This window comes from Acipenser ruthenus, chromosome 16 (genome assembly GCF_902713425.1).
Source record: "Acipenser ruthenus chromosome 16, fAciRut3.2 maternal haplotype, whole genome shotgun sequence".
Taxonomy (NCBI): Eukaryota; Metazoa; Chordata; class Actinopteri; order Acipenseriformes; family Acipenseridae; genus Acipenser; species Acipenser ruthenus.
The window spans coordinates 12643141-12765036 of NC_081204.1; the positions used below are offsets into that span (position 1 = coordinate 12643141).

A 121896-nucleotide genomic window follows, 5' to 3' on the forward strand; every position below is an offset into this window, starting at 1 on the left:
ATAATGGTATCATGATGGCATTCAAATGTATGAATAATGGTGCTTTGCTGCACATGGGCAGGTGTAAACAGTTTGTTTCACAGAGACAGTGTGAGATGTGTGCTGCTCCGGGGTGCTTGTCCTGACCTCAGCCTGATGCATGATGTTTTTCTCTCCCTGTCCCCTCGCTCCCGGTAGGAGGTATTCATAGCTGATTTCCCTGGTTGTTTACTGACATGCTGTATCAACACTGAAGACAGCGGCAGGGAAGCAGGTTGCACTAACGACTGCCTGTCTGCATTTACCGTGCCCTCCCTCCCTTCCAGACTTAGAAAACTGTGATGTCGTTACTGTGATGAGCAAGAGAAAGGCTTACTTATGAGTCACTAAGAATGTATTTTAATGTCTTCTTTGAGAATTAAATAAATTCATACGCATAACTATAAAAGAAACAACAACAGTCTAGAACAGGTCTGTGAATATCAAAATGTATGAAATGGCATTTTATTAAAAGTAATTACTTTGACCTGTTAAACCACTCAAAATGCACTGAAACTCCCCAGGCAGAAAGTTTAATTGTTTTTTGGGGGGTGACAGCTCGATTGTGCCCTTGATCAAAAAGTGACTCTGGATCTGTTTACTACAGTATTTGTTCTTTTTTTCTTTTCTCATAGAGCACTGTGGCCGGGCAAAAGCCCTAAATGTAAAAAGTGTGTGGGTGTTGGGAATATAGGTTTGGCAGGGATGGGGTTAATTTTGGATCTGTCAGCAGTCACAGGTGTGGCCATTTTCCAATTAATGCTAAATGGTGCTAATTGGGGACTGGCCACCTATGAAAAAAACAACCAGAAATCCTTTGTGGGGAGATGGAGTAGGTGAGTGTTTATTTTGATCTGTGTGTTGCTGTTTAGTTTACAAAGTTCAGTGAAGGTTCTGCCCAGCCTGGACGGTTTTTGTTGTGTTTTGTTTGAACTTTTTGTTTTGGACCTTGTGGCTGTTATTTTGTTATTTGTATTTGTTATTGAAAGTGTGCAACAGCGCTGAACTGCAGCTCCAAGCCTCTGAGTCTCATTACTGACGCTACCCTGTTACAAGGACAATAACAAGTGTCAGCTCCTGGAGCCTCCAACAGGGAGTAGCGTTTGATCAGAATTGAGTTTGTGGTGTTTTCAAGTTGATTCCCTTCTGCAGTTCACCTCCTCCAACCTCCGTGGTGGAAGTGGGGGCGCTAGTCCTTGGGGAATGGCCACGGCTCCGTCCAGGACCATTTCAACACAGACCTGCTGAGCTGTCATGTGGAATGTATTCATTTAAAAAAAAGAAATAGCTGCAAATGGTGTTCATTTTGAGCACAGCACAAAGTCATGATAAAGAATGCAGTGGCATATTTAATGACTATTGAAATACAATTCAAGCCTGCTGCAGTATGTCCACTGTTTTGTCATTTCAAACCTTTTCACAAAACAAACATTAAACTTTAAAGCTGCAGTGTCCAGTGCAAACCTACATCATGAACCACATTTGTAGGTGAAAAACTCTAAAATAAAAGTCTACGTTTAAAAAATATGTAAACACATGACATTTTTGGTCCACTAAAATAAAGGGCTTTACATGATTTCCATTACATGAGAGTAGATGTTAAAACTTAATGCTGATTTGAACTCTGCTCTCGTCAAGATAAGCACCAACTGAGATGCAGCTTTACAGTAAACTAATGTGATCCATCTGTGTCTCCATCCATTTGCGTTTCTTTCCTTTTGATGATGTAGATATCCTTCTGCCTGGTGTTGATGGCTGAAGTGTAATGCTGGCTCCAAGGATCAGCTAATTTTGCCTCCCGAGCGCATCAGCACACACAACGGCTGTGATGCTGGCTCCGGGGATCAACCACAGTGCGGTCTTCCCAGTGCATCAGCATGACAACTGTCTGGATTGAGCTAAGCAGGGTACATCTCTGGGGTCTTCAAGTGGGCACCTTCCATCCTCGGTGTTTCGTCGACTAGCCCATGACACCTCAAGAGGGCTCGACAGTGATTCTGGCGTCCCAGCATCATCCCCCCTCCGTCCCCCACTCAACTCAGCCCAGCTTACTTACCTGTACATCAGCGTTTCTTTCTTTCTTTTGTGCTTGAGATCCCCAGCCAGAATCTTTCCGTCTCAACCACAGCCAGTTGCTGCTACTCTCTGCTGCTTCAGATAATTTCTTCACTGTGCGACGCAACTCTTGACCACTGAACCTGACATCTCTGAGAAACCGGGTTGTAGGGTGTGCCACAAATCCTTGACAACCCACCTCCACTGGGTAAACCCGGACTCTCCATCCTCGCTGTTCCGCTTCAGCAGCTAGTTGAGCATACCAGTTTCTTCCTCTCATACGCCTCATCTACAGCATCCTCCCATGGCACTGTTAACTCTACCAGGTGAACAAGGCCTGCTGATCCAGACCACAAGACAATATCTGGTCGAAGGTTCGTGGTGGCAATCTCAGGTGGAAAAATAAGCCGTTGACCAACATCTGCCAGCATTTTCCAGTCTCTAGCAGCTTCCAGTTGTCCTGGGCGAGGATTGGTTTTAACACCTTTTCTTGGTGGTTGCTCTCCTGGTCGGAGGAATGTTGTCTTTTGTGTGTAATGTTTTGATGGAACTGGTGGCAACTTATTGGTCATATTACGCTTGTCTTCCAATGCTAAGGCCAAACATCGCAGCACCTGGTCATGGCGCCAAGTAAACCCACCTTAAATCCTGTCAAAACGTGCCTTAATGTTGCAGGTGGTGAACACAATCTCTGCAATTAAGAAAAAGCAACACAAAATAATAAATTACCATCCAAAGCAGCACTAGAACATTAAAATGTTCAATAGAAAAAAACAACGCAAGTATGGATTATGGCGTAACAGGAAAGCATAATCAATCAAACTGCAGAGTCTGTATCATGTGATCTGAAACCGCCGAACTCCACATTTTCGTTATCTGAACCGAAGATAACCCTAACACTGAATCATTCAATGCACAGAGCAACCACTTCTAGGCAATTTTTTTTTTATACACGTGAGCCGCGATATTTCCCATCGGGCATTATTTGTGCACGGTTATTAAAAAATGGAAATTAATAGTGAAAATGTGACTTTCAGTTAAGAGTTGGGGTGGGGTGATCGTTCAGACCAGCAAAATCTGGTATATTATTTGTACTAGTATGTCATTGCTCCTCTGCACAGCCCTAGTTGACAGACACCTCAATCACAACAGCATATACTCTAAAACCAGAGATGTTTTAATGAGTGAATGGCTATTTTATTGGATGAATATAGTTTTTCCTGCAGTTACATGTGCAAGGCCGCTACACACCAGACGTAATGCAATTCTTCATCGGGCGACAAGATACTTTCGCAGCGACATGACCATACACACCAGAAGCGATAGACGTGATGTGACAGATCTGAAAACTGCCAGATCTATAAAAAAAATTGCTACTGACAAAACTATGATTAAGACTGATACATATTCGTCAACATGATGTGGAAATTATGAGTGATTTCTCTGATGGTATTTCATCAACATGTATGTCAATAAATTATACATACCATGCTTATCCAGTTCTTTCAAAATGGACATCCATATATTATCTTTCATGATTCTTGAAATGTATTTTTGTTTACGACTGTAAGTCGCCCTGGATAAGGGCGTCTGCTAAGAAATAAATAATAATAATAATAATAATAATAATAATTGGATACTGCTTCACGCTGGTGGACACCGTGCGCGGAAGCTGTTCTCTGATTGCTCAACCTCCTAGTTGTCTCACGACAAAATCGCAAAAAATAGGATTCAATTTGTTATACTTGGAAAATTGTCAAAAAAGACAAATGACTCATTCTCTAATTTAATTAATGACTTTAATAGGCTACACATGCAATTCATTTAAAATAGTAAGAGAAAAGGAACACGTAGCCGCAAATGGTCAAATGCATGAGACTTTCTAGAAGTGGTTTAAGATGTTAATTCAAGCACAAAGGTCTAACCTTTTCACACATGAGTGCCTATTGTTCTATATCACTGATTTCTGACTGGAAATTGAAATTCTCACACCCAGTGTTTTCATGCAGGTAGGTGTTTAAAGGAGATACATTACAAATCTAATACATTTGCACACTAGTGTATGCTATCTAGTATGTGTTTCTGCAATGGTACCTATCAAGACAGATATCACAGTATCTTATTCCCCAGTACACAAACACATCACTCAGGGTAAAATGAAGCACTATTCCACACTGTCCTTTTGCAATACACCTCCAGTGTTTGAAAAAGTACGCAATGATATTGATGCCCTTCCACTTTCGAATGGAAAACAGCCTTGGTGAAGCCTGACACATTCATTTTGCACCTCAGCCACTGAATCCCTTCGCTGGTGGTGAAATACAATTGTCCCTTTCAGCTCTTATCAGTCAGTATCACACTAACCAGCCCTGGCCTACAACCTGCTCACACTGATGTCTCCATACAGGAGATAATAGGGACATGGATTATTAATAGCCACAGTGTCTTTGAAGGTGCAGTCCCTAAGTATACAGAATGACTGGGCAGTGCTTCATTTTATCCCTTCCATGTATGGGTCTTACTGAAACCTATTCTTGGGGTAAAGTCCAATGGTGATCAATTAATTACGACTCATTATAATTCATGACATGCTATGAATCATCATGCAGAGGTTATTTACTGTATAGAGACGCTTAACCAAAGGAACTCAATGTTATAATAAATACATTGTCTTACATGTGTGGGTGTTCCAAAGTACATTCATCAAGTATGCATGTCTGTTGTTTTATTTTTGTGTTACCCTCTTAGAACAGTCATGTGTCATCTATGTGATTTACTGCTAGTATCAATACATGTTCCACCTTATCTGCTTGAAGTTTTCCTAGTCCATGACTGAATGCCATCAGGACCTTCACATGCATAATGATATGTATTGTGACCTGCAATTTGTGATTTGGGGGGTAACGTTTCATTGTGTATCAATGTACTTTCTTCAAATGATACTAGAGAAGTGTATCTTGAGTCCATAAAATATAACATAACTACTTGAACAAATACTAATTTGTAATTAATAATTAGTTTATCTTATTACAATTCATACAGAATAGTCCTTCAGGATTATGATATGTATTGCAGTAAATATAGTATCCAAACATGCATTTTGTAATATGTTTCGTATCCAGATCTTCCTGGTCCCCCCCTAGTTATGTTTTGTATTAAGACTGGTTTCAGCTTATGATGCTTCAGTTCTACTGCCCTTGTAACAGGGGTGGATTGTAACAAGGACACAGTCCTGTTGCCATTGTAAAATATACACCACCCTCTATCGTGCACAGAGCACTTCAAGACACTGGAAAACAGAGAGCTTCAACAAGCAAACATTTTACAGACTGTATCTACCAGCACAATGCATTCAAATGTAGGAATAGTTTGTTTTTTTTTTAATTAAAGTGTCGCATTGTGAGAAGAGTGCCATTTACTTTACAAAACATAACAATCCTCACGGTCCATTTCCTCCCATTGCAGATCCCTCATGACATGCAAATTAACTGTAATTGCAAAGAGGGGAAGCTACATGCTTTTTCAGAAAGGGATGTGTCACATTCTTGGAGTACAGGCTTGCATGGCTGCTTCTGTTTGAAACCAAGTCCCCTATCATTGTGCTTTGATTTGTAGGATATTAGAAAGGCTTTCGCACAATTATTTTTGTCCCCAATCACACTCCCTCACTGCAGCCAATTCTTGCACAGCTCGGGACAACTAAACATCAGTGGGTGGCCTCTGATCCCACGACCAAGCCAGTTGCCTCTTTGCACATAGAAACTCTAACAGATGTCAGCGAGCTAGCGGCCTCTGGAGGACAAAGGCCAGCCCTGCAGGTGTCCATCTGAGCTCACCAGGCACCTGGCCAGTAGTGTCCACTGTCGCGCAATGAGGAGAAACTATCTCTGCTAGGTTTGCCTACCTAACCCACGGGACCGTCGGAGCCAATGCAATGCTGCCTCTGGAATCCCCATTCAAAGACCGTTGACTTTGCACAGCCTGATTGCGAACCTGCACTCCCCTGACTGTGTGACTCCCCCTGCACACCACATGGCTGTAATATCTGGTCAAATGATGGTATTGTTTTTGAAACTTCAAAAATGAAAGATCTTTAGATGTCAGTGGCCCGTTCTTTTTTTTTTTACCCTCTTTCGATTTCCCTTCGGTGTGCATCCTCATTCGCAGGTTTTTAGAAGCTGCTGTACAAGCATCTGTATTCCAGGGACTGCTCTGATTATGCAAAATGGTTTGTTGTTTTTGATTGATTTGATGGTGGCTTCTGACAGAAAACTGCAGTGTATAAATGGTTTGCTGTCATTGTAAATTAGATACTCCAGTAGCAAATTGATATGCTTTCAATATAAACATAAACATGCTTCCTTAAAAAAGCAATGTTATTTTCTATATATTCCAATGTTTTGCTTCCTTCCAGTTGATACATGTTATATACATTAGGTAATTGTAATATTAGATAGGCTACTCTATGAAAGCCCTTTTAATCCCAACATTTCAGTCCATATGTAATCTTTCCTAGGATTAGTTGAGTGATTAGATTAAAAATTAAGTTTATAACTATGAGAGTGCGGTCTGCTTTTAGACTTATTACATCATCCAATTCAGGCCTACCAGAGAAACTTAAATAGTCAGGTAACTTACCTCTCCTTGCGTGTGATTCATTCACATCCCTCCACCTCCTCCATCTGCTCTTGTAGCTACCCCTTGCTGCTCTGTTGAGGTCATGGAGGGTCTACTGCCTCGTCCAGCAGGACACGTGGTGGACCCTCAAACCAAGCAGGTTCTAGGCAAATGCTCATTTTGTACAGCTCATAAAAATGTAATTATTCAAACATCCTATGTTGTGGGGGTTTGTCCAGTGTTACGAAACTTGTTACAATCTTTACAGAGTTTTGTGCCTTAACTTGGCATTGGGCTGTACTTGCAGTAAATGCATTGTTAAAGTTAGCAGTAATCAATATTTTAATATCTTGCCTAAGCAATTTCATTGAGGGTAGTAAACAGGAATAGTAAATGGTGCTAGGGGATCAGTTTGAGGGCTGTTTTTATGCTGTGCAATTGAAGAAACGCATTATGATTTGAAACCAGCTCTCCTGGTGGTGCACTAAATTCAAAAGCACCCAAAAGCACACAACCATCACAAATACAACGACCTGTTTCCCTGCCTGCATATTATTCTCTTTCTAATTTGCTTTGACTCTAATGAGAATCTGCATTGATTGAGAAGCTAAGCTGATCTCCGATGGCAAGAGGCTTAGCATCAGAAGCTGGAGATAAGCACTGGCCTTTATAATAAGTCTGTTTATTCCCATAGTGTTCTGCAGTGTATAGGGGATTAGCCGGGTTTTGCATACAGAATTCCAATCAGGTTACAGTGCTACTGGTGTACATTTTATCGTGACTCTTGCCGATTACAAATGTCTGTCTGTCTCTGTCTGTCTGTCTCTCTCTGGTCTGTAGCTTCTCTAGCAAACTCTCTCTCTCTCTCTCTCTCTCTCTCTCTCTCTCTCTCTCTCTCTCTCTCTCTCTCTCTGAACTACATATGCAGGTATTGCTGGAATGTGGAGATTCTAAGCTTTCCAACAATACTGTCCCTTTCCATCGGAGCAATCGACTCTATGCATGTGAGCTCTGTCGCATGATGAGTGGCTTACCTTCAGCGATCATAGCCCCGGCTAGGAAGACCGCATACAACTCTGAATAAGTCATTGGAAAGCGCTGAGTAATATGCATTTCAAGTTCAGCGCACCGAAACGAATGGAGCTGAGTTTAAAGTTTGTATTTTATTTATTTATTATTTGTTTATTTAGCAGACGCCTTTATCCAAGGCAGCTTACAGAGACAAGGGTGTGTGAACTATGCATCAGCTGCAGAGTCACTTACAACTACGTCTCACCCGAAAGACAGAGCACAAGGAGGTTAAGTGACTTGCTCAGGGTCATATATGAGCTGGTAAATCTACACATGAACCTTAACATATCTATCTATCTCTCATGTTGCCATTATCCTTTCTTTATCAAAGTAAAATACTGAACCTTCTAGTGTACAGTTGTGCATGTCAGCGATACAGAAAAAGAAACTTGATTCTTAGTAACTGTTCACTGGATGCTGTGGCTCTACCTTCTATAAGAACACTTTGGCTGATCTAGCCTTTGTATCTGTTCAATAGATGGTGCTTCTATAATGATGCTGATCTAGCCTTTGTATCTGTTCAATAGCTGGTGCTTACTTGTATTGAAGCTGATCTAGCCAGGGTTACATAGGTTTATGGACAGGCAACTGGAACTGCTGCTGAACTGAGGTCAGAACACCTTAACATAGACTATTTAAATACATGATTAATTGCAAAAAGAACCACTCAGAATGATTGCAAACATCATAAAAATGCAAAGGTACTTAGAAGCTACTTACTTAATACAATTACATTGCTTCCCTCTCTTATTGGCATGCATGTCTTTCCATGGGAAGGTTAAGCGTGGCTGAATCAAATTATATTTCATTGACCATACCGAATTGTCACCAGGCCGTAAAAGAAAATTGAAAAAGGATTCCTTTTGTGTGGGATGGGGCGGATGCAGTAAACAAAGCTGCATTGATTTGAAATGGCCTGTCTCTCGATCCTTAGCCTGCTTCCTGGGGTTGGGTAACAGACAGATAGGTCGATTGAAATATTCTTACCACAATGGGGAAAATGAAATTGATTTCTAGGACCACTCCCTTCCTAGTTTCTTAGGAAAATCAATGTTAACCACTGAAGGAAAAGATGACTTGATAAAACACAGACAGAGCCAGAGCAATTTCTTTTATTGTGGGATTAATGTTATCAGGTGGTGCAGGTCTGCTGCTTACAAACAGTTCTGTGGTATTGCATTTCCATAATAACTGCGTTGAGGAATTTCTGAATCTGGTATTATTGTATTGCAGCAATACTGGCTCTGAGGGCTTTCTGTGCACAAACAGACTGTTTATAAGTGTGTTCTGTCAATTCTCGTTAAGACTTATTTCAAGGGACCAGAAAAAAAAAAAATGTCTTAACAGGAATTCTCATCAGAAGTCTATGTCAAAGTCCTGCCTACTACTCCAAGTTGGGGAAAAATTGATTGTACATTGATATTACTGTGTGTGTATCCTCCACTCAACTGACGTGTATGTTATACATAAACAGAATGAAATCAAATCAACCATTGTGTTACATTCACAATACCAGCATTTTATGAATGAATACTGTTGCAAGGTACTAGTCCAGAAGGGAGTTGAGAGTTGAGTATTTTAGTAGTCGAATGCTTCAGCCAACACATTACCTCGTTCCACAGCTCCAGAGCTCCATCCTATAACATACATAACCAATTACAAATGTATCATTCAAACTAAGAAGTCTGCTAAAAACTGGGGTTGCGTTGTTCTACCTGACTCCAAGTTTCAGTGGTAAACTGTTGCAAACATTCAAGAAACTGAAATTACCTTATTATAAATCCTATTATGCCTCTCTAATAGAAATATTGCTGCTAGATAATGAATTTCACATGATAGAATCCAAAGAAAGTATCATTTTGGTAAGAAATGCAACATGGAAATATTCTAAGAATCTGTCTACTATCCATTTGATAAACAGAACCAAATTAACTGTTTTTGAGTACAACTACTTTCCTCCTCATCTGGGTTTAAATCAGGGAGATAATGCCAGGAATAGCACACTAATTTTAATAATCAAGACTTGGCTGTCATAATTAATAAATGGGTGACTTTGCCGCCAGTTCGTTTGAATTACAAAGTATGTATGACTGGTAAATCAATACCAGGAAGGTTTTTTTTCAAAGAAATGGCTGAATAATCCAAATTTAACTTTGGTAACATTGACATATCTTGTTTAGCTGTGTGCTGAACAACAATGAATTGCTTGTGGCTTCGATTTGGTATCTTCGTCTGTAAACAAAAGACCAGGAAAAGAAGCAGGGTGCAGGTTTAATTAGATTCTGATAAGGAGCACTTCAGGTAACCATATGTGTACATTATTACATTTCACATGTTAATTCTAATGCCCTTCTCTACTGCAATGAATCTGCAATGAGTTACTGTGCTGAAATGGTAATGTTGACAGAAGACCAGATTACAATGCTCAAGAAGAAATGAGAAACAGCTTTTAAATAGATGAGAAGTCTAGACTATTCCGGAGGTTCTGATATTGTCGAGGCAGGAGCATCATTTCATCAAAATCTTTTTTTACGTGAAACATTTTTCTGTGCCAATGTTTTCCTATCAGAAAAAAAAATTGCCTTCTCAAGGAAAGGACTCCTCTCATCCCTGTTTCCAAGCCAACAACATTCTTTAATTAATAATTTTAATGTTATTGAATGCAATTATTCTTATTTTTATATATGAACAGCCTTGAAATAAGGGGGTTCATATAGTCAAGCCCTAATTAAATTTAGTATTAAAACAAAAACAGTTCCAATTGGGAATATTTCTTAACATTTAACAGTTACTTGTCTTTGAGGGAAAATACACATGGGCAATGTCATATTAAATTTTTTTTTTAATTTATAGTACTTTTTACATTCTGCAGACTGATACCTACTTTAGCTTGTGTTAAAGTTGTATTAGTATTGAATAAGCATTTCTCTAGCTACATGTAAAACTCTACTGTGTTCCATACACTCTGGTGCCTCCACAACCCTGTGGGAGATAATACAGTACGTGCCTCAGGCCAGGGAAACTCTGGCTTCCATTTAGAAACCTTCCTTTCTCTTATTAATAATGCATGTATTGTGAGATTTGGATACAAATGAGAATGAAAGTGGATAGAAACCATTTTGCCTATAAAACTCTGCAGAGCAGAATTAAGTGAGAGAATGCAGACAGTGGACTTAAAGGAATGAGCTATGAGGAGAGGCTAAACGAACTAAATCTATTTAGCCTGGAACAAAGAAGAATTAGAAGTCTTTAAAATCTTAAAAGGATGTAACATGGTTAACCCGAGCCAATACTTTAAGTGCAGTACAGAAACCAGGACCAGAGGACAGGATAGAGGATAGGAGACCCTTCTTCACACAGAGGGGTAGATGTAAGGATATGAGCAAAGTGATTTGTGGGTGCAAAGCCCCTATAATGTGGCGTATGTAAAGAATGGTGTTCACCTGACGTTCTGCACCTGCTATCAAATTAGCATTTTGCCATCATTAATCCAAAAAAGATTATATTGAAATGCATTCAAATGAAGAAAAGAATGTGGAATTGGATGGGATCTGCATACTAACCAGGCGCAAACATTATAATGTGATGTAAGGATTTTGCCTTGCATTTAAGCAATTGCTGACCCTCCAAAAACTTTACACCTCTTCTTACGAGGTGCAAACCATTGTAGAAGTGAGTAATTAAGAGCAGCATAAAAGCACACACCTGCAGAGACCTGCCGTTGGCTTCAGGATGGCTGCTGTGGTACACTTCCTGATGCAATGACACTTGGCTCATGTTGAGGAGAGGGGGAGATGGGCAAGACGAAGAATCCCAGGGTCACTTTGATCGGGATGCCGGAGGAGGCAGTGCTAAAGCATCCAGCAAGGTTCTAGCAAGACGCGGTCATGTGACCTATAAGGTTTAACTTCTGATTCCCATGTCCTGCCTTAGCCATATTCCTTTTTTTTTAATGTAACTAATAAAAGTAACTACCGTTACCTTATTTTTAACATCAAAATTTAACATGTTACCACGTTTAGTCACCTGTGTGAAAAGGAACTGCAAAATTTAATCAGACTACAGTAATGCATTACATGTAACATGTTACTCCCCAACACTAATTAGCATATATGATATATTTGTTCGGAGTCCTCCTTTTCTTGTGCTTATTAAAGGCTCTGTAGTGTCCAGTGAGTATCTTTGCTTTGTAATTCTGTAAAAACTGTAATCCTGTTAATAAACTAAAGAATGATTTGCATTTAGATTCCCTAATGGGCCCAGATCATATGCTTTGGTATTGTTTTATGGAGGTTCTTTCCAGCATTAGTTAATGAAGGATAATCGGTAGCTTCCTAGCCATACATGCGGCTAAAGCTAAAGATGCTAATTATAGTCTGAAATTTTAATGAATAATTATCTTTGAAAAGCATTTCCGATCCCTTCATGACAGCGTGCTTGGGTATTTAGCGTTCATTGGTGATTATGGTGGCTGCCAAGCTCATTTATTAAAAGGGAGCGAGGTTTTGACAACATGAACCGAATGCTTATATTGTCTGTAATCCTCAAGGATTTACTGATGATATTTATTTGGACACCTTTCATTTTTACCAAGCTTGTCTAGTGAGGGACTGTCCTATATTTTGAGCCAAACCTTCTTAGTCTTTTTAAATAATCCTGAACTAGGTTTTCTTTTTAAAAATAGAGGTATTTGGTACATTTCACACTCCAGATAACAAATCAAATAGCAGAATAAAACATGTGTGATTCCCAGTGGAGTTTAAAGGTATTTTGACATTACTGGCATGCCAAAGCCATTCAAAATATTGTGACTTGGCCTTTTCAAAGACGACAAAATGACAATGCAGCTCGTGAAACCAAGTAATGAAACCCTAGGAAATATCCATGTGAAGCGGATGTTAGAACTCAGATACAGAGGCAGACAGTAGTTTGTAAAGGAAGAGTGAACTGTGAAAATGTTGTTGCCCCCCTAATTAGTCAAGGATGACATACCTCAGACCTTGGAGGGTAAAATTAGATTAAGGCAGAACCCAACTGGGTGAAAGAGGTATTAAAAACTCAGATGGGCCAACCTAGGCAGGCAATTTATTAAATAAAGCAAGGGCTTCTGCAGTTTCGGTTCTGAGGGGGCGGTTACACATGTAATGGAATGAGACAGTGGCATTGACCTTAGAGAAATGCACCATGTAAATTATCTTTTATAAAAAAATACAAAAATTCACAGAACGCCCACGGATTTCAATATTAACTAATAACATAGCCCAGAGAGAAAGAGGCCTTCATATCAGCTGAACACGAAAGGTATTTATTTATATTTCGAAGACCTGTTTTTAAAGACTGTTATAAGACCTGTTATACTGTGAACATATGATGTTACTTTTTTTTTCAATGCCATGTGATTAAACTACTCAATCTGCTATGCCAGCATACATGTGTTCTGTTACAGCTCTAGGTTCTTGCAAACATACAAAATGCATTTAAATATCAAACTAGGCTTTGGGGTCCTTCCATTCCCCAGGAATGCTGAATCTCAGTCTGTGTGTACCTAAACGCTTCATTATTTAGCAGAACATAATTTTATTGAACAGATTGTTAAATACAATGTAACACATAGAAACAACAATGTTGTATTGATACAATGTTTGGCCTCTTGACCACTGGGCTCGCCTAATAGGTATTTTTAGCTGTGCTTAACAAGAACCATTTGCTGATCTGGTCCACCCCACAATGCTGAGTGTCCGCCCTGCTGGACAGGGGAACCCCAGTTGATCCAAAAATGTGTAAATCTTCAGGCCACCTTTCTACTCTGTTGTGTAAAAATATTTGACAGTACTTGTTTATTAATGCAACAGGGACAAACTTAAAGAAAATACGATTCTAGGACCATCCCGTTGAAGGAAACGGTTTACTGATGATTATACGATGAACAGTTTGCCATCAGAACTGCTTGGTTTGAGGGTCCACCACCTGGCCATCTGGACGAGACAGGAGACCCCCAAAAGATCCAAGCGGGTCCCAATGCTGCAGAATAGATTTTAATTACTGATCAGAGCAAATGAAGGTAGGTTAAAAAAAGTGATGTCACTATAACAGAAAATGAAGGAAAAGGAATGTTGAATGGAAGGTTCTGAAACCATTCCAAGCTGACCGGTATGTTTGAAGGGTCCTAGGTGAGATGCTAAGGAGGGCTGTTACCTGTACTTGAATAATAAGAGGATAGAGATTTACAGGAATGTCAGGTCTGAAAAGGGAGGAATCAGCAATGGACGTTGATCCGCTTCTGGAACGAAGAGTCAGAATTTCTGAGATTGAAAACGAGAAAGAGCGTCAGCAATTTGGTTCATGTAGCCTGGAATATGATCTGCTCTTATATGAATTGATGGCAAATATGAATTGATGGCAAACTGATAGCCAGGTGCCAGGTGAAAATGTTCATGATAGGTAAAGAGGAGGAATGACCTTTGTTAATGATTTTGACTGTTGCTAAATTATCTGAATGAATAGAATTTATTTTTTTGGCTCAGGAAGAACCCCAAAGAAACATGGCTACAGCAACTGGATACATTTTGTACAATGCAGAGGACGGATCGGAATAGGGTATGGATTCAAATTCTTTAGGCCCCCTGAAGTAACCTCCAAAACCACGAGAGGGAGAAGCATTAGTGAAAAGATGTCAATCCAAAAGTAGAAGGCGGCAGTCAACCATGGAGAGACAGAAAGTCACGTTTAGTGCATGCGTCTCTCTTATTGAGGTAGAGTGAAATTACCAGTCACGAGGGAACATTTGAATCGGGAGGTTTACGTTTTGGGGCTGAAGGTCTCTGGGGGGCATACTACTTGAGCGTGAGCTTCTCCACAATGGCTGCAGATGTGTAGGAAATTGCAGGATGAGAATGAACATGCTCCATTGTTAACGTTATTGCATACTTAATGACCGCCTGCGAAAATTATGGGTCAACCACAACCATCTTGGGAACGGGAAGGAGCAAAGGAAACTGCCAGAGAGGCAGTGCTTCTGGCTGGCGAAACGACTGAAGGGGAAGAAAGAGAGGAAGCGCTCTGAGAGCATGCTATGATGGAGTGAGATGAAGACCCACATATGGAACATGAAAGGACTTGTAAACCGGTTAAAAAATGGCAAAACAACTAGCAATCCAAAGTGCCCCAATACAGGCGCTGGTTCCAACCTGACAGCTGCTTTTGCTGAAAAAACTTTGTGATAATCATAGAATGTAGAGCCTCCAAAGCTTAACAGAAAGGTCAAGTATAATTGATATGTAATCATCTAGCTCATGGTGCCGTCTGGATATATCCTGCAAATTATGTCTCTATAATGACTAAAAGCGAGTGAATTCAGAAATAGTGAGCATTTTGAATGTGCGAGGGTCTGAAACACTTGCGTATAACAGAGTTCTCCGCAATCAACTATTCTGCTGCTAACGTTATCTGGGGAGTTAATGAGCAAGGAGACTAAATTTAATATCCGCACCTGAGAGTATTTTATGGCGTAGAGGAAGAGAGGCAGGCCTTGGGTTAAAGATAAGAGCGTTATCAGGAGGAGGCAGAGAAACAGCAGAGCTGAGAGTGAAAACAGTGGAAAGGAGAACATCATGACTGGAAAGGGAATGGTGACCTGCAGGGGCCAACTGGATGCCCACAGTGAACACAAGAGAAGGAGGGAAGGTTGGAAAGGGATCCGAAAGAATAGGAGCAGTATAGGCTGCGGGGGCCTGCTGGACGCTCGCAGGTAGATAATGGTTTGATTGAGCTTGAGTTTGGGCTCTTGATACCCATGAGACGGGACTCCTGAGTACCAGGGGATCCTCAGCAGGGCTATACTGGGAACTGCAGGGTGGAAAATTGCACTGCACTGGACTCCTGCAGTTGATGGATGGGTTTGATGGATGAAACATAATTGATCAATATACTGCACAGTAAGGGAGGAAAAGCTGTCAGTTGATTGTCGCTGAAAAAGTTAAATCCATTATAAAATGTATTTCTGGTTTGTGTTGCTTGCTTCTAGCCAAATGTCTCCTGTTAATATTTATTCTCATCTCAGAAATGTCATGACATGCAGTACCGGTGCTGGCTGTGCTCCTTTCTTACTGTAATCTGATGACTGGGTTATTGAATCTGCTACAAAGCACTGCGCTTCTCTGAGCTGTGGACTTGAGATGATTATCATACTGGTTTGTGCTTATCAATCTACAGAGCAGCGTGTGTTGGCCTCCTGTTCTTTCTGTTTTATTCAAAGTTCCTAGACATGCACATATTGATTTATCCAGTTTCTGTTTCACACGGTTCTGAGGCTGACTGTATCCTGTTGAGGAGATGAGAAAAAATAGCAGTTAAAAAAGGAAAACATTTGGAAATGTAATTGTCAGGAAAAGCATGCGATAGATTATTTATTAAAGTTTAGACTAGACAACACTACTACATTATACATATTTTGACACTACATTCTTTGGCCTTTGGCCTCGCCTTTCGAGGTACCCCAGCCCATAAATTAGCTCACAGATACTGTAAGTGGCTGACCATAGAACATTGGACATTATGTATTGACAAATGAGATACTAGGTATTTGAATAACAATTTGTCCTAGTATTGAAAGCGCCTAAAATGTGCGTCATGTTTTACATGATTTGATCAAAGGTTAAAAGTGAGTTCCCTGCCTACCCCAACTGAATAGACCTCATAGGGAGATCCTATGGGGACGGAACCTGGTTAGGACAAGTTATTGAGAGGATAATAATTTGGATATACTGGAGGGACCTATTTGTCTGTTCACCAGCATGTCACACTTTTTAACATATGGTGCTCACCACAGTGCCAAAGGGACATTGTGGACTAATCGGACTAATCCCAAGACTTAAAGGACGGCGCTATGAAGATATGAAGATGCACACACGGTGTATGTAGACCATGATTATCGACTCCTACTGACAGCTTTCATTTTGTTTTAGAAATCACCAAGCATCCTGTGCGTTTCTGTTTCTAAAAAGGTTTGTCTCAGCCTTTAATGCTGACTTAATGAAACTTGACAAAATAAAGTGAACTGTATTAGCCCCTTGAGATGTGAATCATGTGTGATAAACACCAGCCTCAACCAGAGGAAACTGTTTTGCTCGTTGTTTTTACGTATTGTTTTTTTATCTTCTGTCCTTGCCTATAAGCTCAGCTGATTGTGAGAAGAATTCCATGTGCACTTGCCTGTGTTGTCTGGCTTAGGGAAATGGAGTGTGCTGACTTGTATTAGTGCTGGCTGCTTGTTCAGTTTCAGTCCTTGCAAGTCAAGGGATTTAACCTGTCTGCAGGAATTAGGCTTGTTTCTTCTCCCTGAAAAAGCTTGTTTAAATCCTCTTAAAGAAATGACAGTGCGGGTCTGTAAGGGACTATCTCTAAAAGCTTTTTGCTCCAACTCAAAATTCTTGAAGAAGAAAGAAGCTTATAATAAGAATTAAAGAAGCACTCAGGAGGTTTGAGTGCTTTCTTTCTGTATAATTTTATAGTGAATATCACCAAGCCGCTGAACCCTGGAGGTGTAAGGGCCCAGTCTAGAAAATATCCACTTGTAGAACTTGCTGGACTGGTCATCTGAAGCGCAATGAGGTGGACTATTCCAGACGATCTCTCCACCCAAACCCACAGGAGCGCAAAGGCTAGCACAGCACTGGGCCCTCAGCAAAGAGTGACAACTCGGCATGACCAATATTCAAACCAGCAAGCTCACTCGGAGTAGTGCCTTTACCACATGAGCCATAGGCATAGGGGACCCCCAGATGTGTGGTTTATTTTATTTTTATTTTTTTTTAATATCTCTGACTACAGTAGTCAGTTTGGCCCTGATTTATCAAAACTCCCAATGCTACAAAAAAGAGAGAGCTTCACTTACAAATAACTACACTTATGTTGATTCTTATCACTGTAGTAGTAGTGCTGTTTCAGTAAACGGTTTTGGTCAATTATTATTTTTTTAATTTTAAGGTAAAGGATGGCTGAATGAAAACTAATACATAAACGTATTAATGGCTCACTTTTCCCCTCTTTGCAGGTCTGCTCTCTGATGCTAGAGGTTTCTGTTTCTGAGTCAATGAGCTGGAGTCTTGCAGGGGATTTTAGCTATGATATCTGGCTCTATACCCATTGACTTTTCATATATGAATTTTTTTTTTTTTTTTTTTTTAAAGTGTAAAGCATATACCGAGTTAGCTATTTTGTACCGTTTTGTTTCACAATCTCAATTTGTACTTCATTTTAGAAAACCGTTCAAAAGATTAATCTCGGAAGCCATTACACAGTAGACTACTATAAAATATATCTGGCAACTTCAATGTAAAAATTATTGAGCTAATTAAAATAAATAAATTAATTAAAAAAACCATTTGCCATGTGACCCACATCGATAAGCCACACAATATCGGACTCTCTTTGAAAACAAGCACTTATTTGCATAAATTGATTGCCTACTAGTAGTATTTCTTCTTTATATCACTTAAATATTGTATGCAACTGTATCACAAATTTGACTTTTGGCTTCTTTTAGGTATGTATGTCCTTTTATGTGTAGTTATATTTTTATGAAATTAATAACTCAAACACAAACAGCAGACAAAACCATTTATTTGCAAGCATAGAAAATGTATTGCACAAAACACCCAAGTTGACCCTAACTAAAATGGCTTCTGGATACAATTTCAACTATATATAGAAGTGGCTTCCTATAGGTTGGAATAGGCTGAGTTTAATTCCTTGTACAGCAGTCATGCTGATTGTGTGATTGGTCCCAGCAGTCTTATTGTACAGAAGAACAGTTTTTTTTATACATGGCAAAATACAATAAATGTTAACAAATAGTTTGCGTACTGAGTGGAATGATGTATGGCTTAGAGACTTGTACACGACGCGGTGCAACAGAGGGTAAAAAGCTCTTGCAGCAGTTCTGGTTTGAAATGCATTTTACTTTGTTGTATGAATTGAACCTGACACTTTGTATCTTGTTTGTGAGGCAGCTATCCTGAGTTACACAAGGATGCTCCTAATAATATGCTGCATTCTCAGAGCCAGGCTCGGAGACCATGATCTGAGCAGCGCTCTGGATCAGAGTGGAGTTTCAGGTAAACAGTCCAGAGCTGGGATCAGAGTCATTCATGGATCTCAGGAGTACTAACAACACAGCAGTGTGTGAATATGTTCTCTACAGCTTGTAATTAATCTCCTCCTTGCAGCTGATAATACTGACATCGACATAAGACCCATAATGACCTCTTGACTACAGAGCTTGCTCTTTAGTTGAATGGCAAGGCGTTTGTCTTTGAACCATATGATTTGCAGTTCGTATCCAGCCCAAGCCTTTCCATTTTATTCAATGGGCTGAGATTCATTACAAGCTTCATGGAGCATTCGCTTCCCTCTGATTCCTTAGACGAGGGAAAAAAACAGAAGCACCCTGAGATACAGATAAGAACATTTATGAACGAGAGGAGGCCATTTGGCCCATCTAAGCCTGTCTGGTTCCTAGTAGCTGATTGATCTCGGAGCTTTATCAAGTTAGGTCTTGAAGGATCCAATTGATTCTGACTCAACAACATCACGACGTAGCCGATTCCATACCCTCACCACTCTCTGTGTGAAATATCGTCTCCTTTTCTCTGTCCTGTCTATCTCCACTTAATTTCCAGCTGTGTCTTCTGGTCCTGATTTCTGTACTGTACTTAAAAGTATTGGATTGGGTTAACTTTGTAAACTCATTTTAAGATTTTAAAGACTTCAATCCTGTCCCCATGGCTAGGCTCAGTAGATTCCATTCTTTAGCCTATCTTCATAGCTCTATCCTTTAAGTCCTGGGATTAGTATGATTGCTCTACTTTGGACTCTCTCCAGGGTGCTCCCTTTGGTGCTGTGGTGACCAGAGTTGGACAGTACTCGTTGGACACAAGTGCGGTCTCACCAGTGTATTGTACAACCTCATCATAACCTCCTTGGATTTGTACTCTACACATTTGGCTATGTACTCAAGCCTTCTCCAACAATCATGTTCCTTGCAAGTACTTGCTTCAACCTAACTAACTAACAGCAAGCTTGGCCAGTCCATCTATACAGCACAGCTGCAACTCAAATCAACTGCATAAAATGTTGCTATCATGGTGATTTATTATAAATCACTTAACTCACTCACCTCATCTAGCATGGGAAAGGAGGCTCTTCAGAAATACTTACCGGTGCTACCAAGTATGAATAGTTTAAACTGTACAATATTGACAAAGAAACCCCATTTAATGAAAGATTCTGTTACAGAAGCATTCTGGTGGCACACTCCATCCAGAAATGTTTTATTAACAGCGCATAATTAGTCATTCGAGTACACAAATTTGTTTTACAAGTAGCGTAAAGTGGCCTCATGAATTATTTACTGTGTGAAAACAATTTGCACTGTGTGATTAAGCACTTCTGGTCTCTGGAAATGTGAGAGCCTATTTATCATAAGAAACAGATACTCTGCTGAGTTATTATCAATAAAAGTATTTTCATTGATAGGGATGGAAATGACTGGTAATCCTGACCATGCAGGCAGTGTTCAGTCTCTGAGGGGTACACGTGGTTTAAAGTGGGTCAGTACAGCACTGTCGAGTCTCCTAACAGTTAACATGCAAGTCCTGGCAAATTATAGTTTAAAGCAATGCAAAGTTTCATTGACAGGAGAATCCTTGCAATCATCACTAAAAAGTCAAGCAGTGTGGCTCTCGCCAGGGGAGCTGGCATTCAGACTGACTTAGAGCTTCTGATACGAGATGTCATTCTAAAGGTTGATTTACCAAAACCTAGCAAGTCAAAATGCAGCAATACGTGCTCATGTCAGCTGCTTTTATTCTCCAATAAATATAACAAACTAGAAGTATGTTGCTCACAAATCACATAGCCAGACCCATATCGAACATATTCAGTAGGCTTGGTAAAGCTATTTAGGAATTCTCATTTTGTTCAGTGCAAAAAAAAAAAATCATGATATCATAGGCTTATTATGAAATGCAGATTTAATTTGCAACGTGTGTGCCCTCCGGACAATTCTGTCAATAACACACAGGCTGTAAATTCTAAATTAGAACCATCACCAGACTACAGAATAGTATAGAGTAAGAATTTCCTATGAAAACTCCAGATTTTAATGCAAGAATATAAGTGTGACATACAGATGTCTGTACAGACAGACACCCCTGTGCTGTAGATCTGTAAAATATGCTACTCTCAATAGTTTATGCTAAATAGTGTTAATATCAGGTTTCATGATAATTGGATAAATGGTTGTGCAGATATGTGCAAACAAGTAACTGTGAAATACTTAGTCTACTATACACCCTTCACAGGGGATTTGATCCCTGGCAGCGTATAATAATGATACAACATTAAAATAACGCTTCATGATTCACCTCATCTCAAGCACCTACTGCAGATACGTCTGTCTCAATAGCGATTTCATGCCACATAGTATAGGTATAGATCACCCTTAAAAAAGAGGAATTCTGTGAATCACCTGCAAATGTACTAGGCATGACAAATACACTAATACATCCATGTGCACACACCTGATAAGGGACTGTAGGCTGCTCCACCAGGCTTAACTAGCTTAACTGCGTGGTGAGGGGTTAGATAGACATCGGTAATATAAATCAAGAGATTTGGTACCGAGATAAATATGTATATCATATGCAGTGACAAGGCTTTTTTTATGTTCAACTGTTCAAATATTAATCATATTACATATTTCATATTTATGGTTATCTGTTATGAAGCTCATTTGAGTATTACTTCAAGTAATATGGTGCTGGATTGGACTTAGACTCAAGTCCTCCATCGTTATTTACAAAGCAGGGATAGCACAGCATTGCTCCCAAAGAACCAACCTCATTGGTGGAGAGCAGTTTAGTCTCCATGCCCATCCAACTGTTGGTCTGGCTGACTGATACTGCTTTAAGTGTGCCTACAGTATTTGTTCCAGTTAAACTCTGTGTAATGTAGACAGCATGAGGGCTTTCCACCACCAAACTCATTTCACTTGTTGTGCCTTTAAACCCAGGGTCTCCGAGGTGACCGTCTGGAGTATTAACCCAAGCCTTTGTCTCTGTTCTGTTTAATAATAATTGTGTGCTGTGTCTTTTTAGGGATTTGGAACAAGCCCACACGCACACCCTGCATGAGAGAGAAGCGAGCAGACTTTGTGTCCGGGTATCTGGGAGGGAGAGTCATCGCTGTAGGAGGCCTCGGTGAGTGTCTCTGAGCAACCATGGCTACACGCTGCCCTATTAAAATAAAACAGTGCATTTTATATTAACTCATAGTAACTACTTATATTTTAGGTCTTGCGTTTGCCTGTATAAAAGATGTACATATCAAGGCGTATTTTTTTTTTTTCAATGGTATTATTTTTTCAAATCAAAATTTACAATCCCTCCTTAGATATTTCATCACTACACTTCCAGGTTTTCCACATACAGTACAGTGCCCCCCCCCCCCCCCTTTTCTGCTGTTTGATCCGATGGAGCTGTTCAATTTAAAACAACGCACAGATGTCATGGAAAAAGCAGCGGTTTGTTATGGTACTGAGGAGGAGAGCTTGAGAGTGAGATTTCAGTTCTTTCCCACAAGTTCTCGGCAACCAATCAGTGCTTTTCCAATGACTTGCATGTTTTAAAAGTCCATGTAATCTTCAATTGACCTCTTGAAGTGGAATGCAGGAATGCGTTGGAAGGGCAGCAGTGCAGATTGGTCTTTTATAAAAGAAAATATGAGATCTTTGAAATGGCAATATACAGTATGTTAAGACTTACAGTGCAGTTGTTCCATGTACTGTAAGTCAGTCATTTTAATATTTTACCATTATACTGACACCTCATTTGCTTACCTAACGACATCTAGGTCTTAAATACCACTTATCCAATTAAAACAAAATATTGCCATTGCTATTTCTTACTCTTAACTGTGTTATACATGTTGTTGATATACACCATGGTCATCAGCTTCCCTTTACTGATCACTCTAATCTGTGGCGGGGGATGTACGTTACTGACATACTTGTTCAAAACGCAGTGCAACAAAATTGTTCATGTTAACATCCACAACCCTACAGATAAGCTATGCCAGCATCAATCTATGTAGGAGTAAAAGCTTTGTGTACCATAACTGTGCACCAGTCAATCCATTATCTGTTCTTCACATTTGCACAATTCAGTTCAAACCCCTGTGTGCTGTAGAGACTTTAATTTTACCAGTGAATGAAATATCTCTTATTATTCATAGTCTGGGCACTGCTGGGTAAAGACCTCCTTTTCACAGTGATTGAGTTTGTTGTTGTCTATCAAGGCACCCTCTTCTGAGCAGCAACTTCATTTCCCAGGCAATATGCTGTGGGGAGTAAAGCTCAAATGAAATATGATGGTGATAAAAACAATAAAAACAAAACATTACACAAACCTGTTTTGAAGTCCATGCAGACTGCTCACCGGGTCAGCTGTGAAAAATAAAATGATGTGTGAGATGTAATTCATTACACTTTCCTAAATCTTAATCAAATGCTTTAGCTGTGTTCCGAATGACTGAACCAGATCTCAGCTCCTCAGTGCTTTATCAGTCGAGCTCCGTTGAGAAGTACGCAGGGAGCTCTCCGCTGGTTACTCTTTTTCTAATTTCTTGGTTCATTGTTCTTCTGTTTATTTTTTATCTGCTTATTGGAAGATATTTATACACAAATGTATATATTTGTATTAAACCTAAATTATTTGTATTTAAAATAGGCCTACTCCCCTTGCTGGAGTGGGGAATTGAACATAGTAAAGTAGCAGCTGACAACATCTCTGACATGCATCTCTTTTCATGTAGGTCTTAAATGTACAGTTTTGAATGTACAGTACGTTCATTTTACAACATGATATTTGGTACTACACTAGGTAAAAAAACGATTTCTGTTTGTAAGCCATGCTTTTAGACTGTCTACACTTCCTGGGAGGTGAAATTGTCCCCACCCCACTTCTTTCCTGTCATTAAACAACCAGACAGGCTTTCATGCTTTTAGACATAACATATTTTGTCCGAGAAGATACTGCTGGGATGAAATGACCAAAAAAGTAAAGCAGTAACAGACTTCCTGGATGGCATGGCAAGAAAACTGAGAACTTCGTGTAGTACCAGAGATCTGTAACATGTGTTTCTTTTAAAGACTGCACATCTGAGGCCTAATTATCGAAGTGCAAAATGGGTAAAATTAATGGAATGATTTTGTTATTATTTACTTTAGGAACTTGGTGTATCTGAATTAAACAGAGCCCTAGTTAAGCCTGGTGGAGCAGTCTACAGTCCCTTATCAAGTGTGTGCACATGGATGTATTAGTGTATTTCTCATGCCTAGTACAGATGTAACAGGGCAGAGGTTGGCATACACACTGTAAGTGAGCATCTTAACCACTATGCAAAAGAGCTGGGCCCGTCTGCGTTCATGGTTATAGAGCTTTTAACCTCATCTCGTCTCACCCATAGAAGCCAAAATCCGTCATGTCAGTGCATCCTACAACACTGCCCCTTACCCATGACCATTTCTCTCATTTGATATTCAACTAACAACATTTCCAAAATTTGAAATAAAAGGACATTAAAATGCAGATCTATTAAATGGCACAGAGATTGAAATTACAGAGTAATAATTGTAATGGGCACAGCAATTAACACCACTCCTTATAAATGTTTACCATAGTAAATTTGCACAGTAATTTTGCAGTTTTCCCATGTTAATAATATGCATTTACCATAGTTTTACATATTTTAAGATGCTTTACCATACTGCTGTGTGGGCTTTACAATGTTTATCTGTGCTTGACAGCTTTATTACACTTTGCCATGGTTTTACCTTGGGCAACTTTAATAGGGGCTGTGCTGTACTCATCCTACATTTACCCTGCCCTATTCCCAGCTGCTGTCCGAATCCCTGTTTTAAACTCATTCCCATATTAGTGCTTATCCTAATATGGCACTAAAAAACAAAAATAACAATGTTCAAAGCATTGCTTTTTTTCTGTCAGCTACAGAGAACTAACTCAGCCAGTAATTGTATTTTTCTCTGTGAAGAGTGCTAGACTGATCCCAGGGATATGAGTACAGGCTGAAGGAATTAAACCTATTTAGCCAAGAACAAAGGAAGATTCAGGGAGGCTTGATTGAAGTCTTTAAACACTCAAATAAGTAAACAGTGTTAATCTTAGTCACCGTATCAAGCACGTCACTGACACCAGGACCAGAGGATACAGTTAGAAATGGAGTAAAGACAGACTTGAAATGGGAGACAACTTTCTTCTGTTATGTATGCTGTTAACTGCAGTCCTAGTTGAGTCTCCATGGAAACCAGGACAAGTTAGTAAAAGTAGTGGGTGATTTGGATTGACAAATCTGAGCACCAGAGGTATGTTTACGCTCAGCACACATTACTTGCTGTCTTGACCTTCTTCAGGACAGTCTACCCTGTGGCAGTCTACCCAGTGTGTTTCTTATGTCTCCTAGTTTTATCTGCTTTTATAGCACAGGCCAGACATCGTTTGTGGCCTGTAGTAGAGTCAAAAACAAGGTTCAAGATGCCACGTTTTAATTAGCTGTGTGCTTTATTGAGCCGTGTTCTTCGGAGGAAGTTACATTTTAGTCGTGACTGGCAGGACATAGGCTGCCAGTGCTAAATCTTTTAAATGATTTCAGAAAAGTTATTAGAGGTGGCAAGAGATGGGCTACCATTGCTATGAGATTGAATGAGGCTTTCTGCAGGGCAGCGGATGGGGAGAAGGAAGGATGATCGACCAAAGGAATGGTTCACGCCTTAAGATTTGTGGAATCATTTTACTAGCTTAGAGTACTTTTATTGTACGTATTTACTTTCTGCATGATTTATGTGAGCTGCATAACATTCTGTGTGAAAGATAAAACTGCTGTGCTGGTGTGTTTGACAAAAGAGTGTGTTTTCATTGTGCATTCCCTGTCATTACTCCCATTAATCTATCAGAGCCTGGTGTTTAAAAAGGGACAGTTCTAGATACCATCTGCTGCTGGGTTTTCTGAGGTCTGCTGGCTGGGAAACCTGTGTTGGTGTGAGGCTGAGATAGAACATCTGCATCTGAGATAGACAGTATAATGCATCACAGAAAGAAGCCATTCATCTTATAGCTAGGTGGGCTATTAAATAAATGAGGTATGCTACTACTCTATGTGTATTCCACATGATTTTGAGAAGCAGCCAAATGTAATAGTTACAGTAGAGAAACCTGTAACAGGCTGGGAGTTTGTGATGAGACTGGGTTGAGTTGTGAGAATTTAAGCCTTGCTGAATTCCAGTACCTAGCTCCCATCCTTCTCTCTTTTCCCGTTTATGAGTTTAGTGGATTTTACAGTGTTAGAAAATAGGTCTGAGGTTTGGCAGAAAGAAAGGCACCACCATTGTATTTCGTCAGGTGTTGAAACAAAGGGAAGAAAGGCATGCAAACAAATCTTGTGGTATATTCAGAGGGTTGATTTAATTAAATGAGGAACAGCTACGGTTTGAAAATCCATTTTGTTTTAGAAACACATTTACATATTCTGAATGAATGTAAAAATTGAAGGACCCAACTATTCTATGCACCATAAAAGGGGTAACATAATATCAATAAGGATAATAAGCTCATGGGTAAATATGGAAATCTTATTTTTGAAATCTCATTGGCTAACAAGTGTTCCAACCTGTGCAAACATGTCACCATACCAGCACAGCTTGGAACTCTGGCTGATTCCCTTAACAAGCAATTCACTTTGGGAGCTGAATTTCTGAAGTTAGGTAGAAAAATTACCACTCGGTATCATGTGCAGTTGTAATTTCTGTCCCCGATAAAGTAGTGATTTTCTTAAGAAGTTTTCCATTTATTAACTCACCATTCTCATACCCTTATAAAAGTGTACCACAGTGATTTTTCAATTCATCCCATGGTTATACTATGCTATGTCCAGGTTAGCCATGGTTTCCCATGCTTCTTAATATGCCTTACCGTACCTGTCATTGCTCGTACCTATGCTTTACCATTTCACTATGCTTTCAGTCAGGACAATCTTGCGTTAAATAACCACCTTTTATTATAACACAAAATCTTACAGATTTCCAAAAACACTGAACACAAACAATGGATGTATAAAAATAAAAAATAGTTGGAGCACAGCCTCATCCTTCAGAGCATCCCGGTGCTGCCTGCTAAAAAACAAACAATAAAATAATAAATCGGTGCAACGTGTTCATCACGGTGAACAAAAATGATGAGGCAGAGGAGCATCGTATACTCCCCCCCTCAGGACGAGGCTGGGAGTGAGGTGGGAGTGAGCAAGACTGAGTCTGCGAAATAGGTGTGTGTGTGTGTATACGAAATAGGTGTGTGTGTGTGTGTGTGTGTGTGTGTATATATATATAGATGTACATATATATATATATATATATATATATATATATATATATATATATATATATATATATATATATATATATATATATACCTTATAGGTTAATTAGAACTTGCTGGCAATAGGCTTGTAGATTAACCAATGAATGTAGCAGGCACTTGTACTGTAGATTTCCTGCCTGAAACCTTGCAAGCTTTCTATTATTACAATATGCTTTTACTATGGTAGACTTTTATAAGGGCAGTTCAGAGGAGGCAGAAATGACTGCTGCCGAACTGTATCTGTAACGTGCATGTTTACATGTATCTAGAAATCTGCAATTAAGACAGAACCTGAAAAGGACATTTTGTAGCTTAGTTATTATTATTATTATTATTTATTTCTTAGCAGACGCCCTTATCCAGGGCGACTTACAATTTGCTACAAGATATCACATTATTTTTACATACAATTACCCATTTATACAGTTGGGTTTTTACTGGAGCAATCTAGGTAAAGTACCTTGCTCAAGGGTACAGCAGCAGTGTCCTTCACCTGGGATTGAACCAACAACCCTCTGGTTAAGAGTCCAGAGCCCTAACCACTACTCCATACTGCAGTTATTGAGAGAATTAGCATCTGGGGATCTGTCCATCTGTCTGTATGTCAACCTTACATTTTCACATGATCCAGTGGATGCAGGTAATGGTAATTTACTGTTAGATGTTTCTTCCAGCTCATTCTGAAATGCCGTGGCAGGGGGGGGTTATCAATGGCATACTTGTTTATGTGGAGAAAATGAGCATGACACCAATCAACTACATGAATGTTTCCAGGCAGATAATAAAACCAGGGAGGGCTTTTGTCAGGCACAGAAAAAATAAGCTTTGATGATTAAAGGATCATTGTGTAGGCTGAGGGCGAGAAATTAATACTCATGAATCCCAATGAAATCTTTTCCTCAATAATTATGTTGCTCCATAAAAAAAATGTGCTGCTGATATCTCCAGCTCACTCCACACATGGCTGCCATGGTAATGACGGTTTGTCATTTTATTTCAATCTAATGTGAATTAAGCTGGTGGTTGGATTCCCAAATTGGCGTCCTTCAGTGCAAATTTAATTACTAGCTCCTTGTTTTGTTTGTCGGCATATTCTGAAGGAATGGTGGGGGGGGAGGGGTGGAATGACTCCAGATAATAGTTCATATCCCATGACCAGAAAATACATTAGATGAACCAAGATCAAAGTGATTAATCAATTTTTGATTTTTAATTTGAGCATTCATTTAACATTTAACCTTTTGTTGTAATTGAATTAAAGTCGTGTGAGAAGCACAGGTTCTTTAGCAAATCGATTTCAGGTTTAATCTGAATGATGTGGTTTATCACCTCTGTAATAAAAATTCTAATTATGTACTGCTAATGAGGTGTTTCAGTAGTCAATAAAATCCCTTACAGGAGCACTAACCAGAGTTTTAAAATAAGAGGTCTTACCTCATATTTGCACTAACAATATTTCCACTGGTGCCCCTTTTCTGTTGAAGATAGACCACTGTTATACCACTGCGCTTGTGTAAAAATAGTCACAAAATATAAAACATTGACATAGACAGTAAGCTTCACCGAACTGAATCAAACAAAGTGAGTAGTCTAAGGAGGAAAACGGATCAGGATTGCTGTACATAACTTAAATTATATATTTACAGTAGATGTAGGCAATAGGCTTAATAGCTCACTGACTACAACACATTGATTTATAAGTTTACATTTCCAAGCAAGAAATTTGTTTTTCAACAGTCAGTCAATGCACATTTTCATGGAAGCACACAGACACATTTGGCCTGCAGACAGGGTGGGGTAAATGCATGCTTTACCCTGCAAGTTTACTTATAGTTTGTTTCTATGTCTCTGTGCAGGGAACCAGCCCTCACCCCTGGCGTCAGTGGAGAGTTATAACCCAGTGAAGAGGAGGTGGGAGTACGTGGCCCCCATGCCCAGCCCTCGCAGCTCCTGCGCTGGCCTGCAGACTGAGCGACTGCTCTTCCTCATCGGGGGGGTGGCGCAGGGCCCCAGCGATGCTGTGGAGGCGCTGTGTGTGCAAGAGAGCGTCTGAGATGGGAGGCGTGAAGCAGCAGAGTATTACCAAAAAACTGACAGCGTTCTGCATGGAACTCGGTGTACAGCAGAGCATGGGACTGGATTTCACCAGCACCGCTGAGGGACTGAGACCAACACAGGACTGGCTTTCACCAGCACCGCTGAGGGACTGACACCAACACAGGACTGGCTTTCACCAGCACCGCTGAGGGACTGACACCAACACAGGACTGGCTTTCACCAGCACCGCTGAGGGACTGACACCAACACAGGACTGGCTTTCACCAGCACCGCTGAGGGACTGACACCAACACAGGACTGGCTTTCACCAGCACCGCTGAGGGACTGACACCAAGCTGAGATGGGTCTGGGGTTTAGGTACAGAAATGAAAAGTGCAAAAAGATGAAAACATTTTTTTTTTGCATAAATTACAGGGTTTAGCATAAGGGACTCCATTAGTTACACATGGGTGTCAAAAAGACAGAAGACATGAACAACCAAACCTGGTCTATTTGATGGACTTGATGGTAGAAATAAGGAGTTGCCAGAACAAAGGGTTGTGAATTTAAATGCTTATTTATTAAGTGACCTATATTTAAAGAACATACAGTACAAAAAAAATTACGAACGAGAGGAGGCCATTCAGCCCACTAGTGCTCATCCATTTCCCAGTAGCTGACTGATCCCACAGCTGTGTCAGGTTGGGTCTTAAACATGACTAGGTAACCCATTTCATACCCTGTGGTTCCCCTGAAGAGTGGTTCTTTCACAACCTAGAATTTGTCATAAGGAAAACACAGCATTAATTATTCAATAAGACCTTTAATTAGAGCAAAATCCTCCAGTCTTTCAAAACTGCCAAGTGTAAAGAGATGAAAATGTAAGAGAGATCAATATAACATTTTATTACAAATTCAAAATCCCCCTAAAGCATACAGCATACTGTACAAGAACAAAAGAAACACATGGATAAATAGGTATACGCGGTGATGTAAAGTGGTTCCAAAAGAAAAGAACACAGCAGCTCTTTATGAAGCCTTTTCAGACGGTTAGACACATAGCTGCTGAATGCAACACAAGGCTTGTTTATTACAGATAGAATGGGATTATGAGATATAGCATTAAATGACATCATTAACAGCCGTTCAGATTCAAATAAACACAGAGGTACCTTGCCATCAAGTATCTATTCAGCTTTTCACAGTTGCCTATTATATCTTGCACTCAATGAGATGCTGGTGTTAAGAGTAGAGAGTAGAGTAGTAAGAATAGTTTGATATTATTACTCTTAAATGTGGGCATTAATTCATGAACAAACCTGGGGAGAGGTTTGCATTTTCAGATGACAGTGTAAAGTTTAAAACAGTTCTAAAAACAACGGTAAACAGTTTTGTGGACAGCGAAGCATGTCAGTCAATAGGGGAAGTGGCTGGTTGGTAACTAACCGGAAAAGAATCACTGAAGGGGTGGGGACAATTTCACCCTCCGGGTGAGAAAGCAAGTGCAACACTAACTAAAAGCATCGCTTGCAAACAGCAATTTCTTGAACCAAGTTCAGTACCAGATAGCATGTTTTAAAATAAAAATCCATGTTTACTATAATATATTCCTTTCAAAACTGGAATAAAAAGGATCACAGTCCACTTCTGTTTCTTGTGTAGCAGGCAAAGGAAGCAGGGTCTCTTCAAAGTCGTTCTCTGTTAAATTTCTCAAAGCAAACTGACGGCTCTGAATCAAAGCATAATTGATGCGGTATTAAAGCAGCACTTGTGCAGTCAATTGAACATTTCTCGTTTGAACGCACTAACCTAATACAGCAGTGACACCAGATCCACAAAAGCTCTCTGGTGCACTCTACTGGAAATGGTATGTACAGTAATCCGTCGCATATCCGACTGCGGTGGGACCAGAGTAAGGGCGGATATGTAGTCAGATGAATGAATCCTGTTTTAAATACCATTATACAGAGCTGTAACAATTACTATAGTCACACAATTATTGTTTTGAGTCAGCTTTTAAATCCCTTGTTTAGAAAGATACAGGGTATTAATGCTTATGCTAATGCTTATGAGTAGCCGTCTGGCATGTGGGTGCGTGCATTCGCTGCCGAGTGACAGGCAGGAGATCGAGACTTGAAGTTGATATGCCCCGCAGGCGAACAGGATTTATTTACATAGCAACACACTGAACAGCTCAAGTGACACTACCAGCAATGGCAGCGCACGGAGCACATGCAACACAGTGTACGAAAACTTTGTTAGGATCGACAATATCTGAACTAATCTTCTCTGTTCTATAATAAACTAACGTTGCTGAAGAGGTTGATCATGGCGGATAAACGGTTAGGGCAGGTATGTAACGGGCAGATACACGATGGATTACTGTATCAAGTTTTAAATAAAAGCCTCACTGCTCCAATACCGCGTCAGAGTTGAACTTGAGTTGCCACTTGTTTTGTCTCGGTACCGAAGAACCACATTATAAACTACATTTTCTTTCTTCGTATAAAAATACATCTGTACAATTTTCCCAAACTGATCCCAGATGGCACAGTACTGTTTTAGTGTTCTTAGTGTATGGTGATGCTGAGGGTAAAATGTTTTTAAATTTGAGTGATTTGTGAAGATGTTTAACTTGTCTGATGGTCATCACACACACACTGCGTGCAGTCCTATAGCTGAACTTCCAAACCAGTGCTGCTGGTTATGAGTTGACTTATGGCTTTTGTCTGAGTTAAAAACGAGAAACGCATACAAACTTAACGGACATATCACTAAAAAAATATTGGACATTCAAAATCAGTGGTACAAAAATTGTGCACACTAAATAAAAAATTAAAATAAATAGTGGGGTCTATTCAATTGATCTAAGTCCTTTCAATTATGCAATTGTCCCTCCCTGACATTTGACCTATTTTTAGAGGTATTCAGGTTTCCAAGACAAAAAAGCAAAAGAAAGTAAAAAGAACACTTGTATAACAGCAATGCTTTGTTTTTAAGTGCAGTGAACTAAGAGTCAGACCTTCCAAATTCTGAAATAAACGACTCAGCAGGCCTTGTCATTTATTAGAATTCAGGTTTACTTCCGCATACACTACACAATTATCATGCTGTATGTGTGTTCATTTACAGTTTATTAAAATATATCCTTTTTAAAATGTTATGAATCAAGAGTAAAGTTCCACAGGTTCATTGCGGCCCCAAAGGCAGTCTATGAAGCTTGCAGTCAGTGAGAGCTCTGAAAAACTCAGACAATTTAGTAATACAGTGCCACCACTACAGAGAAATGTGTGTACAGTATGTGTTAAATGTGTGCCTACTAGAATAGAAACATTCTCTGGTAAGTGCACCTTTTTAATACAGTATGTATTATGCTGTCAAAATCCAAAACAGGGTAACTATCACTTGTTTCAGTTATGGAGATGAGTTTACCATATTCCATCCTACAAATTATAATAAATCATTTAGATGTTTATTGTGGGTTTGTCTAGACAGACAATCTGTTGACATTTGGTTATAGAAATTAGAAAATACTAATGTGGCATTGTCATGCTCTGTTGATATAGTTCTGTATAAATAACAAGGTTTACATTTGAATTAAAGTCTTGTTTATTGAGGTTGATTTGTATAGGATAGTGAATGTATAGATTCAGATTCTTCTATTTTTATTACATAGTATTTTATTTTATTTGTAACTTGTTTTAAAACACGTGTAGAATAAGTCATGGCAAGTATATATACTGTATAAAAAGAGTGACTGTAGCGATATTGTGGTTGTTTAGGTTCTAAGACACCCCTAACCTTGGTTCCTAAGTGGATTATGAAAAACAACCAACACTTTCAGCTCTTTGGAGCAGTGCACTGTATTTATCTACAGCTTTACACTTGTCTAAAAGGGTCTGGTTGCTGATTCAAGTGATTTTGTTACATGGTTATATTACTATTGTTTGTGATTTCAAGTATGACATGGTAAATTATATATTTATTTATTGTTCCTTCACAAATACAGGCACATATGCCTAATTAGTGGAGGATATTCACAGCCTCTTTTAAAAGCCTTATTTTATTAACAGATATTCATGATTTTATGAGATTTTATGAGATTCTTTCTGTATTTCTGTCTGAACCCTGTTCTCTCTACTGCTCACATTGCAAGTATTTCATTCAACCCATATTCAGTGGAGAAGGGCTAGATCCTCAAAGATTTTGATCAAAATTGTCATTGCCACGTATTTTCCGGATAGGAAAACTAAAAGTCACAAAATCATCTGAAAAACTGTAACATTTTTTTTTTTTTCAAATTTCATAATTGTAATTGTAGCTTTCAGAATCTAGCCTGCAATGTTTCGATGCTCATGTAACCATATCCGTTCTTAAAGTTTACCATAGTAAAAGCATAGCAAAGTGAAATAAACCAGTGTGTACATTTGGTAAAGCATACTGTATGCAAGAATTGTAAAGCCCAGAGAGGTACGGTAAAGCATATTAAAAAACACGTCAAACTATGATAAAATAAGGTAAATGCATAGAATAACCATGGGGAAACTGCTAAATTACTGAGCAAAAATACAGTGTTAAACTTTTATAATGTTTGTTGAAAAAAAAAAAAAAAATGTGTTACTCTGTGTACTTTCAATTTGACAACCAGGTTGTGTGGGTCTCTGTAGATTTACAAACCCACAATCTTTCCACACATGCAGATTTATATTGAAATATACAACTAAACAATTAATGAGATCAAAGGTGATCAAAATGTTGTAATGCATAGAAGGATAAATGCATTATGAACACCATACAATGTCTCCCACCACTCATAGTACAACATTTTGTACTTTGCATAAAATATCAGTAGTTTAGCATTTACCAATGGTATTCATACAAACGGCATCCTATGGCCAACAGGGATTAATACCATGTATAACGTCTTTCGGTGATCAATATAATGTTATGGTATTGGTGTATGTGAACTTTTACAGCGTTTCTGATTACTGCAATAGTAGTAGCAGTAGCCTTCTGTAAAGCACAGTTCTGCAACATTGAGATGTGAATTAATTGTATTAGAAGGTGTGTGTGTTACGCAGGGTGAAGCAGGGTGGTAGTTCAGTGCCTATATTGTGAGGTAGTGCCTCTATGATATTTGAAATCATAATAAAATATCTTTATTTGCTGTCTGGTGAATGTCACAGTGTTTTTCTTGTTTAAAGTACTGTACATACATACAGTGCCTTGCGAAAGTATTCGGCCCCCTTGAACTTTGCGACCTTTTGCCACATTTCAGGCTTCAAACATAAAGATATGAAACTGTAATTTTTTGTGAAGAATCAACAACAAGTGGGACACAATCATGAAGTGGAACGAAATTTATTGGATATTTCAAACTTTTTTAACAAATAAAAAACTGAAAAATTGGGCGTGCAAAATTATTCAGCCCCCTTAAGTTAATACTTTGTAGCGCCACCTTTTGCTGCGATTACAGCTGTAAGTCGCTTGGGGTATGTCTCTATCAGTTTTGCACATCGAGAGACTGAAATTTTTGCCCATTCCTCCTTGCAAAACAGCTCGAGCTCAGTGAGGTTGGATGGAGAGCATTTGTGAACAGCAGTTTTCAGTTCTTTCCAGATTCTCGATTGGATTCAGGTCTGGACTTTGACTTGGCCATTCTAACACCTGGATATGTTTATTTGTGAACCATTCCATTGTAGATTTTGCTTTATGTTTTGGATCATTGTCTTGTTGGAAGACAAATCTCCGTCCCAGTCTCAGGTCTTTTGCAGACTCCATCAGGTTTTCTTCCAGAATGGTCCTGTATTTGGCTCCATCCATCTTCCCATCAATTTTAACCATCTTCCCTGTCCCTGCTGAAGAAAAGCAGGCCCAAACCATGATGCTGCCACCACCATGTTTGACAGTGGGGATGGTGTGTTCAGGGTGATGAGCTGTGATGCTTTTACGCCAAACATAACGTTTTGCATTGTTGCCAAAAAGTTCGATTTTGGTTTCATCTGACCAGAGCACCTTCTTCCACATGTTTGGTGTGTCTTCCAGGTGGCTTGTGGCAAACTGTAAACGACACTTTTTATGGATATCTTTAAGAAATGGCTTTCTTCTTGCCACTCTTCAATAAAGGCCAGATTTGTGCAGTATACGACTGATTGTTGTCCTATGTCTCCCACCTCAGCTGTAGATCTCTGCAGTTCATCCAGAGTGATCATGGGCCTCTTGGCTGCATCTCTGATCAGTCTTCTCCTTGTATGAGCTGAAAGTTTAGAGGGACGGCCAGGTCTTGGTAGATTTGCAGTGGTCTGATACTCCTTCCATTTCAATATTATCGCTTGCACAGTGCTCCTTGGGATGTTTAAAGCTTGGGAAATCTTTTTGTATCCAAATCCGGCTTTAAACTTCCCCACAACAGTATCTCGGACCTGCCTGGTGTGTTCCTTGTTCTTCATGATGCTCTCTGCGCTTTAAACGGACCTCTGAGACTATCACAGTGCAGGTGCATTTATACGGAGACTTGATTACACACAGGTGGATTCTATTTATCATCATTAGTCATTTAGGTCAACATTGGATCATTCAGAGATCCTCACTGAACTTCTGGAGAGAGTTTGCTGCACTGAAAGTAAAGGGACTGAATAATTTTGCACGCCCAATTTTTCAGTTTTTTATTTGATAAAAAAGTTTGAAATATCCAATAAATTTCGTTCCACTTCATGATTGTGTCCCACTTGTTGTTGATTCTTCACAAAAAATTACAGTTTCATATCTTTATGTTTGAAGCCTGAAATGTGGCAAAAGGTCGCAAAGTTCAAGGGGGCCGAATACTTTCGCAAGGCACTGTATGCAATATTAAAAGCTTTTTTTTTATTTTATTCATCCCCAATCCTAAAAAATCTCAGTATTAGAGCAACTACATTTAGATTAATTGGGAACTTCATAAAAAAAGGTAAAGGATGGGTAAACAAAAATGAAATGGCATTTGTAGCTATAGGCAAATAAAGCACAGATGAGAAGACATTAATTGATGACACCTTTTCTAACCACAGCTTACTAAACACCTCACAGGGTTGCTCAAGCTCTGCTCTCCTTCGGTGGACTACTGTGAATATGCCAGACTAAGAAAAGCAAATAAACAAGTCGCTTTAAAAAGCTGTAGTATAACAGTGATCATGGCATTGCTGTGACGTGGTCCTCTGTAATAATGGAATGCTCTCATTCAAATAATGCCCTCAACCTGCGGGCTTAGGCTTTATTCACTTTGGAGTCCCATTATTACCTTGCCACAGCAATGCCTTGATCCCTTAAATAGCCCTCCTCTTGGTCGTCGAAGGCACTTGGCTAAAGATGTACAATATTTCAAAACGATGCACACCTTGTGTTGGCCCTTTGCAGCTTAAGTAAACTTCTGGCGGCATTCTAAAAGGTATTATACAACTGTTAATGATCCTTATATTACAGGATTGACTATACAACATAACTATTGATTGCTATTATAGAAAAATTAATATGCAATTTTTCGGTGGAGACTCCATTTCAAGATTCTGTAACACCTCAACATATTAATTAAGCTCTTGGATCATTTTCAAATCTCAATTCCCTATAGAACCCAGATCTAGTAGGTTTGGTAAACTAGAATTTGAAACCTTAATATAGATTGATATATTATGACAGTTTACAATTACCTTTTAATACCATAAGAATTTCTCAATAACATTTAAATAGACAATCCTAATACACACACACATATATATATATATATATATATATATATATATATATATAAATATAAAACTAGACAGAATAGTCCTAACCTTATCTCTAAAATGGAAAGTAGAAAAACTAAAGCTTCATGATCTTCTATTCTTTCTTTGTTACACTTTGGCACAATTGCCACTGGTAGGTTTCAAGGCAAGGGCCAGATTAGATAGGCAAGGATGCCTCAGATTGCCTCAGAATGCTGCACAGTACAGTACCTCCAGGGCAGGGTTAAGGCATGCTTGCAGGGCTATGTTCTTATTCTCATTCTGCTGTGTGGCTGAAGAGATCATTCAGTCTCCAGCCACCTTCCAAACAGTCAGTTACTGTTTTTAAAACATGCTGATTTCCTCATACTGCTAGTGTGAATAGGGTTTAGATGGGAAGGTATCTATTCACACCCCACAACCGTCTGATGCTTGAGGGTCATTGGTCCTGTAACAATTTAAAGACACATGAAAACCCCAATTATTCTTGCCTTTTTTTCTTTGGGGTTTTAACTATTCATTGATCATGAAAGATTGTGTTTCTATTCAGAACACTAGCTTACAGCATGTGTTGCAGCAGAACAAACATCCCTGCTAATACTGAGTATTAGTCAGGTATACTTTGATACATCAACAACAACAAACACATTCCATATTTCCATGATAAACGGTAAAAAGGATGTTTAATTGATTATACATTGCGTGGAGTATAAAAGTCTGAAGGCCCATGGGATAACCATGGTAAATAAAACACATTGTATTTTGTATCAATTATATCATTTCGACTATCCAGTCTGCCACAAAAGGCAGTCTGAAACAGTAAGGGGCACAGATGAAGTTTGTTTCTTATTTAAGCATCTATGTGGCTGCGTGTAAGCAAATGTAGCCTCCTTGGCAAGTGGCCAGGTAACCACCTTGCCAGTCAGAATGTCTGTGTTAACACTGGGATTGGGCTGGCTGTGTCTGTAGGTGTGGTTGTAGCTGGTGACGTACATCGCGGGGAGCTCTGGCATGGTGATGCGGGGCACTATGAGCTTGTTGGGGGCCTGAGGGGGTTGGTTTTGGGTAAATGATGTCTGGTAGGTGCTGAGTCCGGGGCCTGATCTGGCTATCTCATCCTTTTGAGGGGCCCAGGTGATGAAATCAGGCTTAAATCTGGCTGCCTGTGATATTGCAGACTTCACTTTAAACCTTCCCAGACCCTTTGGGGGAAAAAACAATATATAAAGTAGTTACAGGAGAATCAATACTTTTTAGTGTAACATTTATTTTAATAATTGTATTTGGCTTTTGAGTGACAGAACTAATAGTTTTTTTTTTTCCTTTTTATTTTTCTTTGTATAGCATTCTGGTATGCCTTGTTATATCTAACATCTTAATTGAAACAGTCTTGACCTGTCAACTGAGGGCCCACTATCAGATCAGCTGTCTTGAAGTAAATGTTTGCAAAGTTGTTACAAGTCTACAAATGTTTCGGCTAGCGCCATATTCTCATTGCTCATTGCAACTGAAACTGGATTGAAAAGGGGAGATGCAGGTTTTACACATCACAGAATACATGTCAGGAACTAAAATGAAGGTTCACTTCCATCCCCCTATATATATTTTTTGCTTCAGCATGGTCAAAATGACCAGAAACCATCCAGCCAAGATTCATTACGAATAATATTTTGATTGCACTGTTCAGTATGAGATATGTTGGTGTAGTGAGAGACAGACTTATATGCCGTGGTTTAACTTCAGTGCTGCCCATGTGTTTTTACATCAGTATGAGGAAATGCTTCACATGAACCCTTGTTAGGATTGAAGTCCACAGATATAACATTACTTGCCAGTGCATTGAAAAATAAATGCATCAATAAATACTTACATTTTCAAAATAGGTGGCATCGCTCAGAAAGAGTTGCCGGTTATCATGCTTGGAAAAGACGTGCTTCCTTGGGTTCTCCTGAAATTAAAAAAAAAAAAAAAAAAAAAAAAAGCGTGTTTATTATCAGAACTGGGCTCTAATAAAGCAGTATGTTGGTTTGCTGTAACCCTCCCTCCCCATCATTTTAACCCCAACCCACAGAAACAGCCTGTTGAGCAGAAAAAATATAAAAAATATCCTCCCTACCCAGCATCAGAAACCTGAGTAGGGTAACAGCAAACCAAGCATTCGACTATTGTATACTATAGCGCCATCTAGTGCTGCAGTCTAAGGAACAGAGTTACTTCACTGTAGTAAGATTTTGCTCCAGTGTTCTAACAGTTAATGCTACAAAACGAGTAACACAAAGCACAGAATTAAAAAATATTAAAAATAAGGACTGTATGTTTTGTTTTGTTTTTTTCTTCAGTGTTCAGATCGGTTTTGTTTCATATTCTTATATCCCTGAGTAATTCCCACCCTCCAATTATAAAGGTTGAAATCTCTTAAGAGGAATGTGACGTGTATGTTAATTTTGCAGGTATTAGATATTAATCTTGTATAGGTCAACAGTAGCTAGGTACTGATAAGATATAAACAAAATATGGTAATTGTAAAGGTTAGAAAAATGTTTAAGGGAACAGAAAAAAGCACAACAAATTAGAAATCAGAAATATCATTCTTGCTTATTTCTATTTTTTAAACGTTAACAGTTTTGTTTTGTGTTATTTTGAAAAAAGGGGTGCACACTTTTCACTGGAGCAAATGCTGAGTGCCAACTGCACTAAGGCACTAAGCAGACATGTCACATTACCTTTCTATTACATGCAATCAGAGTGCTTCTTTAAATTTCTGAACTTTTACATTCTTTTAAGAAAGAGTCTGATAAATACAAAACTAACACTACCTGTCAAACATTATTACAAATGTTTTTCAGAAGTTTGGTACAGGACTAATATAACCACGATCTAACTTGACAATTACCATTGGTGGATATTCTCAATTATTTAAATGCATTTTATCTTTCATATTGTACTACAGTAATTGTATTTAAAATAGCACAGTGAGGAGGTGGCTGGCCCCATGCTAATAAGCGTGCCCCAGTGGAGCTCATGTGCAACCCTCTAATCTGCTTCCAGGCAATAGCGCCTTCTTTTTAGAATAATGAGTAACACTGTTACTACCCAAACACATCCAAGAGAGAAATCAAGCAAGTCTGAAGAGAGATTAAAGTACTCTTCAACTGAAACACGATGACTTAATCCAGGAGTGCTTTCATTTGTAACACGAATGCCACTGACCCTTCACACACATTGATGAAATGAAAGAGCTTCAATCAGGCTTTTTTTTTTTTTTTTTTTTTTTAAATACAGCAAGAGGATGAACTTTCTTTTATTACTAATTTCATCTCCTGGGAAACCTTTTTTACATGTTGAGTAAAAAAAAAAAAAACACGTTCACTTCTTATAGTATTACTGTACTTTGTTAAATGCATATTAAAAAAAAATAATAATAATTGTATATGAAAGCAAAGTATTAATGGGGGTCATAATGTGTGGAGTCTTGCTGTACAAATGGATGGACTTGCTAAAACAACATGGCAGTGAAAGAGTATGTTTATTACTGAACAACACCAGCAAAATAACGTAACTAAGAAACTCATAGAATACAACAGCCTGGCAGTGAAAAGGTTTGTTTTTACTGAACATCATTGCTAATGGAACCTAAGTGAGATCATAGAATACAGCTGTGTTCCAAATGTGAAGACAACAAATACAAAGTCACATGACCTTCATATGGCAGCCATATCAGGCCAGTCAGTGTCATGGCCAGCTGCACATAGGAGCGTACAGTATGAAGTCAGTACCTTCAAATATAAAGAGGCAGCAGCTTTGTGAAATTACTGTCGCAAAAAAGGTTAATATTTCTTGGACAATACCCACTTGAACTAGAGAATCATAGAATACAATTGTCTACTGAGTATGAAGCCAATATTTCAAAAGCGTCACATGTCACATGACCACAATATGTCGTTAGCCGGGTTGGTTGGTGAGAGCTGCTGTTTCACATTGCAGTGTATTAGTAGGGCTTGTTATTTAACATCTTTATAGGGATCATAATTATAAAAGTGCCATGCAATGATTCTGTACATATTCATAGCAATACCATAGCAACAGTACATATCCGGTACATAGCAACCATTCCTAGCAACGTCAACATATGCGTAGCAAGGGTACATTTTCATTGCTTATGCCTCACCACTGAACACAGTTTTCAAATTCTAAACAAAAAAGTTGTTAAAAACACAAAAGCTGTATTAAAATATCTCCATAAGCCCCTAGTTTGGAAACTGAATGGAGATGATGCTGTCTTTGAAGGTTTAATAAAACAGATATGTATGGACCGGAGATTTCGGGTATAGGGGATGACTGTCCCCTCGTCGTGTTGATATATTGTCTTCCAAGGATAAAATCCCCTGTGACTATATCTTGTTCAGGGACAATCGTTCTCCACTATATGCATTAACTCTAGTGCATGCTTATATACTGTACAATATGTACACATACAGTATACTGACAGCATGAGAGAAAGTGGCAGTTCCTTCACTCATCTTCTAAAGCCCATCCATTCCAGGTTACAATCTTAGAAGTACACTTGCCTTGGATCTCTGTACCAGTCTCTCTGGAGGAAAAGGTCTTGCCTCTAGCCTGTACTCCTGTATAAAGTCATTCCGTTTTTTACTTAGGTAATGTCCATAAAACCCGCTGGGAAACTAGGAGGGGGAAAAAAATCACAGATTTCAAAACCTCCCCCAAAAATCCAATAAGCTATTTAATGATTTGACTGTGAAGCCTACCAAAGCAATCAATCCGCCCCACTCTATCTGATTACGATTAAAGGGATAATTTTTATCATGTACATTTTCTAAATAATGAATGTTTCTTGCCTGTTGAATATGTACAGTATTAATGACAATTCTCTTTTGTTGTTTTCAGAAACATTCCTTTTCAACCACCGGCTCTGCTTCGGAAAGAACTCAAAAACTCTGAGGTGGTTTGAAAAATGACCACTAGGAGTATGTAGCAGTAATTTCTGTCCCCTCTGAAACTGAGATCATGAATAGAGATATTTCCATAAACAAACTTGCTGTTCACACAGTTGCACAGGGGGCTGATGCAATGATGCATATCCTAGTCATCATTTCTAACCACTGTCAGAAAATCTTTTTTTAAGACCAAGTGGTTGAAAAAACAACTTTAGTTAGTAAGCCTGGTAAATACTGATCTAAGCAAAAACAATAGTAGAGAATGAGAGCAGACACATATAATAGGATATTATGTATCTGATTATAATGCAATAAACTATTGGTTCTATATATAACAATATTTAAGGGATTATGAGGACTAGGGGTGCATATTCCTGACTGGGGGCTATAGTGTAGGTGGGCATTTGAATTTCACACTTCAGAGTTTTGCATTTAGAGAACCACTTGTCCCATTGTGATGAAACTTGCCAAGGACCTTCTTTGGCACAAGTTATTAAGTGTTTCTGAATCTGGATGTACAGTGTATGTGGAGGCTGTCTGTTTTTCCCCATGTCACTTACATTTTTACATAGGCTATAACGTTTGGTTCAGTTGTTACAGAACTTGGTCTGGATCTTTGCACAAGTTATTGAGGGCCTCAGACTCTGGTATTATTTACAGGCATCTGTACTGTACATCAATCTGTATGTCAAACTTTGAATATGCAGACAGGGGATGTAGGTCTTGGAGATCTATGTTTTGTTGTTATTGATGCTCAGATTTTCTATTTAGAGCTGTGGCGATAAATGGGAGAATTGTCACAGACATGTTTGTTTCAGCAATGTAAAGTTGCACACAACCCTGCAATAAAACACACTGATCTGCAAATAAACCTGGATTTGATGATGGGTAAGAGAGGCTCAATTAACTACATTACTCCTGTAAGCAAAAAATACTATGCAAAATGTGGCTTGTTTTTGTACTGGTCATGTGCATAGCCACCTAGTTCAGGCTAAAGAACAAGGTGTTAGTCAAAATGAACATTATTAGCTAAGACTACCAACATTATTATTGTACTGTATATACTGTGAAAGCATGGCTTAAGAATACGATTCCACAATTAGTTGTGTCTATATTTTACAAGGGGCTTATAAAGAGCACTGCCTTTTATATAAATATTACTACAAATTCTAGCAGCTGTATTTGCCAGTTTTTTTTATTAGGGTAACTATACGTTATTGCAGTATTTGTTAGTAAATATCACAACGCACTCCAATAAACTGCTGTAATGCAGTTCACTACTGTGTAACACTTCAGAGGCAGGCTGCTGTATTTACTGTGATTACTATTAAATAATAATATCTACTTTAACTTGTAAATAGCTAAGGATTCAATATATTAATTAATCAAAACTGTTTAAAAGCTGTTTTTAGCGAACCTTACCCACGTCCCAGTCACCTCTCCAGACATCGCTGCAGGATTTGACCTAAAAAAAAAAAAAGGTGGGGTAACGAATTCCAAGTTGTCAGAGAATGATTCCGTGCTGCGTACTTCTGGGTAAGTTTATGTCATTGCTAGGATACCACAATGGAGGCGTGAAACACGGGATAATTCAAATTTTCAGTGGCTTCTGAGCCGGTCACTACGTTCCAAAACGACCAGTTACAATTAAATATTTTCATGTACTGTGATTTAGTTTCAGGACAAATTAATTTTCATACAATAGAAAAAAAAAAAAAAAACAGACAAAAACAAAAAAACGTGTTAAATACATTTAAAAATTCCAGCGCTGGGGGTAAAAATAATTATTCTCGTTTGCACACCAAAGTGGGGAAAAAAAATGCCGTGAAATGAGCGGCACGTGCAGTAATTAAATGCCCCCTCCTCGTGCACAGGAGGAGTGACGGACCTACGCGTGAAAGGACGGTTACCTCAAGAGCTACGAGTTATGTGCCGTAAGGTGAAAACATATTTTTTGTTTGTTTGTTTAAATAAATAAGCATCAAATGACAGGTAAAAAAAAAAAAATAACATACATGAATAGAAAAAATCTTATAAACATTTAAAACATATCGTACAATGTACTGTGTGTTATTTAACTTGCAGAGTGGAGCACAGACACCGTTTTGAATCCAGGACGGGCTCATATCATATGTTGTTGCTTGTTTAACGATTTAATCTATCAACAATATGACTTCCCAATAGTACAACAATTTGTTCGTCAAATAATAAATATGGTTGCGAATCCAAATTCCACATGAATATTGAGAGATATGTCTATTTTGGGGTTGCTTTGGTGAGCCTGAGATTGGATGTGTTTAAAATAAATATATAAAAGCGATTGTAAACACAGCTATTTAAAAAGGCTTTACCATTATTATGGACTATATTTAACCTGTTGTCTATATTTTTCAAAGGCTGTGGTGAAACTGCACAAAATATATATGGAAAATGGAAAAAATAAAAATAAATAACAAAAACTGTGGCTTTCATACAGAGCCTGTGATTGATAACAAATAATACCCTCTTTATCAAAATCAGACAAATGGTTTCCAAGATGTAGCCTCGGGTGTCAGTTTCACAGTTCCACCTAGGTTACAGTTCAAGCATGATGTCATTTAATTCCACTCAGCAGAACAGCACAGTGTTGACACTGATTGATGCAGGTAGCTGTAGTCATTGAGTTACAATGGATACGTTTCATGGCAATTGGATTCAGCTCAAAGTATGACTATCTTCATGTACTAGCATCTCCCACTATATGTTCCCATCACTGCAGATATCATTTACAGCAGGCGATCATAAAAAAATACTAAACTACCCTAAGTCAAGGTTGCTGGTAATGCAAAACCCTTTGTTGAATGACTTGATATTGTGTAAAACATATGGATGACAGTACGAGTAACCATGCTGACATTATTTTCTAGAGAAACGAATAATCTAAAGCATGAATTCCAGTGTGTGGAATATTAAAGAGATGTTCAGCATCCCTACAGGAACAGGGTAGGTTTACTATGTTTATATTTTGTTTTCCATAGCTTTAACAATTTCAGAATTTTTAAAATGTTACCTGTTAAACATTAAGCATAAAAAACATATCACTTATATTTGAGCATCAAAAGAAATGTATCACTAATATTTGAGCATCAAAAGAAACTTATCACTTATATTTGAGCATCAAAAGAAACGTATCACTTATATTTGGATAAAATTAATTAGATGTGATCGAAAAATGACAAACTCTGTTTTAGAGCAGGTGCATTGACTTTTTATTGTGCTGATTAACAATTGACATAACGAAGATGCTGCAAAATGATCTGTCGATCTTGAGCAGGTGTTGTGACTCTTGGTCTCCCAGTTCATGGCCTGTCATTGACAGTCTGTGTCTGGTTATCCCGTCTCGCCAGGTTTGAAATTGCTGGCTGTGAGCACCTAAGATGGCGAGCCACAGTACTCTGCCCTAGTCCAGCCTCCAACATGCCGATTGCACACTGCTCTCTTGACAGACGTGACATGTTGTTTTTTTTTCTGCCATTTTCTTTATTGCTTTTATTCAAGCTTGCAATTCAACAGCTGAAATCACTCCATATCCAGTGTCCAACCAACTGTCTCACTAATTAGGTGATTAAGTGCATATGCTTCAGTCATAGTCACTCAAGCGTGTCATGTTCAAGGATGAATGATCAAGTGGTTAAAAAGAAACCAAAAACATTTCGTCAATGTCCATCATTTATGTACCTTATTTTTATTTTTTTTGTTAAATATAAGTGTTATAAAGTTTCGTTTGATGCCCGGTATAGATATAAATGAAAATGCAGACTAAGAGTGAATGAAATGGTAATAGGTAAACTACAATAGGCACACAAACCTGCTTTAAAAAATGCATTTATTTACTGAGCACAGAGCAAACAAAACCTCCAGTCGAAGCAGTGCTCCCAGTGACTACTCCAGTCTGACGGATTCCCAGTTCCTGTTTGGATCTCAGTTTTGCCCTGAATATTCACAATCTGCATCCCAAGAAGTGAACTTCCCATCCAGAGTACCCCAATCTTCACAGCAAAATTCTCAGGAAGTGAGTGATTGTAAAATGTGTTATATTGCATGACACACTGTACATTCTACTAAATTACATGCCTGGTGATGTGGATACACCTTGGTAGAATTGGTAGGATGTTGTATTAATATTCTATGCATAAATATGACTATATACATTATTAAAGGTGCAGTTTCCCTTATAAAAGTACATTTTGCATGTGATGTTGCAGTTTTCCTATACATTATTATAGTATACATTTACCATATTACCATGGTTTGCCATGTTTTTTTGTTGTTGTTTTTTTTACTATGCTTTACCATACCTCTGGGCTTTACAGTGCTTACATATGCTTTACCTTGCTTTCACTGTGCTTTATGTATCACATGGCATTCATAACCCCTGCTGTTGCTGTAGTTGCAGGAGGATGGCAGGTTAGTTCACAAACATAGTGGCCAGAAAGCTTCAAGGAGCAAAGAAAGACTGTGTGCCTGTAGTGACTGTATATATAACAGCATTGTGGGACTTATTAAAAAAAATGTGCAAACAAGAGTAATAGTACAGTGATAATTAAATAAGATAAACATTGACAAGGTTTTTTTTTTATGTCATTGTTATAGCAGAGTGAACCCAGATTTTCAACAAAATATCAGACCAAGCCATATCTGTTTGGTGGAGACAATAAGGAGAAAAGCAAAGGGCCTCATTTTGGATGTGGAAATACCAAAGGAATCTTGGAACAGTTTGAGGTCAACAAGAAAAAGGCCAAAGAAAAGGAAGAAAGGTAACAGGTTGTGGAAAACTTGTGACTTCATTACCTTCCCCCAGTTTCTGTGCCTGGGGGAAATAGAAGTGTGTTTGTTTTTTTCTGGCCAGTGCACAATATTCTAGCACAAGTCTTTTTACTTGTTATTTGATGTGTGTAATGCCAAATTCTCAGTTATTGGGGTACCAGAACAATGACCAAATGTATGTCCAAAGAAAAGCTCAAACAGATATTATTAAGAAAACAACTTTTCATATTTAAGTTTAAAAACACATTTTGGATTAGAAAACAAATGCACGCACATTAAATACATAACTAATTCACTTTAAACATTTCTTGAGTTATGGATATGTCACACCATAAAACAATGGCTTGAGGAAAGGAACATGGCCTCTTTCACAATTTATAAAATAGTAGTTAACACATTTTTCTAAACTGGATGTTTATATTTCACTCTATTTTTACTTTTAGTGAGTTTTTGTATAGTGGATTTTCACAACTTCGGGAATGTATGGAAGGGGTAAGTTAATTAATTATTTTGTTTTCTAAGTACCTGTATGTAAATTTGGAATGATCAACACATAAATTGAAGCAATGCAAGTAATGGTTTTAGCAAAATCTAAATGAATATTTTGTTTTTTGCAGATCAAATTATCTATAAACAGCATTGAGAATAACACTGATTCTTTAAAGAGATGTATTATGGAAGGTCTGGATTTGTTTATGAAAACATGTAAGTGTTAAATATGTCATCCTAACAACAAAGCTGCAAGGCAATTCAAATGATCAGCTCATAACAAACGCAGAGCAGTTTTCATATTACATTATACTCATCAACCATAAATATCCTAACCCAAATAAATATTTTTCCATACACACATTTTTCCATGAATGTTTCATTTGATAAACAAAGCCTTATTATATCTACAGAAATGCCTTTCAAATGAGGTTGAAGACTGTTCCTCGTAAAAACTTAAAAACACTTTACTAATAAAAACAAAAGTGTAATGTTTTCCATGAATTAGTTTTATTACACAGTACACTAACTGGACAAAAAATAGAGACTGGCCTTACAAAACTACAGTCAAGGCACATTGTTCGATTAGAAATTGGTGTGACGGTTTCTGTGATTTGGCCACTGTACATGTCATTTGCTTCTTTGTTACAATGCGTTGCATGTGTTTGCAGACTTGATCCGTTGTGACCCACTTGTGACTAATTGTATTTTCCGGTGGTGGTTTTATGCAACTTTGCCAATTCAGGAACACCCGGATACTATTTTGATCGACACCTTGGTCAATTCAGTAACTTTAATTGGCAGATGAGTCATTGGCATGTACACCCTCTATCAAGCTCCATGTAAAGTCACTGACATACTGTACTTTTCCCATGGTTGTTGCTGAATAGTTGCACAAAACTCATTTGCATTTGCATACATTTCTAATTGTATTTGCATTCTCCAATTTTTTGTCCGGTCAGTTTATATAAATATATATATATTTTTTACAATGTAATGTGAAAACCACTTCAGGTTTGCTGTTTGCTGTATAATCCAGATTGCAATGGTGTATGAACTGCAGAGGGCCCCCTTACACAAACAACAGTTTACATCTGTGTAGTGTAATTTGTAAAATAATAGATGCAATATTCTATTCTGTGAGATTATTTAGTCTACAGACCATGAACATATTCTGACAAGCAAAACATGGTTCAGAACAGAATAATAATCTGTGTTGTGTTTTATAGTACAGGAGAACATGGGTTCACATTATGAGTCAATACTGAGTGCACTGTCATCACAAAGCCAAGCACTGCAAGAGATTGAGAAAAGAGAGACAATTGTGAGTACAAATTAGAAACAGGTATTATTGTTCATCTTTTGTATTGTTATTCTGTAATATTGTTTTTCCACCCAATGTTTATTTGGTTTATATTCACTTTCACTTCCTGTTGTCTTAATTGTATCCCTGTAGAAGTAAAGGAGAAGTTACACTTAACTGGAAATTATCAGAAGTTAGAATTCCTCCATCTTGGATAGTTGCTTTAATAAAGTTTAGTCATTTCATTTTTTTTTTGGATAGTTGCTGTGAGGTTCAATGTCACGTTTTGTGATCTGGTGAACATATTGTAGGCCTGTACAGTTACACTAAATCACATCTTAAAAGCATATACAGAAACACTTCACACATGCATGCATTTTGTACACAGATGTATATACTAGTAACAGGCGCTGTACATACTATAGACATACATACTCTAACACAAAGGCATTTGTTTAAACTTTCAAATATGCCAGTTGCCCAGTAAAAGATAATACCTTAGTCAAGTTATTTTATTGTATTCTGTGTCTTCTGTGTCTTGTGGGTAGTAATCTGTTTTTTTTTAAATGTTTGCAGATCAACTCAGAAACCATTGCACTAAGTTCTTTTGTACTGGGCCTGCAAGAGAGTTTAGAAAGCATGAAATCTCAACAAAGTGAAGGGTATGAGAATATCTGTGAAAAGCTTAGCTGGCTATCGGATAACTTACAATTTAATGAAATCTTGTCTTTGCTTAATAAGCTGTCTGCTGCATGTAAACCTATATATCAGTTAAAAGACAGCACTGTTCAGACTTCCCCTGGTCTATATGAAAAACGGTGTCTTGTCAGGCAGGAAAAGACGTACTTTGAAACCACCAGGGTATGTAGAACCAGCTCGATTCAGACGCAAGGTGCTTTGGCAGCAGGGCAGGGAGGTGATGGGGAATCATCAATCGAAAACAGACCTGTTGATAATATTAGCCAGCAATGCTATGGCAGGGGCAGTCAGGTCCCAATGGCAAAGACGAAACATAGCCCTGTTAGGTATGCTGAACCGCCTAAACAGCAAATATGTAGAGAAAACTGTAAAGACAATTCATTGGAGAGTTCTTTGTTGTACAGAGTACCATACCAAACACGTTCTGCATCTACCACTGCTACATTTCCTAGGATCCCTGTTTCAGTCAGCAGCAACCAAAATGTTCAGCCAGCTTTAAAGGAGCAGCAGTCAGACCAACAGGCAACCTCTAATGGAATGAATGTGTTCAAGGCACAGACAGCAATGAATACATTGGAACAGAAAAAAGATCTGTATGACTTTGAAACACAAACAAAAATTAACCAGGGTTTCAAAAGTAAAGATAAACACACTGCCATAGACAACAGCCCAGGATTTGAGAGGATTAATAAGAAAGCCATAGGGCCTAAGAAAGCATGCAAAAGACAACCAGCTTTTCAAAATAGACGCAATGCATGCACATCCAAGAAAAAGAGAAAGGTAAACATTTTGAAGTTTTCACAAAGTCAGTCCAAGAAACAAATACAAGCTCTAGAGGAACATGAAGACTGTGGAGCAGATACCCAAAAGAGCAGGGGTATCTTTGAAAACAAGGTTGGGGGTGTAAGTATTCCTGCTAAAAACCAAAGATATCAAAATTCAGAACTGAAAGAGAAATTAATACCAATGTGTTACATCCGTAAGAGTGTGGTTAAAACCACGGAAGATGCAGGGCGCTGTATACTAGAGTCCACTAATGCTTCTAAAGTAATGAATAATCTGTGGGACTCTTCCTCCCAGGAAAGTGGCCACACACAGGGTATAGCAGGATTTGAAAAGCAAGCTCTTTCCTGGATTAGCCCTGTTATGCACAGGCCTCCCTGCCCTGCTGTGAACGCCACTAAAACACAGGACATGCAGAAAAGCAAAATGCGCTCTCGGATCTGTATGTTTGACACCAGTGATGACTCTGATTGAAGAATTACATTTTAATCTAACTGATACTGTAAAGTATGTGCTTAAACATGTTCCTTTTTTTGTTTTCTGTTGTTTAAAAAATGGCTTAGGTTATAAAAGCAACTCATTTATCATTTCTATGCTAGAACAGCGTTCATCTCAGTTGTATGGTGGGTGGAGGGACTGTACCCATTCCAATTGCATAATGCCTTAGGTATTGCACCTGTTTAAGGCTGATTGGGTCGATTAAAACATATTTTGCAAATTATAGTCTAGCTATGAGATAGGAGACTAATGTGGTTCAGTATTTAGTTCTACTGATAGTGTGATCCCAAACAAGCTAAGGAATAATTATTACTCTAGTTTGTATTCTGTTTTTAGGTGTTTATCCAAAGTTCTATGGATAATGTTAAAATGATGTGGAGTAATACTGTACTTCACACGCCTTGATTATTTAAAAGTGTAGTTGTTGATCTTTATGTTTTAAGATTTCAGGGAAATAGAATTATTAATTTACAATTTACAATTTACAAACAACATGCACAAGTTCAATGCCATGAATTAACATAAGACTGAAATATACAAAAGTATTGAATACTTTTAATTACAGGTTAATTAGGGCTGACTAGCATTTGTGACTTAACGTGTTTTCATCAAACTTGATTTTAATTAAAATGGAAAGAAACCTCAATATCCAAAAAGACACAACATCCTTAAAGCTTTTTATTCATGTTTGTATAAGCACTATTAAAATTATATTTAAAAAAAAATGTTTAGATTCCCTCTGGTGACTTTTTAAAACTCAGAAGTTTAAAACACTGCTGTCATATTCATACAGCTCTCAAACGTGTCTAATCTCCAAGGTCAGCTGGTACACCAGACCAGGGTGTAATCATTATCCCCTGTAACACTGTCCCTAGCGGATGTACGAAATACATGAGTACGAAAATACTGTACCAGATAGAACATGGTATTTTTTCCATCCTCTCAGGGGCAGACTACCACTCTTGTGTCGTCCTTTTATTATAACATTGATTCACTTCCTCTGCAGTAAGACCCCACATAAAGAATCTATTTTCAGCAAAGTGATTGAGAAACCTGAACCACACATCAAACATGAGTCAATAATATTATGGTTCCTCTCTTTTTACACTGGCTTTATTTAATCAGCTGGAAGTGGGTAAAAAAAAAAATGGCAGCACACATTCTTGAAATCCCATTATCTTTTTTATGGAAAGTATATTTGTGATTCAGAGAATAGACACATCATTCACAGCTTTTATAGCATATTTCTCGAAGGGTACATACAGTACATGCCATCCCTCTTCTATCATCTTGAACTGTTATGCATAACTGTTATGTTATGCATTGTTTTTAGCAATGGAAATGTTTCTTTCCAAGGAATGTGTTTTATTGTGTTGGGACATTTCAGTATGAATCATTTCCTTTATCTGAGTGAAATTTGCTGTTTAACAGTAATAAATATGCTCTCTTTGATAGCAAAATATCTTCAACATTAACCAAACGCTGAAGGTGAAACATTTGTGGCGACAGGGATTAACTTTATTTATTTCTTCACAGCCCACACTCCAATTGTCTTTCAACCAGCCAGGAACTCTGAGCCCTGAATCATCTCTTGGATCAGGGCTTCATTCCTGTCTCTTATTGCAGTTGAAATTATTTTGTTTGCTTTTGTTTTAAATATTACCTTTTTTTTTATCCACTAAAAAAAATGAGGCATTTGTATTTGTTATGTTTCATAAATATACAGTGAATATTTCTTTTGATACCCTTGTATTAGCATTTTAAAAATATATATTTTGCTGCGTTCATTTGGTTTCTGACACCCTGTATAATTTTTAAAGTACATGTCCTGTCCTTTTATTGGACTTCAATAAGATTAACATATCATCGCCTGTGTCTTGCAGCCAAATTAGCATATGGTTAACCAAACTGACTAGTACTGTGAAAAAAACAAGTGTTGAAGATTGTAGACTACCATGAATGTTTGAATTAACTTGCGTTTTTTGGTAAAATGTGAACACATTGTGGCTCGCTTTGGCATATAAGTATCAAATTACCCATAGTGGCTGGGAAGTGACAGCTGTATCCTATTAAAATAGTAATTTACCTTAACTAAATTACTTTTTGAACAGTGATATATAAAATATTTTTATACGTCTGCCACAGGTTCCTGGTTAATATTAGAAGTATGTATGTTCCAAAAATAACACCACACATTGTTCATTACCTGCTTTTGAAAAAACAAAAAACAAAAACAACATTCTGAACTCTGGCTGACATGTAAAGGTATCAGTTGTTATGCTGTTATGTTTAGTAAATGAGTCAAATGAATGCATTTTTCAACCAAAGGAAGCTTACAACAGATTCTAATGTCATCCACAGCAGTTTAGTTTTCACTAACGGACACAGCATAAAAAAATGTCAGTAGCTTTATATTTCAATATTATATTTTGCATATATAGCTAGTTTCCCTCTTTAAACACTACATACTTGATACAGGTCAAAAAAAAGAAAAATACAGACGGCCCTGTAATAGTACAGGAAAGATAACAGCAGTAATCTAATCTAATATACTAATGAGCATACCAATGCCCATTTTAATTTATTTTTCAGTATAAGCCACTAAAACAATTTAATTAATAACGTAGGGTAGTTTTTCCATGAAGTTACTTAGTGCTGAAAGAGTTAAGCAAATCAATTGGTGCACATCATTTTTATAAACAAGTTAAAATACATTTTGCAAGGGTTATAACAAGTTCATTCTATGACAAGGGCTTCACTGTGGTATGATACTTTGGCACATGAAACCTCAGTTTTATTATGTACACGTATTTCTGCGGATGGCTTCAAATAAAACATTATTCAGGGACAACTGATTTCCATAATACCGCGATACTGGATACTGTTTTCTTTTGTTCAACTATGAATAAAATGCCAGGTCTAAAGGTGTAAATAGAAAGCTACACTGACAGTATGTTTACGATTTTTGATTATTGTATTCAATTAGTGAGGCAACAGCATTATTATGTGTTTGAATCATCCTGTGGTATGTGGTACAGTATACACTGAACTAATTGATGCCGTAAATGATTGCTTCCTGACCCAGTGTGTCAAAAACCCAACAAGGATAGGTACAGTAGGTCCCAGTTTCTATGCTATTGTAGCAGACCAGTAATGTAAGGGTTCGTAAAAAGAACAGCAGAAATCCTTCATATAATACATTTTATTCTCAGAAAAACAATGTAACAGATATGTCCTGCTGTTTTTATGAATAATGATGGCCTTTTAAATATATTTTTTTTATTTAAATTCCTAAGCAACTATTTTAATGCATTCCTGTTTATATAAACATTTAAAATGAATTATGAAAGTGTTTAAATTATTTTTAAACGTATTGCTCCACTTATAGCCAAGTCATAAATTAGGAAACAGAGCTCAAACTATTTTCCATGCTGAGAAATAACTTGTGGAAACATTGCTCAATATACTTAATAGGGCAGACCTACATCTGTAAACATTTAATTATTACAGTACTGACAAGCTTTAGTGTATACACAAAACACTAAACCATTAAACTCACAATATATTCTCTAGGCAATATTTGAGTGTTTGCATGTTCATTAGGACGTGAAATGTAGCTCCCTAAAAAGAATTCCTACTCTTGGCGTATGCCTTTAAATCTTTTGATACACATGGTTGTAAATCTTCCTGAATGGTACAAAACACTGTTTCCAATTTCATGAATAAGGTACTCTGACTTTGATTATTTCTTATATACATGCAATACAGGCAATATATTACAGTCATATTTTTATTGAATACATTATTATTTATAAAATAACATACAAAAAACACAATATTTTGGTTTCCATAGAACTAAATACACATAGATACATAATTACAGTAATTATGTTGCCATTATTAGATTTATTTGCATGCCACTCGAACCTTGGTCTAAAGGTTTTTGGTTTGTTGTTAAAATCTCTCAAGTTGCTCTGAGTTGTAAAACTGTCCATTCCGCACAATGCATTGAAAACAATCATTGGCCTCTTACTGCAAAAACGTACACAAAAATGAAAAATACACAAAAAGACTAAAAGGAGATGTTTTGCAATGTGTTACATTTTAGCAACTTGCTTGGAAGGGTTCGCAATAGCTTTGGCAAAACAAAACTAGCAATTGGTAATATATATATATATATATATATATATATATATATATATATATATATATATATATCTCTTTAAAATGTTTTGCAGTATCCTTCAGGTACTGTTCATGGCTTCCTCCCTTTTTACAGCTTTTGTGACATAATTTTCTTTTAGTAGAAAAATGGTGCAAACATTACACGTCAGCAGTTGCTTAGTAAACTCATGCAATGTCTCAGTTTGGTAAATGACAAGTTACAAAATACAAAGTGCTTTCAAAAGGCGTGTTTGCTGATAAGATATTGTATCTTTCCTGTCAACTACTATGAGCTACAAGTCCTGCAATCCCCTAACCGGCATGTCACTTGTCTTCATCCTTATTCTGCGTGTGCAGAGATGTGTATAATGAAGCACGGCTTGGAACACAGGCATGGACAACAAAATGAACTACTGAGATGGAGCAAAACCATTTTAAGACATCCATAGATGTTAAAGATTTATTTCAAATTCAAAATATTTAGAACACAATTTCACAATTAAAACATCTCAAGCTTTTTTCCATGCTTATTAAGATCCTTTGTGTTTGAAGAGGGGGCTAAGTTTTTTTCTGCCCTTTAATAGCTCCACTACCATTTTAATTGTAAAGGAACAAATTGAGGGACTCCGATACCTGCAGAACAACACAGAGTAGGGGGCTGGTCTACAGTGTTGCACCTTCAGAAATGCTTCAATGTTAGGAAAACCTAGAAGTTAGATATGGTGGCAGTGTAATAAATAGTAAATAGTTAACAGACCAATTACCCTAAAAATGCTTCTACTGCATTATTTGAATAGGAATCTGGAATGTTATTTGTCTGGGTGTTTCCATAATTATTTACAATGCTCCATACAGTACATGTGTGGATGTGAATTCCATGCCCCTGGGTTCAAAGCAGTGCTCCTAAACAATGTTGCATGAATTTCGCAGCTTTCTATGTTGCGGCTGCACGTTACGAACTTTAGCAAAGAGGATGCTGTTCTCCTTGCGTCTCAGTTCCACCCCAGCTGTAAGACTGGGTACAAGCAGTTAGCTGTAAAAATAAATAAGTGCTATGCCTAGTTTCCATATGGCTTCTATGAGCAGTAACCTGAAACCAGCTCCAGTATACATAGGCTATTCCAGACAGTGAACTCTTGAGGGAAGTTTTTACTAAGGCAGATCCTTAGAGTAGCAACTACAGGAGACATGCAGATAGATTTTACTTTGAATTCACCATCTTAGCTTATCTCTCCCGGCTGTCTCTTGGCAATTGCATGGATGTTTTCAGTGTTGTCCTGGCATAACAAGGGAACTAAAACTGGAAGCTTGTAGATCTGTGGCTTACAATATTGTACATAACAAAGTGCCCTATTTTGAAGGCAGTGCATATTTTCAGAGAGGAATAAAATTATGTTAATGATATAAAACTAGCAAGGAAGTACTTCTCCATCTTATAACTTATAACTTCCTTGCTATAGTTATAAAATAGTTTTGTTCCTCTCGGAAAATGCTTCAGAATAGGGTCTAGAGTGTACCGTTCCATTATGCTGGGAACAACATTCCCTCCAATCAGATAAACTGAGCCAGGTTAGAATCCATTGCTATAAGTGTTCACATATCTTCTGAGCTTGGCAGTAGACCTCCTTTCTCTCCTCCAGTGTAATTTCTTCTCTCCCCTCCTTCACCTTCCCTCTTGCCTCTGAGTCCTGCTCCTCCTCAGAGCTGCAAAGGCTGTGCTTACTGCTCTGGGCAAAGAGGCGCCTCTTGTTTTCAGCTGCAGCCAAGTCCAGGAGGTCGAAGGAGTCGCTGGAGAGAAGGCTGTCGTCACTGATGACGCTGGGCGGCCGGCTATGAGCCTGAGCTTGCTGCTGCTGCCTGCTGCACCCGCTGGACAGGATCAAGTGTTTCAGGGACTCGGAGAGCTTGAGCACTGAGATGTCATCGGGCAGATCTAAACTGGCAGAAAACTTGCCATTGCGTTTGAGGATCCCCTTTCTCCGCAGCACTACGTCTCCTGTTGGCTGGGATTCCTCCCCAGGCTGCTTCGCTTCACTCTTGCCTGAGCTGCCCAGGGAACCGCTCCTCTCTGGAGACGAAGAATACCCTGACTCCCTTTGGTAGCGCTTCTTGAGGATCCCTTTCTTTGGCATTTTGGATGACACTGGTGTCTTATCATGGTTAGGGAGAGCCTTTGGGCTGCCAGAGCCTGCAGCTGGGAGGTGCTTGTCCTGATTCTCTGGGGTGCATAACTGAGAGACTGTGCAAGGAAGGCATGCAGAATCAGAGCTGCTCCTGGTTTTCAGGATCCCTTTTGGCTTCTTGTCCGATGTTCTGCTGAAGGTTCTTTGTTGAGGTAGAGTTATGTCATTCTCCTTTTTGGACTTCTTCAAGCAAGTTGCCTGCTCACCCTTGGACGTGTGAAGCAGAGGGAAGCTAAAATAAAGCTGAAGATCTGGTGCGCTATTGAGCTCTTGTGCAATGGATCGGTTCTGCCAGTCGATGTAGCGTGCCAGTAATGGAGAGGGACAGTCCTGCCCAGAGACACAGTCACACACTGACTTATCGTAGCCCCAGTTTACCCACCAGTGGTTTGCAATATCTTCTACAGTCGCTCGATCCTTTGTGCTAACTGTTAGCATCCAGTCGATCAGCCCACAAGCATCTGTTAATCACAAAAAAACACAGTTTATCTACAGTGAATATGAATTAACACCATTTGTGTAAGGTGTAAGGTACCTCTGTCCTGGGTTAAAGTTTCTTTTTTGCACCACTATCCAAATAGCTACTTTATAAAATCACTGTGCTTGCTTTACCATGCATATCTGTGATTTCCCATGCTTAAATGTGCTTTATTATAATTTCACTGTGCTGTTACTCTGCTTTACTATACTTTGCTATGCTTTAAACACAGTATACGTCAATAAACTTTTTTTAAGCTTCTGCTAAAACAAAGACTGAGGGCCCATTCACTCCAGCCTATAAAGCGTGATGTGATGGAGAGCTGCTTTGAGCTTGCTCTGAAAGCAAAGCAAACCTGTCTGTTCCAGTTAAGATGATCTTGCATGAAGAAAGAAGTACGAAGGCTTTGAAATAAATAAAATATAAGGTGTATGCTTAAATAACCACCTAGATTGTGTTTTAGACAAAGCTCTGTGTAATATTTGTACTTAAAAGAAGAACGGTCTCAAAAGTGATGGGCCATTCTGGAGAAAAGACTTTGCAAATTTCCACCCCCAACTTTCCTAAAGGAATTAAAAATAGCAATTGAGGAATAGTCACATATCCCTCAAAAAAGATTTTAACACCACACAGGCTGGAATCCTCCTGGTTTCCCATGGTGCCCATTAACCCTCGTCACAGTGTTAAGGCAGGTGTTTCACTGTTTTATCCAATCCATGTAATTATATTTTAATTTAGAAATTTTGCTTTTCTCTAATCATTTTCCGTGCCATTTGCAAGTTCAGAAAAGAAACCCGGAAAAATCTCCCTGAAATGAAACTGACACACTAGTGTCGTGGATTGTTACCTGACGACTGATGGGGTTTCCTGTACTCGCCACGGCTGATCTGTTCTGTCAGGGTCTTGTAGTTAGTGTTGTCGAATGGCATGCTTCCATACACAAGGGCATAAAGTAAGACACCTAGAGCCCAGCAGTCCACCTGCAAACAACAATGGGAAATGTGTGCTGCAATAAAACACAGAGCACAGCACCTTAACTAAACAAACTTCTATTGCTCTATTGGATGGATCTATTGCTTGTTTGTGATAAATGCTGTATTTTAACACAGCACATTTCTTTCTTCTATGCCTTTCCCTCTCTGACTTTGTGTCTTGAACCCTATTCCCTGGGCATGTTATACTTTCAGAATAAGGGTTCCCAAACAGGTCCCCCATGACAGGCATCCTGGAAGCACTCAACTCTCAAACTAAGATTTGACATAATCAGCGTTGCTAAGAATATATAAACAATGGTCTCCTGGCCCCTGTACCAGAACAATAACCACTAAGCTACTTTCCCAAATGTTCCAGTATCTTTCGTTGTTGTTCTCTCAGAGTCTCTGAGATTTGAGTGCTTTGTTAGTCAATTAAGTTATTGTGTATCTGTATAGTGGAGCTAATGCAAGGTCAGCTTGGATTTCTTTTACAGATTTTCCATAATAATAAATGTATGTATTTGTGAAACTCCACTCCACATTAAATCTATCCCTCTGATTAGTTCAACAGCCATCCATAAGAAACTGATTCTGTGCTCTTCTAAGTGCAGCTGTCAAAAGCAATGATTGCTAATAATTGTTTGGTTGTCATAGAACATTACATTTAAAGTTGAAACCTGCAACATCAAAGAAGCGGTCTAAGGGAGGGGTGTTTGTATGTGTTTAAAACATAGGCTGGCATATTTGAATTAAAACATCAATAGGCTGGCATCTTTGAATTAAAACATCATTTATTTTTTTTATCTACAAGACAGAGAATACCATTGCAAATCCTCTAAAAGCCTGTCGGCCAGACATGAAAGGCCCATTTCATAAAGAAAAATAAATAAATAAATGACTTATTTGTTTAAAAAGAAGGTTTCAGACTGATGTCCATTGGGTTTGTTAATTCTGCAGAAAATGGAATGAAATCACATTAGCTTGGAGGGTTACTGCACCCTGAAGCAAACAGGACCCCCACTGCCAGGGCTTAGACGCAGAAATAAAAGCTGCTAATGCCTCCCACAGCGAAGGAGATTACAGGTTTTCTCTTGGCTCAATTCACTTCCACTTGAGCTCAGGTTACACATAATTAGATATAAATAATTTATGAAAACAGATTTAAATACATTAGTCCATATTTTTAGTTTTTAAATGTAAGAATTTAAACCGTTTAGCTTTAAATCACTGACATTTGTACCTATCCGAGAAGAGGTTTGCTATGGTAAAGCATCATTTTGAAGTTTACCATCTTTTCTCCTTGCACATACTGTATCTGATGTGTTTTCCCATGCTTTACTACATGCCTGCTTCATCATACATATTGTTAGCAGGGTTACAATTATGGTTACTGTATGATCCAAACACAATGTGATGTATTGATATCAAGTCTGCTTATAACCAGCCCTGGAAAGACTTTTTCAACCCTAAAGATATTTTTTTATTTATTATTCAGCTTCAACATTGCTTTCACACATTAAAAACTGGTTAATGCAATCCTCCCTCGTTTTATTATAGGGGCATATATAGTGAGGGGTCATTAAATACCCAATACACTACCACAACCACTTGTTAGCAATCAAAATATGCTGTTTTTCACAATTACAGCTGGTTATGAGAACCTTGCTGGTGGCAGAGTAATAGAGACTGAAATGTATGTATGTGTTGTGGCTGGATTTCTTTTAGTGGTAGAAAGGTGAAAATTGAAAAAAAGCATCAGGATATACAGCAGTCCTTGCTTTCCATATGTTACAATATTTTTATGATGGACACATATACAACATACAGAAATTGCTCAAAACCACTTCAGTATATTAAGAGGGGTTTCAATCGCAGATCCCCTGTTGCATATTGCACAGTGAATGGTCTCTGGCTGCTCCTGTCGTCTCCTTTTGCTTTAATAGTCCAGATAGATCATTCCCCTCTGCTGTCTCTGGCCACTTTCAAAGTCATTATCTCAATGCACAGGCTCAGCAATATTTCTAAACATTATTACAGGCAAGACAGGGGGGCTCTTAACACAACACGTTATTCTGTTTGCTTTTCTCCCTCATTCCTGAGTTTGGTGCGCATTCCTTGTTTATTTTTTCAGCCGCACAGAATTCCTCTGCTGTTACTCTAAAATATGTGAAGCAGTTTGCAAAGTAATGTATCACAGTACATATAGACACTTATAGACAGATAATAAATAACTATTACACTATAACTAAGCTGTACTATAATAGTAATAATGACATTGCCTCATTCAAAGAATATTCGTGATTTCCATTATTATCTTGCAAAATGCCACAGCAATGCCGATTAAATGTTAACTACTGGAAGTGTGTGGACAGTACGTGAAATAAGGATCGGCTGGTGGATTGAGGGTATCCTCACTTTTTGATCAGACAGCCAATGAGAGATCTGTCATCTCTCGAGACTCACCTCAGGCCCCCGGTATGGCAGTCCATTGACGATCTCTGGCGAGGCGTAGAGGGGGCTCCCACAGTAAGTCTGCAGGACCTGCTCCTTCTTGAACTGGGTTGACAGGCCAAAGTCTGCCAGCTAAAAAGAAAGCAAGACAGGCTAGTGGTCAGGCCCTTGCACTGGCGGTTACACACTTTCCACCAATCTCACTTAAAGAGGCATGTATCGGATTGTTATACAGCTATAGTGTAAAAACTAAATTACAAATTGTACAATAAAACAAGGAAGGGGAAAGAAAATGTCAGCCACCTGGTGCCATTTGCAATACATGCAGACCCTTTACAAGCATACTTTCAAAATGTACTACTAAATTAATAGTACTACCGACTTTTATAGCACATAGTAAAATAAAGCAGTGACTAGCAGTAACCAGCTGTTCAGTAGTTCATTACTTCTTAGAAACCGGTACTGGTATAGTATATTAATTGCCATGAGTTTACAACTTGCTAATAAATCATTTACTGCTTGGTTACAGACTGCAGACACCTAAAGCAGTAAATGCAGAAGTGCTTAGAAAAGTGCATTGTATTATTCTACATTCTGCTCTGTTGGAGAGTTTGGGAATACTGTGTATTAACACTGTGTGTGCTCTGTGTGTGACCGTACTGTTTTATAGCGCTGTTTGTGCGCTCTGTTTTTAAAACTGCATGAAATCCTTTAAAACTATTTATTAATGTTCTAAAATGTAATTCCTGTATATGCTACTCGCTTATTCCATACATCTGAAACCACACGCTTCACAATCCGTTTCAATTCAAACAGCTGATTACAAAGAAAATAGTGACAGTGCTAGTTTGTTATTAGTATACACTTTAAACACACAAAAACTTTTTGTAGTTTTGCTGGTTGTAAAATGCTGCTCTGCTGCTGCGATAAATCAACTCCCAAATGAACGTTACTAGTCAAATATTCGGTGCTATCTCTAATCTCACTAGATAGATACTGCTTAAATACCCTGTTATAAAAATAAGAATTATAAATCAGGAAATGAGAGGCTATTCGTTTGGAGCCCACTGATGTTGTTTATCAGTTTTCTACTGGAACTGATCTGCACTATTTTTAACAGACTTTGCAGATTTATACTGCAGTGTGATTCTGTGACACACCATTGTGTTATACGAGTATATGAGAGACTAGATTGTGTAGTTTAAATTCACGTAGAAACTTTCATTGGTGCAAAACTATCTTTAAGTGGATACAGAATCAAATGCCAGTCTATCGGACCAGTCTGTTACAATGCTGTTCTAATAATTATTCATTACGTTCAACGACTAGCTGGAACTTCTACATCCAGTCCAGAGGAAAGCGTTCCTTTGTTTATTTTGCTGCATCAAGGGCAAGTGAAATAAGGGCAAGTGTTACTCTCCCTGTTTTTAAGGATCTGTTATTGCAGCACTTAAAAAAAAAAAAATCCTGTAATTGTTTTTAACTTCAGCTCATGGCATATGATTTTAGCATGTTTATTGTGTAAATAAATTAATGTGAATTTTAACCTGCCTGTAGTTCCATCTTATAGGTCTATCCTGGACTGGACATTTTAGATAAATAAATACATCAATATCGTAAGAACCCATCTTTAAAAACTGCAGCAACTTTTCTCCAGTTATTTGTAATTTTGGTATCTAAGAATCTGCTGCCGAGGCAATTCCAGGCAATAAACTGAGGCACACACTCGATAACACAGGACATGGTGGGCGGAAGAGATAACATTAACAAAACTGAGAAGAGTGGTTATAGTATAAACTCATTTCTAACAACCCAAACACTTATCCACATTATACCCCTAGGGAACTCAGCTCCTGTTAAATATGAAAAGACCTTAGGAGGATTATCATCAGCACTATCAAATACTTCCTAAGCTGCGCAAACTACACACACACTCACACACACACTCACTCGCACACAGAAGAGCTGCAATACGTCTAATAATACCTTGAGGAATTTTAATGCCAAGTGTTTTTATTATCCTGGGATTAGAGCTTGTTATACATGGGGAGAAGCTTGTTTGATCTTTAAAATAGATGTAGGTAAGAATACTGAATCCTTAACATTCCTTGCATTTTTCCAAGGGTGCACAAAACCTGATATACCTTCCATAAAAGGAAATGAATGGCCCAGAGGCACTTTTTTTAAGATCAGATGTTATATTTTTAGAACTGCTTGTGCTATTTTTTGCAGACAATTTGTCTTGAATCTGAATGAATTTCTGAAGCGTGCCATTTTGCCCTGAGTCCAGAATGCAAGGGTTGCGATCATGGGCAGGAGCTGTGGAAGCTCAACTACAGATGTTTTCAGAACAAACCCTTTTTGCCTCTGCTGTGATTAGAGAAGTGACCCTATTTATCTGAGCGTGTTGTTTTATTGGTCATGCCAAGTACACGTATTATTATTATCTAGCTATGCTTATTCTCAAATGGGGTCTTGACTCACTGCCATTTGTAATCAGGACATTCCAACCCAAAATCAGGATAGCTTACATGCTTAATTTCAAAAGAACTACAAATTCCAAAGACAATATTTGAACCAGGTTCCTAAGGTACAGATGTGATTCTAGACATCACAAAACATGAACTAGAAAACATAGTAGTCTGCTCCCGGAAAAAAAAGTGAATCCCAAACATTTAGACAAGTTATATGATACAATATTTGTGCAGGCTATGATTTTGCAATGTATGAGTTTTGCGATATGAATATTATTATGATAATTCTTTTACCTTAACGTTGTAGTCTTGATCGAGAAGAATGTTCTCCAGTTTCAGGTCCCTGTGAACGACTCCATTCTGTGGAGATAAAGTGACACTATTTCACCAACGAGCTGATAGGGATGGCAGCAGTGTGGAGTAGTGGTTAGGGCTCTGGACTCTTGACCAGAGGGTTGTGGGTTCAATTCCCAGTGGGGAACACTGCTGTTGTACCCTTGAGCAAGGTACTTTACCTAGATTGCTCCAGTAAAAACCCAACTGTATAAATGGGTAATTGTATGTAAAAATAATGTGATATCTGTATAATGTGAAATAATGTATAATGTGGTATCTTGTAACAATTGTAAGTCGCCCTGGATAAGGGCGTCTGCTAAGAAATAAATAATAATAATAATAACTTTACCTGGACAGGTCAAGGACCAGGCCACTACAGAACCTTAAATTAGGTTGGTAGAGAACATGCTTTAAGTACATAAGAACATAAGAAAATACACACGATTTTCGGTCCATCTAAGCTTGTCCGGTTCCCAGTAGCTGATTGAGGGTGGTGTCATGAATATTACCCTGTTCTTATTTTTTGTGTCCAATAATTTTACCCCCATTCTTTATCCATAATAATGTTCCCTAACCACATAATTTCCCACAAACATCTCAGAATTGAAGGTCAGAGGGTATCCAGGGGCTTGACAGCAGACTAGAGGACAAAGGCCAGCACTGCACATGTCCTCTCAAGCTCACCAGGCACCATTTGCCGACCCCTGCCAACCCACAGACGTCCCAGCACAACACACGGTTGTGCCTTTACCAGGAGAACACTAGGGTGCCTAGCAGGAAGATAAAGCTCAAGGAGATTCTGGTTTGGATATGACATTATGAACTGGACAGAATATTTAAGAACATATAACCTCGGTGCCAGGTAGTGATCAAAGCCAAGGGATCCATCAAGGTCTACACAATTTAGTAGCATATTTACAGCTGTTTTGTTGCCTGCTTAGTAACGTAATCTGGACAGTGTTTAAAGGTGTGTAGTTTCCCACAGATTTTTGAAAATGTTTATTTCTTTTCTTTCCCTCGAGTCTCATTGGGAATTGCCTCATTACAAAGCTGGGAGTGGTTTCTTCAATGCTGTCTCTGGGACTATTTGTACTGTGTGCAGCTGCATGGTTGAGACTGATCTTATGTGACATACTTTTTGCATGCTCAAACTCAAAGTGATGTTATTTATTTGTATTTCAAAATGACTGACCCCGGGTTAATCTAACAAAACAAATTGGTGCCCTGGAGAGCTCTGAATTATCGAGAAAAAACAAAAACAAAAAGTTTGGCGTTGAAACAAAAGAAAAGATATGAGATAGTTTATTAAATTTGAAATCTCTTTAATTTCTCTCATTTAAAGTATACTTAATAAATAGCCTTTTTAAAATAGTTTTTATGTTCTGTTAGCTGTTTTCATTGTGTACTATTTATTGTATAATTTATTATTTTTATTTTTTTTAAACGTGACTATATTTAATCTCAAGGAGACCTCTTACACAGCTGGCTGATGTTATTGACATCCAGTACTAAGGTAAGCTGTTTAGGGCACTGCATGGGCTAAGTTTGAACGACTACATGCATTTAAACCATTTCACTTATAGTTCTGTTATTCCTGTTGGCTTTGTCGCTGACATTGATATACAGTGCTCTATTTTTTGCACAGAAAATGCAAGCAACATTAATTTGTATTCAGTTAACATAAAAAAATTTAAATCGATGAACATTAACAATGAACGATGTGCCACTTAAAAAATATATATATTTTGTATTAGAGTGACATACATACCAACGGACAGACAAACAGACAAAGTACTAAGACCGATCCCCAGATTCTAATACACTCTGTAACTTGTTTCATCTCAGTCGGACAAGCTGTTCTCTAGATATGTTTTTTAAATGGCATGTAAACTGTGTCAAGTTAAATGTGTAGAGAAAGCAACATGTATGTTAATAAAAATATATATTAAAACAAACATAGTATTTGGAGGATAGGTGAAATAAAAACCCTGTTTCTAGTGTCCAAAACCAGTACAGTATGTAAGCTCAAGGGTAAATGAGAGCTGCAGTGCTGTGATGGACAAGCTTTCTGACCCTTGATCCTAAATCTTGGATTAATTAAATTAATTTGACAGTTTCTCGTGGATGAGCCGCTTAATTGAAATAATCCCTTTCTTTGACTAATGACGACGGCCCCAGATTGCAAGCTCACCTCTGAACTGAACAATGAGCAACGAGGCCCCATCTGTGGCTGCTAGACTGTGATAATGTTATAATGGTAGCTATCTCCTTCCCAACTGCTCAGACTGTCCCTGTTCTAGTCTGCTGATACCACTGAAATCCATCATGCAAGAATGAAGCATTGAAGTCTCGGTCAAGTGCATGGCCGTGCCCATAGAAACATTTAAGTACATTTGGTAAATCAGGTGATACTACCAACAACAGATGGGACAAGAAGAAAATATAGGAAGAGTAATTTCATTTGAATGTTACTTAGAACTGGCTTGCATTATGTATTTTATGAAACTGTAACTAACTTTAAATATTTGTAACAATTAAAAATGGCTTGGTAATAGTTAAATCTTTCTCAGCTGCACACATCCTCTAACCTTGGAGAAAATACGTAGTGTTATATACAAAGAGCGAGTTAAAGTGGAAGTCGGAAGACGTTTTTTGCATCCAGAAATGTACCAAATTGTTTTTTGAGGCCTTGTCAGTGTCTGTGCTATCAGCTCTTCGGCTTACTTGAAATTGTTTGTGGTGTGTGATTTATTGGACTGTGTGTCCAGTACATTTGTGATTAGTTTTAGTAGATTAGTCTAATGGATTGCAGTACCAGTTTATCCCTTTGCTTATATCTCCATTCACAGGCACACTATGTTTCCACAGACATGAATCTAATGAATTGGTGTTTAGAGAGACAGCGGCTCACCTTGTGACAGTAGTGCACTGCTGAAGTGAGCTGTCTGAAGAAGCTGCGTGCCTCCGGCTCTGAGATCCTGTGTCGGTCATTAACATAATCATACAGCTCCCCCCTGCTGGCATTCTCCATAACAATGAGGATTTTATCTTTGCTTTCAAAGACTGCCGGGAAAAAGAAAAAGAAAAGCAAATCCAAATATTTGATTAGTTTTGCTGTTTAAATTAAACAAGTTCTGGTCACGTCAGTCTAGCCCTCGAACAGTGAGAAGTTTCTGCACACACAGCTGGCAATGACTGATTGGGCAGGATTGAAGAATGAACTTCTCATACCTTCCATAGGGATTTGCAATGCTTTCCTATGCTTTCACTATGCTTTATTCCACTTGTCTATGCTTTTACTATGGTAAACCCCCTGGCCAATAGCTCATCAATGCTTCTGCATGGTGTAATAGACTACCCTTGTTTTGCTAGTATGGGTACACGGCTGACCCTTACAACTAAGCTGAGGTACATGAGAGGCTTTTGAACAGATCTGCAGAGGAGCCTGACTTGTGCAAAGCTGTTCGCTTGGTGAGTGTAAGATTGCTGGTTTGTGTCTGGCTACCAGTACCATGTTACTAATATATTACAATTCTGGAAGGTTCTAAATACCTAATTCCCTACACTATTTACTACATCTTGTAACCACAAAGTCATTCTTTAATGGCTTGGCCCAATAGCTCATTTGTGCAGATAACACTGATGCCAGTGGTAGCACGTACTGTAAGAAGGCCACATCATCCACCTTGAGCAGAACATTGTTTAGGAGAATATACTGTCCTAAGTGTCTGCTCCTGTCTGAGCGAGGGAAGCACTATGCTGTGCTGCGAGTTCCTATCTCGTGCTATTTTTCCAATGCAGGAGGTGCACGTTTGGCACTGTAATGCTGAAGGGTGCTGAGATCTTTTTAGTTGTCTCTATCTGTATATCCCACGCCAGCAGGTCAAGTATTATGATAATCTGGACATTCTTTCCCTGCCCTGGAGTGGTGTGTGTGGATGCCATGGTGTTAGACTTGTCTGCTTTTTGAAGAAGCTGACATATAAACAGTATCAACACGCTGAAGATTATTTCTAAAGACATGGGTCTGTATTGCTATTGCCATCAGTAAATGCACTGGCATCCTATTTGCCTAACATCGCTGATGTTTTATCAATAACTGTAAGCAAGATCTCCAGTAACACTAAATTAAGTTAAGGTACATGGTCCTTTTTGGAAGCAAACATGTTTGCCCATGCAGCTAAACTGTAAAATATATTTGTATGTTCAAAGTACAAATTCAGTTTTTATTTAGTTAACCTTTATCGCCTTCGGCTCTGGACGCCTAACTTTATCCGCGATCCACTTTTCAGTCGGTGTCACACATTAATGCTGAAGTAAAAATCAACGCATGTGTTAGTGAGACACAGGCACTAAGTGAATTGAATGGAACAGATTCTGTGTAAAAGCCCCTCCCTCAGCCCTCACTTACCTTCATTAATGCGGATGATGTTGGGGTGCCTGAGTGACGACATGATTTCAATCTCCCTCTGAATGTGAACCCTGTCAAGCTCATCAGTGATCCGGTCCTTTCGAATGGATTTAATGGCAACCTGGAAATGAAGAACAAGGTCAATGACATGTACTGTACTGTACAGATTGGTATGGGGCCTGAAGATCATAGGGGTATATCTGACACTGAGGATATGTATTGCATTTTGAAACTGGCATAAGCATGTAGTTATTTCTGTATTTTAGGACTTATCTAGACTGAAAGACAGACAAAAACATCTGCCTTATAGTGACACACTTACAAAGCAATGGTACAGGTATGACTGAGTTATATATCGTATTCTGTTCTGTTTTTCAGTCATCACACCCTAATCAGAAATTGACCTCACTAGGTAGCCCTGCAGGTGTCTGCTTGACCTCACTAGGAGGACAGGTAGCCCTGCAGGTGTCTGCTTGACCTCACTAGGAGGTCAGAGGTAGCCCTGCAGGTGTCTGCTTGACCTCACTAGGAGGTCAGAGGTAGCCCTGCAGGTGTCTGCTTGACCTCACTAGGAGGACAGAGCTAGCCCTGCAGGTGTCTGCTTGACCTCACTAAGAGGACAGAGGTAGCCCTGCAGGTGTCTGCTTGACCTCACTAGGTGCCTGGCTAGTAGGGTTCGCTGTAGCTGGATAAGGAGAAACAGTCCCTATCTGTCTACCTTCTTAACCCACGGGAGTTCCAGAGCCAATGCGAAGCTCGTGAATCCCCTAACTTTGCACATCCAGGATGCGAACTGACTTCACACCATGCTTTTACCAGGCATTTAGGGACCTTTAGCTGATATATTGTTTGTTATATCTACATTAGATATACCAAAACTGGCAGCACATCTTACAGTGTGTGGTTAAAGGACTAATATTTTGTGCAGTCAAGCTTTTACCATTCAGAAGTGAACCAAGACCCCTTATGTATGTATTAGGTACAGCATGTGAGTGTAAAGGTGTGAATACAATTTCTGCAAGCTCCTGTTAAAAGCTGTCATGGGTACTTCAACAAAGCACAGAGTAGGCTAGACAGGCCTCGTCATCCCAACGTTAAGAAATGCCAAAAGTGATTTTCTGCTCAGAAATATTCATGCCAGCTGTTAAAGTTTTATGAACAAGTTTAAAAAGCCTTCAGCAGCTACTGTAGGGAATGAATGCCAGGGAAGAAAAATGTAACACTCCATCTGTCTCATGAGACAGAGCCCTCGATTCACCCCACATGGGGTGAACACACTCGGACCATTGTTCTCCCCCGTGACACGTGGCACTGCTGCGGGGGCTTGACAGCTGATATGGGTCCAGTAATGACCACAAAACAGCTTCCCATGACACAAAAACAAGGGAAACTTGTCTGAAGTGCCTGGTACCCGATATTGTTAATGCAGGCCAGTGCCAGGCGTTAAACTACAGGGGTGTGCCAACTGTCTACAGTGTTCTTCATTTCTTCATTTCACAGCCCTCTGTTGTCAGGACAGTGAGTCCCAAAGAAGAAGAAAATGAACCAGAAAGTTGTTTTTCCCATGCCGATGATACTGTACGTGCTTGCCCTATATTTTATATCCTAGTGCTGGGACAAACAGGGATCAAATTGTCAAAAAAAATTAATGATCAAAACCTGCTGCAAAATGTTAATGAATATTCGAATATCCGTTAACTCTGAATTAGCTACAGAAGTATAATGTGTACCATATTACACTGAAAAAAATTCCTGGAGTACTACATCAAAGTGGTGCACCATCAGATGACTTGCTAAAGAAAGGAAATCAACACTCTGTACAGTAGAAGGTGTTATTTATTTCACACATCATTTATGCATTGGTTTCCTTTGCATCTTTCTGATAGTTATTTATACATTCTATGGAATGAACACGAACATGGGTATTTCTCCAACCGAACACAAGCAATGTTTGTTTGAATGTTCAACTACTTGTCCCAGCACTCTTATATTGTTTCTTACTATAATTGCCCATCACTTATCTATGGTCGCATGTTTTGCTACACACACTTTGCTATGCTTTTACCATTGTATTTTGTTGTAATCTTTCAGAACAGTTAAACTTCGCAATACAAGCACTTCAAAAGGGCTGTGAATAGGTTCCATAGATATTATTTAAAATGCCCTATTACTTCCCTGTATATATTTATCAAACTATTCCTTTAACTTGTATTTCTCCAAACTGTGCACCTCCTCTTCCTGTGTGAAAACCTTTCCATTCACAAAGCACCCACAACCTTATGCACAAGACAAGATTAATTTGTACAGCAGCTTAGCATGTACCACCCAACCATGTCATGCAGCGGTGCAAGATGATATCAAGAGAATCAAATATAAAACAGGCTATTGCAAGCACTTTGCACCATGTACTTGGCACCATGCACTTTGCACAGATGGTTTTATTTCTGGTTATATTCTAGTTCTGAGGTCTGTGAAGTTGGTTTGACTCACTATACTGTGCCTGCCCTAGAAAAACACTAGTGTATTTATAGAGCAAAATGGTGCCAGGAAATGCCTTTGCCTGGCTGCAAGCAAGCATGTAAAGTGTCTGACACCTTTATCAGCATACAGTCAATTACAATGGACTGGTCTGCTTCCTTTCATGTTCTCATTGGCCAGGTCTCCATGGTTATTATCACAGCCCTGATTGCTGCTTGGGGTAGCGATGGAGCTTGTGCTTAGAATGTAGTTTGGCACGAACAGGTCCCCCCATCTCACCTCTTTTATATCGCTGATGTTTTAGATAAATGAGAACAGTAATGTCAAATTTACCAAATTTACCATGGTAAAAGCAAAGCAAAGTGTAATAAAGCACAGTGAAAGCATTGCAAAGCATGGCAATCCATACTAAACTATGGTAAACGCATATTATGACATTGGGAAAAGCATGAGGAAACTGCAAAATTACTGTGCAAAATTAACGTGGTAAACTGTAAGGGCAGGGTTGAGAGTGCGGAGAAAGGATACACTTCTGCCTTAGTCTCCACAGATGCTCAAGAGATTGGGAGGACCAGCAATAGAAAACCTCAGAGCAACCCGTGGATTTAAATGAGAGAACTTGTACAAAACTTAGTAGAAATGTTTCAGTGCCAGCTTTCAGTCCTGGTCTGTATGCAAATGTCTTTATCTCACTCTCAGATCACCCACGCTCCATTTTCAATGATAGTTTGCCAGAGTATGTGCCACCAATAACGGTGTGAAACACTACACTACATTGTGGTGCTGCTCATTCATTGGGATCCTTCAAGAACCAACTGGATGCAGCCCTGGAACCATGTAGTATCAATCGTTCATTGCTTTTCCAATGTTTTCTATGAAGCAGATTCAAAATTAAACACGGCGGTTAAGCTAAGTGAATCACTGTAGCTCTAACTGTAAAACAGAATAAAAATGCAGTTTTGTAAGGTCTATTATTTTTACTGTATATTATCTTAATTTCACACAACTTGTTTTTCAAATATCCCACAGGTAGTCAAACCGCAGTTCAGTTATGTTATATGTGTAACTTAAGCTATAAAGTTTTTTTTTTGTTTTTTTTAACAGCATGAATATGCCTTGCAAAATGAAGTAAACATCATACATAGGAATGCATATCAGTCAATCCACAGTAAGCAGTTGCGTTGAACGGAGTCCATTGGCATGTCCTCTAATTGAACTGTCTGAGTGCACCCTGAACAAGGCGGAAGTGGCAACTCAGAGGACACCCAAGACTGTGCTTGTTTTTCATGCTGGGGGCTTTCAGTTTCAGTGTAAACAGCTCGTCTGACAGTGTGTCGATGGAAGAGGGAGGACTTTGCTCAAATACAGGAGGCACGTGGCCTCTCTTATCACCACCCAGGGTGAAACACTCACGTCTCAGAGCCACTTCCTCATTAACATGCCACTTCCGGAAAAGAAAACAACCACGCTGGAGTTGTGTAAGTGCTGAGGTCACAGCAGGTTTCGGGGAACAGCTGCACCATCCCTTCCACAACTGATAAGGCTGCCAAACATACCCATTCACGACCTGCAGGACAGTGCTGCTTTTCTAAGATGTACTGCAGAAACAATACAGAGTAGACAACATGTGTGTGTGTGTATGTGTGTATATATATACAGTGCCTTGCGAAAGTATTCGGCCCCCTTGAACTTTGCGACCTTTTGCCACATTTCAGGCTTCAAACATAAAGATATGAAACTGTAATTTTTTGTGAAGAATCAACAACAAGTGGGACACAATCATGAAGTGGAACGAAATTTATTGGATATTTCAAACTTTTTTAACAAATAAAAAACTGAAAAATTGGGCGTGCAAAATTATTCAGCCCCCTTAAGTTAATACTTTGTAGCGCCACCTTTTGCTGCGATTACAGCTGTAAGTCGCTTGGGGTATGTCTCTATCAGTTTTGCACATCGAGAGACTGAAATTTTTGCCCATTCCTCCTTGCAAAACAGCTCGAGCTCAGTGAGGTTGGATGGAGAGCATTTGTGAACAGCAGTTTTCAGTTCTTTCCACAGATTCTCGATTGGATTCAGGTCTGGACTTTGACTTGGCCATTCTAACACCTGGATATGTTTATTTGTGAAACATTCCATTGTAGATTTTGCTTTATGTTTTGGATCATTGTCTTGTTGGAAGACAAATCTCCGTCCCAGTCTCAGGTATTTTGCAGACTCCATCAGGTTTTCTTCCAGAATGGTCCTGTATTTGGCTCCATCCATCTTCCCATCAATTTTAACCATCTTCCCTGTCCCTGCTGAAGAAAAGCAGGCCCAAACCATGATGCTGCCACCACCATGTTTGACAGTGGGGATGGTGTGTTCAGGGTGATGAGCTGTGTTGCTTTTACGCCAAACATAACGTTTTGCATTGTTGCCAAAAAGTTCGATTTTGGTTTCATCTGACCAGAGCACCTTCTTCCACATGTTTGGTGTGTCTCCCAGGTGGCTTGTGGCAAACTGTAAACGACACTTTTTATGGATATCTTTAAGAAATGGCTTTCTTCTTGCCACTCTTCCATAAAGGCCAGATTTGTGCAGTATACGACTGATTGTTGTCCTATGGACAGAGTCTCCCACCTCAGCTGTAGATCTCTGCAGTTCATCCAGAGTGATCATGGGCCTCTTGGCTGCATCTCTGATCAGTCTTCTCCTTGTATGAGCTGAAAGTTTAGAGGGACGGCCAGGTCTTGGTAGATTTGCAGTGGTCTGATACTCCTTCCATTTCAATATTATCGCTTGCACAGTGCTCCTTGGGATGTTTAAAGCTTGGGAAATCTTTTTGTATCCAAATCCGGCTTTAAACTTCTCCACAACAGTATCTCGGACCTGCCTGGTGTGTTCCTTGTTCTTCATGATGCTCTCTGCGCTTTAAACGGACCTCTGAGACTATCACAGTGCAGGTGCATTTATACGGAGACTTGATTACACACAGGTGGATTCTATTTATCATCATTAGTCATTTAGGTCAACATTGGATCATTCAGAGATCCTCACTGAACTTCTGGAGAGAGTTTGCTGCACTGAAAGTAAAGGGGCTGAATAATTTTGCACGCCCAATTTTTCAGTTTTTTATTTGTTAAAAAAGTTTGAAATATCCAATAAATTTCGTTGTTGTTGATTCTTCACAAAAAATTACAGTTTCATATCTTTATGTTTGAAGCCTGAAATGTGGCAAAAGGTCGCAAAGTTCAAGGGGGCCGAATACTTTCGCAAGGCACTGTATATATATATATATATATATATATATATATATATATATATATATATATATATATATATTTATAACTAACAGACTAACAAATTATCATACAAAGCACTAGAGTATATTTCAAAATCATGTCCAAAATGTAACAATCTGTTTATATGTTTTATTATGCCACTCAGTGATGCTTGCTGGGTCCTCCTTGGGGGTAGGAAACACTTCTTTACACAGAGAGTGGTGAGGGTATGGAATTGGCTGCCTAGTCATGTTGCTAATGGTGAATCACTGGGATCCTTCCTTGACAATGTTTTGAGATCAATCAGCTACAAGTAACTGGACGAGCACAGATGGGCCGAATGGCCTGTATTTGTTTGTACATTTTCTTATGTTCTTGTTTTTTAATACCTACATTAGAGTCTCCTGAAGTGAGATCTATCTTCTCGTTTGTCATTCTTTTTTGGGATTTAAATTCGTTTTCGCAGGCTAATATGCCAAGAATGGATGCATTATTCATATATTCATTGCCCCCACTGTATAATTGAATGGTAATCTTCTATGAAGATGGCACAGTGGAAATGTCCTTCATTGGACACTAGTTTTCCCCTAAGACCTAGTTTGCATGATATTGGATATAACGGTTTGTTTATAGCAGCTACATTTGGGTGTGTTTACCTGGAGTTTAACCTAGAATACAGCAGTAGTAGTTACCGAATTCCTGTAGTTCTTACCAGAAGTAGCACATTAGGAAAGTAGTTGGTTGTGTCAGTTTAGAAAGTGGTCCAGACCTGATAGGTCATGGTAACAATAAAGCTAAAGGAGGAAACATTCAACTCTAGCTCCACGCTGAAATATTTTCCTAACCAAGCTGGATTAACCTCTGCTTCCGACCAAGGGGCCAGTCCTCCTTAGACGAATCATGTCAGACTGAAATCTTGACCCTGTCTGGGGATTTGGTCCACGGTTTCCCATTACAATTACCTCAATGCCAGACACTTACAGTACATTGTGTTTGACACAGTTTTCAATCTGGAATATGAAATTCAGATCAGCCTGATCAACAACATGAAATCAGGGAAACTTTTTTTCAGAAAGACAACCAAATAACCAAAAAGATTCTTATCACACTGGAGTATTTGCTGCTAATACAATAATTGTGTTACCTGCAACCCCTTCTGCTAACCTCCCATTTTATTTGTAAATCCCTTTCCTATCTATCTACAGATGCCCTTATCATTGTGTAGTTCCATACGTCAAGTACACCTTTTCTTTAAAAAACCTCTAAGGTACAACAATAAAGCAGACTGAAGGTGGTCCTCCATGCTTTCCCTGCTGCTTAGAGATCACCTGTTTCCAAGTAAAAGAGAGCATTGAAGAAACTAAAATACCTGCGGACAAATATGGAGGAGAGAGCTGTTTGTTGTGTTGTAGCAGTGGTGCTTCAAAGTTAATAAAACTTATTACAGTGAACCGAACAAAGGAAATAGATTATTGTAAAAATGTACTAACTAGACCATTAATTGTAAGACGGGGACCAGGTATACAGGTGGAAGCTGGTCAATGCTAAACTCAGTGCCACACAACTGCTTTTTTAGTAGTAAGACGGCTTGGCTACACTCTCTGTGCAAGGCCTGCTGCAAGGCAACATCTGGAGAGGTAGAAAAGCATGAATGGTAACTAGGTGCTTAGTTGATGTAGCCATTTGATGGAAATAGACTTCTTTCTGAAACCAACTTTCTTCCTGGTTCTTTGAAGCCCTGCCATGCCTGGTGTAAAACTGCATCCCCCTGCTCTCTCTCTCTCTTTCTCTCTCTCTCTCCCAGCACTCCAGGTCTGACATACTGGCCGGCAGCCAGACTATCCAAATAGAATCTGGAATTACATCTCCCGTCGCTGCACCAATTATAGCCTGAATTGAGTCTCCAAAAATAAAGTGGGTTTTGATTGAAAGAATCCGAGGCATGCTGTAACTCCGGGAATTCAATCTTTTTGAAGACCAGCACTTTGGAATGTTTGTCTGGATGGGATGTTGTTGGAAGGAGGTCAGGAGGTAATCCTGTTGCAACACAACTTTGCTCTGCGTGGGAGTGGATTGTATCCTTCGAGTCACCTTTTGATGAAAAATGGAATCCTCATGGTTTGTTTGTTTTTTTGTAGCCTGTTTTTTCCCCCCAATTTATTTCATCCTGGGGGCAGGGCGCCGCAGAGGTACAATGTTTTAGCAATTCACACAGCTTTGATGGTCTCAGATCCGCACTCAGTGGGTGCTTCCCCACACCACCACACAATTTGGTAAAATGAAAAGCTAAGGAGCGGATATGCAGGGAGAAAGTAACCCCTCATCCCTCAGCAGGGCGCGGTGTGGGAAACTACACACTGTGCCTCTCTGTGGATGAAGCCAGGCCAATCCAGCTCATTCCACAAGCACTACAAAATGTAACAATATCTCCCAAGTCTTACAGCTGGTTTCGCAGACCTAGATTACCACAAATCTTGGACTGCCTTACCTTAGGGGCTGTCCCAAAATTAACGTCATTTTCTGAAAACGTACAAAGCATGTGCTGAGAGGGGGGCAGGTTCGTGGGCAGAAAGGCCAAATATCAACACATGTCTGTATATTTCGAATGAATCTGTCTCTGTATAGTCCCTTTTTGTGGAAACAAAGACATCGTGCTTGCTTTTTTTTTTAAATGAACCCTTTTAAAACCAGCCCCTGCTGTGACAGACACATGCCAAATTACAAAACGTTACATGTAACTTTCCAAATGCATGTGTTTATGGAGGGATTAATGACATTCTGCAACCCCTAACTGCATTTAATGCACTGTAAAGTTATTTTCACCCAGCAGCTGTATTTCTGTCAAATATTTTTTTATACTCTTCAGACGAATATTTTTAGTATACTGTCCAATAAGATAACATCAGCTTTCAATCTCTAGCCCTAACCTTCAACCAGCTTTAACCCAAATTAACCTACCTCTATCCACAATGAACCCCAAACCAACAGGGTCATATTTCATCTTACTGTATATAATATGGTTAGCCACTGTAACCCATGCTAAGCTCATTACAAAAAACCTTTTTATTTGCAGTTGTGGCTCGTAATTCATGGCTGTGGTCAGAACCCTGGGATTTATGACTGATTGACAGCAGTGGAATACGTTGACAAAACACCACCACTGCGCTACAAAACCCCTCTGTCTGTTTTATGAATACCATAAAACAGAAAAAAACACCAGAATGAATGCACTTGTTTTGGGTCACCAACAGTGCATATAAGGTAAAACATAAAAGAAGTCCCAAAAAATGACAATTAGTCCTGAAGTCAGCAACATTGTCCTTGGGCAAGCTCAAGGACTACAAAAGTACGTATTTTGCCCAGCACTGTACTCTGATACAGAATTGCAATGTAGTATCAAACTTTTTCCTCCAAGGGTAGAATCAGTCACTCCAAGATCCTGGTTACACAACAAGACAAGATGTTTGGCTGCGCTGTGACTGCAGCTGCAGAAGAGCAGTGGGAATGCTGGTACTCTTTAGGGCATTTCAAAGTGTCAGAGGCCTTGTTTACAGCCACAAAGTTCACTCGCAATAGGGAGTGGTCGCTGTGTTCAGAATAGATGAAAACAAATAAAAATGTGCAGAATGATCTGGCGGATGAAGACATCTGGCGGGAAATAGGGGTAAGAGACAGCCTGTTCATTCCCAACATTTCTTACAAGCTTGTAGGACTAAAGAAGCTTTCCCAGCGAAAGCCAAGTGTATTATCATTACACTAGCTAACCAACCGTTACCAAAACAAAACTGCTCCCAGGAACCTTGGAAACTCTGAATAAATTATCCTGGCCCACCATCATCTTTTTCTTTTTTGTTTTACCCGGTTTTTGTTATGCTGTAACGTGATGTGAAGCAGCACCTCCACTTAGCACAATTAGAATGGTTAGCTTTCAATGGCCACAGTGGAGATGACAACACTATCTCTTTACTACAGACATTTGAGAGCAGGTGTTATAATCATATGTTGACCTACTTTCCCTGATCAGATACAATTTAAGGATTATTACCCCTATTATCAACCTACTTTAATTGGAGGCTTTCCGTAATTCTAGGGGCGAGGTTCTGCCCGCTACGCTAACCTTATTGGCTTATGAATTCTATACAGACAAAACCCATCTTTCACCATATGTGCGGACGCCTTTTATTGGACTAACTAAACAATAATTAATCGCAAGCTTTCAAGACCTCAAAGGTCTCTTCTTCAGGTGCCATCAGATCCCCTTCTCTTTGTCTATCATCTTTGGACTGATTATTATTATTATTATTATTATTATTTATTTCTTAGCAGACGCCCTTATCCAGGGCGACTTACAATTGTTACAACAGATCACATTATACATTATACAGATATCACATTATTTTTACATACAGTTACCCATTTATACAGTTGGGTTTTTACTGGAGCAATCTAGGTAAAGTACCTTGCTCAAGGGTACAGCAGCAGTGTCACCCCACCTGGGATTGAACCCACAACTCTCCGGTCAAGAGTCCAGAGCCCTAACCACTACTCCACACTGCTGCCCCAGCTGACTGATACGGCTACCATTTTATCTATCAACGACTATATGTTCTGAAAGTCTTTTGACCATCTCCCACCACCTTTGCAAGGTCTTCTAGTGGTCCTCCATGCCCCGGCCTTGTTGGAGGTCACATCTCAATCAAGGGCAGCTCCTTCTGGTGCACAAGCAAGATCCTGGCCACACTTCATTTGATACTACATCTAGCAATGCTGTGCCTCCACTGTGAACCAATATTTGCTGAGATCATCATTACACATTTGGAAGATCAAATGTTTCAAAAAACGTGAGGGTTGCCAATCATGCTGTTACTCCACTTGATGCATATTTTCTAGCTTTTTGAGGATGTTATACTAGAAGACCATCCAAGTGGGAGTTTGCAGTTCAAAAAATATGCTGAAGTTCCACAACACATGGTGACGGTTTCTGTAAAGTTTGATTAGAGTAAGCAGCTCTTCTTAGTTTGTCTTTATTGTTGGTTAGGGTTAACTTTGTCAACTCATTTTAAGATTTTAAAGACTTCAATCAAGTCCCTTCTAATTCTTCATTGTTCTAGGCTAAATAAACACAGTTCTTCCAGCCTGCATAGCTCATTTAAGGCCAGGGATTAGCCTGGTTAGTCTTTGTAAGACTCTCTCCAGGACCACAATGCCCTTTGGTGGTGTGGTGACCAGAATTGTACACAGTACTCTAATTGCGGCCCCACCAGTGCATTAGACAACTTCAGCATAACACCCTGTGATTTGTACTCTACACTTTTGGCTATGCACCCAAGCATTATGATGATTTTCAACATCAATGTTGGTGCTGTAAAAGATATAAACTTCAACATTGTTTCTTCTCCTGTGTTTTGTAACATCATTTGGTGCTGGGTTTACATTTATTCCTGCGATAGTCTCTATGTAACACAATGCAATTATTAGTTTGTTCACTTTTTCCAGCTAATTAAAAATAAATCAATATCTTAAAAAAAAAGTATTTATCTGAATTGTAAAAAAATGTTCAAACATGTTCCATTAACCACATCAAGCAACACAACCGCATGCAGCAGTTTGGCAGCTATCCAATGTCACATACTTCTGAAGCCCATTCAAAACGCTAGTCAAAACGTTTGTCTTTGTCATTGTTTCTTTTAGTAGTTCTACATTCCAAATACGGAATAAGTAACTCGAGTCATCAACAACCTCCAGTGCCACTAAAACCACGTGTGCTATGTGAGGTTGATTTATTTTATAAGGGTAGTATAAACAGATTTTTACTACTACTGTGACTGTAGTAACAGGAGGTAGTCCTGCATCTCTCAATGCAAAAACATGTACTATTTTCAATTAATAAATTATTAAAAAAATAGCACTGATAAACCAGATGGGAACATTCTACTTGCTTCTAAGTAAAAGTATAAAATCCATACCGTAGTTAGATCAGACATCCTTCCTTAATAACCTGCTCCAAGTGTTCCTTGCACAGGCCGAAGTATCTGAAAAAAGGTTTCTACATAGAAACTGGCAGATTGACAGAAGCATTCCTTGGCTGAAATGCCTGTCTCCATAGCCCAGCTTAGACCATGCCAAACCATATTCCTAAGTGCACTTCATTAATAACTAAGGGGTATTGGTCCATTAATAAGTCACAGTTTCTTAACAGAAACACATGGGGCCCAAGCCTCCTTGTTAATGCTTTTATAAGTGTCAGCCAATACTAACTAAAAGGGGCGAGTCAACAGCTAGCAACAATGTCGCCCCTGGATTAAGGATCTGAGCGTTGTTGCAGAGAAAACAATTTGCAGATTTAACAAATATGTTGTAGAGTATTCAACAAAATAATACACACAGGGGTCTATTGTGTTAAATCTAAATACATTGCTTAATCTAAATACGTTGTTTAATAATTAAACCAGGACCTTCCCATTTTTTTTTTTTTTTTTTTTTTTACATATTTTGACAGACAAAAAAGACACTGATGGATATTGGATTTTCACTGCTTTGGTCCACAAATCGCCCTATATGTTTTTAAAGAGCTGTCATCTAACTATGTTAATATATTACAGAATATATCAAATGAATCAGCCCATTATCTCTTGGTAATTGGAGATTTGTAATCGGCTGATGGGAATGTATTTAGCTGCTATGCCCTTTTACAGACACCTTATACTGAAGCAGTTTATTCTCATCAAGGTAGTCAGGTCTGCAAAGTGGTGGAGACCCAGTGCATCCCGGGTTCAAACCAGCTACCGCTGAAACAGCTGTATAAAATGATGACCCTGTTAGAAGTTAGACATTGTATCTCAGTTGGGTAACAATGTGGAAATAAACAAAAACCGACTGTGCATCATACACTTCCAAGAATAGATAACACCCACAAAACACTCAACCCTTATCAGACGCAAACTGCCAGTTACAATCCTGCCCCGTTCAAGAATAAGAAGTCATTCTCTGGTATTTGTTTACTAACAGTGTCTTCCAAGCAGACCTTAGTGGCAGTGCTGTTTGTTTACTTTCCCAAACACAAGCGTCCTCCCTCATTTACAGCACACCATTTTCATTTTTTTTTTTCAACATAAGAAAAGTTTGAGTGAGAAAAGGCAATTCTGCCCATCAAGACTCGTCCTTTGTTAGCTCACTGTTTTCCTCTATTAGGGTGAACTAATTTAAAAGCATACAATCTAGCTTTTCTTTTTTTTAATGTTCCCAGTGTTTTAGATCCTGCTACTTTGTCTGGTAGGCTATTCCATGCATTTATAAAACTCTATGTAAAAAAGTGCTTCCTACCTTCTGTTCTAGACTTACTTTTCCTCAGCTTCCATGTATGCTGTCTTGTTCTCTCTGTGTTAAGTCAGAAGTAGGGTCTTGGGTTAACTTTATTTATACCATTTATGATTTTAAAGACTTTAGTTAAGTCCTTTTTTCCCTTCTTTTTTATAGGCTGAAGAGATTTAATTCTTTTAACCTGTCCTCATACAGTAGGTAATTCATTAAGTCCTAGGATCAGCCTAGATGCCCTTCTCTGTACCTTCTTGAGTGCAATGATGTATTTTTGTAGTGAGGTGACCAAAACTGCACACAGTATTCTAGGTGGGGTCTAACTTGACACTCGGTGTGAGCTGTTTAGCTGTAAATGAAACCTTCTAGATTATAGAGCATGGCCAAATGTATTTATGTGTGTGGAACCACACAGAAAGAGAATGTGAGACTCTCTTAACAGCTGCCACACAGATTGACAATAAAAACATTGCCACTTTCACTGGAGGTATAACAACAAACACCACTACAAAGCCAGCACATCCAGGAGGCAATTATGAAAAGGAGCTAAACCATGTCATGAATCATGCAGTGTATTAGGCCAAGAGCAGTTAGCTGTTAGGTTAGCTGAAAATCACAGAGCCCAGATCCTATACAAATTCATAAATCAGGCAGATAAGATGGTCACACTTTTGCAGGCAACCTTGAAAGAACTGTATCCAAAAAGAGTGGCAGTCCAGCATGCTATTACCCTCCAAGGGGAATTGTGCTAGAACTGGTGATGCAGTGTTTCAGGCTGTGTGTTATGAATACAATTAGTGTCTATTCTGTCAGACCTAACAATTAAACCCACCCCTCTAGCCTGTCAAAGAATTGGTGCATCTGGTTCCAGAAGGTTAGTACAGTCCTCTCTTTTTAAGTGCGTTTTGTTTTTCAAAATGCTAATTTCCTTTTAACCAATGAAAAACACTACTAAAAAATTACTCATTTGAAAAAAGAAAAAAAAAAGCGAGAAAATAACTGTGTCATATAGACAGGCAATTTAACAGAAACTGACATCCTCTTAAGTTTCCACATATTCGCGTAATCAGTTCTGTAAGTAAATGGGTGACGGTCGGACAGACAGACAGCTTCCACTGAACCCAGCGGAAGATAATAGGATGGTGCAATACTCACGGTCTTGCCAGTCCCCCTCTCCACGGCTTTCTTCACCTTCCCATACGTCCCCTTGCCAAGCGTCTCCAGTACTTGGTACCTGTGTTTCAAGTTGTGTTTATGCTGGTGTTTCTTCACCATGGCTGGGCTGGACTGGGTATCTGACGAGGCTGTATCGCCATCGGTCTGCACACAGCTCGCCTCGAATGATCTCGCTAGAATGTTACTGTCATCACAGCCGGCGATGCCGTGGAGTCCAGTGACACGCTGGACTGACTCGACCCTCTCACGACTAGCGCTCATGCTGCTACCTCCGGCGTCACTCCTGCCCATCGTCAAGCTGTCATCGTCCCCCGCGAGCCAGATGACACCTGTCATGGGCTAAACGGCTTTGACAATGTCCCAAGTGATAAACAGAAAGCAACGCACACAGGAACGAGATTTCGTGCTGAGGTTTGGTCAGTTGTATTTATCAAAATTCGCAATTTACTTAAAACAATTAATTAAAGTTTAAGCTACTTGCCATTAAAAAAAAAGTTTTGTTGCCAGTTTAAAACTTGAACAAACACCCGAAACTGCAGATCTGTTTCCGGTATTATTTATAGGTTATTTCCATACTTCATCTATAATCTGCGGTTTATGTCCGTCAGTATGCACTGTGTTTTGTTTAGACGTGTTACATGCGCTTGCAGATTGTTTGCGGCCGGTGCACCACTTTCTTATTCTGAGGACCGTGCGGTATTTCCGTTCACAGCTTCACTGGAACAACATTCTCGCGGTTGTGAGCAGGTGCACGAGAAAGCAAAAACTTTGTTTCAATCTTCAGCACAACCCCATCTTAAATGTTTAATTAAATTCCATTTGTATGCATTGTCCTTTCTCATTGCCTGGAGCCCTGCAGCGCTGGCCGCCTCTGACATTTCTCCTTCGGCATCTTTTTTCTTGTTTTACTAAACGCGTCTCTTCACTTTGTCTCTGCGGTTTCAATCAGCTCGGCGCATAGCTGATGCCCCTGACAGCTCTGCTCAGCCTTGAGTCTCTGCAGACTGCTGCTCGCTTTACTCAAACTCCAGCTGGCTGTATCCGTGAGGTGGCTGCTTTTCCAACACCAAACAAACCGGGGAACAACTCACATGGTCCGGGGAAATGGGAGGAGCCCCAGTGCCAAGCAGGGACAGAAACTGAGAAGGCTGAGGATTAACATTTCAACACAGCTTGACACTGCATGGATGACATCGCATTTCGTGGAATTTTTCATTGTTGCAGAACATCTGCTAGCACAGGGCTTGGACAATTCTGTATTAAAAATACATATCAAACCACCACAGACAGCCAGGACAGCACAGATTTGATATGTGCACAGTGTTTAAATTGTTCTGGAGGGTCCATTTCTCCATGTGGAATCTAGAACAAAGTCTGTTCTCTAGAATGGCTCTGGAAATGTGTTCATTCTTGGATACAGACACCTACTATGAAAGTTTCTGTCTTGTCCATCTCAAACTGGTTTGCACAGGTAGATTCAGCCAGAGATTCAATTAGATTACAAAACAGGCTAGGATTATAGCTCATTTAAGTTAGCTTTGATTGAACAATAAGCATATTTGATAGTAAACAGGGTTTTGTTTTTCATTTAAATGAAATAAATAAATCAGATCTGGTACCACAGAAGCTTTTAAAGAAGTTCTGTTTGCATGCCTTCTATTCAGGTGGTCTTGCACTTCCTCAGTCCAGACATGAAGACCATGAAGCGTGAAATGAGCATCTCAAGATTCAGCTGCCTTTGGGGAATGGAAACAAGCTTCTCTGTTAACCTGCTAATGAAAGCTGCTTACAGTTTACACCGATTGCCTTGGTACACTCACTAGTCATTTAAATTACTGTTGTTTATTACAGAACTGTAACCTGGAAATAAAGAAATACATTTTAAAAACTGTTTTTAAAATACATTTTAAAAACTTGTTTTTGCAATGTGCTACAGGATGTGTGTTTGACCTCTCGATGTTAGCTCACACTCTTTGAAAGAATGTCTCCCTCCCTGCAAGCCCGGCTGCGGTCAGAGCTTGACGTTGTTTGGATTCAGCCGGCTCAGGACAGAGCAGCACCAGGGTGTGAAGTTGAATTGCCAGGGAAGCTCCACAGCTGGGGTCTGGGAAGACACGTAAGCAGCTCCCTGGAAACAAACTGTGAACCGTGCAAACACAGGCCGACACAGGGACCCGAGCGAGGGCCTGGCATGCTACCACAAGCTTGGGCCTCTCTACTGTGAAGGGGGCATAGGTCGTTATTACAACCTCTATTAAACTGAGATTCTTCACAGCAGAATGTCAGGTTTGTTTTAGGATAGGGGGTAAACAATGGTGACACTGCAGCTTGGGAGCCCACAGTTGGAGGTTGACAAAGAGACCAATTCAGTTAGAGAAAAGGGCCCTAGTGCGTCACATGACTATGTAGTATTGACTGTCTACTTACTGCGTTTATTGGGGTGGGAGGGGGTGGGGGTAATATGAATTTTTTAATTAAGACATCATCAATGCCAAACATACTGTCATTTTTAACTGATCCAAATTGCTAAAAGCATTTGGCATGCAGCTAACTCATGTTTTGAATAATATACCACTTTGCATTACTGCTATAATTTGGATGTGATTATTTATACGGTAATAGTTTTAAATTAACATTTAAACCATGATTCTGATCATCATTTAAGAAGAAAATGATTTACAGTGTAATTGCTAAACACATTATATAAGGGGTCTGTCAGATTAATAACTAATTGTTTTACATTATTTACTGGTGAAATCATGTTAAAACTGAAAAATGAACGAACGGGTAAAACCATAGACCATATGTATGTGCACATAGCAATCTTTCTTTCTCTCTGCACAGCTGTACTCTTAAGTTCTATTCACTCACCCTCCTACACTCTATTATCTCTGTGTCTTTTTTCCCTATTTCACACCCCTATGACTACCACTCCTCCCTACCACAACTCCCTATCTCTGCTGCACTGTATCCTCCACCTGTTCCTCTGCTGTCTTCTCTCTCCTCTCTGCTCCCACAGAGAGCCTGTCTGTTCTTCCATTCTGAGCAGTGAGAAATGTGTCCATATTTAAATGTGGTCCCTTCCCGAATGATCTTCAATGGCAGTGCAGTAGCATTACCATGCCAATGCAATGGTTTGTAATGTACTGTTTCAAATGTTGGGGAGTAATCTGATTACATTTTTCAGTAATTTGTAACTGCAATGTTTCCTTTTTCAGATAGGTAACTGAACGTGGTAACGCGTTGCATTTTATGTGAAAAATAACATACCTGTAGTTCAGTTACATTTTTAAAAAGAATGGACTTTGTCTAATGCATAACATGGAAATCAGAAAGCGCTTCAACAGTGCAAGTCAAACCTTGCCTGCCACATGAACACACTTTTCATATCAAATGGTGTCAGAGAAGAAGGGCCTGAGTGGGTTCCATAGTTGGATCTTCAAAGAAAGTAACTTCCTCAACAATTACTGTTTTTTTCAGTGTTCATACAATGGTACATGTATAAGCCAGAATGGTACATTTTTTGCCTAAGAATGGTCAACAACCAGTTTATTTTACATTCATAAGCAACTTGGTATGGGGCTCTTAACTAAAGTAGTCATCTTGTTGCTTAGATTTACTGTGTATCATTTTCTGGTTGAGTCATCACAACCAGAAAGTACAATCATTAACCTGTCCCAACTACAACACTGCCCCCAGTGGATATAGGAAATACCACATGTATTCTAAATAGGTTTCTTACTGATGTATTTCTTAAATTCACAAGAGGCAGTTGCATGGGGAGCAAAGGAATGGTTACACTCTGGCACCAGATGTACTTGGAGATTGTGAAATGCACAATGACCTTGAATGTTTGTAGCAGGAGAGTGACAGAGGGTGTGAGGTATCCACTGACAGACAAGGGAGACATGAAGTGAGGTTGACAGCACCTCTCAGGCACACAGGATTTATTTACACAAATACAAACTCACGTGACGCTACCAGTAATGGGAACTCAAGCCAGACATACAACAGAAATGCAAAACACTGAAACAAATCTACAAATAAAAGGTGCCATGAATACAGTGAACGGAGATCCCGCTTACACACATCGGCATACTTGGAATCTAAAATCCCTAAACTAATCCCTGTTCCTTACTCAGTTACACAAACCCCGACCTCAGTTACGATACACTTAATTATATGCTCCGATCCCGGTTAAACACAATGCTTTTCCCCACAACACTACACAGCAGGCAGCATGTACCAGACGGAGAGTCTGACTCTAATAACTATTCACCAAACTATTTACAAAAATTAACCAATACAATACTCCCCTGAAGAGAAATAAACAAAACAAAAAACACGCTTTCCATGTGCATTGCCTCAGCACTGTTCCACCGGCTTCTATTCCTGTATCTGTGTGTCATTGGACAGTGTCCAAATGACTTGACTCGCAAACTATGCATAACATCCTCCCCTTCACGCTATATATTGGGATGAGCATGTGAGCAACAGGTGGAGGTGCAGTGCCCCCCATAATTGTCAATGGGGATTTGGGCGTGTGCTTGTATGTGTAATCAAGGAGCCGAGTGCTTCCGCTTAGGTATGATTAAGAGTTCTGCTCCAGCTGTGTAGTAGTCCAGGAACAGGAATCAAGAAGGGCCACTATAAAAGCCAATTCCTGCCACAGGCTCCAGCAGACCCCCTGCTTAACGCCATTAAAGCTGTTGATGTCGCCCCTGAATAGGTATCATGCTGTGGCGTGGGTGCCCTGTGCCCATCAACCCAATTCTGCAGTTGCTTACAAGGGCTTTTCCTCGCTCACATACACTAACTGCATCTGTTAATGAGGGAGCTGGTGGGAGATTATGTCTTCCTGGTTTTTTTTTGTATTCTTATTATCATATTTTAGAAATGTACAGTGGCCAAATATGTTATCTTTGATTTTCTCCCCAATTTAGAATGTCCAATTACATTCTCACACTGCAGCAATTACCCACTACAACTCAGGAGAATTGAAGGTCAGTGGGCACTCTCCGATCCCATGACCTTTGCCTCTTTACACCCAAGAACTTGAGAGCAGAACAAAGGTCACTGCTGCACCTGGCCATGAGGGTCCACTGTAGCACAATAAGGAGAAACAGTCCCTTCTGGTTTTTGCATCCCTAACCCGCAAGATTGACAGAGCCAATGCGACACTCCACTCTCACAGGTTAGGGAGGCAAAACCGGCAGGGACTGTTTCTCCTCATCACGCTGCAGCGCAGCGCCCAGTGAGCTCAAGCAGACACCTGAAGGGCTCGTCGACATCCACTCTCGGGGGGATTGGAGGACAGCCACGGACCTTCAGTCCACCTGAACTGTTGTGGGGAATTGTTACGGTGAGGGACATTCTAAACTGGGGAGTAAAATCGTGGGTGAAACTATTGTCACTCTGAAATTAAACAGATGAAGAAGAAAAAAAAACACTCTGGTTTGCATTTATTTTTGAGTCCTGCATCTTTATTTTAGCTTCCATAGCCATATAAGATATAAATGACTGTTTTTTCATGTGAAACAGACTCAGAAGTGATGACTAATTAACTATGAATAATTAAGGGATTTCTCGTTATTGACAGCCGGCCTTACTCTTAGCCCCCTAACAGGCCTGTCCACACTGCCAGGGCACTCACTCTCACACCCCCCTAGTGAGAGCTGCAGTACTAACCAGAACAAATGAACCATCACACACAGCTCAATCTGCACCTGCAGTACTAACCAGAACAAATGAACCATCACACACAGCTCAATCTGCACCTGCTTGTACTGCTAGCCCCTCCAAGGAAGAGCAAGGTTTCAATATGTGAACTAAGACAAGAAATGCTGCTGCCAAATTTGATAGCTCCCTATCCTTCTACCCTCTCTTAATGCAACAGGCATTTAAAGAATTAGAGCTAACAAAATCATTCCAGTCAATGTATTACTATCACTTTGAAGGTCTCACATGATTCACAAGTTATGACGAATGGTATTTTTTCTAATTTAGTCAGCAAAAAAAAGGCCTTTGTACACCAATGTTTCCTATCATGAGGCAACGCTTTTGACATTGAAAACATGTGAGTTTGAGTGCTTGTAAAAGTACAATCACTTAGTGAAGAAACTAAGAAATGTAAGGGGAGACTTGATTGAAGTTTGTAAAATCTAAAAGGAGTAGACAAGGTTAGCGGAAGCCACTATTTTAAGTGCAACACATAGACCAAGACCATGTGACACAATTTTGTTATTGAAAACATGTGAGTTTGGGTGCATGTAAAAGTAAAATCTATTAGGAGGAGGGGGGTGGTTTTTGTTTATTGAGCGTTTTTTTTTTTTTTTTAATTTATTTTATTATTTATACAATCATAAAAAATCAAAAGCACTCAAAATATTTAACATATCTGCCATTTGTTTCCTTTACAAAAACTTCCAGAAGCGTTGCTCTTTGGTTCACCTTCCCAGCACCAAGTCAGCTTTTCCTATAACTGAAATATTTTAAATCTCCACTGCATTCCTTCATGTGACCTCTTGAAGAACGATGCTGTGTCCCGCAAGTGTAGCACTGAAATATCCGCAAGGAGCACTCAAAAAATCTTAACTAACACCCTATTAAAACATCAAATCCACCTTAACGTGTGCATCTTTTATATAATAAAATGAAATTATGGCAGTATATAACAGGGATGGAAATAAGACTCCCATTGCACAGCAGTGTTATCCATTCCTGGTTTTACTATGAGTTTAATAAGACACACCTGAGCTTGTTACCTATACTCAGTGACTAATCAAGCTTGTAGTAAAAAAAAAAAAAAATGGGTAAAACTGTTAGGCAATTTCCATCCCTGTATAATTATACCATTTTTTTATTTTGTTAGCAGCATGTGCTTTACCTCACTACAGATCCATGTAGGTTGCTGAAACCAGGATGTTTAAGTTTTATTTTGTAACTTGACCTTTTCATATTATATTGTCACTAGCTGATCCAGTTGACAATCAAGGTTTTGTGGGTCTGGGTCCTTGTGCTATAATAGGACATTGCAGCTTGGAGACAGTCCTGCAAAGATCAACTACAATAATCCCAGGATTAAAAGATAGGAGTTATGAAGATTTAAGAGAACTGGGTCTGTGTACTCTACAGCAAAGAGAGGTAATGGAGACTTGGTGAAGTTTTACATTTGTAAAAAGGATTGACAAAGTAGCCACTATTTTGAGCACAGCTGACCAGAGGACATGAAAAGACTTCTGAAAAGACTTACTGTATGACAGGGGGTTGGAGACACTTTTTCACACAGAGTGGTGAGGGTATGGAATGAGTTATGAATGAATGGCCTTCTCTAATTCCAAAATGTATTGTGTTCTTTTGTTCTCATGCATTTGTATTATGCCAATTATGTAGTAAGCACTCCTCACAAAATAAGGTTACTGACGTAGCAGGAGATACAACATCAAGCAACTGACATCCACATCTCCATTTACTGTCTGAATGGATATATCTTACTATGACACTCAGGAATGCGACATAAACTTTTCAGGTGGTTGGGTTCGGTTTGAATTAGGAATAGCATCTGTGTTAGAATGGGATAGCTGTGACACGAGTGACTTTAGAGTGCCTATCTAGATCTGTCAAGAAGAAGTGAATGGCATTCTTTGTTAAGAGCCCTGATAAAACAGTAAGGGATATGGAAGGAATCTGTTTAAATGATATTTTAACTGGAGAGCTCAAAGGGTTGATTGCACCAGTCTGGATAATAGAAAACTAGTCTGTTTAGTGTTAAACTCAAAGTAATTAATCTGGGGTTATGTTTTAATCTTGGATTAAGAAATGTTTACCCTTGTATTACTTTTAAACAAGGATTAAATATTAAACCTGCTTTAAAGTTGTGTGCATCACAAGTTGGTGTTTTCTAAAGGTGCATTCATCTAAATCAACAGTTTTTAATCAGTAATCATTTTAAAGCTATATCCCACATTTAGGGAAAGGGATAGCTGTATAAAAATAATTTGGGTTCTCTTTTAAATGTTGTCCGGTTTATTGAAAAATGACAGAGCAGAAAAAAGACCAAAAGACAAAACTGCCAATCTATAAGGCAAGTCATCTTACAGAAATCGAAATTATAATGAATATTATTTTCAAAGGACTGTTTTTTTTTTTTAAAAAGTAAGTTTTTATGAATAAAATACTGTTTGATAGTCGTGAAATTACTCTTGACATTTAAGATTTCTTAATTTGAGACTCAAATGTTATTGTTTCAATGTTGTCTGTAAAACAGCTCTTTCATAAGAACATCAGAATAGAAAACGTATGCATGAGAGGAGGCCATTCGACCCATCTAAGATCGTCCGGTTCCTATTAGCTGATTGATCTCAGAATGTTATCAAGCTGAATCTTAAAGGACCCTAGTGATTTTGTTTCAACCACTCCACAAATGTCCAACTAAGTTCTCTGGCCCTGGTTACTGTACAGCGCTTAAAGTATTGGCTGGGGTTAACTACATCAACATCTTTTAAGATTTTAAAGACTTCAGTCATGTCCTCCCTAATGCGTCTTTGTTCCAGGGTAAACAGATTCAGTTCTTTCAGCCTGTCTTCAAGGCCCATGGCCTGGCAGCAAACTCATCTGACATTCCTTGCTTATCAATAACTCAAGTACTTTTGCTTCTGTCTTTCCCTAAGGCCCGCCTCCTCCTCTGCTTTCCCTCCAATCCGTAAAGAGCATGCAATACCCTGTGGAATTCCTCCCTGTTTTCAAGAGTATATGAATCCAAACTGTTCTTCCCATTTCAACAGTTTGACAGAGAAGCAACAACAAAGATTTTCTTATTTGTTGAAATCGAGATCCGAAGGAGGTGCAATGAAGAAGCTTGTACTCTTGATAGCACTGTTGAGGGGCTGCTTGGGCTCTCCTGAAGGTATGTGGTTTTCCTCTTTGCAAAGTACTGCCTGTAACAACTTCCAAAAAAGAACTATTTCCATGAAAAGAAAATTAAAGGAGGCGTCAATTTGTATTCGGGCAAGATATATGATTTTAAAATAAGAGAACATATTCTTAAATGTAACTACTTATAGTTTTACATAGAAGTTTGATGACTTCAGGACATTAAAGAAACACTAGTACGTATTTGTGTTGTTAATCAAGTCTCACAGCAAAGCATTAACTAAAAGAAACTATTATTTTTTGTAATACTGTTTTGTCTTTTGTAAGTATTAATGTAAATGATGTTTTAGTTTATGCCAGAATTCTTACATATTTTACATATTTTATGTCAGTATTTTCAATAATTATTATGTTGACTGATAAGGCAAGTATTGTGTTTTTCCAACTTTTAAACACATTCCATTTTTATATTTTACTTACATTTAAACTTTGGGATGGTCTTTAATGAACTCCTTTTTTTTAAAGGAGAAAAGCATTGTTAATCACAGTATACAAATCCAGAACCCAGCTGCAAAATGATATAAACCAAGGCTATAAATTGTACACACTTTAGTATAAAAATAATAATAATATTTCATAATAAATCCAGTATAGAGTGTTTTCCCAGTTATTTCCCGTTTAGCTCAACCCTGCAGACTGAATTACACCAAACCATTTTTCCCCCAATAAAGAATGTATGTATTTCTTAACCTAACATTGCGCCCCAATCCTTTTATGCCCCTAGCTATCTTAACATTAAGAGTAGCCACCTGGCATTGGCACAGCAATATCTTCCTTGCTTTTCCCTGTCTGTATAGATCTACAAGGGAAAGTCTTCAGCTTTCCGGAGGATTCTGACACTGCCTATGTAAAGCTCACAACTGATAAAGAGGAGCCACTCCAAGCTGTGACCGTCTGCCTACGATACATCTCTGACCTGACTCGTCCACTGACCCTCTTTTCTCTCGCCACACCATCTGAAGACAACGCCTTTCTCCTCTTTAAACAGAAGCCAGGTCTTTACCAACCACACGTTGGTCAGAAAGTGATTGATTTTACAGAGGTATTGGAAGAGAAGGGCCTACCGGGCTGGGTTCATGTGTGTGTGACCTGGGAGTCGAGTAGCGGGATAGCCCAGCTATGGATCAATGGGAAAGGAAGTGTGAGGAAAGGGCTAAACAGAGGTAGATCGCTTCAGGGAAAGCCCAGTGTTGTACTCGGTCAAGAACAGGATAGTTATGGAGGTAAATTTGACAAGTCACAGTCGTTTGTCGGTCAGATATCAGATTTGCACATGTGGGACCGTGCACTGTCTCCTTGTGAAATATGTGCTGCTAATGAAGGCTCTTACTTTCAGCCAGGTAATGTGTTAAACTGGGCGGCATTACAGTACACCATGGATGGGTATGTGCTGCTGGAAAAAATGGTGCCAACCTACAACAGCTGTAATAACAATAACAACAACAACAGAGAGACGACGTGTTGAAATACAGGCTGTTAACAAAGGCTCTGTCTTTTTGAGCCAAGTCATTTTCAAACCACATCACTGCAGAAATTTTCAGAGGCAGACCCAGTGGTTGAAACTGACATTTTTGCTCAAATATATTAAGCATGATACATAATAAAATGAAAAAAAAAATTCTAGACACACATAAGAAATATAATATTAAGAAAATGTAGCTGACGTTTCGTTACAAGCAAAATGATATTGACTGCATGCGCTTTTCATATAATTTGCTGTCTGAAGTGGACTTTAAGATCCATTGAACCGTTTCTATTGTCTATAAAAAAGTTTCTGGCTGTTCATCTTCAATAGCAATGCAATGGTTCTGTACAAAGGGGCAATGGCACCTCAACGGAAGATATCTGTAGGTATGAGACAATGGTACGAGCCATTGATTCCACAGTGGTAGCATTTTACTATGTTAACAGACCAATGAAATTTCAGATCACATTGATAATCCCTCTGCACCAGTATGCCAGAGTATCAGGACTCCTCTGCTATACTTTGTTTAAATCCCAGTGAGGTCTATTTTAATAATCTAAACACTGGCAAATCTAAATAGTGCCTCTATTCAACTCTATATCACCAGCTGGTTTCCCCACAGGGGGGGGATTTCAAACCCCCTTATTGTATTACCTTTACTGCATACAGTGAAATAACATTGGTTTAGATCACTGCTGATAATGCTACTGTCTGCTAATGTTTCTGCTAGGGGTTTGTGCTGGGATTATACATTTCTGAGATCCCAATATGCATGTTTTAATTGCAAGAATCTAATTGCATTGACTTCATGTACAACCATTTTTTGTTTTTGTTTATTAAAGAAACTGTAAAAACAATAAAGTCTGTAAGAATTGTTCTACCATATCAGAATGCAATCTTTCAACACAGGAACCTATGAACAGGATAACATTTACAAGCAATGGGAGGCCATTCTGCCCATCAATCCTAATAGTTTCAAAACCTTGTCAAGATGGGTCTGAAAGAGTAGCGGGGTTCTGAAAAATATCGCGTTCCACGTCCCCACTTGTTGCTACAACTGTATAAATAATGTACCTGTGATTTTTCTTTTCATTGTTAACATCCTGACAACTTTTTACACTTATAACTTTAAAGTCTGTTTTCAAAGCTATTTTCCCACATTGTCAACCACATAACACAGCGATAGCGATCCATGATGTGGTATGGAACAAAAAAGCCAGAGCACTTGCTGTTATGTTTTTTCTTTTTTTATCACTCTTCCTGCAGTGATTTAGAGGACAGAGCTCAAAACCCAGTGCACTAGAGCAGACATTTTGAAAAGAGCTTTAAGACAGACATTAAAGTTATAAGTGTAAAGAGGTAAAAATGGTCAGTTATAATTATTATTTGTTTATTTAGCAGACGCCTTTATTCAAGGCGACTTACAGAGACTCGTGTGTGTGAATTATGCATCAGCTGCAGAGTCACTTACAATTACATCTCACCTGAAAGACGGAGCACAAGGAGGTTAAATGACTTGCTCAGGGTCACACAATGAGTCAGTGGCTGAGCTGGGATTTGAACCGGGGAACTCCTGAATACAAGCCCTTTCCTTTAACCACTGGACCACACAGTTGTCATCTCTTACCAAAGACTACAGTTTGCACTTGCATTCTTTGCAAACCTATTAATACCTGTCAAAGATTTGTTATGTCTAAATCAAAAGAGCCATACTGTGGAGCTCCGAGCCACACAAGGTTCAAGAGACTTGATTGACAGCAAAGGAAGCACAGAAAAAAGTGGTCCCACAAATACTGTGTCCTTCTGAGGCAGGAGTGGAGACAATTCAATCATTTAGCTGTGCTCAATACAGATCATGCTGGAGAGCACTATGGTGAGCTGATTTATTGCAGATTTACTGGTAAACCCTGTAGGGCCATATTTTCAAACCATGTCCTCCATGCTTTAATTATTGTACGTCTCATTTTTTGAAGGAGAAAAAAGCATGTTCATGTTAGAAAATGAACAAAAAAACAGCTTCAAAGTGTCAGAACCTGAAATATATCTACTCAGTTGTCTTGTAAAATGAAATGGTGTTTTACCCCATTCAAAAATAGGAGGTAATTAAAGACTGGAGTAAACACTTCAAAAATATGGCCATGGCCAAGTAATTTTGTATGATGGAATTATATTTATGAAACTAGATACTGTTCTTTGGACCAAACATAAAAAGGTACTCCTGGCAAGAAACATGATTCATTGCTTTATAATACCGGTAATTGTATTACTTACATCCTTTCAGAATCAGAGAAAAGAAATGTACCCAGCAGTACTGAGTTTTACCACGAGGTGGCAGCCTTCCTTAAAAAATACCCGTTTGTTTGATAATATTGAAGAAAAAAATGACGGTGAGCTCATTTTACAATTGTCTCAAATTAAATCAACAGAGAGCATTATAACACCCTATACTAAATTTAATTCACATGTATTCTTGTAAGTGTACTTTATATAAAGTGACACATTCAGACTTATTGTCTCCCCACTGGGGATACAAGACCCTGTGAAGTGGATTAGTGGAGGCAGTCATATGTTATTTCACACCTCACATTTTTGCATATATCTGGAGAACCACGTATCCAATTGCTATAGAACTTCGTACTAACATTATTAAGCATAATTTATTGAGCATATCAGACTCTGCGGATATGTGAGGGTGTCCGTCTTTCTATACATCGGTGCATCTATACGTCATACTTAGATTTGTGCATAAATACAGATAATGGTTTATCCAGTTGTTCTGACATTTGAAATTAACATTACTTAGCATTAGGTAATGAGAATAGCAGATTCCGTTCATATTAATCGGAGCCTGTGTAAGTTAAAAGGGTTGCAAATTGCAAAGGTTTTAATAGACGACTACAGTACACGGAAGCCAGAAGGCAAGCGGTAGAAACAAAAATACAGAAGGTTAGTGCTGGAAGTATGATGTTTCCTGTATACGCAATGCCCTTTATTTATTTATTTTTTTTATCAAAAAATTCCTGAGAATGTATCAATGTTCATTAAACAATGGGTGAAAATCTGTGAATTTACTAACGGATACATGCAGTTTCAGGGCTAATATTATTGTAGAGACTGAAATGCAGCTCACCTGCTTCCATTTGTTGTGAATGTCAACAGCTACCTCACTGAAAAAACAAGTAGGCTTCTACTGCACATGAAAAACTATTTATAACATAGATAAACGTCTCTAACAAATGCAATGCCATGTTTTTGTTGCTATAAATCACAATTTTTTAAAGTTTGATACTCAAAATTATATATATTTTTTTTATAAAACCCAGGATTTTTTTTTTTTTGTTGTAAATAAAACGGCCTTTTGAAAAAAGGGTCCTTCTCTATACTGTACACTGTACTGCTGCGGTTGTCAAGACTCATTTTCATCACGTGGGCCACCAGTTGTAGACTCTGTTACTCTGAAGCCTGTAGTCACATGTAGTTGATTAACTCCATGCTGAGGAACTAGGTGAAATGTCATGAGAGCTCTGTGTCCACTTCATAACCTGCTATATAGGCCTTCAGAATGCATAGCTTGAGGCTGCTGGTACAAGGAAGGTTAGGTATGCTTTGAGGCTTTGAGGCCTCTGTATTAATCAAACTCAGCTGTAAGCTTCATTCAGTGGCACTTTTGCTGTGTTGGGTTTCCTGTGTCCTGTTTTACTTTCTGCTAAAATCCAGTCAGCCTATCTACTCTCACTCTTGTTAATGCCACCCTCCGATCATTATGACCTCATTCAAATGTCCTAGCAAGAATCTAGCAATGGGGACCAGCTCCTGATAATAGAAACTCCTGCAGAAGATGACGTCGCTTTAAAGACACAGGTCAGTAACATCCCCTGCCGTGTAAATTCAAAATCAGTGCTATCATTATGATGATAAAGTTCATGACCATGGTGATACAGTGACATTTACCACAGGTTTGTTTTGAAATATGCTTCAGCATACCTGTCCGGGCTTTACAATGCTTTACCATACTTTCACTTTGCTTTGTTACTCTTCGCTTCTGAATGCTTTCACGTCAGCTAAATATTGCTTATACCAAGGTTCATGACAACTGGATAATCGCTTCTCCAGATATCTGAAAACGTGTGAAATGTGACAGACGTAAAACCGCCTCCACTGTATCCTCTTCACAGGAGACTCCATCCCCAGCGTGGGGTGATAATAGGAGACACTGTTTTTCTGAATGGCCAAGCAGTGTACAGATCATGCAGACTTCAATCCTCAACCCAGTGATTTGGAAGGCAGGCCTATTGATTTACCAGCGTTATAGTTATTTGGTGTTCCACTTGAGGTAAAATGAGCTCAGTTTGGTAACATTACATTTCCTAAGAGTTTGCAGCTAAGGACATGGTGCTGTATTTAAGGGATTATGGCATTGCAGTACTAATAGAACTTCATGTACCTTTATTGACCTGTTTTGGATGTATCTCAGCTTCTTCTTGGTATTTACAAGTCTGCTGGATGTAGAGTAGTGGTTAGGGCTCTGGATTCTTGACCAGAGGGTTGTGGGTTCAATCCCAGGTGGGGGGACACTGCTGCTGTACCCTTGAGCAAGGTACTTTACCTAGATTGCTCCAGTAAAAACCCAACTGTATAAATGGGCAATTGTATGTAAAAAATAATGTGATATCTTTTAACAATTGTAAGTCACCCTGGATAAGGGCATCTGCTAAGAAATAAATAATAATAACATGTATTCACACAAGGGCTGGGTCAAATGGTTATTGTTGTTGTTTATAGCTGTAGAACTATGTGATGTTTTCCCAAAATATATAATATTAGGCTACAACAAACACCAAAATATGAGCAAGGAAGCGAAAGACAGCACAGTGCCAAAATATTCTCCTCCTAAATAAGAATTATAGAAACCACCTCCGCACTTAACCAGACCCAGTAGCACAGAGAACAGTTACAATTAATCTGTGGGTGTTCAGCGCTACACAGTCTACCTTCCTCCAGGCAAGCGGAATAAAATGCAATCTGCCAAAGGCTGCTGTAGAAAGACACAAGCTACTGGGACATGGCATTCTTGGAAGAAGGGTTCTGAATGACATTTTGATTGATGGATGAGATTCAATTGGAATGACTGTGGAAACAGAGTTTGTGCTGCAGCTGAGAACAGGCCTGCTGACAGACAGTGCTATCTCTCAGCTGCTCATGTCTGTAAGACAGCAAGTTACCTCTGGCAGAATGAAACACACAAAATGAAATTACAGTAATCAGAAGCGTGTGATTGTTGATTTCAGAGTTGACATAATCATTCCTGTTTTTCTTAACTAATATGTATTACTTAATACATATTAGTTAAGAAAAACTTTGTAGATCTTACATTTTCCTCTTTGATAGATACACACATTAACACATACACAACATTAAGCAAAGTTCACTTTGAAAATACCAAAGTTGTTTCTGGGAGTTCTTGTAAAAGGGAAAAATACCAAACATCTTTTGACTTGACGCTTCTTGGGTGTTGGGATAGTGTCCCATCACATAGATATTTAAAAAAAAACTATCTAAAAATAGAAAAATCTACAAAAAATGGGTGCCATTTATTTCCTTTGCAAGAACTCCCAGGTGCTTCACATAAGCACATTTCATTTAACAAATGCTGCTTATCTGTGACAGACATGTTTTTAATGTGACTTCATGCAGACTCGTGCAGTAGAATGTGGTGATCCAGAAGTGTAGCATTAAAATACCTGGAAGGAGCAATTGATGCATTTTCTACACTAATATCTAATTCACCTTTACCATAATGTGTGCATCTTTTCTATAGGTAACCGTGAGGCCTAAGAAATGATGGCAATGCTTAGTAAGTAGGATCTGCTGGAGTCATTCTGTTAGCTCTATGTACTTGAAAAGAAATACATTGGTTAAAAACTTCCAATCAGATCACATCTTCCAGAAGTTCTTAACACACTATTCAGACATGCTGTTACCCAGAAAGCATGATCAAGACCAGGGGAGGGAGACTCAATGGCGACATGATGTGATTATTGAAAACAATGGCAAATGGTGTGATTTTTAAATCCATCATAAAATAAATACACTGTAAGAGAGTTACATAAGTGCAATTATAACTCATGTTTGTAGGAAATCTGAACAGCTTCCTCTCTGGGAGTTATTGGCGAGGAGCTTTTATTAGAGAAATGTGAGGGACAGTGGAACTAGCTACAGTCTGGCAGGCGCCATGAGAACTTCCCTCAGTCTTGACCTGAACTTCCTCCCTGCCACTCAGTCCACTGACTCACTCAAGCCTGACAGATGCATGGTGGTTTTGTCATTTCCAGTCTGCAGGCAAGGCCAAGACCACCTCCTAACCCCCACTCCAAAGTAAAATCCTAGGGAAAGCAATGGAACTGTATCAGAGAGTTAAACAGTGAACAATGCATCTTCCATTTCTCAGTCTGCATGATTTTGCCATATTTGAAGTATATTTTATAAAAACTACCCTCTACACTGATGGACACCCCACCCCACTGCTCACTCATCCACCAGGTCTGAGGGGGGAGGGATCAGATCTCTGGGGTTCAGTCTGGCCACGAGGCAGACGTCATAGCTGTCGTGCATGAGAGCGTTGTGTGCCACCACGTTCCATTGGTTATCCCAGGGGTCCAGCTCCAGGATATCTTTGATAATGACCTCTTGACGATCTGTGGGGTTTCCAAAATAAACAACACAGCAGATCAATGATAAGATCAACTCAAGATACTGTACCTTACAGGGACAGGAGGTGCTTTTATAGTCCCTGTAAAGCCAGGCACATCCTACTTACACAAAACAGTTTGGTCAATTATAATGTTAAAAATATGTTTTTTTAAAGTAAAAAGAAAGAAGTGTACACATTTTTAAAACAAAGTTTCAAAAAGTTAATTTTAAAAAAGCTAAACCGCCCGCAGAAGTAAGGATACTGTACTGCGGGTCCCCATCTGAGACTCAAGACGGTCTGGAATGTCATTGAGTGACAATAGAAAATCAACCAGAGATAAATGATTCAGACTTGTCAGCTGCTCAGTGTTAGTTATAGTTAAAGCTAAGGTTTTACCAACCCTGACTAGCACTACCGAATGCTACCTTAGGTAAGGTAGTCCATTATTAGTGTTAATTAGGATCTGTGAAACCAGCCCTTGGTGTGTGCAATATTACTGAACTAAACACAGACGATTATAAGTTCAAAGGGGGCAGCTTTAACAGAGGGGTTAAGCACTGAACTGATCACTTATTAACTCATAATCACTTATTAACTCATTTCAAGGTAATTCTAAAAAACTGTGGGTTTCCAAGAAACAGGACACATATTTACTCTGGGAAGGTACTGGGAACCAGTTGCTGCTTTTACATTATTTATTTATTTATTTATTTTACTACATTCATGGTGGTCCTCTCCTGTTATTTATTTTACCACCAACATGTAATCTATGTTTTTTTTTTTTCTTAACTAGGTCAAAATTTAAAACGTAAGATTTCCTTTTACAGTTACAGTATAAAACACATGTGTAATATACATAGATCAAACAAAAAACGCCCATGTCAAAGTAAAGTTAGCATACATTGGTAAATCAAAGCATTGACAATTGCCATAATCCGTACGATTAGATTCAGTTGGCAATGCACATTGCCAGTGTGAGCAATGAAATTGAATATGACAAACTCTCCAAAAGAACATAAGAAAACGTATGAATGAAAGGCAGCCATTCAACCCATCTACAATATGCTCGTCCAGTTCCAGTAGGTGACTGATTGAAAACTTTGTTAGGATGTGTCTTAATCCCAGTGATTTGCTCTAAAGTGTCTGTTTTTACACTGGGCAGTGCTGAGTTTGTACTTAATCAAGACTCGCAGCCTGCTTTGTTCACACTTACCTTCATGTATCCTGGGACTACTGGACTAATTAATCCCCTTCCTGGAGTAACTTTTTTACCCGACAATAGCGTGGGTGAACAAACTAAGCCACATTAAAAAATAATGCAATTTATGTTTTTGATTGTCCATCTGTCATGCATGTAAAGACGTGCTTTACACATGCACAGATCAAAAAACTCAACTGCAGAGTCAACTCTAGCTTTAGTGTGTCTACACGGAAAAAGACTAAACTGCACCAAATCTAGGATTAGTTTCTAGTGTGAACAGAACAGGGATCAAAGCTGCATTAACTACTCCCGGATTTCTTTTGATTTTTTTTTTTTTACCTGCCCCATGATAGCCCCCGCAGACGTACAGCTTGCCTTCGACCACACCCACGCTGGTAGCGTTGGTTCGGAGGGAGAGAAGGGGCAAGGGCATTTCAGGGCCCTCCCTCCAGAAGTCTCCGTCAGGGTTGTAGATCTCCACGTTATCAAGACATCTTCTCGCCTGACCACGGTCAGCACCCAGGCACCCTATACCACCTGCATGACAAGACAGAAAGGCGGTTAAGGGGTTATAACTAAGGCTTTAAACATAGTTTATTTCCTCCTACAAGCAAACTCACTGCTGGTCCCCTTACCATTGTGATGAAAGCATAAGTGGATTACTGGATGTTATGAAAATAAATATTTCCTATGTTGTGTGTTTCTTTGAAAACTGCACATTTGAGACCTATAAAGTGAAGGGTAAGATGATTTTTCTAAAGGTAATTTAAATAAATTAATTAAAGTGGAACACAATAGAAATAGCAGTGATTGCGTTTCAATCTATAGGAATTTGCGGGCAGTGTAAATGATTTATGGAATTGGGCACTTTACAGCAGTACACAACACTGGGCCCTTTCTATAATGAACTCATTAAAGCTGCTATTTTCTTGTAAGAATTGGAATGAATAAACGTGGTAGGGAAGAGTTCCAAGCTGAAGGCAATGGCGCCAATAGAAACACGTGGTCTAGACAAGGGTGGCTGAAGATGTTGTTGCCATTATATGCTGTGATTACATTTTTGAAATGTTTGGATTTTGGAGGTGGGATGCATTGGACTGTGTTGTGTCGACACTAATCAGCAGTCACAGAGCCTCAGTTACAACACAGCAATTATTAATGATTTGATCCACATTTCTATTTATAGTTGGAATACATCAGGTTTGGGTGATTTTAACATAGAAGTGTAGTCCAGGTTTACTATCCAAAATGTTTTTGGAAATGATACCAAGAATCTTTCAAATGTATTTCAAGAGTTTGTCAACCTGACCTTTATTGTGCAGGGGGTTTTTCTCTCTCTTTTTTTTTAGTTGTAACAAAGTGTGGGTCTAAAAGTTGTGCAACGTACGTCAGTATTTTTTTCTTTAGTTAAGAACATACGAAAATGTAAGACCAAGAGTTGGTCATTTGACCCATCTAAGCTCGTCCATTTCCAAGTAGACGATTGATCTCAGAACTTTGTCAAGCTGGGTCTTAAAGGATCCAGTGATTCTGCCTCAACAATATGACCAGGTAGCCCATTCCATCCCCTCCCCACTTTGTGTAAAAAGTGTCTTCTTCCCTTTGTCTATCTCCACTTAATTTCCAATTAAAAACACAACAACACAGAAGAAAAGCTCATCCTAAGTTAATGTTTGTTCAGGGCAGAATGCCTGCAATGTTAGAAAGTAAGGTTGACAGTTGGAGAATTTACTACGTTAGGTAACCAACCCTATTTTGTGTGACTTTTACCCCCCACTGTATGTAGTTAATTTTAATCTCTCTATTGTCTGGTGTTAATAATTAAACAGTGTATATGGCTTCCACCATTTCCTCTATAGAATATTTTATTGCAGCCCAGTCCCAAAGTCTTGCAATGGCATGCTTAGTTAGAGCTGCAGTCAAGAGCACCATCAAGAACAAATCCTCCAGCACTGAAATGAATGATTTCCAGAGAACTAAACTGAGCTGAAGGTTCATCTCTCCCCTAACGATTCCCTTTAGCAAATCAACACGACAGACCATCTCTCCTGGAAACAAGCGTAAAATAGTGTTTCCTCCTCTCTGACTAAATGAACAGTCCACTTGACTTGCTAAAACAAACACTATTTATAGCACATGGGGGACTATTCAATTGATCTGAACCGGTACTTAGATGAGAGCCCTTTGTGTATCAAACATTTAACAGAGCACATGAGGCTATTTAGTGTATTTCTGTTCGAAACAATATGCAAAACTGCATTTAATTGATGCTGGTTTTTAGATCCACAAGCTTTTAGATTATTGAATAGAACCCATTGATAGATAATAACTATGCAACTTACTTTGATCAACCTGCAGAAAATAAAACAAAACAAAATAAAATAAAATACATTGTAAAGAACTTTTTGCACAAGCACCTTGTGCTGAACTGAATAAATTGTCAACAAAACAAAAAAAAGCAAGTTAGCAAGAGTACAGTAGTAGAAAGCAGTCTCCACAGAGTGCATTAAAAGCATTGTGGACAGTTCCACAGTTTAATATCTGAGAGTTGTGTTCAGAGCAGGTACATGGGTTATATCTTGCCTGTTACAAATTCCCCTTTTCTCCACCTGTGCTGTGGCTCCTGGGAGTCTGGATAACTATCATACTGTTGTCACACTTGAGCAAAATGAATCCAGGAGTTGAATCTGGTATTCAAATCTGGGAATAGTTAAGTGGCTTTGCTCCCTTAATCCAAGAACGGTACAACTTGGCAGGGATAGATCAGGTAACAGTTTGCTGCTGCCAGGTGTTGAAGCTTCATTGCGCAGACAGATTGAATCTCAAGTCATTTGTTCCACAGAGAAAGGTCAGGGCTCTAGATCTATGGCAATTTAGCCATTCATAAAATGTGTCCAGCAACCTGTGTGATAGAAAGACATCTCTTTAGAAGCAGTATGACATTTAGACTTTTCCTTTCTTTTTTTAAAGAAATGAATAAGGTCAATGACAATTGTTTAGGCCTATTACCTAGCACCCAGGGAGCTGACATTTTTACTGCGGTACCGATGCTGTAAACTGTCAATATATATATATTTTTTTAAACTAGCAACTGATACAACTGATTCATCACGTTCACTGGGGAAATGTATTTTCTTTGTCGAGTTTATTGCCTCTTGTCCAAGACTACAATCCCACAATTCACTGCAGACATGACACATTTCAAAGAAAACAAGCAAAGTGAATAAAATGTATTTATGCCAAATGACTAATGTGAGTAACTGTATCCCATTTAAATGATACCTAACAGCTTAAAACTTCTTAAAGGGAATTACTTGAAAAACAAGAGTACTGGCATACCTCTAGTATGTGTGTTATAGGCAAATACATGATGAAGAAAACCAGGCATCCATTTCACTTTCTTCTTATTCCAAGGCCATTTACGGCAATCCTGAAAACAAAATCTGATTTTACAGCAATGTCTTCTGCAAGGCAGAGTAAGCTGAATGCTGCATTGAGTTGAAAGAGCCCATTTCTCAGTGTCTCTTGTCTTAGAAGATCTTCTCAATGATGCTTTTGTTTTTGTGTTTTGTTGTAAAAGGGAAGAGGGCAAGCCAGGGCCGCAGAATTGAAAGAGCTGCCTGGTTTTAAGAATCCAATACATTCTCTGCAGCTCAGTCAGCTACACAATCAATAAGTCCTCCACACGGCTCAATACCAATCTCAAGTAAAAGGTTATTTATTGTTCAGCTACAGTAAACATCCAGAAATAAGATTCCTGGGGTCTGTGTATTCCAGACAGAGAATGGATTAATTTAGTCTGTAGAAATATGGAAATCGAATTGAAGACATAATCAAAGTAGAAAGGAACAACACAGTAATTCATTTTATATGTCAAGAGTTCTGAGCTGGTTTACAGTTGAAGTCAAACCTACCAACAATGAACATTTTAAAAATATATATTTTTAAGCACTAAAACCACCAGAAGAAAACCACAAAATATGTTTCAAACTATACCAAGTGTTTTTCCTCTTTATGGTAAATCTACTTTGGGCCAGTCCATACAAACTTCTCAAACATCTTGGCAATACTGCAGACCTTCATGTGTGGGGCACGTTATGTCAGAAGCATACAATGGCCTATCACTACAGCTCTGTACAGTGGAGCTGCTTCCTTTCTTTCTGATTTGCATAATTTGTCAAACTGTTAAGTTGCCGTCATATACATATTACATTTACGCTCCCTGCACAGTGTTAAACTACAATAAGGCATCAGGCGATCTCCTCTACAGGCACAGTTAATACAGCCCTGCGCTGAAGCCATGCTAAATTAGACCTACTGACAAGAACACCTTCAGGGACTAATCCTCTACAGGGAAGTGAATTAAAGGCTTGCTGTTATTCTAAAGGCAAGGCGTCCTTCCTAATTGCCTGTCCCAATAGTTTTAAATCTGTTGTGACTGAAAGGAGAGATCCCAGGCCACTCCTATTCTTTTAATTCTATTCTCTTAATCATGAAGGTTTCTCACAGCCTAAAATCACCTGGACAGGTTTGCTAACCACAGCCAAAACTTTTCAAAGAATATGGCCTGTATTTTCCACTATGGGCAACTTGCAGGCACATTTCCCTCTCTATTGTAAATGTATTAAGCGGGCAATTTGCCCACAGTGGATAATCAGGCTTTATGTCTATACCTGGTCAGCAATACTGTATTTAGACTTGCAGGAGTCCACCATAAATTACAACCCTGTTGTTTTTCTTATTTAAACAACAGCAGCTGAGCAATGTGTGTTGGGACAGATGACAGACTTGATGACATCAACCGCCTAAACAGATGCACAAATATAAAAATGTATTTTATCATTAGAAACTATATATATATATATATATATATATATATATATATATATATATATATAGGTTTTTTTTTATGAACTAGACATGACATGTAGGCCCTACTGTCACCTGTCCTTGTTAGGTCTTGTTAAGTCTGTATTTAGAATTCCAAGCTATGTCGTTGTTTGTTTGGGAACATAATATATATAAATTTAATATATTATTTATTCAATCTTCCTTTGTCTGTGCCTGGCAAAAGTTAGATTGCCATGGAAGTAGGACCCAACGTTTGATTTCCTTGAAATAAGTTTGGATTAATGTGACCGAAATTATTAAATTTACATTGCGAATCAATAAAAAAAAAAAACATTGGTTAATTTAAAATGATATAATTTGTGACTTGAATTCAGAACCCATCAATAAATGGAGTGTACATACTATATCAACTCTACGAACATGACTTGTGGCTGATAACTGCATAGTCGTGGAGAACAGGAACCAGACAAGATTGACCTTAATTCAAATCCTACATTCTTTTTGAGGGTTGTACATTAACCGTCGCAGGGCTGCAGGTTTTTATGTGAATTTGCGGGTCACTTGGATGGTCTGTAATAAGATACCATTGTTTCACAGTGAACAAAAAACAAATTGATGTCTACCTGAGTCTAACTGCTGAGAACACAGCAGCCACCCGCACATGAAAGGCTCTCAAGTGACTAGCACAGTTTTAATCAAAAGGCTTTGGTCCACATCTATAAAACTGGAAGTGAACTTAATCTATTCACATGAGGCTCTCACGTTTCACCTAATTGCTCCAAATTGTTTCATGAATAAAACTCGTTTATGGGAGGTTCCCAAATTTAAATTATAGAGATTTTGAACCATGCCAGCTCCTTGAAAGGATTAAACCCGCTTCTCCCAGCATGCCCCATAGATTCTGGTTCTGTTCCAAAAATATCTGAATTGGTGCTCTATTTTTACAGCACAAAGCTCCTTTTTTACAAGTTAATACAACCAGCAACCTATTGCGCTCACCTCATGGGAAAATGCAGGGATAAAAAAAAGAATATTTCTGCTGTTAATTATATTTTAATTAGCTGTCTAGTGAGGCTTTGCTACTTGAATGGTTGAACTTGTAATGCCACACTGCATTCAAGCTCTAATGACAGAGCTCACAAATGTTTCATTAATTGCAACACAATGAAGCAACTTTAAACCATTTTCATTTATAGGAAAGCTGTTAACAAAAAAAAGGGGTTTTTTATAGCACCTGACAAATCAAAAGTGTAATTCCAGCTAGGGTTTATCTTTCAGCATGTCTAAAGCAAATGACTCAGATACACTGACTGCTGACCCAATAACTGGAGAATGGCCTAAATATCCCACAATACTACCAGAGCACTGTTCTAATAGAAACAGGTGTGTCTTATGCTGTGTTGAAGGCTTCTGTGATTTGGGCCACTGTAGCAAGTCTCTTGCTTAACACAATAGGATGGCGGGCTGTGATTGGTTGGAATCCTGTCCGTCCGTGTGTGGGGGAGGGTTATAAACAGAGGAGAGGTCTACGCACTTTAGAGAAGGTGATCAACCAGTTTGGTGAGACACCTCACACAGCTACACTGTGGTGCTCAGTTTAGCATTGTTGTACAACTCAGGATGCTCCTGCCTTTTGTTACCGACATTGTAAAGCATACAAATGACTCTAACCCCGCCTGGGTTTATTTTCGTCCTGACAGGCCCCGGTAACCACTTAAGTGTTGTATCTGAAAAAGAAAATTAATAAAAAACAAGGCTGGCTGTTATGAAGCAAGTTCCCCCTTACCCAAGACATAAATCTCGCTGTTGACCACGGCCGTGCTGAAGCGGTACTTGGAGTATTTCATGGGACCGCACTCCGTCCACTTGTCTCTGCCAGGGTCGAACTGAAACATGCGATTGTTCAACCGATCTGGCTCATCGTCTGGATGATCTGTCTGAGTAACGAGAAACGACAGGCGTGTAATAGAGGGGCATTGAGAGAGCGTCACACACACACACACACACACACACACACAAACAAGCTATTCATCAGAGAGAGGGAGAGAGACGGGGAGAACAAACACAAAAGCACACCCATTACAGTCTGAAAGCCAGGCACATCGCTGTCACTACACTGACCTTCCATCTGTTTGTATCTTGTCATTAGATTCTCTCCAGTTGTTCATGTGCCGCACCAATCAGTGTCTGAGACTCTACAGGGGTGGCCATCAATATATTTTTCAGCCAAGCATACAGCTGTTAAACTAACATTGGAGCTACCCAATTGTGTGTAGGCAGACTCAAACATGATAAATTGTTATGCAAATCCCTAACATACTGTATATAGAAGCTGCATTGCCCAGTTGCCAGTTAGTTTCAGTCACAATGGGCAAGACAGCACATGTGACAGACTTTGCTGGAGGTCGGAAAGGTGTGTGGTTGACAGGTGTTCCGTATAAAAAAAAATACTGATTCGTTAGAGTAAATAGGGTGTGCAAGATTGAATAATTCTCTCACCTACTTATCATTCATGACGCTTGGTTTTCGATTCTTGTTTTGTTTCCATTGTGAAGTTTATAATAATATTTTCTCTACTAATGTTTCCAGTTACTTCCCCACAAGGGACTTTTGCATCATCGAGGTAAGCAAGTGGATCTACTTTGATAATTAGTCTCCCCTTCAACACCTGCGCAAGCTTCCCTGCAATGAAATAAATAGTAAGATTCATTGCATCTCGTTAGCAGCAGCAATTAACTCAATTAGCACAGCACAATGCAGTTGTCAGCAGGGAAGCTCACACAGGTCTAGAAGGTGAGACAAGTAATCAAATTAGTTTCAATCACTTTGATGATACGAAAAGCCCTAGTAAGGAACTAACTACAGTCAACGCATGTTTTAACAGTCTTTAGTAGAGAGATTATATTGCTGTGAACCATGCTGAGCGCAAACGTTTTCCAAATCAGTTTCAGTAATGTTAAGAAAAACAGAAACACGAATTGTAAACCAAATCAAATTAATCATATGCGGGTAAGAAAATGATCACATTTTGTAAAGCCTATTTTTCTACCTTTTGAAAGATAGACTGTCGCATTGGAATATAAGGATTGTCCTAATGGAACTAGACGGTGTTTTAGTGAGGAATGGTCGTGTTTAAATGCCCTGCAGACTCTTGCAGTAGAATCTGTGGTGCCCTGCTTATCCATGGTGATCCCACATCCCCTTGTTAAGATAGATATTTCTAATCACTGACTAGGGTATGTTGATGCAGACAAATGCATGTCAAATACTAACTTTGCCTGAAAGAACAACGTATCTATTCCTAGTAAACATAACTAAGAAATAATGATTTGCATTTGATTCCAATATAACAATGTTTGTTTCCTGCAAAAGTCTTTTTTACACTTTGTATTAGCTTTCCGGTAGTCGTGTCAGGGTGCAACAGCCAATAGCTTTCCTTCTTTTTATTTGTGTTCCCCCATCAACTTCCTTATGCAACAGATTAAAACCCTCTCACTTTATTGATCAGGCACTAATGAGTTTGAAAAAAAACGTGAATGAAATAAATATTAAAGTATCTTCCGCAAAAGGGTCTTTATAAAATATAAAAGTTAGCATAACAAAGGTTAACTTGATCCCAAAGGTACAGATCACTAGTGCTGGACACAAACAAATATACTACAGCTATTCAAAAGCAATCATTATCTGTTTAAGTTGTACTTTTAAAGACAACAAGATAAGACAATTTATCCATACAAACGAATTGGAGTTCAGTCCATCACATTTAGCTGGTGTAGGATGTCGTGAATTACACTTCAAGAGTCAAGAAGCGTGACTAATTGAATTGCAGGATCTGGAGAAATTTCATTCGCAGTTAATTGGTTTCTTTGTGTGCGATCAAAAACACATGTGCTTGATTGGTTTTTCATTCAAGCTGCTGCTAAGGTTTGATAAATACATTTCTGATTTATTTTTTAACAAGTTTTCTAAATACCAAAGTATTCAATTAATCTAAACTGAATAAAAAAAAAAAAAACACCAACAAGTTGGTATAATGGTAAAATAATAACACAACAGCTGCAAATATCCTCTGTATAACTTTATAAAGACTGCTTTTATAAAGACATCTGGTTCAGATTTAAAAATAATTGTGATATACACATGATACTGGCTTTTTAATGTGATTGAAGCTAACTAAATAGTCACATAACTATTCCCCTCAAATGTGCAGTTTTGAAAGAAACACATGTATTGGCAGCAAATCAACGTGCATGCTAGATCCTGGTAAAGACTGCTTTTGATTTGAATCTCAAAAAAAAGATGTTGGATTCAAGTATTTGTAGCTAACAAAGTCGTACCCATTTTGCACTTCCATTAGCTACATAGGCCTCAAATGTGCGGTTTTTAGTTATAATTAACATGTATTTTCATTTTTAAATATCTGGTCTTACTCTACGTTAAATAAATATTTGTTTGCAGAAAGGAAGTGCAAGACAGTCTAAAGCATGACTTGCAAACAGAGCTTTTTTGTGTTTCTTTCAAAACTGCACATTATTATTATTATTTGTTTATTTAGCAGACGCCTTTATCCAAGGCGACTTACAGAGACTAAGATGTGTGAACTATGCATCAGCTGCAGAGTCATTTACAATTACGTCTCACCCGAAAGACAGAGCACAAGGAGGTGAAGTGACTTGCTCAGGGTCACACAATGAGTCAGTGGTTGAAGTGGGATGTGAACCGGGGACCTGCTGGTTACAAGCCCTTTTCTTTAACCACTGGACCACACAGCATCCTCACATTTGAGACCAATATAATGAATGGATGAGCACAGTGTCTAACATGTATGGACCATTTGAAAACTATAATTACCATCACACAGATTCTGCAACAGAAGACGATTTTATTGGAAAAGGGCTTCAAAATATCATTAACTTTTGGTAAAGGACGCCCATGTTAACCATTAACCACTAATGAATTGGCTGGTTACTGAAATCCAGTCTCTGTTTAATTTGTAATTAAATACAATGTAAGGATTCAGGAAACAGAAACACTAGCTTCTGCCTCTGGAGGAAACTTGAATTTGAAGTGGCAACAGAAAGCATAATTTATTGAACTTATTATCTGGGGGAAATTGGAGGTTTTACGTAAATGTGGTACAATAATTACATAAACGCATCATTGCTGTTGTCAGAATTAATAATGCTTGACATGCACTCTGTTCTTTTCATTTATCTCAGTCAAGGAACGAGATGAATATAACGGTTGTATTGCTGTAACAGCATAAACATCTGGGCTACTTTGAGCCTGCCTGTATCCTCCTATAGCTTATGATATCATGGGGGGGGGGGGATTAATTTTAGGCAGCCCCTGAAGAGACAAGCACCAGCTGTGAAGCTAAGGAGGCCAACTAACAGTTTTCAAATGATTCTGGGTGGGTACATGCTCATTCCTGTGGGAGTTGAAATCTACAGCTAGTTCTGTTCTCCAGACTACTCAGAAGATTCAACAATGTTTTGTTTGTCAGAAACCATCACCAATTTGCATTGTCTTAGAAACCCTATATTAAAGCCTGTCAGATTTGCTGTTTAGTACATAGTGAGTGAAAATGCAACAGGAGATGTGTTTTTGAACATTATATAATACAGGGCAGGGATTCTATTTGCATAACTAGAAAGTGGAGCTTTTGTGAACAAAAACAAAGCATCCCTGGGGAAAATTTAAGGGGGGTGTAATGAGATCGAATTGACAGGCCACTGTCTCTACAGACCAATTCCATTTGTTTATCTAGAAGGTACTGTGTATTGCTGGATAACAAGATTTGTTACCCCTCTGACAGTGGCAGACAGATTTCACATAATTGGAGGTATATGATACTCTCCAGTTGTTTTGTCTCTCATTTTTTATTATTATAATATTAGGTGAAATGTTCTCCTAGGGTTTGCAAGATTTTTTCTGAACAAAAATAAAGCATACCTGTGGAGTCCATCCTCCAAAGACGTAGAGTTTGCTATGAAGCGTGACCACGGCATGGCAAGCTAACGGCACAGGCAAGGGAGGGGAGCTTCTCCACTGGTTCCTCTCCAAGGAGAACTTGTCCACGCTGTTTGTGACCACAAAGCGGTCCTTCAGCTTCATCTGACCACCGAGGAGGTACAGGGTGTTGTGCACAGTGCCCAAGGCGTACAGCTCTCTGAATTCAGCAGAGCACAGCTTCTCCCAACAGCCTCTCGATTTGATCTCGTACCTGTAAAATAACAACATTGTCATCCACTATAGCATTGCAGTTTTCCCACAGTTATATGATATATTTACCAACACTGGGCATTAGAATTCTTACTTATGCTTTCACTATGCATTATTACACTTTGCTATGTTTTTACTGTGGTAAACTTTAGGGCCATTACCTTCATTCAGGCCTGTTCTTTATTATCTGGCCCTTGTATACACCTTCCAAATCATATAAAGCAAATTAACCAGGATGCAGCAGTTTATCAATAGCCTTGCGCAGCAATGGCAACAGAATCAATTTGAAACAAATATTACACAGTTGCCTTAATACAGTAGCACACTGGAACTGATACAGTATGGTACCACAGTGCATCTGCTCCACCACTCAGTGAATCATATCATTAAAGAGCAACTTGGTACAGGTATAAAATATCACAACTAGTGCATTATTTTTCTGGTTTAGATTTTGTTTGTATATTGTTGTCAGTCACTGGGCTGTGATACCTGAAATATAAAATGATATACAAAGTGATTCTAAATGCTGCATTGTGACCAAAATACAGTTGGAACTTGGGATTTTTTTAATAACAATTAGCAGCTTCTCGTTGGCTTTTAAAAAAACAAAATGCACATTTGTTTCAATTGCACATAGGATTGGGGTGAATCAGGTTGCTGGGCAACCATGTCTAAATCATTCTAAAGAATGAAAACTTTACTCTGTGTTAGCCATGAGTACTTCACAAGTTTTACTATACATACATGGTTGGTTGGACTGTACAATTGAATCCATCAGTGCCAGACCATCTCTAATTGTCTTAGCTGAATCTTTGGCATAAAACCTGAGCAGTATTTATGGTACCTGTTACAGTCACAAGACATCTTCTGTTTCAGAACAGTGGAAATGATCAAGTACAAGCACTGATGACTTCTTGTTTTACTTCCTAAAATGCATTGAACAAAAGCATAGAGAAGCAATTATATCTTTCAAATTCCTTTAAACAAAACCACATTAAATACTATCCAAAAACAGATTTTTTTTTTCAATGGAAAACAAGTAATCCCTTGGGTGCCAATATTTTGTTGAAAACATTTAAGATATACTGGAAAATTAAGATGACACAATATCCCTGGCCACCACTGTAAATACATACCATCTTGGATTAATCAATGGTATACTAGTGGTCACATCTGAATGATGTATTTCTCCCTGTGCTCACAAACCTACAAATCTCCACATCCCTAGTCTTCTGCCTAGACATTTTCCGCACACCAGCTTCTCCGGCAACCACTATGTCATCGTTCTCAGTCACAACTCCAGTGCAGACATATCCCAAAGCATCCCCGTATCGTGGAGAAGTCATAAAGTAAGTCCTCTTTGTTGTGGGAGCGTAACAGAAGCTGGCATCAGAATAGTTTCCATGTCTGGATTTTATACCGAAGCCATTGTTGCCAATACAGAGCAGCAGGTCTGTTGTCTCCATCCCGTATCTCAGCTTGAGAGTGCGAGGCCGGGTAGTCATCTGGATGGTCTGCAATGCATCGTCAATCATGCTGTGGCATTCGGAGTTACACAGCAGGGCTGTGTTTCTCTTCCTGACCTCCTTGAGGAACGCTGGGCTCACCAGAACCAGCCTCACTTGCTTAAGAAGGTCTGGAAGATGCTGGGCTCGTGATTTTCTGCTGTGGTTCATCCAACGGAGGACCACGTCCAATATGCTCTCTTCCCGGGAAACGTTAAGGTTGTCCGATGTGATCAGAGTCAACAGCTGGTGGGGTTCGATGTCCAGTATCTCTTCCTGCAAGCACACCTCAGCAAAGTGCTGGTCCAGGTACTTTTTAGCCTGATCTGCAAGTTCCTCAGCACCAAGCTGCTTGGCAAAATGGTAAACCCCAACACAGTTGGATGCATCCATGTGATCCATCATGTATTTATGGCAGGTTTTGAATGTGTCGTCCATTTGAAGCATGCAGGCCGTAGTGCTGACATGCTGCACGTTGGAATTGGTGAGGTGCAGCTCCGAGTTGTACATGTAGTTTAGGATGACAGATAAGCTCTCAGCCGACGTGTCGAAAAGCTGAACGTCCTTCCTGCTGCACTCCTGCAGCCCGCAGGTAAACATGGCTTTGAAATAGGGGCTGAACACAGACAGGATGAGCCGGTGGCAAGGGAAGCTCACCCCTTCAGCGATCAGAATGACATCAGTTAGTTCGTCCATCTCCTTCATTTTGTTGATTTGGTCTATTAACTTCAGGCTGTGTTTAGCTTTGTGATCCATAATGAAGAGAGTAGTTTACTGTTGAGATATGAAGAATCAGATCATTTCCTTGGTCTAAAAGAAAAAAAAAAGGAATAGTATAAATTAGTTGAACTTTAATATTCGTATACATTTTAAGTGATTGTAGCTAACAAAATAATTCCAACAAAATAATTCCAAAACTTATTTGTTGTGCACTTCTATTTGTTATGTCGTCACAAATATGCAGTTTTGAAAGAAACACATGTTATGGTAAACATGGATTTTCAATATAAATTAGGAGGCTGTGTGGTCCAGTGGTTAACGAAAGGGGCTTGTAACCAGGAGGTTCAAATCCCACCTCAGCCACAAACTCATTGTGTGACCCTGAGCAAGTCACTTAACCTCCTTGTGCTCTGTCTTTCGGGTGAGATGTAATTGTAAGTGACTCTGCAGCTGATGCATAGTTCACACACCCTAGTCTCTGTAAGTCGCCTTAGATAAAGGCGTCTGCTAAATAAACAAATAATAATAATAAAATATGATCTCTGGTATGACACTTGGTTAAAGAAATCTGCAAACTAGTTAGTGTTGCACATGCTTGGTCATTTCACAAGCAAGCATGCTTGGTTTCTTTCTTAGGGTGAGCATGTCTTTCTTTAAAAAAAAAAACACTGATACCACCTTAAATATCAAGCAGTAAGTACACTTTTATTGTTACCACGTACTGTATTAGAACAAATGATCATAACTATACACACAAGGCTGTAATTCTAACTCAGGGTTCTGATACATTGCTTTGCTCTTGTGTGTTTATCTTGTCATCAGAACCCCTTGATAGAAATTACACCCTTATTATGTACTGTTGGGTGTACACTATTCCTTTGCAATGTTAGTGTTTTAAAAAAAAAAGGTTACTGTTGTAATTAGATAATAAACCTGGTCCTGAACTGTAACTCTACATAATTGATACATTCATTCATTACATTTTAATAATTCACAGATATCGGCCCTTTCAGTTTGTATTGCTTGGAAGGGAAACAGCAGAAGAATGCTACAGGTTTGAGAGTATTGTAAGTGCAGCAATTTAATATTTCATTAGCATTATAATGGAGTCAAATGCTCATTTCCTACAATATGCCTTGAAGCTTGAAATGTAACAGTGTTTTAAAAATGTCTTTGTACAATAAAAGCTTTTGACATCAGGTATCTGGGTCTCACTCATCGGTCACCACTGCAAGGAACTTTAACCCTGTAACTATCACTTATCAAAGTATGTGTCTGAGAAACAAAATAGCTATATAACTTCTTGATAATTCAAGTTAATATAGCTATTTATTATAGCTATGTATATAGATACAGAACAAAACTTGGCAAGAAATACATTTTTTGCCAAATAAAACAATTAAACCCTGGCATTATTTTTTCAACCACCTGGCTGAGCAAACAGACAAAGGTTTAAAACAGTGTAGAGGTAGGACTGCACCCTGGTCAATAGATGCTACTTCATAGCTAGGGTGTCAATTTATTTCTAGAATGAACCCAGAATTATTTATTTAAAGCTTTTTAGCATCAATGGCTATGGTTTTTCACTTTTTTCTTTTTCTTTTTTTTTTTTGGGGGGGGGGGGCGGGGTTGTTTTGTCCTGTGTTGTTTGTTCTGAAGTAGAAAGTATAGTTCCATGACTGTATGATGACATCTACATTCCAGAAAAACAATGTTCCATTTTGGATGCCAAAAGTCATTGTAATCATGCCCATTGTTTTGTTTAAATTTAAAAATGGTGTTAAATGAACACAGTGGGAAATGCCTTGTGACTATAGCCCTATATTTTTTTTAATTGTCTTCAAGAACCGATGTAACCCTGTTAATTTGGGTGATTTTATTTTTCCATTGAACACTATTCCTTTCTCTGTGTCTTTCCTAGTCAGTTATGGGTGTGTCCCTCAGCCATGATCTCAGAATCCTTTCACACCACAAAACCACTCCCCCTGTTCTCACAATAATGCCATTCAACTCCCAATAGAGCCTATTGTCTCAAATATACTGAGAATACAGTGCCAAACCAAAAGAACATTGGTCATTTTTTTAAGCTTTATTAGTATGGCAGTAAGTATGCAAATAATCAGCAGCATTTTGCTGGTCATTCAACATATCGAATACATTTTTAATGAATAGGATACTTCATGCAAAAGACATAAGAAAAATGACAAACAAGAGTTGCCATCAGCCTGTTTGCTATTCTTCACAATGAGTTTACTATATATCAGTATTCTAGATCATGACAGGTAAAACTTAGTAGGAAGAATACAAATGGCCTCTGGGGGTTGGGAGAGAGCTAAAGAAATGTGTCTGATAAGACGAAAATAGATTGTGCCTTAAGTCAAGTAAGCTGACGTTCTGGCTGGAGCTAGTGCCTTCACCAGTTATTATTATTATTATCATTATTATTATTTATTTCTTAGCAGACGCCCTTATCCAGGGTGACTTACAATCATAAGCAAATACATTTCAAGTGTTACAGTACAAGTAATACAATAAGAGCAGCATTTGCACTTGATAAAGGCTTTAGGGGATCTAGTGGAGGCTGTTGTATGTATGTACGTATGTCACACTTCACAGATTTCTCCATACATGGAAAACCACTTCATCAATTGCCATTGGACTTCTCATTCACAATATTTAGCCTCATCTATTGATAAGATCAGATTCTGGGGTTCTAAGGGCTTGTTTGTCTGTCCACTCATCCATTCATCTGTATGTCACACTTCCGCGTTTGGATAGATGTCATGGTTATCCACTTATTCATCATACTGATAGCTCTGATTTTGAATTTACAGCCGTGGAGGGGGGTGTATGTTACTGACATGCTTGTTTTTACCAGCTAAAGTCTCTTTCAAATATTTAGAACCACAAAGGAGCCGATTACGTCAAACTCTGAAGGAGATATTTTCAAGATAATTTGCTCTTTTAGCTCTTCTTGCTTTGAAAAGAAAATGATATAATGCTGTAAATCTCATCTCCATTTATTCTGTCTGAGACCCACCAGTCTATGATGCACAGACACTGGGAGCTATATTACATTTCAATTGCAGATGTAACCTATTTATAAACCTCTTTAGAATGAATAAAAGGAAACCAAAGAAAAACTAAATGTCAATGCATGTTTCTTCACCATCTCAGACTGCCATGAATAATGGCTTCCTGTGGATTCATGCATGCTAAACCACTCCACGACCAGGTGATCATTCATTTTAGCAAGACGGGCTTAATCCAATGTGTGTTTAGCAGTTCTTTCTATGCTGCTTTTAATAAGGTAAGGTAGATGGGGCTTTGTTATCTGCTAGCCAGGCTGGATTAAAACTCACTGGGCTCGGGGCAACTCATATCTGGGCCCCCTCAAAATGCCCAACCTTATTAACCACAATTAAGTTAATATGCATGCACATCAGCTCTATTTAAATCTTTAGCACTTGCTTTGCATATTTTTTCATTAATACATTAAATACACAGGCCTAGTTTATTCATATTATACATTACACAGTGCAATTGACCGACACCTTTATAAAGCTATAAAATGAATTCAAGTATGTGCTGTTATTTATGTATGTATTTATATATTTGCAAATAAAGTAAAAACTGTGAATGAATTATTTTAAAATTATAAAATACTGCTACTACATTTAGAAACGTTAAGGTACAGCGTTTCCTCGTTACTTCAGTCTGACTTACACATCAAACAAATTGTGAAATATTGAAAACAGCGAGTTAGTAAAGGGAATGAATATAGTGTAGTAAAGTACAATATACTGTCAACTTAGCATGAAGTAAGTTAATTTGTGAAATATCGAACTGAAAAAAAAACGAGGTAACACAGGATATATCTTTTTATATAGCTTTTAAATAGTATTACTATACAGTGTGATGTTCTCCATGTTTTAGAAGGGCTGGCCATAATATTTGAGATATGAAATGTTTAAGTGTTATTAGTTGCTGTGCTACTGCTTAGATTTAATAATAAACCATTGCACAGATGTGTGACTGATTTGTTACCACCTTTATCCCAAAGAAAGCAATGCTTCGAAGGTCTGATTTAATCTGGGCCAGACTGGAGGAATAGTGCTACACTTTACATGGGTCTGATTTAATCTGGGCCAGACTGGAGGAATAGTGCTACACTTTACATGGGTCTGATTTAATCTGGGCCAGACTGGAGGAATAGTGCTACACTTTACATGGGTCTGATTTAATCTGGGCCAGACTGGAGGAATAGTGCTACACTTTACATGGGTCTGATTTAATCTGGGCCAGACTGGAGGAATAGTGCTACACTTTACATGGGTCTGATTTAATCTGGGCCAGACTGGAGGAATAGTGCTACACTTTACATGGGTCTGATTTAACCTGGGCCAGACTGGAGGAATAGTGCTACACTTTACATGGGTCTGATTTAACCTGGGCCAGACTGGAGGAATAGTGCTACACTTTACATGGGTCTGATTTAATCTGGGCCAGACTGGAGGAATAGTGCTACACTTTACATGGGTCTGATTTAATCTGGGCCAGACTGGAGGAATAGTGCTACACTTTACATGGGTCTGATTTAATCTGGGCCAGACTGGAGGAATAGTGCTACACTTTACATGGGTCTGATTTAATCTGGGCCAGACTGGAGGAATAGTGCTACACTTTACATGGGTCTGATTTAATCTGGGCCAGACTGGAGGAATAGTGCTACACTTTACATGGGTCGTCGTGCATTTTTGTGATTTCCATATTTGTTTCAGGTTGAAGCCGCGGTTGTCAGTTTCCCATTTGCTGAGCGTGTCAGCAGTGTTCATGTATGCTCAGCTTTTGTACAGCTGCTGCAGTTGGTCCTTGAAACAGATGTTTGTAAATTGAAAGCAGAATGTTTATAACATAACTTATTAAAATTATTATTATTATTATTACTATTATTTATTTCTTAGCAGACGCCCTTATCCAGGGCGACTTACAATCGTAAGCAAATACATTTCAAGTGTTACAATACAAGTAATACAATAAGAGCAAGAAATACAATAACTTTTGTTCAAGCAAAGTACCACAATTCAATAATACAGCAGATAATAGTGATTGTGACATCAGGATATGATTAAATAGTGATAGTTACATCAGGATATGATTAAATACAAAGTACTATTGCCCATTCCCACAAATAAACCTGGTGTATTCTTCTTGCTGTTTAGAAACATGCTGGAATCATTTTCTCACATCTTGGTGACTTTTTAAAACTCCGAATTTAAAAGCACTCCTGTACAGCTCTCAGACATGTCTTCTCACAAAGTACAAATGGGACACCAGAGTGTTAAGTGGGTGTAATAAATGCCACTTTTTCTATGTAGTACTGTTTACTGATGCATTTCCAATCTAACCCAGGGGGGCATGTGTTGGATAGAAGCAGGTTAATGGTTATACTCTTATGTCCCAATTGTTAACCTACAAGTGCATTTCAGTTCTGGTCTCGTCTATAAAACTGTACTGTGGCTTCTGGGTGTTGAGGTAATATTTATTTCTACATGTAGTAGAGTAAAGTATTATCAAGCTTAAGAGTTGTTTGTTCTTGGATTGTGCTAACAAGCACAGTAGCTATTTTCAGCAAGTTTTTTCTGGAAGAAACACACTTTTAATGTTACAACCCTTGTTGCACTAAGTATCTGTGCCTGATTAGGTTCGTACGCTAGTTTGATTATCAAACCCTAATTTTGTTTTAAAGGGTAATCCTTAGCGAATTCCAGTCTATTCAAACGTATTTAAATGAGTAATAAATCACAGCACATGCACTGGAAAATGCATGCAGTAAAGTTATGCATTACAGTAAATTACTTACAACGTCCGCTTGTCTTTCAGGCGACGCTACAAAAATGCTACTTTTATAGTTTCTTGAAAACAAAAATAAAAATGTGGCCTACATGCAGCAAGACACAGGAAATACATCTGACTGTTACATGATCTATTTGCAATAGGAACACTGAACGTGCCAAGGAAGCTGACTGCACGGCAATGAAGTTTAAAATAGACCAAACACATGACACGCACCGCAGTGCAAAACGGGTCAAAATATTGGTCACGCAAGCTTACTCAAAACAAAACTACAATGAACGCAATGTGGGCTACTTGTTTGTAAAGAAACCACCTGTTCATGTAATATATATATATATATATATATATATATATATATATATATATATATATATATATATATATATATATATATATGCAAAAATGATTTCGTTTTCATCCCCAATCGCTACCTTTGACACCTACAGGTAAGATCAATGCTACAGTCATTTTCTAGGTACAGAGTAACTATGCAAAGTGTCCCACAAAGATTTTTTTTTTTTTTTTTTAAATAATCTGACATATTACATAATCGACATGCATATTTAAATAATTAACCTCCCGGTTGAAAAGATGTATGTTCCCATAGGAGAACAATGATATTGTATAAGTATGCATAAAGATGTGTGTATACACACACACACACACACACACACACACACACACACACACACACACACACACACAAACATCTCTCTCTCTCTCTCTCTCTCTCTCTCTCTCTCTCTAGTCAAAAACGAGGTCACCATGGACAGCGAGGAGTTGCATTGTTTAATTGATGACTAACAAAGAGGAAATGGAAGTGTGTGAACAATGCTAGCAAGTTAGTTATTTCTAATGTGTCCAGTTTTTCCAGTGACAGTGTCTTACAATCCTTCCCAAATAAGGTCTGTTTAACAAAGACCATGTATCTGACTTGTTTGGTCCTGTAAGAAATCTCTTGAAGGCCAATATCAGCAAGTGTGCCTTACCCCTGCGAACAGGAAAACAATGAAGACATGGAGGAAGCTTGATGGGTTATGCTGGATGTATTCCTGAATCATAATTCATGATTCATTTCTATATAGATATAAGCATGCCAAGATTAATACAAAAGGCCTAAACACAACAACTATCAGCTGCCGTTTAAGGAATGCTTTATACATTGTACATTTGCGTAATATTTTTTTTGTCTCACTATTATCTCATGCTATGTGTCATCATTTGTTACTCTTTCTTCACTCATGGATGTTTTAACAAGTATGTCATCCCCCGCTATGTCTGTGAATTCAAGCTACCAGTATGATGAAAGCGTTGATGACTATGACACATATCAACGGCATGTACAGTATATTATAGAATAAGAATTAGCAAAGAAATATTTAATCATAATTTGATAAGCGGTTCTCCAAATATTTGCAAAAATGTAAGTGAGACATACAGATGGAAGTATGAAGTGTTCCTTTAACTTTTATAATGACCCTTCAAAGGGTCAATCTGAATTGCTCTTAAAAGACACAGACTGTTTTTAGGGTCTTCCTTCAAAATGTATCCTTATGCTTGGCATGCACAATAACTGACTTAGGTTTTAGTGAAACTTTTCCAAACTTTTTATTGTAAACTCCAAGGCTCTGGTTGAACTTTCGGAACGGTATAATCCGATAATGTAATAAACTTTATTTTATAATATTAATGTAGTCTGTAGTCCAAGAATAGTGGTCACTATTGTGATAAAACAATTGAAACTAAAACAAAGTCAATTCTTCATTACACTGACAAAGCAGGAACATTTGTCTATTTGTCTAAGCTTCTAGGACTCTGACCTCTGGTAAATCGAAATGATGATGTAACCATAGTATTACTATGTAAAGCTGTTTCTCAGACATTTTGCAATATAGTTTTATGTTTTGCGCTTTTTCTGTTGTGTTATGAGATTAGCACTAGGGGGCCCCCAGGAGACATCCATGTGTGGGTATTTTTCTGGACTTCCCCCTGGCAGATTGATTGATTGAAAAACCAAGAACATGTTGTTTTGCTGTGGTACAGAAGACAGGTCAGATAGAAAGGTGAAGCCCATATCGACCAGCATATGCCTGAAATCAGATACAAGACGTGAATATTTAACTTACGATGCAGTACCAGAACAGAACTGTTCCAAAACAATCAGAATAGGTGCACGATTTAGCATTGTTCAC

General features: G+C 38.7%; 6 protein-coding genes across 7 annotated transcripts in view; 3 read left to right on the forward strand and 3 right to left on the reverse strand.

Annotated features, from left to right (window-relative positions):
- The window catches only part of LOC117963454 (kelch domain-containing protein 8B-like), an 82223-nt gene extending 47769 nt beyond the window's left edge, over positions 1-34454 (forward strand). Inside the window, exons 5-6 of the mRNA XM_058988841.1 lie at positions 21918-22019; positions 29105-34454. Coding sequence (XP_058844824.1) covers positions 21918-22019; positions 29105-29301 — 299 coding nt within the window. The 3' untranslated portion in view covers positions 29302-34454. The remainder of the gene's footprint in view (positions 1-21917; positions 22020-29104) is intronic.
- A 3264-nt stretch (positions 34455-37718) lies between these two features.
- On the reverse strand, positions 37719-43669 carry LOC117963412 (uncharacterized protein C3orf84-like). Of its 2 annotated transcripts, XM_058988842.1 has the most exons (4): positions 43405-43669; positions 41596-41709; positions 38898-38975; positions 37719-38229 (listed from the first exon to the last, which is right to left on the reverse strand). In XM_058988842.1, the coding sequence occupies exons 1-4, from the start codon at positions 43429-43431 to the stop codon at positions 37813-37815; spliced, it is 636 nt and encodes a 211-aa protein (XP_058844825.1). In that variant the 5' UTR covers positions 43432-43669; the 3' UTR covers positions 37719-37812. The 2 variants fall into 2 exon arrangements, with proteins under 2 accessions (XP_058844825.1, XP_058844826.1); XM_058988843.1 differs by lacking the exon at positions 41596-41709.
- Positions 43670-43870: 201 nt separating this feature from the next.
- On the forward strand, positions 43871-51399 carry LOC131697657 (interactor of HORMAD1 protein 1-like). Its single transcript, XM_058988195.1, has 8 exons — positions 43871-43921; positions 44889-44964; positions 45865-46033; positions 46615-46778; positions 47232-47280; positions 47406-47493; positions 48507-48601; positions 49157-51399. The coding sequence occupies exons 2-8, from the start codon at positions 44909-44911 to the stop codon at positions 50534-50536; spliced, it is 2001 nt and encodes a 666-aa protein (XP_058844178.1). The 5' UTR covers positions 43871-43921; positions 44889-44908; the 3' UTR covers positions 50537-51399.
- A 2937-nt stretch (positions 51400-54336) lies between these two features.
- Positions 54337-83364, reverse strand: LOC117411824 (NUAK family SNF1-like kinase 1). Its single transcript, XM_034019601.3, has 7 exons — positions 82239-83364; positions 68032-68152; positions 66532-66683; positions 63579-63644; positions 60823-60942; positions 58233-58365; positions 54337-57368 (listed from the first exon to the last, which is right to left on the reverse strand). Exons 1-7 carry the CDS (start codon positions 82593-82595, stop codon positions 56308-56310), a joined length of 2010 nt encoding a protein of 669 aa, XP_033875492.3. The 5' UTR covers positions 82596-83364; the 3' UTR covers positions 54337-56307.
- Positions 83365-91007: 7643 nt separating this feature from the next.
- Positions 91008-93532, forward strand: LOC117412075 (serum amyloid P-component-like). Its single transcript, XM_034020057.3, has 2 exons — positions 91008-91164; positions 91988-93532. The coding sequence occupies exons 1-2, from the start codon at positions 91011-91013 to the stop codon at positions 92653-92655; spliced, it is 822 nt and encodes a 273-aa protein (XP_033875948.3). The 5' UTR covers positions 91008-91010; the 3' UTR covers positions 92656-93532.
- Positions 93533-97159: 3627 nt separating this feature from the next.
- On the reverse strand, positions 97160-119826 carry LOC131697737 (kelch repeat and BTB domain-containing protein 12-like). Its single transcript, XM_058988844.1, has 6 exons — positions 119712-119826; positions 112830-113938; positions 111354-111624; positions 107185-107335; positions 100887-101084; positions 97160-99350 (listed from the first exon to the last, which is right to left on the reverse strand). The coding sequence occupies exons 2-6, from the start codon at positions 113882-113884 to the stop codon at positions 99181-99183; spliced, it is 1845 nt and encodes a 614-aa protein (XP_058844827.1). The 5' UTR covers positions 113885-113938; positions 119712-119826; the 3' UTR covers positions 97160-99180.
- Positions 119827-121896: the final 2070 nt, after the last annotated feature.

Excerpts from the sequence above, each read along its gene's own strand:
- LOC117963412 (XM_058988842.1), bottom strand. The coding sequence starts at position 43,431 with ATGTCTGGAGAGGTGACTGGGACGTGG. Across the intron at positions 38,976-41,595 it reads GACTGGTACAGAGATCCAAG|GAGAACCCAAGGAAGCACGT; the intron begins GCAAGTGTACTT and ends TTTTAATTTCAG. Across the intron at positions 38,230-38,897 it reads ATGCCACCTATTTTGAAAAT|GGTCTGGGAAGGTTTAAAGT; the intron begins GTAAGTATTTAT and ends TTTCCCCCAAAG.
- LOC131697657 (XM_058988195.1), top strand. The coding sequence starts at position 44,909 with ATGAATTCCAGTGTGTGGAATATTAAAGAGATGTTCAGCATCCCTACA. Across the intron at positions 46,779-47,231 it reads GCCAAAGAAAAGGAAGAAAG|TGAGTTTTTGTATAGTGGAT; the intron begins GTAACAGGTTGT and ends TTTTACTTTTAG. Across the intron at positions 47,494-48,506 it reads GGATTTGTTTATGAAAACAT|TACAGGAGAACATGGGTTCA; the intron begins GTAAGTGTTAAA and ends TGTGTTTTATAG.
- LOC131697737 (XM_058988844.1), bottom strand. The coding sequence starts at position 113,884 with ATGGATCACAAAGCTAAACACAGCCTGAAGTTAATAGACCAAATCAAC. Across the intron at positions 107,336-111,353 it reads TTGGAGGATGGACTCCACAG|ACAGATCATCCAGACGATGA; the intron begins GTATGCTTTATT and ends CTCGTTACTCAG. Across the intron at positions 99,351-100,886 it reads CGGGGGCTATCATGGGGCAG|ATCGTCAAGAGGTCATTATC; the intron begins GTAAAAAAAAAA and ends GAAACCCCACAG.
- LOC117411824 (XM_034019601.3), bottom strand. The coding sequence starts at position 82,595 with ATGACAGGTGTCATCTGGCTCGCGGGGGACGATGACAGCTTGACGATG. Across the intron at positions 68,153-82,238 it reads AGAGGGGGACTGGCAAGACC|GTTGCCATTAAATCCATTCG; the intron begins GTGAGTATTGCA and ends CTTCATTTCCAG. Across the intron at positions 66,684-68,031 it reads CATCATCCGCATTAATGAAG|TCTTTGAAAGCAAAGATAAA; the intron begins GTAAGTGAGGGC and ends TTTTCCCGGCAG.
- LOC117412075 (XM_034020057.3), top strand. The coding sequence starts at position 91,011 with ATGAATCCAAACTGTTCTTCCCATTTCAACAGTTTGACAGAGAAGCAA. Across the intron at positions 91,165-91,987 it reads CTGCTTGGGCTCTCCTGAAG|ATCTACAAGGGAAAGTCTTC; the intron begins GTATGTGGTTTT and ends CTGTCTGTATAG.